The sequence below is a fragment of the Stegostoma tigrinum genome, chromosome 16, assembly GCF_030684315.1.
Source record: "Stegostoma tigrinum isolate sSteTig4 chromosome 16, sSteTig4.hap1, whole genome shotgun sequence".
In the NCBI taxonomy this organism is placed as follows: Eukaryota; Metazoa; Chordata; class Chondrichthyes; order Orectolobiformes; family Stegostomatidae; genus Stegostoma; species Stegostoma tigrinum.
Genome location: NC_081369.1, coordinates 66,213,299 through 66,354,676, shown reverse-complemented (window position 1 = coordinate 66,354,676; position 141,378 = coordinate 66,213,299). Strand labels below are relative to the sequence as shown.

The 141,378-nt window shown below is 52.5% G+C and overlaps 2 protein-coding genes and 1 non-coding gene across 4 annotated transcripts; all 3 read left to right on the top strand.

Moving 5' to 3' along the window:
* The first annotated feature begins 52,448 nt into the window (after positions 1-52,448).
* gpatch1 (G patch domain containing 1) lies at positions 52,449-103,366 on the top strand. 2 transcript variants are annotated; one of them, XM_059651808.1, is made up of 20 exons: positions 52,449-52,529; positions 58,539-58,676; positions 59,368-59,453; positions 60,326-60,486; positions 62,896-62,993; positions 68,139-68,197; positions 72,507-72,752; positions 75,341-75,491; positions 75,593-75,672; positions 76,615-76,819; positions 83,519-83,764; positions 84,298-84,476; positions 85,577-85,704; positions 93,345-93,469; positions 93,595-93,776; positions 96,005-96,203; positions 96,593-96,694; positions 99,373-99,527; positions 100,027-100,163; positions 103,004-103,366. In XM_059651808.1, the coding sequence occupies exons 1-20, from the start codon at positions 52,469-52,471 to the stop codon at positions 103,032-103,034; spliced, it is 2,769 nt and encodes a 922-aa protein (XP_059507791.1). In that variant the 5' UTR covers positions 52,449-52,468; the 3' UTR covers positions 103,035-103,366. The 2 variants fall into 2 exon arrangements, with proteins under 2 accessions (XP_059507791.1, XP_059507792.1); XM_059651809.1 differs by lacking the exons at positions 52,449-52,529; positions 59,368-59,453; positions 60,326-60,486 and having other exon boundaries at positions 58,566-58,676.
* Positions 103,367-105,978: 2,612 nt separating this feature from the next.
* Positions 105,979-131,671, top strand: LOC132210625 (WD repeat-containing protein 88-like). The gene is made up of 11 exons (XM_059651562.1): positions 105,979-106,190; positions 107,167-107,277; positions 112,846-112,931; positions 114,007-114,070; positions 119,017-119,155; positions 119,993-120,122; positions 120,440-120,621; positions 121,050-121,132; positions 126,988-127,056; positions 128,451-128,543; positions 131,028-131,671. The coding sequence occupies exons 1-11, from the start codon at positions 106,041-106,043 to the stop codon at positions 131,208-131,210; spliced, it is 1,290 nt and encodes a 429-aa protein (XP_059507545.1). The 5' UTR covers positions 105,979-106,040; the 3' UTR covers positions 131,211-131,671.
* A 5,278-nt stretch (positions 131,672-136,949) lies between these two features.
* trnat-agu (transfer RNA threonine (anticodon AGU)) lies at positions 136,950-137,023 on the top strand. The gene has a single exon. It is a non-coding gene; the product is annotated as a tRNA-Thr (tRNA).
* The last annotated feature ends 4,355 nt before the right edge of the window (positions 137,024-141,378 follow it).

Here is a 141,378-nt window from a genome sequence, read left to right as displayed (position 1 = left end):
CCATATATGTGCCCTCCTCTGCATGAAAAAGTTACCCCTGAAGTCCCTTTTATATCTTTCCCCTCTCACCTTACAAACTTATGCCCCCTAGTTTTGGACTCCGCTACTGAGGGAAAGACCTTGGCTATTCACCGTTTTCAGTGGCCCTCTGATTTTGTAAACCTGTATAAAAGGTCACCCCTCAGCATCTGACTCTGCAAGGAAAACAGCCCCAGCCTATTCAGCTTCATCCTAAAGCTCAAACCTTCAATCATGGCAATATCCTTATAAATTGCTGCTGTTGTTTAAAAAGAAATTCTTCTACACTAAGTTGGTGGATATGCAAAGTTATAACTAAAACATGGGAAGGTTCAGCCACATTGGAGCATTCCCTGCTCTTCTTCAAAGGCCCAGATGATCTTCAATATCCACCGTCTTTACCAAGAGCTGGGCACAGGCCTCACAGGACAGTGCCTGAGGCCAACACCTTTCCAACAGCAGGAAACTGAAAAGAAAGAGAGCTCGTAAAAAATCATTAACAGAATGGACAAACTCAAAGAGTTGTAACGTTGAACTGGGAGAGTTACACAGTGAGTGTTACACAGGGAGAATTACACAGGGAGTGTAACACAGGGAGAGTTACACAGCGAGTGTGACACAGGGAGAGTTACACAGGGAGAGTTACACAGGGAGTGTTATACAAGGAGAGATACATGGGGAGAGTAACACAGGGAGAGTAACGCAGGGAGAGTTACACAGGGACAGTTGCATAGGGAGTGTCACACAGGGACAGTTACGCTGGGAGTGTTACACAGGGAGAGCTACACAGGGAGAGTTTCACAGGGAACATTACACAGGGAGAGTTACACAGGGAGTGTAACACAGGAAGAGTTACACAGGGAGTGTTACACAGGGAGTGTAACACAAGGAGAGTTACACAGGGAGTGTTACACAGGGAGTGTAACACAGGGAGAGTTACCAGGGAGTGTTACACAGGGAGTGTAACACAGGGAGAGTTACACAGGGAGTGTTACACAGGGAGAGCTACACAGGGAGTGTTACACAGGGAGTGTAACACAGGGAGAGTTACACAGGGAGAGATATACAGGGAGTGTTACACAGGGAGAGTTACACAGGGAGAGTTACACAGGGAGTGTAACACAGGGAGTGTTACACAGGAAGAGTTACACAGGGAGTGTAATGCAGGGAGAGTTACACAGGGAGTGTTACACAGGGAGTGTAACATAGGGAGAGTTACACAGGGAGTGTTACACAGGGAGAGTTAAACAGGGAGTGTTACACAGCGAGAGTTACACAGGGAGTGTAACACAGGGAGTGTAACACAGGGAGAGTTACACAGGGAGTGTTACGCAGGGAGAGTTACACAGGGAGTGTTACACAGGGAGTGTAACACAGGGACAGTTACACAGGGAGAGATATACAGGGAGTGTTACACAGGGAGTGTAACACAGGGAGAGTTACACAGGGAGAGTTACACAGGGAGCGTTACATAGGGAGTGTAACGCAGGGAGACTTACACAGGGAGTGTAACACAGGGAGAGTTACACAGGGAGTGTTACACAGGGAGTGTAACACAGGGAGAGTTACACAGGGAGTGTTACACAAGGAGTGTAACACAGGGAGAGTTACACAGGGAGTGTTACACAGGGAGTGTAACACAGGGAGAGCTACACAGGGAGTGTAACACAGGGAGAGTTACACAGGGAGTGTTACACAGGGAGAGTTACACAGGAAGTGTAACACAGGGAGTGTAACACAGGGAGAGTTACACAGGGAGTGCTACACAGGGAGAGTTACACAGGGAGTGTTACACAGGGAGTGTAACACAGGGAGAGTTACACAGGGAGTGTTACACAGGGAGTGTAACACAGGGAGAGTTACACAGGGAGTGTTACACAGGGAGTGTAACACAGGGAGAGCTACACAGGGAGTGTAACACAGGGAGAGTTAAACAGGGAGTGTTACACAGGGAGAGTTACACAGGGAGTGTTACACAGGGAGTGTAACACAGGGAGAGTTACACAGGGAGTGTTACACAGGGAGTGTAACACAGGGAGAGTTACACAGGGAGTGTAACACAGGGAGAGTTAAACAGGGAGTGTAACACAGGGAGAGTTACACAGGGAGTGTAACACAGGGAGTGTAACACAGGGAGAGTAACACAGGGAGTGTGATACAAGGAGAGGTACATGGGGAGAGTAACGCAGGGAGAGTTACGCTGGGAGAGTTTCACAGGGAGAGCTACACAGGGAAAGTTTCACAGGGAACATTACACAGGGAGTGTTACACAGGGAGAGTTACACAGGGAGTGTTACACAGGGAGTGTAACACAGGGAGAGTTACACAGGGAGAGTTACACAGGGAGTGTTACACAGGGAGTATTACACAGGGAGAGTTACACAGGGAGTGTAACACAGGAAGAGTTACACAGGGATTGTAACACAGGGAGAGTTACACAGGGAGTGTTATACAAGGAGAGATACTTGGGGAGAGTAACACAGGGAGAGTAATGCAGGGAGAGTTACGCAGGGACAGTTGCATAGGGAGTGTCACGCAGGGACAGTTACGCTGGGAGAGTTACACAGGGAGAGCTACACAGGGGGAGTTTCACAGGGAACATTACACAGGGAGTGTTACACAGGGAGAGTTACACAGGGAGTGTTACACAGGGAGTGTTACACAGGGAGAGTTACACAGTGAGTGTTACACAGGGAGAGTTACACAGGGAGAGTTACACAGGGAGTGTTACACAGGGAGTGTAACACAGGGAGAGTTACACAGGGAGTGTAACACAGGGAGTGTAACACAGGGAGAGTTACACAGGGAGTGTTACACAGGGAGTGTAACACAGGGAGAGTTACGCAGGGAGTGTTACACAGGGAGAGTTAAACAGGGAGTGTTACACAGGGAGAGTTACACAGGGAGAGTTTCACAGGGAACATTACACAGGGAGAGTTACACAGGGAGTGTAACACAGGAAGAGTTACACAGGGAGTGTTACACAGGGAGAGTTACCAGGGAGTGTTACACAGCGAGTGTAACACAGGGAGAGTTACACAGGGAGTGTTATACAGGGAGAGTTAAACAGGGAGTGTTACACAGGCAGAGTTACACAGGGAGTGTAACACAGGGAGTGTAACACAGGGAGAGTTACACAGGGAGTGTTACACAGGGAGAGTTACACAGGGAGTGTTACACAGGGAGTGTAACACAGGGAGAGTTACACAGGGAGAGTTACACAGGGAGTGTAACACAGGGAGAGTTACACAGGGAGTGTAACACAGGGAGTGTAACACAGTGAGAGTTACACAGGGAGTGTTACACAGGGAGAGTTACACAGGGAGTGTAACACAGGGAGTGTAACACAGGGAGAGTTACACAGGGAGTGTTACACAGGGAGTGTAACACAGGGAGAATTACACAGGGAGTGTTACACAGGGAGTGTAACACAGGGAGAGTTACACAGGGAGTGTAACACAGTGAGAGTTACACAGGGAGTGTTACACAGGGAGAGTTACACAGGGAGTGTAACACAGGGAGTGTAACACAGGGAGAGTTACACAGGGAGAGTTACACAGGGAGTGTTACACAGGGAGTGTAACACAGGGAGAGTTACACAGGGAGTGTTACACAGGGAGTGTAACACAGGGAGAGTTACACAGGGAGTGTTACACAGGGAGTGTAACACAGGGAGTGTTACACAGGGAGTGTTACACAGGGAGTGTAACACAGGGAGAGTTACACAGGGAGTGTTACACAGGGAGAGTTACACAGGGAGTGTAACACAGAGAGTGTAACACAGGGAGAGTTACACAGGGAGTGTGATGCAAGGAGAGATACATGGGGAGAGTAACGCAGGGAGAGTTACGCAGGGACAGTTGCATAGGGAGTGTTACACAGGGACAGTTACGCTGGGAGAGTTACACAGGGAGAGCTACACAGGGAAAGTTTCACAGGGAGCAGTACACAGGGAGTGTTACACAGGGAGAGTTAAACAGGGAGTGTTACACAGGCAGAGTTACACAGGGAGTGTAACACAGGGAGTGTAACACAGGGAGAGTTACACAGGGAGTGTTACACAGGGAGAGTTACACAGGGAGTGTTACACAGGGAGTGTAACACAGGGAGAGTTACACAGGGAGAGTTACACAGGGAGTGTAACACAGGGAGAGTTACACAGGGAGTGTAACACAGGGAGTGTAACACAGTGAGAGTTACACAGGGAGTGTTACACAGGGAGAGTTACACAGGGAGTGTAACACAGGGAGTGTAACACAGGGAGAGTTACACAGGGAGTGTTACACAGGGAGTGTAACACAGGGAGAATTACACAGGGAGTGTTACACAGGGAGTGTAACACAGGGAGAGTTACACAGGGAGTGTAACACAGTGAGAGTTACACAGGGAGTGTTACACAGGGAGAGTTACACAGGGAGTGTAACACAGGGAGTGTAACACAGGGAGAGTTACACAGGGAGTGTTACACAGGGAGAGTTACACAGGGAGTGTTACACAGGGAGTGTAACACAGGGAGAGTTACACAGGGAGAGTTACACAGGGAGTGTTACACAGGGAGTGTAACACAGGGAGTGTTACACAGGGAGTGTTACACAGGGAGTGTAACACAGGGAGAGTTACACAGGGAGTGTTACACAGGGAGTGTTACACAGGGAGAGTTACACAGGGAGTGTAACACAGAGAGTGTAACACAGGGAGAGTTACACAGGGAGTGTGATGCAAGGAGAGATACATGGGGAGAGTAACGCAGGGAGAGTTACGCAGGGACAGTTGCATAGGGAGTGTTACACAGGGACAGTTACGCTGGGAGAGTTACACAGGGAGAGCTACACAGGGAAAGTTTCACAGGGAGCATTACACAGGGAGTGTTACACAGGGAGATTTACACAGGGAGTGTTACACAGGAAGAGTTACACAGGGATTGTAACACAGGGAAAGTTACACAGGGAGTGTTATACAAGGAGAGATACTTGGGGAGAGTAACACAGGGATTGTAACGCAGGGAGAGTTACGCAGGGACAGTTGCATAGGGAGTGTCACGCAGGGACAGTTACGCTGGGAGAGTTACACAGGGAGAGCTACACAGGGAGAGTTTCACAGGGAACATTACACAGGGAGTGTTACACAGGGAGAGTTACACAGGGAGTGTTACACAGGGAGTGTAACACAGGGAGAGTTACACAGGGAGTGTTACACAGGGAGTGTAACACAGGGAGAGTTAGACAGGGAGTGTAACACAGGGAGTGTAACACAGGGAGAGTTACACAGGGAGTGTTATACAAGGAGAGATACATGGGGAGAGTAACACAGGGACAGTTACGCTGGGAGAGTTACACAGGGAGAGCTACACAGGGAAAGTTTCACAGGGAACATTACACAGGGAGAGATACACAGGGAGAGTTACGCTGGGAGAGTTACATAGGGAGAGTAACACAGGGAGAGTTACTAAGGTAAAGTTATGCTGGGATTGTTCCGGTTGGAGATTAACACAGGGAGAGTTACACTGAGAGTAACACAGGGAGAGTGACACAGGGAGAGTTACACAGGGAGAGTTACAGAGGGAGAGTGACACAGGGAGAGTTGCGCAGGGGGATTGAAGCTGTGGTGATTTTCATGTTGTGTAGCAAATCTATGATCAGGTTTGTGAAGAGTTAATGAACCTTTCTGTGAGAACATGAGGAGTTGATGAGGCAGGCGAACCAACCCAAGTGTGATCTGACAGTGCAAGGCACCATTCCACCCACTGTATGTGTGACCTCCTTCTGAAAGTTTTCTGAATTGCTCCATCTCCCCTGTGTTGTTGTAGCTCCGCAAATGTTTCCCTTCCGAAGTAAATATCAAACCAATGAGATTGTACGAGAGCAGCCTGATGCTGCCTGAGGTTACTGTTGCAATGATGTGTGCAAACGTTGCCATATTAATAGACATGTTTTCTCTTTTAATTCCTAAATGACACATCTCTATAAAAAGAGGACAGCGACAGAAAAACCACTGTGCTGGTAAATTCTGTGACTGTCTGGAAAAAGTTGCATCTGACACCTCTGGAATGTCATATCTGTGAAAAATTGGTGAAACAGGGAGAGGATTAACAAGAACAGATATAGATGGGGAGAGTGTATCCTTCGCCATTCAGCAGATACTCACTTCTCACAGACACATCAGCTTTACTCTCCTGCAATCGGCAGGATGTAGTTACAAACTGAGACAGCATTAATCAGTGTGTGGTAGTGGTCAGGTTTCCCAATGTGCAGGGAGAGTGCTTTGAGGACACCCTTGCATGGCAGGTAAAAGGGCGAGGAAACCCCTACACTATCATTGCTGCCAGCTGGTTCAGAAGGAATCGGAACAAAAACATTTCAATCAGTCAAACTAACCAAGAATGTTGTGATCAAGTGATAAACTGGCAACATGAACTCTGTAGCTGAGTGTCTTTGTGTTTCAACTTCATCAGCAATTCACAAACTGATCCGTACAGTTTTTGTTTTACTTTTGTTTTTGCTCTCACCCATTGTTTCCAATCGGGGTTTCCGTGTTTTTCAATTGCTTCCTGCATTTAGTAATTAATAAACTCACTCTTTTTGTGAACTCAGGAAAGCCTGGGTCCTTTTCAAGCATAAGTTCTTTTGGGCTGTGAGTAATGGCAATTGTTGTGATCAGCCAAAGAGGGGATTGTGAATGAAGTGGGGGAGCCAGTTCATTCCTCCGCCAGGAGCTGACTGATTTGGGGCACCTGGAACGATGAGAACTCAGGGGAAGTCACTGAATTGGGTCAGAACACTACGTTCATTATCTCTCTGTGCAAGCTGTGACAAAATGGGCAGTTACCATTGAATACAGAGAGCAAAAACTGCAGATGCTGGATCCAGAGATTTCTGAGGAAGGGTCCCGACCCGAAACGTCAGCTTTCCTGCTTCTCTGGTGCCACCTGGCCTGCTGCGTTCATCCAGCTCCACGCTGTGTTATCATCAAATCATAGAATATAGAACATAGAACAGTACAGCACAGAACAGGCCCTTCAGCCCACGATGTGCCGACCATTGATCCTCATGTATGCACCCTCAAATTTCTGTGACCATATGCATGTCCAGCAGTCTCTTAAATGTCCCCAATGACCTTGCTTCCACAACTGCTGCTGGCAACGCATTCCATGCTCTCACAACTCTGTGTAAAGAACCTGCCTCTGACATCCCCTCTATATTTTCCTCCAACCAGCTTAAAACTATGACCCCTCGTGTTAGCCATTTCTGCCCTGGGAAAGTCTCTGGCTATCAACTCTATCTATGCCTCTCATTATCTTGTATACCTCAATTAGGTCCCCTCTCCTCCTCCTTCTCTCCAATGATAAAAGTCCGAGCTCAGTCAACCTCTCTTCATAAGATAAGCCCTCCACTCCAGGCAGCATCCTGGTAAACCTCCTCTGAACCCTCTCCAAAGCATCCACATCTTTCCTATAATAGGGCGACCAGAACTGGATGCAGTATTCCAAGTGCGGCCTAACCAAAGTTTTATAGAGCTGCAACAAGATCTCACGACTCTTAAACTCAATCCCCCTGTTAATGAAAGCCAAAACACCATATGCTTTCTTAACAACCCTGTCCACTTGGGTGGCCATTTTAAGGGATCTATGTATCTGCACACCAAGATCCCTCTGTTCCTCCACACTGCCAAGAATCCCATCCTTAATCCTGTACTCAGCTTTCAAATTTGACCTTTCAAAATGCATCACCTCGCATTTATCCAGGTTGAACTCCATCTGCCACCTCTCAGCCCATCTCTGCATCCTGTCAATGTCCCGCTGCAGCCTACAACAGCCTTCTATACTGTCAACGACACCTGCAACCTTTGTGTCGTCTGCAAACTTGCTGACTCATCCTTCAATCCCCTCATCCAAGTCATTAATAAAAATTACAAACAGTAGAGGCCCAAGGACAGACCCCTGTGGAACACCATTCACCACTGACTTCCAGACAGAATATTTTCTGATAGTCATAATAGTCAGATAGTCATAAATCCTATCCCTCAGAATCCTTTCTAACACCTTGCAGACAACAGACTTACTGGTCTGTAAATGCCGGGGATTTCCCTATTTCCTTTCTTGAAGAGAGGAATTACATTTGCCTCTCTACAGTCCTCAGGTACGACTCCAGTGGAGAGCGAGGATGCAAAGATCCTCGCAAGTGGCGAAGCAATTGCATTTCTCGCTTCCCAAAGCAGCCGAGGACAAATCTGATCCGGGCCTGGCGACTTGTCAATCTTAATGTTTGACAAAATTCTCAGCACATCAGCTTCCTCTATCTCTATCCATTCCAGCATGCACACCTGCTCTTCAAAGGTCTCATTCACTACAAAGTTCGTTTCTTTCGTAAAGACAGAAGCAAAAAACTCATTTAGGACTTCCCGTACCTCCTCAGGCTCCACACACAAGTTCCCTATGCTATCCCTGATCGGCCCTACTCTTTCTTTGACCATTCTCTTATTCCTCACATAAGTGTAAAATGCCTTTGTGTTCTCTCTAATTCGTTCTGCCAAGCCTTTCTCGGACCCCCTCCTGGCTCTCCTCAGACCATTTTTGAGCTCCTTCCTTGCCTGCCTGTAATCCTCTCTAGCTGAGCTTGACCCTAGCTTCCTCCACCTTATGTAAGCTACCTTTGCTGCAAGGCTCTTTCTCCCAATGGGGGCACACCCTACCCCTTGCTACAAAGGACTGGTGTAGACTTGGTGAGGGTACAGCATCGAGACACAGCAATGAAGCCTCTTGCAGTCAAATAGCAGCCCACCCCTCCCCCCGACCGCAAAAATAGTGTCTGTGAGTTCAGCAGCATGGTGGGGAGAGGCTGCAGCACTGGGAAGATGTCTGAAGCTCCAGGGCAGCAAGGAAACAAAACAACCTGCTGAACGGAGCAACCTTGGACAAAAGGACTGGTACAGAATGTAATAAAGATCGAGCAGATCTAATCACAGCCCGTTCCGAACAGAGTGGCTCCAACAATGACAGCAGAATGGAAACATTAACTGTGCAATGTAGTCTATCCAGCTCCAACAATGTCGATTCAGATGTCACCCTGATATGTTGGAATACTGCCCAATTACCTGAGCTGAACAAATTGGAAGTGTTCCTGTGAAACACAGCCCTCTCTGTTACCCCTAGTGTCCACACACTCCCCTCCCTGGACAGTCAGCATGCCAATAAAATCCGGACCAGAATGGGCAGCTGCTGAGCAATCCCCCAACAGATCCAATACAAGCAAACTGTGAAACAAGGCAAGTGTGACGCTGCCCAGACCCTGCACCTTAATGAACAAAGCTACAGTGCCCGAGTCAGGAGTGGGATGGAATACACCCCACTTGCCTGGATGGGTGCAGCCCCAACAACACTCAAGATGCTTGACACCATCAAGGAGAAAGCAGCCGCTTTATTGGCATCACATCCACAAACATCCCACTCCCTCCACCACCGACACTCAGTTGCAGCAGCGTGTACTATCTACCAGGTCTGCAGTCATTCAAGGAGACAGCTCCACACCACCTTCTCGAGACCGACTGAAGGTGGCAATATATGCTGCCAGCCAAGTGACACCCACATCCCGACCAATGTTACAAAGGAATAATCCCTCAAACAACAGAATAAAAATGGATCATTAATGAATTTCACATGCAGTTTATGGGGTCCGAAACTACATAAATTGGCTGTTTCTTGCATCATCACAGTCAGCTTCGCAGTCAGTAAAAAACCATTGTTAGCTGTAAACTCTTTTGGGACATCCAGAGGTCAACGAAAGCGACACACAAATGAACTTCTCTCATTATTTGCAACTGCATCGTAGTTGCAATTCCTCCTGCACCAAATCCTCACAAAAACACCACAATTAAAATTGAGGGCGTGGAATGCCCTGCCTGCAACTTCAGTAGACTCGCCAACTTAAAGGGCATTTAAATGGTCATTGGATAAACATATGAATGATAATGGAATAGTGTAGGTTAGATGGGCTTCAGATTGGTTTCACACGTCAGCACAACATCGAGGGCCGAAGGGCCTGTACTGCGCTGTGATGTTCAATGTTCTATGTTCTATACAAAGGCGTGGAACGGTTTGCAGATCATAGGTTCACTCAGTAATTTTTAGACATGTAACATCATGCTGAGGGAGCGCCGCACTATTGGGCACTGCTGGAGGGTCAGTGCTGAGGGACCGGGCACTGTCAGAGGGTCAGTGCTGAGGGAGTAGGCACTGCTGGAGGGTCAGTGCTGAGGGAGTGGGCACTGTCGGAGGGTCAATGCTGAGGGAGCAGGCACTGCTGGAGGGTCAGTATTGAAGGAGCAGGCACTGTCAGAGGGTCAGTGCTGAGGGAGCGCCGCACTGTCGGAGGGCCAGTGCTGAGGGAGTGGGCACTGTCGGAGGGTCAGTGCTGAGGGAGTGGGCACTGTCGGAGGGTCAGTGCTGAGGGAGTGGGCACTGCCGGAGGGTCAGTATTGAAGGAGCAGGCACTGTCAGAGGGTCAGTGCTGAGGGAGTAGGCACTGTCAGAAGGTCAGTATTGAGGGAGTGGGCAGTATCGAAGGGTCAGTGCTGAGGGAGCGCCACACTGTCAGAGGGTCAGTGCTGAGGGAGTAGGCACTGTTGGAGGCTCAGTACTGAGGGAGCACTGCCATGTCGGAGGTTCAGTGCTGCAATGATGGAGGGTCAGTGCTGAGGGAGTGGGCACTGTCGGAGGGTCAATGCTGAGGGAGCAGGCACTGCTGGAGGGTCAGTATTGAAGGAGCAGGCACTGTCAGAGGGTCAGTTCTGAGGGAGCGCCGCACTGTCGGAGGGCCAGTGCTGAGGGAGTGGGCACTGTCGGAGGGTCAGTGCTGAGGGAGTGGGCACTGTCGGAGGGTCAGTGCTGAGGGAGTGGGCACTGCCGGAGGGTCAGTATTGAAGGAGCAGGCACTGTCAGAGGGTCAGTGCTGAGGGAGCGCCGCACTGTCGGAGGGTCAGTGCAGAGGGAGCACCGCACTGTCGGAGGGTCAGTGCTGAGGGAGTGCCACACTGTCAGAGGGTTAGTGCTGAGGGAGTAGGCACTGTCGCAGGGTCAGTACTGAGGGAGCACCGCACTGTCGGAGGGTCAGTGCTGAGGGAGTGCCACACTGTCAGAGGGTTAGTGCTGAGGGAGCGGGCACTGTTGGGGGGTCAGTGCAGACGGAGCGCAGCACTGTGGGAGGGTCAGTGCGGAGGGAGCAGGCACTGTCAGAGGGTCAGTGCTGAGGGAGTAGGCGCTGTCGGAAGGTCAGTATTGAGGGAGCGGGCACTATCGGAGGGTCAGTGCTGAGGGAACGCCGCACTATTGGAGGGTCAGTGCTGAGGGAATGGGCACTGTCAGAGAGTCAGTGCTGAGGGAGTGCTGCACTGTCGGAGGGTCAGTGTGGAGGGAGTGCCGCACTGTCGGAGGTTCAGTACTGAGGGAGTGCCGCACTGTTGGAGGGTCAGTGCTGAGGGAGTGCCGCACTGTTGGAGGGTCAGTGCTGAGGGTGTGGGCACTGTTGGAGGGTCAGTGCTGAGGGTGTGGGCACTGCCGGAGGGTCAGTATTGAAGGAGCAGGCACTGTCAGAGGGTCAGTGCTGAGGGAGTAGGCACTGTCAGAAGGTCAGTATTGAGGGAGTGGGCAGTATCGAAGGGTCAGTGCTGAGGGAGCGCCACACTGTCAGAGGGTCAGTGTTGAGGGAGTAGGCACTGTTGGAGGCTCAGTACTGAGGGAGCACTGCCATGTCGGAGGTTCAGTGCTGCAATGATGGAGGGTCAGTGCTGAGGGAGTGGGCACTGTCGGAGGGTCAATGCTGAGGGAGCAGGCACTGCTGGAGGGTCAGTATTGAAGGAGCAGGCACTGTCAGAGGGTCAGTTCTGAGGGAGCGCCGCACTGTCGGAGGGCCAGTGCTGAGGGAGTGGGCACTGTCGGAGGGTCAGTGCTGAGGGAGTGGGCACTGTCGGAGGGTCAGTGCTGAGGGAGTGGGCACTGCCGGAGGGTCAGTATTGAAGGAGCAGGCACTGTCAGAGGGTCAGTGCTGAGGGAGCGCCGCACTGTCGGAGGGTCAGTGCAGAGGGAGCACCGCACTGTCGGAGGGTCAGTGCTGAGGGAGTGCCACACTGTCAGAGGGTTAGTGCTGAGGGAGTAGGCACTGTCGCAGTGTCAGTACTGAGGGAGCACCGCACTGTCGGAGGGTCAGTGCTGAGGGAGCGGGCACTGTTGGGGGGTCAGTGCAGAGGGAGCGCAGCACTGTGGGAGGGTCAGTGCGGAGGGAGCAGGCACTGTCAGAGGGTCAGTGCTGAGGGAGTAGGCGCTGTCGGAAGGTCAGTATTGAGGGAGCGGGCACTATCGGAGGGTCAGTGCTGAGGGAACGCCGCACTATTGGAGGGTCAGTGCTGAGGGAATGGGCACTGTCAGAGAGTCAGTGCTGAGGGAGTGCTGCACTGTCGGAGGGTCAGTGTGGAGGGAGTGCCGCACTGTCGGAGATTCAGTACTGAGGGAGTGCCGCACTGTTGGAGGGTTTGTGCTGAGGAAGCGCCGCACTGTCGGAGGGTCAGTGCTGAGGGAGTGCCGCACTGTTGGAGGGTCAGTGCTGAGGGTGTGCTGCACTGTTGGAGGGTCAGTGCGGAGGGTCAGTGCGGAGGGAGCGCCGCACTGTCAGATGGTCAGTGCTTAGGGAGTGTTGCACTGTTGGAGGGTGAGTGCTGAGGGGGTGGGCACTGTCGGAAGGTCAGTATTGAGGGAGCAGGCACTGTCGGAGGGTCAGTGCTGAGGGAGTAGGCACTGTCAGAAGGTCAGTATTGAGGGAGTGGGCAGTATCGAAGGGTCAGTGCTGAGGGAGCGCCACACTGTCAGAGGGTCAGTGCTGAGGGAGTAGGCACTGTTGGAGGCTCAGTACTGAGGGAGCACTGCCATGTCGGAGGTTCAGTGCTGCAATGATGGAGGGTCAGTGCGGAGAGAGCGCCGCACTGTCGGAGGGTCAGTGCTGACGGAGTGGGCACTGTCGGAGGGTCAGTGCTGAGGGAGGGGCACTGTCGGAGGGTCAGTGCTGAGGGAGCGGGCACTATTGGAGTGTCAGGGCTGAGGGAGCGCCGCACTGTCGGAGGGTCAGTGCTGAGGGAGTGCTGCAATGATGGAGGGTCAGTGCAGAGGGAGCGGGCACTGTCGGAGGGTCAGTGCTGTGGCAGCGCCGCACTGTTGGAGGGTCAGTGCTGAGGGAGTGGGCACTGTCGGAGGCTCAGTACTGAGGGAGAACCGCCATGTCGGAGGTTCAGTGCTGCAATGATGGAGGGTCAGTGCTGAGGGAGCGCCAGAATGTCGGAGGGTCAGTGCTGAGTGAGCGGGCACTGTCGGGAGGTCAGTGTTGAGGGAGCGCCGCACTGTTGGAGGATCAGTGCAGAGGGAGCGGGCACTGTTGGTGGGTCAGTGCTGATGGAGGGCCGCACTGTCGGAGGGTCAGTGCAGAGGGAGTGCTGCAATGATGGAGGGTCAGTGCGGAGGGAGCGCCAAAATGTCGGAGGGTCAGTGCTGAGGGTGCGGGCACTGTCGGAGGGTCAGTACTGAGGGAGTGCCGTAATGTCGGAGGGTCAGTGCTGAGGGAGCGGGCACTCTTGGTGGGTCAGTGCTGAGGGAGCGCCGCACTGTCGGGAGGTCAGTGCAGAGGGAGTGCCGTAATGTCGGAGGGTCAGTGCTGAGGGAGCGGGCACTCTTGGTGGGTCAGTGCTGAGGGAGCGCCGCACTGTCGGGAGGTCAGTGCAGAGGGAGAGCCGCACTGTCGGAGGGTCAGTGCTGAGGGAGCGCCGCACTGCCGGAGGGTCAGTGCTGAGGGAGTGCTGTAATATCGGAGGGTCAGTGCTGAGGGAGCGGACACTGTCGGAGGGTCAGTGATGAGGGAGCGCCGCACTGCCGGAGGGTCAGTGATGAGGGAGCGGGCACTATTGGAGGGTCAGTGCTGTGGGAGCACCGCACTCTCGGAGGGTCAGTGCTGAGGGAGTGGGCACTGTCGGAGGCTCAGTACTAAGGGAGCGCCGCCATGTCGGAGGTTCAGTGCTGCAATGATGGAGGGTCAGTGCGGAGGGAGCGCCGCACTGTCGGAAGGTCAGTGCTGAGGGAGTGCTGCAATGATGGAGGGTCAGTGCGGAGGGAGTGCCGCACTTTCGGAGGGTCAGTGCAGAGGGAGTGGGCACTGTCGGAGGGTCCGTGCTGAGGGAGTGCCGCACTGTTGGAGGGTCAGTGCTGTGGGAGTGCTGCACTGTTGGAGGGTCAGTGCGGAGGGTCAGTGCGGAGGGAGCGCCGCACTGTCGGAGGGTGAGTGCTGAGGGGGTGGGCACTGTCGGAAGGTCAGTATTGAGGGAGCGGGCAGTATCGAAGGGTCAGTGCTGAGGGAGTGCCGCACTAACGGAGGGTCAGTGCTGAGGGAGTGGGCACTGTCGGAGGGTCAGCGCTGAGGGAGTGATCACTGTCGGAGGGTCAGTTCTGAGCGAGCGCTGCACTGTCGGAGGGTCAGTGCTGAGGGAGCGGGCACTGTCGGAGGGTCAGTGCGGATGGAGCGGGCACTGTCGGAGGGTCAGTGCTGAGGGAGTGGGCACTGTCGGAGGGTCAGCGCTGAGGGAGTGATCACTGTCGGAGGGTCAGTTCTGAGCGAGCGCTGCACTGTCGGAGGGTCAGTGCTGAGGGAGCGGGCACTGTCGGAGGGCCAGTATTGAGGGAGCTGGCACTATCGGAGGGTCAGTGCTGAGGGAGCGCCACACTGTCAGAGGGTTAGTGCTGAGGGAGTGCTGCAATGATGGAGGGTCAGTGCGGAGGGAGCGGGCACTGTCGGAGGGTCAGTACAGAGGGAGCACCGCACTGTCGGAGGTTCAGTGCTGATGGAGTGCTGCACTGTTGGAGGGTCAGTGCTGAGGGAGTGCTGCACTGTTGGAGGGTCAGTGCAGAGGGAGTGCTGCACTGTTGGAGAGTCAGTGCGGAGGGTCAGTGCAGAGGGAGCCCCGCACTGTCGGAGGGTCACTGCGGTGGGAGCGCCGCACTGCCAGATGGTCAGTGCTTTGGGAGTGCTGCACTGTCGGAGAGTGAGTGCTGAGGGGGTGGGCACTATCGGAGGGTCAGTGCTGAGGGAGTGCTGTAATGTCGGAGGGTCAGTGCTGAGGGAGCGCCGCACTGTCGGATGGTTAGCGCTGAGGGAGTGGGCACTGTCGGAGGGTCAGTGCTGAGGGAGCGCCACAATGTCGGAGGGTCACTGCTGAGGGAGCGGGCACTGTCGGAGGGTCAGTGCTGAGGGAGTGGGCACTGTCGGAGGGTCAGTGCTGAGGGAGCGGGCACTGTCGGAGGGTCAGTGCTGAGGGAGCGGGCACTGTCGGAGTGTCAGTGCTGAGGGAGTGGGCACTGTCGGAGTGTCAGTGCTGAGGGAGCGGGCACTGTCGGAGGGTCAGTGCAGAGGGAGCGCCGCACTGTTGGAGGGTCAGTGCTGAGGGAGTGCTGCAATGATGGAGGGTCAGTGCTGAGGGAGCGCCGCACTATCGGAGGGTCAGTGCAGAGGGAGTGGGCACTGTCGCAGGCTCAGTACTGAGGGAGCACCGCCTTGTCGGAGGTTCAGTGCTGCAATGATGGAGGGTCAGTGCGGAGGGAGCGCCGCACTGTCGGAGGGTCAGTGCTGAGGGAGCGCCGCACTGTCGGAGGGTCAGTGCTAAGGGAGAGGTACTGTCAGAGGGTCAGTGCTGAGGGAGCGGGCACTGTCGGAGGGTCAGTGCTGAGGGAGCGCCGCACTGTCGGAGGGTCAGTGCTGAGGGAGTGCTGCAATGATGGAGGGTCAGTGCGGAGGGAGTGCCGCACTATCGGAGGGTCAGTGCAGAGGGAGTGGGCACTGTCGGAGGCTCAGAACTGAGGGAGAACCGCCATGTCGGAGGTTCAGTCCTGCAATGATGGAGGGTCAGTGCTGAGGGAGCGCCAGAATGTCGGAGGGTCAGTGCTGAGGGTGCGGGCACTGTCGGAGGGTCAGTGCTGAGGGAGCGGGCACTTTCGGAAGGTCAGTGCAGAGGGAGCGCCGCACTGTCGGAGGGTCAGTGCTGAGGGAGTGCCGTAATGTCGGAGGGTCATTGCTGAGGGAGCGGGCACTGTTGGTGGGTCAGTGCTGAGGGAGTGCTGCAATGATGGAGGGTCAGTGCGGAGGGAGCGCCGCTTTTTCAGAGGGTCAGTGCTGAGGGAGCGCCGCACTGTCGGAGGGTCAGTGCTGAGGGAGTGGGCACTGTCGGAGGCTCAGTACTGAGGGAGCACTGCCATGTTGGAGGGTCAGTGCTGAGGGAGAGCCGCACTGTTGGAGGGTCCGTGCTGAGGGAGCGGGCACTGTCGGAGGGTCAGTGCTGAGGGAGCGCCGCACTGCCGGAGGGTCAGTGCTGAGGGAGTGCTGTAATGTCGGAGGGTCAGTGCTGAGGGAGCAGACACTGTCGGAGGGTCAGTGATGAGGGAGCGCCGCACTGCCGGAGGGTCAGTGATGAGGGAGCGGGCACTATTGGAGGGTCAGTGCTGAGGGAGCACCACACTCTCGGAGGGTCAGTGCTGAGGGAGTGGGCTCTGTCGCAGGCTCAGTACTGAGGGAGCACCGCCTTGTCGGAGGTTCAGTGCTGCAATGATGGAGGGTCAGTGCGGAGGGAGCGCCGCACTGTCGGAGGGTCAGTGCTGAGGGAGTGCTGCAATGATGGAGGGTCAGTGCTGAGGGAGCGCCGCACTGTCGGAAGGTTAGCGCTGAGGGAGTGGGCACTGTCGGAGGGTCAGTGCTGAGGGAGCGGGCACTGTCGGAGGGTCAGTGCTGAGGGAGTGGGCACTGTCGGAGGGTCAGTGCTGAGGGAGCGGGCACTGTCGGAGGGTCAGTGCTGAGGGAGCGGGCACTGTCGGAGGGTCAGTGCTGCAATGATAGAGGGTCAGTGCGGAGGGAGCGCCGCACTGTCGGAGGGTCAGTGCTGAGAGAGTGGGCACTGTCGGAGGGTCAGTGCTAAGGGAGAGGCACTGTCAGAGGGTCAGTGCTGAGGGAGCGGGCACTGTCGGAGGGTCAGTGCTGAGGGAGCGCCGCACTGTCGGAGGGTCAGTGCTGAGGGAGTGCTGCAATGATGGAGGGTCAGTGCAGAGGGAGCGCCGCACTATCGGAGGGTCAGTGCAGAGGGAGTGGGCACTGTCGGAGGCTCAGTACTAAGGGAGCGCCGGCATGTCGGAGGTTCAGTGCTGCAATGATGGAGGGTCAGTGCGGAGGGAGTGCCGTAATGTCGGAGGGTCAGTGCTCTGGCAGCGCCGCACTGTCGGAGGGTCAGTGCTGAGGGAGTGGGCACTGTCGGAGGCTCAGTACTGAGGGAGAACCGCCATGTCGGAGGTTCAGTCCTGCAATGATGGAGGGTCAGTGCTGAGGGAGCGCCAGAATGTCGGAGGGTCAGTGCTGAGGGAGCGGGCACTGTCGGAGGGTCAGTGCTGAGGGAGCGGGCACTTTCGGAAGGTCAGTGCTGAGGGAGCGCCGCACTGTCGGAGGGTCAGTGCTGAGGGAGTGCCGTAATGTCGGAGGGTCATTGCTGAGGGAGCGGGCACTGTTGGTGGGTCAGTGCTGAGGGAGTGATCACTGTCGGAGGATCAGTGCTGAGGGAGCGCTACAATGTTGTAGGGTCAGTGCTGAGGGAGTGCCGTGATGTCGGAGGGTCAGTGCTGAGGGAGCGGGCACTGTTGGTGGGTCAGTGCTGAGGGAGTGCTGCAATGATGGAGGGTCAGTGCGGAGGGAGCGCCGCTTTTTCAGAGGGTCAGTGCTGAGGGAGCGCCGCACTGTCGGAGGGTCAGTGCTGAGGGAGTGGGCACTGTCGGAGGCTCAGTACTGAGGGAGCACTGCCATGTTGGAGGGTCAGTGCTGAGGGAGAGCCGCACTGTTGGAGGGTCCGTGCTGAGGGAGCGGGCACTGTCAGAGGGTCAGTGATGAGGGAGCGCCGCACTGCCGGAGGGTCAGTGCTGAGGGAGTGCTGTAATGTCGGAGGGTCAGTGCTGAGGGAGCGGACACTGTCGGAGGGTCAGTGATGAGGGAGCGGGCACTATTGGAGGGTCAGTGCTGAGGGAGCACCGCACTCTCGGAGGGTCAGTGCTGAGGGAGTGGGCACTGTCGGAGGCTCAGTACTAAGGGATCGCCGCCATGTCGGAGGTTCAGTGCTGCAATGATGGAGGGTCAGTGCGGAGGGAGTGCCGCACTTTCGGAGGGTCAGTGCAGAGGGAGTGGGCACTGTCGGAGGGTCCGTGCTGAGGGAGTGCCGCACTGTTGGAGGGTCAGTGCTGTGGGAGTGCTGCACTGTTGGAGGGTCAGTGCGGAGGGTCAATGCGGAGGGAGCGCCGCACTGTCGGAGGGTGAGTGCTGAGGGGGTGTGCACTGTTGGAAGGTCAGTATTGAGGGAGCGGGCAGTATCGAAGGGTCAGTGCTGAGGGAGCGCCGCACTGTCGGAGGGTCAGTGCTGAGGGAGTGCTGTAATGTCGGAGGGTCAGTGCTGAGGGAGTGCCGCACTGTCGGAGGGTCAGTGCTGAGGGATTGCTGCACTGTCGGAGGGTCAGCGCTGAGGGAGTGATCACTGTCGGAGGGTCAGTTCTGAGCGAGCGCTGCACTGTCGGAGGGTCAGTGCGGAGGGAGCGGGCACTGTCGGAGGGTTAGTGCTGAGGGAGCGGGCACTGTGGGAGGGTCAGTGCTGAGGGAGTAGGCACTGTCGGAAGGTCAGTATTGAGGGAGCTGGCACTATCGGAGGGTCAGTGCTGAGGGAGCGCCACACTATCGGAGGGTCAGTGCGGAGGGAGCGGGCAGTATCGGAGGGTCAGTACAGAGGGAGCACCGCACTGTCGGAGGTTCAGTGCTGATGGAGTGCTGCACTGTTGGAGGGTCAGTGCTGAGGGAGTGCTGCACTGTTGGAGGGTCAGTGCGGAGGGAGTGCTGCACTGTTGGAGAGTCAGTGCGGAGGGTCAGTGCAGTGGGAGCGCCGCACTGTCGGAGGGTCACTGCGGTGGGAGCGCTGCACTGCCAGATGGTCAGTGCTTTGGGAGTGCTGCACTGTCGGAGAGTGAGTGCTGAGGGGGTGGGCACTATCGGAGGGTCAGTGCTGAGGGAGTGCTGTAATGTCGGAGGGTCAGTGCTGAGGGAGCGCCGCACTGTCGGATGGTTAGCGCTGAGGGAGTGGGCACTGTCGGAGGGTCAGTGCTGAGGGAGCGCCACAATGTCGGAGGGTCACTGCTGAGGGAGCGGGCACTGTCGGAGGGTCAGTGCTGAGGGAGTGGGCACTGTCGGAGGGTCAGTGCTGAGGGAGCGGGCACTGTCGGAGGGTCAGTGCTGAGGGAGCGGGCACTGTCGGAGGGTCAGTGCTGAGCGAGTGGGCACTGTCGGAGTGTCAGTGCTGAGGGAGCGGGCACTGTCGGAGGGTCAGTGCAGAGGGAGCGCCGCACTGTCGGAGGGTCAGTGCTGAGGGAGTGGGCACTGTCGGAGTGTCAGTGCTGAGGGAGTGGGCACTGTCGCAGGCTCAGTACTGAGGGAGCACCGCCTAGTCGGAGGTTCAGTGCTGCAATGATGGAGGGTCAGTGCTGAGGGAGTGGGCACTGTCAGAGGGTCAGTGCTAAGGGAGAGGCACTGTCAGAGGGTCAGTGCTGAGGGAGCGGGCACTGTCGGAGGGTCCGTGCTGAGGGAGTGGCGCGCTGTCGGAGGGTCAGTACTGAGGGAGTGGGCACTGTCGGAGGGTCAGTGCTGAGGGAGTGATCACTGTCAGAGGGTCAGTGCTGAGCGAGCGCTGCAATGATGGAGGGTCAGTGCGGAGGGAGCGCCGCACTGTCGGAGGGTCAGTACTGAGCGAGCACTGCACTGTCGGAGGGTCAGTGTTGAGGGAGCGCCGCAATGTCGGAGGGTCAGTGCTGAGGGAGCGGGCACTGTCGGAAGGTCAGTGCTGAGGGAGCGCCGCACTGTTGGAGGGTCAGTGCAGAGGGAGTGCCGTGATGTCGGAGGGTCAGTGCTGAGGGAGAGGGCACTGTTGGAGGGTCAGTGCTGAGGGAGCGGGCACTGTCGGAGGGTCAGTGCTGAGGGAGCGGGCACTGTCGGAGGGTCAGTGCTGAGGGAGTGCTGCAATGATGGAGGGTCAGTGCTGAGGGAGCGCCGCACTGTCGGAGGGTCAGTGCTGAGGGAGTGGGCACTGTCGGAGGGTCAGTGCTGAGGGAGCAGGCACTGTCGGAGGGTCAGTGCTGAGGGAGCGGGCACTGTCGGAGGGTCAGTGCTGAGGGAGCGGGCACTGTCGGAGGGTCAGTGCTGAGGGAGTGGGCACTGTCGGAGGGTCAGTGCTGAGGGAGTGCTGCAATGATGGAGGGTCAGTGCTGAGGGAGCGCCGCACTATCGGAGGGTCAGTGCAGAGGGAGTGGGCACTGTCGCAGGCTCAGTACTGAGGGACCACCGCCTTGTCGGAGGTTCAGTGCTGCAATGATGGAGGGTCAGTGCGGAGGGAGCGCCGCACTGTCGGAGGGTCAGTGCTGAGAGAGTGGGCACTGTCGGAGGGTCAGTGCTAAGGGAGAGGCACTGTCAGACGGTCAGTGCTGAGGGAGCGGGCACTGTCGGAGGGTCAGTGCTGAGGGAGTGGGCACTGTCGGAGGCTCAGTACTGAGGGAGAACCGCCATGTCAGAGGTTCAGTCCTGCAATGATGGAGGGTCAGTGCTGAGGGAGCGCCAGAATGTCGGAGGGTCAGTGCTGAGGGAGCGGGCACTGTCGGAGGGTCAGTGCTGAGGGAGCGGGCACTTTCGGAAGGTCAGTGCTGAGGGAGCGCCGCACTGTCGGAGGGTCAGTGCTGAGGGAGTGCCGTAATGTCGGAGGGTCATTGCTGAGGGAGCGGGCACTGTTGGTGGGTCAGTGCTGAGGGAGTGATCACTGTCAGAGGGTCAGTGCTGAGGGAGCGCCGCACTATCGGAGGGTCAGTGCTGAGGGAGTGCCGTGATGTCGGAGGGTCAGTGCTGAGGGAGCGGGCACTGTTGGTGGGTCAGTCCTTAGGGAGTGCTGCAATGATGGAGGGTCAGTGCTGAGGGAGCGCCGCACTGTCGGAGGCTCAGTACTGAGGGAGCACTGCCATGTTGGAGGGTCAGTGCTGAGGGAGAGCCGCACTGTTGGAGGGTCCGTGCTGAGGGAGTGGTGCGCTGTCGGAGGGTCCGTGCTGAGGGAGTGGCGCGCTGTCGGAGGGTCAGTACTGAGAGAGTGGGCACTGTCGGAGGGTCAGTGCTGAGGGAGTGATCACTGTCCGAGGGTCAGTGCTGAGCGAGCGCTGCAATGATGGAGGGTCAGTGCGGAGGGAGCGCCGCACTGTCGGAGGGTCAGTGTTGAGGGAGCGGGCACTGTCGGAAGGTCAGTGCTGAGGGAGCGGGCACTGTCGGAGGCTCAGTGCTGAGGGAGCGGGCACTGTCGGAGGGTCAGTGCTGAGGGAGCGCCGCACTGTTGGAGGGTCAGTGCTGAGGGAGCGGGCACTGTCGGAGGGTCAGTGCAGAGGGAGTGGGCACTGTCGGAGGTTCAGTACTGAGGGAGCACCGCCTTGTCGGAGGTTCAGTGCTGCAATGATGGAGGGTCAGTGCGGAGGGAGCGCCGCACTGTCGGAGGGTCAGTGCTGAGGGAGAGGTACTGTCGGAGGGTCAGTGCTGAGGGAGCGGGCACTGTCGGAGGGTCAGTGCTGAGGGAGCGCCGCACTGTCGGATGGTTAGTGCTGAGGGAGTGGGCACTGTCGGTGGGTCAGTGCTGAGGGAGTGCTGTAATGTCGGAGGGTCAGTGCTGAGGGAGCGCCACAATGTCGGAGGGTCAGTGCTGAGGGAGCGGGCACTGTCGGAGGGTCAGTGCTGAGGGAGAGCGCACTGTCGGAGGGTCAGTGCTGAGGGAGCGGGCACTATCGGAGGGTCAGTGCTCTGGGAGCGGGCACTGTCGGAGGGTCAGTGCTGAGGGAGTGCTGTAATGTCGGAGGGTCAGTGCTGAGGGAGCGCCGCACTGTCGGATGGTTAGCGCTGAGGGAGTGGGCACTGTCGGAGGGTCAGTGCTGAGGGAGCGCCACAATGTCGGATGGTCAGTGTTGAGGGAGTGGGCACTGTCGGATTGTCAGTGCTGAGGGAGCGGGCACTGTCGGAGGGTCAGTGCTGAGGGAGCGGGCACTGTCGGAGTGTCAGTGCTGAGGGAGTGGGCACTGTCGGAGGGTCAATGCTGAGGGAGCGCCACAATGTCGGATGGTCAGTGCTGAGGGAGCGGGCACTGTCGGAGGGTCAGTGCTGAGGGAGCGGGCACTGTCGGAGGGTCAGTGCTGAGGGAGCGGGCACTGACGGAGTGTCAGTGCTGAGGGAGCGGCACTGTCGGAGGGTCAGTGCTGAGGGAGCGCTGCACTGTTGGAGGGTCAGTGCAGAGGGAGCGGGCACTGTTGGAGGGTCAGTGCTGTGGGAGCGGGCACTGTCGGAAGGTCAGTGCTGAGGGAGCGCCGCATTGTCGGAGGGTCAGTGCTGAGGGAGTGCTGCAATGATGGAGGGCCAGTGCGGAGGGAGCGCCGCGTTTTCGGAGGGTCAGTGCAGAGGGAGTGCCGTAATGTCGGAGGGTGAGTGCTGAGGGAGCGGGCACTGTCAGAGGGTCAGTGCTGAGGGACCGGGCACTGTCGGAGGGTCAGTGCGGAGGGAGAGGGCACTGTCGGAGGGTCAGTGCAGAGGGAGTGGGCACTGTCGGAGGGTCAGTGCTGAGGGAGAGGTACTGTCGGAGGGTCAGTGCTGAGGGAGCGGGCACTGTCGGAGGGTCAGTGCTGAGGGAGTGCTGCAATGATGGAGGGTCAGTGCGGAGGGAGCGCCGCGTTTTCGGAGGGTCAGTGCAGAGGGAGTGCCGTAATGTCGGAGGGTGAGTGCTGAGGGAGCGGGCACTGTCAGAGGGTCAGTGCTGAGGGAGCGCCGCACTGTCGGAGGGTCAGTGCTGAGGGAGTGGGCACTGTCGGAGGCTCAGTACTGAGGGAGCGGCACTGTCAGAGGGTCAGTGATGAGGAAGCGCCGCACTGTTGTATCGTCAGTGCAGAGGGAGCGGGCACTGTCGGAGGGTCAGTGCTGAGGGAGTGGGCACTGTCGGAGGGTCAGTGCTGAGGGAGTGGGCACTGTCGGAGGCTCAGTACTGAGGGAGAACCGCCATGTCGGACGTTCAGTGCTGCAATGATGGAGGGTCAGTGCTGAGGGAGTGCTGTAATGTCGGAGGGTCAATGCTGAGGGAGCGGGCACTGTCGGAGGGTCAGTGCTGAGGGAGCGGGCACTGTTGGTGGGTCAGTGCGGAGGGAGCGCCGCGTTTTCGGAGGGTCAGTGCAGAGGGAGTGCCGTAATGTCGGAGGGTGAGTGCTGAGGGAGCGGGCACTGTCAGAGGGTCAGTGCTGAGGGAGCGGGCACTGTCGGAGGGTCAGTGCTGAGGGAAAGGGCACTGTCGGAGGGTCAGTGCTGAGGGAGTGGGCACTGTCGGAGGTTGAGTACTGAGGGACCACCGCCTTGTCGGAGGTTCAGTGCTGCAATGATGGAGGGTGAGTGCGGAGGGAGCGCCGCACTGTCGGAGGGTCAGTGCAGAGGGGTTGGGCACTGTCGGAGGGTCAGTGCTGAGGGAGAGGTACTGTCGGAGGGTCAGTGCTGAGGGAGCGGGCACTGTCGGAGGGTCAGTGCTGAGGGAGTGCTGCGATGATGGAGGGTCAGTGCGGAGGGAGCGCCGCGTTTTCGGAGGGTCAGTGCAGAGGGAGTGCCGTAATGTCGGAGGGTGAGTGCTGAGGGAGCGGGCACTGTCGGAGGGTCAGTGCTGAGGGAGTGGGCACTGTCGGAGGGTCAGTGCTGAGGGAGTGCTGCGATGATGGAGGGTCAGTGCGGAGGGAGCGCCGCGTTTTCGGAGGGTCAGTGCAGAGGGAGTGCCGTAATGTCGGAGGGTGAGTGCTGAGGGAGCGCCGCACTGTCGGAGGGTCAGTGCTGAGGGAGTGGGCACTGTCGGAGGCTCAGTTCTGAGGGAGCACTGCCATGTTGGAGGGTCAGTGCTGAGGGAGCGCCGCACTGTTGGAGGGTCCGTGCTGAGGGAGTGGCGCGCTGTCCGAGGGTCTGTGCTGAGGGAGTGGCGCGCTGTCGGAGGGTCAGCACTGAGGGAGTGGGCACTGTCGGAGGGTCAGTGCAGAGGGAGTGCCGTGATGTCGGAGGGTCAGTGCTGAGGGAGCGGGCACTGTTGGTGGGTCAGTGCTGAGGGAGCGCCGCACTGTTGGAGGGTCAGTGCTGAGGGAGTGCTGCAATGATGGAGGGGCAGTGCGGAGAGAGCGCCGCGTTTTCGGAGGGTCAGTGCAGAGGGAGTGCCGTAATGTCGGAGGGTGAGTGCTGAGGGAGCAGGCACTGTCAGAGGGTCAGTGCTGAGGGAGGGGGCACTGTCGGAGGCTCAGTACTGAGGCAGAACCGCCATGTCGGAGGTTCAGTGCTGCAATGATGGAGGGTCAGTGCTGAGGGAGCGCCAGAATGTCGGAGGGTCAGTGCTGAGGGAGCGGGCACTGTCGGAGGGTCAGTGCTGAGGGAGCGCCGCACTATTGGAGGGTCAGTGCAGAGGGAGTCCCGTGATGTCGGAGGGTCAGTGCTGAGGGAGCGGGCGCTGTTGGTCAGTGCTGAGGGAGCGTGGCACTGTCGGAGGAACAGTGCTGAGGGAGTGCTGCAATGATGGAGGGGCAGTGTGGAGGGAGCGCCGCGTTTTCGGAGGGTCAGTGCAGAGGGAGTGCCGTAATGTCGGAGGGTGAGTGGTGAGGGAGCGGGCACTGTCTGACGGTCAGTGCTGAGGGAGCGCCGCACTGTCGGAGGGTCAGTGCTGAGGGAGTGGGCACTGTCGGAGGCTCAGTACTGAGGGAGCACTGCCATGTTGGAGGGTCAGTGCTGAGGGAGTGCTGCAATGATGGAGGGTCAGTGCTGAGGGAGCGGGCACTGTCGGAGGGTCAGCACTGAGGGAGTGGGCACTGTCGGAGGCTCAGTACTGAGGGAGAACCGCCATGTCGGAGGTTCAGTGCTGCAATGATGGAGGGTCAGTGCTGAGGGAGCGGGCACTGTCGGAAGGTCAGTGCTGAGGGAGCGCCGTAATGTCGGAGGGTCAGTGCTGAGGGAGTGGGCACTGTTGGTGGGTCAGTGCTGAGGGAGCGCCGCACTGTCGGAGGGTCAGTGCTGAGGGAGTGGGCACTGTTGGTGGGTCAGTGCTGAGGGAGCGCCGCACTGTCGGAGGGCCAGTGCTGAGCGAGAGGCACTGTCGGAGGGTGAGTGCTGAGAGAGTGGGCACTGGCGGAGGGTCAGTGCTGAGGGAGAGGCACTGTCAGAGGGTCAGTGCTGAGGGAGCGGGCACTGTCGGAGGGTCAGTGCTGAGGGAGTGCTGCAATGATGGAGGGTCAGTGCAGAGGGAGCGGGCACTGTCGGAAGGTCAGTGCTGAGGGAGTGCTGCAATGATGGATGGTCAGTGCAGAGGGAGCGGGCACTGTCGGAGGGTCAGTGCTGTGGCAGCGCCGCACTGTCGGAGGGTCAGTGCTGAGGGAGTGGGCACTGTCGGAGGCTCAGTACTGAGGCAGAAACGCCATGTCGGAGGTTCAGTGCTGCAATGATGGAGGGTCAGTGCTGAGGGAGCGCCAGAATGTCGGAGGGTCAGTGCTGAGGGAGCGGGCACTGTCGGAGGGTCAGTGCTGAGGGAGTGGGCACTGTCGGAAGGTCAGTGCTGAGGGAGAGCCGCACTGTTGGTGGGTCAGTGCTGAGGGAGCGCTGCACTGTCTGAGGGTCAGTGCTGCAATGATGGAGGGTCAGTGCGGAGGGAGCGCCGCGTTTTCGGAGGGTCAGTGCAGAGGGAGTGCCGTAATGTCGGAGGGTGAGTGCTGAGGGAGCGGGCACTGTCAGAGGGTCAGTGCTGAGGGAGCGCCGCACTGTCGGAGGGTCAGTGCTGAGGGAGTGGGCACTGTCGGAGGCTCAGTACTGAGGGAGCACTGCCATGTTGGAGGGTCAGTGCTGAGGGAGCGCCGCACTGTTGGAGGGTCCGTGGTGAGGGAGTGGCGCACTGTGCGAGGGTCTGTGCTGAGGGAGTGGCGCGCTGTCGGAGGGTCAGCACTGAGGGAGTGGGCACTGTCGGAGGGTCAGTGCAGAGGGAGTGCCGTGATGTCGGAGGGTCAGTGCTGAGGGAGCGGGCACTGTTGGTGGGTCAGTGCTGAGGGAGCGGGCACTGTCGGAGGGTCAGTGCTGAGGGAGCGGGTACTGTCGGAGGGTCAGTGCTGAGGGAGCGCCGCACTGTCGGAGGGTCAGTGCTGAGGGAGTGCTGCAATGATGGAGGGGCAGTGCGGAGGGAGCGCCGCGTTTTCGGAGGGTCAGTGCAGAGGGAGTGCCGTGATGTCGGAGGGTCAGTGCTGAGGGAGCGGGCACTGTTGGAGGGTCAGTGCTGAGGGAGCGGGCACTGTCGGAGGGTCAGTGCTGAGGGAGCGGGCACTGTCGGAGGGTCAGTGCTGAGGGAGCGCCGCACTGTCGTAGGGTCAGTGCTGAGGGAGCGCCGCACTGTCGGAGGATCAGTGCTGAGGGAGCGCCGCACTGTCGGAGGGTCAGTGCTGAGGGAGCGCCGCACTGTCGGAGGGTCAGTGCTGAGGGAGCGGGCACTGTCAGAGGGTCAGTGCTGAGGGAGCGGGCACTGTCGGAAGGTCAGTGCTGAGGGAGCGCCGCACTGTCGGAGGGTCAGTGCTGAGGGAGCGGGCACTGTCAGCGGGTCAGTGCTGAGGGAGCGGGCACTGTCGGAGGGTCAGTGCTGAGGGAGCGCCGCACTGTCGGAGGGTCAGTGCTGAGGGAGCGGGCACTGTCAGAGGGTCAGTGCTGAGGGAGCGGGCACTGTCGGAAGGTCAGTGCTGAGGGAGCGCCGCACTGTTGGAGGGTCAGTGCAGAGGGAGTGCCGTGATGTCGGAGGGTCAGTGCTGAGGGGGCGGGGACTGTTGGTGGGTCAGTGCTGAGGGAGCGCCGCACTGTCGGAGGGTCAGTGCTGAGGGAGTGCTGCAATGATGGAGGGCCAGTGCGGAGGGAGCGCCGCGTTTTCGGAGGGTCAGTGCAGAGGGAGTGCCGTAATGTCGGAGGGTCAGTGCTGAGGGAGCGGGCACTGTCAGAGGGTCAGTGCTGAGGGAGCGCCGCACTGTCGGAGGGTCAGTGCTGAGGGAGCGCCGCACTGTCGGAGGGTCAGTGATGAGGGAGTGGGCACTGTCGGAGGGTCAGTACTGAGGGAGCACTGCCATGTTGGAGGGTCAGTGCTGAGGGAGCGCCGCCCTGTCGGAGGGTCAGTGCTGAGGGAGTGCTGCAATGATGGAGGGTCAGTGCAGAGGGAGCGGGCACTGTCGGAGGGTCAGTGCTGTGGCAGCGCTGCACTGTCGGAGGGTCAGTGCTGAGGGAGTGGGCACTGTCGGAGGCTCAGTACTGAGGGAGCACTGCCATGTTGGAGGGTCAGTGCTGAGGGAGCGCCGCCCTGTCGGAGGGTCAGTGCTGAGGGAGTGCTGCAATGATGGAGGGTCAGTGCAGAGGGAGCGGGCACTGTCAGAGGGTCAGTGCTGAGGGAGCGCCGCACTGTCGGAGGGTCAGTGCTGAGGGAGCGGGCACTGTCGGAGAATCAGTGCTGAGGGAGCGGGCACTGTCGGAAGGTCAGTGCTGAGGGAGCGCCGTAATGTCGGAGGGTCAGTGCTGAGGGAGCGCCGTAATGTCGGAGGGTCAGTGCTGAGGGAGTGGGCACTGTTGGTGGGTCAGTGCTGAGGGAGCGCCGCACTGTCGGAGGGTCAGTGCTGAGGGAGAGGCACTGTCGGAGGGTCAGTGCTGAGAGAGTGGGCACTGTCAGAGGGTCAGTGCTAAGGGAGCGGGCACTGTCGGAGGGTCAGTGCTGAGGGAGCGCCGCACTGTCGGAGGGTCCGTGCTGAGGGAGTGCTGCAATGATGGAGGGTCGGTGCAGAGGGAGCGGGCACTGTCGGAGGGTCAGTGCTGAGGGAGTGCTGCAATGATGGAGGGTCAGTGCAGAGGGAGCGGGCACTGTCGGAGGGTCAGTGCTGTGGCAGCGCCGCACTTTCGGAGGGTCAGTGCTGAGGGAGTGGGCACTGTCGGAGGCTCAGTACTGAGGCAGAACCGCCATGTCGGAGGTTCAGTGCTGCAATGATGGAGGGTCAGTGCTGAGGGAGCGGCAGAATGTCGGAGGGTCAGTGCTGAGGGAGCGGGCACTGTCGGAGGGTCAGTGCTGAGGGAGCGGGCACTGTCGGAAGGTCAGTGCTGAGGGAGCGCCGCACTGTTGGAGGGTCAGTGCTGAGGGAGTGCTGCAATGATGGAGGGTCAGTGCGGAGGGAGCGCCGCGTTTTCGTAGGGTCAGTGCAGAGGGAGTGCCGTAATGTCGGAGGGTGAGTGCTGAGGGAGCGGGCACTGTCAGAGGGTCAGTGCTGAGGGAGCGCCGCACTGTCGGAGGGTCAGTGCTGAGGGAGTGGGCACTGTCGGAGGCTCAGTACTGAGGGAGCACTGCCATGTTGGAGGGTCAGTGCTGAGGGAGCGCCGCACTGTTGGAGGGTCCGTGCTGAGGGAGTGGCGCGCTGTCCGAGGGTCTGTGCTGAGGGAGAGGCGCACTGTCGGAGGGTCAGCACTGAGGGAGTGGGCACTGTCGGAGGGTCAGTGCTGAGGGTGTGATCACTGTCAGAGGGTCAGTGCTGAGCGAGCGCTGCAATGATGGAGGGTCAGTGCGGAGGGAGAGCCGCGCTGTCGGAGGGTCCGTGCTGAGGGAGTGGCGCGCTGTCGGAGGGTCAGTACTGAGGGAGTGGGCACTGTCGGAGGGTCAGTGCTGAGGGAGTGATCACTGTCAGAGGGTCAGTGCTGAGCGAGCGCTGCAATGATGGAGGGTCCGTGCGGAGGGAGCGCCGCGCTGTCGGAGGGTCCGTGCTGAGGGAGTGGCGCGCTGTCGGAGGGTCAGTACTGAGGGAGTGGGCACTGTCGGAGGGTCAGTGCTGAGGGAGTGATCACTGTCAGAGGGTCATTGCTGAGCGAGCACTGCAATGATGGAGGGTCAGTGCTGAGGGAGTGGGCACTGTCGGAGGGTCAGTACTGAGGGAGAACCGCCATGTCGGAGGTTCAGTGCTGCAATGATGGAGGGTCAGTGCTGAGGGAGCGGGCACTGTTGGTGGGTCAGTGCTGAGGGAGCGCCGCCCTGTCGGAGGGTCAGTGCTGAGGGAGCGCCGCACTGTTGGAGGGTCCATGCTGAGGGAGTGGCGCGCTGTCGGAGGGTCAGTACTGAGGGAGTGGGCACTGTCGGAGGGTCAGTGCTGAGGGAGTGATCACTGTCAGAGGGTCAGTGCTGAGCGAGCGCTGCAATGATGGAGGGTCAGTGCGGAGGGAGCGCCGCACTGTCGGAGGGTCAGTTCTGAGCGAGCACTGCACTGTCGGAGGGTCAGTGCTGAGGGAGTGGGCACTGTCGGAGGGTCAGTTCTGAGGGAGCACTGCACTGTCGGAGGGTCAGTGCTGAGGGAGCGTGCACTGTCGGAGGGTCAGTTCTGAGGGAGCGCTGCACTGTTGGAGGGTCAGTGCTAAGGGAGCGGGCACTTTCGGAGGGTCAGTGCTGAGGGAGCGCCGCACTGTCGGAGAGTCAGTGCTGAGGGAGTGCCCTAATGTCGGAGGGTCATTGCTGAGGGAGTAGGCACTGTCGGAGGGTCAGTGCTGAGGGAGCGGGCACTGTCGGAGGGTCAGTGCTGAGGGAGTGCTGCACTGTTGGAGGGTCAGTGCGGAGGGTCAGTGCAGAGGGAGCGCCGCACTGTCGGAGGGTCACTGCGGTGGGAGCGCCGCACTGTCAGATGGTCAGTGCTTAGGGAGTGCTGCACTATCGGACAGTGAGTGCTGAGGGGGTGGGCACTATCGGAGGGTCAGTGCTGAGGGAGTGCCGTAATGTCGGAGGGTCAGTGCTGAGGGAGCGCCGCACTGTCGGATGGTTAGCGCTGAGGGAGTGGGCACTGTCGGAGGGTCAGTGCTGAGGAAGTGATCACTGTCAGAGGGTCAGTGCTGAGCGAGTGCTGCACTGTCGGAGGGTCAGTGCTGAGGGAGCGGGCACTGTCGGAGGGTCAGTGCTGAGGGAGAGGGCACTGTCGGAAGGTCAGTGCTGAGGGAGCGGGCACTGTCGGAGGGTCAGTGCTGCAATGATGGAGGGTCAGTGCGGAGGGAGCGCCGCACTGTCGGAGGGTCAGTGCTGAGGGAGTGGGCACTGTCGGAGGGTCAGTGCTGAGGGAGAGGTACTGTCGGAGGGTCAGTGCAGAGGGAGTGCTGTAATGTCGGAGGGTGAGTGCTGAGGGAGCGGGCACTGTCGGAGGGTCAGTGCTGAGGGAGCGGGCACTGTCGGAGAATCAGTGCTGAGGGAGCGGGCACTGTCGGAAGGTCAGTGCTGAGGGAGCGCCGTAATGTCGGAGGGTCAGTGCTGAGGGAGTGGGCACTGTTGGTGGGTCAGTGCTGAGGGAGCGCCGCACTGTCGGAGGGTCAGTGCTGAGGGAGAGGCACTGTCGGAGGGTCAGTGCTGAGAGAGTGGGCACTGTCGGAGGGTCAGTGCTGAGGGAGCGCCGCACTGTCGGAGGGTCCGTGCTGAGGGAGTGCTGCAATGATGGAGGGTCGGTGCAGAGGGAGCGGGCACTGTCGGAGGGTCAGTGCTGAGGGAGTGCTGCAATGATGGAGGGTCAGTGCAGAGGGAGCGGGCACTGTCGGAGGGTCAGTGCTGTGGCAGCGCCGCACTTTCGGAGGGTCAGTGCTGAGGGAGTGGGCACTGTCGGAGGCTCAGTACTGAGGCAGAACCGCCATGTCGGAGGTTCAGTGCTGCAATGATGGAGGGTCAGTGCTGAGGGAGCGGCAGAATGTCGGAGGGTCAGTGCTGAGGGAGCGGGCACTGTCGGAAGGTCAGTGCTGAGGGAGCGCCGCACTGTTGGAGGGTCAGTGCTGAGGGAGTGCTGCAATGATGGAGGGTCAGTGCGGAGGGAGCGCCGCGTTTTCGTAGGGTCAGTGCAGAGGGAGTGCCGTAATGTCGGAGGGTGAGTGCTGAGGGAGCGGGCACTGTCAGAGGGTCAGTGCTGAGGGAGCGCCGCACTGTCGGAGGGTCAGTGCTGAGGGAGTGGGCACTGTCGGAGGCTCAGTACTGAGGGAGCACTGCCATGTTGGAGGGTCAGTGCTGAGGGAGCGCCGCACTGTTGGAGGGTCCGTGCTGAGGGAGTGGCGCGCTGTCCGAGGGTCTGTGCTGAGGGAGAGGCGCACTGTCGGAGGGTCAGCACTGAGGGAGCGGGCACTGTCGGAGGGTCAGTGCTGAGGGAGTGGGCACTGTCGGAGGGTCAGTGCTGAGGGAGTGGGCACTGTCGGAGGCTCAGTACTGAGGGAGAACCGCCATGTCGGAGGTTCAGTGCTGCAATGATGGAGGGTCAGTGCTGAGGGAGGGGGCACTTTCGAAGGGTCAGTGCTGAGGGAGCGGGCACTGTTGGTGGGTCAGTGCTGAGGGAGCGCCACACTGTCGGAGGGTCAGTGCTGAGGGAGTGCTGCAACGATGGAGGGTCAGTGCGGAGGGAGCGCCGCTTTTTCAGAGGGTCAGTGCTGAGGGAGTGGGCACTGTCGGAGGCTCAGTACTGATGGAGCACTGCCATGTTGGAGGGTCAGTGCTTAGGGAGCGCCGCACTGTTGGAGGGTCCATGCTGAGGGAGTGGCGCACTGTCGGAGGGTCCGTGCTGAGGGAGTGGCGCGCTGTCGGAGGGTCAGTACTGAGGGAGTGGGCACTGTCGGAGGGTCAGTGCTGAGGGAGTGATCACTGTCAGAGGGTCAGTGCTGAGCGAGCGCTGCAATGATGGAGGGTCAGTGCGGAGGGAGAGCCGCACTGTCGGAGGGTCAGTTCTGAGCGAGCACTGCACTGTCGGAGGGTCAGTGCTGAGGGAGTGGGCACTGTCGGAGGGTCAGTTCTGAGGGAGCGCTGCACTGTCGGAGGGTCAGTGCTGAGGGAGCGTGCACTGTCGGAGGGTCAGTTCTGAGGGATCGCTGCATTGTTGGAGGGTCAGTGCTAAGGGAGCGGGCACTTTCGGAGGGTCAGTTCTGAGGGAGCGCTGCACTGTCGGAGGGTCAGTGCTGAGGGAGCGTGCACTGTCGGAGGGTCAGTTCTGAGGGAGTGCTGTAATGTCGGAGGGTGAGTGCTGAGGGAGCGGGCACTGTCGGAGGGTCAGTGCTGAGGGAGAGGGCACTGTCGGAAGGTCAGTGCTGAGGGAGCGGGCACTGTCGGAGGGTCAGTGCTGCAATGATGGAGGGTCAGTGCGGAGGGAGCGCCGCACTGTCGGAGGGTCAGTGCTGAGGGAGTGGGCACTGTCGGAGGGTCAGTGCTGAGGAAGAGGTACTGTCGGAGGGTCAGTGCAGAGGGAGTGCTGTAATGTCGGAGGGTGAGTGCTGAGGGAGCGGGCACTGTCTGAGGGTCAGTGCTGAGGGAGCGCCGCACTGTCGGGGGGTCAGTGCTGAGGGAGTGGGCACTGTCGGAGGCTCAGTACTGAGGGAGCACTTCCATGTTGGAGGGTCAGTGCTGAGGGAGTGGCGCGCTGTCGGAGGGTCCGTGCTGAGGGAGTGGCGCGCTGTCGGAAGGTCAGTACTGAGGGAGTGGGCACTGTCGGAGGGTCAGTTCTGAGGGAGCGCCGCACTGTCGGAGGGTCAGTGCTGAGGGAGTGCCGTAATGTCGGAGGGTCATTGCTGAGGGAGGGGGCACTGTATGTGGGTCAGTGCTGAGGGAGTGCCGTAATGTCGGAGGGTCATTGCTGAGGGAGCGGGCACTGTCGGAGGGTCAGTGCTGAGGGAGCGCCGCACTGTCGGAGGGTCAGTGCAGAGGGAGTGCCGTAATGTCGGAGGGTCAGTGCTGAGGGAGCGGGCACTGTCGGAGGGTCAGTGCTGAGGGAGCGGGCACTGTCGGAGGGTCAGTGCTGAGGGAGTGCTGCACAGTTGGAGGGTCAGTGCGGAGGGTCAGTGCATAGGGAGCGCTGCACTGTCAGATGGTCAGTGCTTAGGGAGTGCTGCACTATCGGACAGTGAGTGCTGAGGGGGTGGGCACTATCGGAGGGTCAGTGCTGAGGGAGTGCTGTAATGTCGGAGGGTCAGTGCTGAGGGAGAGGGCACTGTCGGAGGCTCAGTACTGAGGGAGAACCGCCATGTCGGAGGTTCAGTGCTGCAATGATGGAAGGTCAGTGCTGAGGGAGCGGGCACTGTCGGAAGGTCAGTGCTGAGGGAGCGCCGTAATGTCGGAGGATCAGTGCTGAGGGAGCGGGCACTGTTGGAGGGTCAGTGCTGAGGGAGTGGGCACTGTCGGAGGGTCAGTGCAGAGGGAGTGGGCACTGTCGGAGGTTCAGTACTGAGGGAGCACCGCCTTGTCGGAGGTTCAGTGCTGCAATGTTGGAGGGCCAGTGCGGAGGGAGCGCCGCACTGTCGGAGGGTCAGTGCTGAGGGAGTGGGCACTGTCGGAGGGTCAGTGCTGAGGGAGAGGTACTGTCGGAGGGTCAGTGCTGAGGGAGCGGGCACTGTCGGAGGGTCAGTGATGAGGGAGCGGGCACTGTCGGACGGTCAGTGCTGAGGGAGCGGGCACTGTCGGAGGGTCAGTGCTGTGGCAGCGCCGCACTGTCGGAGGGTCAGTGCTGAGGGAGTGGGCACTGTCGGAGGGTCAGTACTGAGGGTGAACCGCCATGTCGGAGGTTCAGTGCTGCAATGATGGAGAGTCAGTGCTGAGGGAGCGCCAGAATGTCGGAGGGTCAGTGCTGAGGGAGCGGGCACTGTCGGAAGGTCAGTGCTGAGGGAGAGGGCACTGTTGGTGGGTCAGTGCTGAGGGAGCGCCGCACTGTCGGAGGGTCAGTGCTGAGGGAGAGGCACTGTCGGAGGGTCAGTGCTGAGGGAGAGGCACTGTCAGAGGGTCAGTGCTGAGGGAGCGGGCACTGTCGGAGGGTCAGTGCTGAGGGAGTGGGCACTGTCGGAGGGTCAGTGCTGTGGCAGCGCCGCACTGTCGGAGGGTCAGTGCTGAGGGAGAGGGCACTGTTGGTGGGTCAGTGCTGAGGGAGCGCCGCACTGTCGGAGGGTCAGTGCTGAGGGAGCGGGCACTGTCGGAGGGTCAGTGCTGAGGGAGCGGGCACTGTCGGACGGTCAGTGCTGAGGGAGCGCCGCACTGTTGGAGGGTCAGTGCAGAGGGAGTGCCGTGATGTCGGAGGGTCAGTGCTGAGGGCGCGGGCACTGTTGGTGGGTCAGTGCTGAGGGAGCGCCGTACTGTCGGAGGGTCAGTGCTGAGGGAGTGCTGCAATGATGGAGGGTCAGAGCGGAGGGAGTGCCGTAATGTCGGAGGGTCAGTGCAGAGGGAGTACCGTAATGTCAGAGGGTCAGTGCTGAGGGAGCAGGCACTGTCAGAGGTTCAGTGCTGAGGGAGCGCCGCACTGTCGGAGGGTCAGTGCTGAGGGAGTGGGCACTGTTGGAGGGTCAGTGCTGAGGGAGACGTACTGTCGGAGGTTCAGTCCTGAGGGACCACCGCCTTGTCGGAGGTTCAGTGCTGCAATGATGGAGGGTCAGTGCGGAGGGAGCGCCGCACTGTCGGAGGGTCAGTGCTCAGGGAGTGGGCACTGTCGGAGGGTCAGTGCTGAGGGAGACGTACTGTCGGAGGGTCAGTGCTGAGGGAGCGGGCACTGTCAGAGGGTCAGTGCTGAGGGAGCGCCGCACTGTCTGAGGGTCAGTGCTGAGGGAGTGCTGCACTGTTGGAGGGTCAGTGCTGAGGGAGCGGGCACTGTCGGAGGGTCAGTGCTGAGGCAGCGCCGCACTGTCGGAGGGTCAGTGCTGAGGGAGTGCTGCAATGATGGAGGGTCAGTGCTGAGGGAGTAGGCACTGTCGGAGGGTCAGTGCTGAGGGAGCGCCGCACTGTCGGAGGGTCAGTGCTGAGGGAGCGGGCACTGTCGGAGGCTCAGTGCTGAGGGTGCGCCGCGCTGTCGGAGGGTCAGTACTGAGGGAGTGCTGCAATGATGGAGGGTGTGTGCGTAGGGAGCGCCGCACTGTCGGAGGGTCAGTTCTGAGCGAGCACTGCACTGTCGGAGGGTCAGTGCTGAGGGAGCGGGCACTGTCGGACGGTCAGTGCTGAGGGAGCGGGCACTGTCGGAGGGTCAGTGCTGAGGGAGCACTGCCATGTTGGATGGTCAGTGCTGAGGGAGCGCCGCACTGTCGGAGGGTCAGTGCTGAGGGAGTGCTGCAATGATGGAGGGTCAGTGCAGAGGGAGCGGGCACTGTCGGAGGGTCAGTGCTGTGGCAGCGCCGCACTGTCGGAGGGTCAGTGCTGAGGGAGTGGGCACTGTCGGAGGCTCAGTACTGAGGGAGAACCGCCATGTCGGAGGTTCAGTGCTGCAATGATGGAGGGTCAGTGCTGAGGGAGCGGGCACTGTCGGAGAATCAGTGCTGAGGGAGCGGGCACTGTCGGAAGGTCAGTGCTGAGGGAGCGCCGTAATGTTGGAGGGTCAGTGCTGAGGGAGTGCCGCACTGTCAGAGGGTCAGTGCTGAGAGAGTGGGCACTGTCGGAGGGTCAGTGCTGAGGGAGAGGCACTGTCAGAGGGTCAGTGCTGAGGGAGCGGGCACTGTCGGAGGGTCAGTGCTGAGGGAACGCCGCACTGTCGGAGGGTCAGTGCTGAGGGAGCGATGCAATGATGGAGGGTCAGTGCAGAGGGAGCGGGCACTGTCGGAGGGTCAGTGCTGAGGGAGTGCTGCAATGATGGAGGGTCAGTGCAGAGGGAGCGGGCACTGTCGGAGGGTCAGTGCTGAGGCAGAACCGCCATGTCGGAGGTTCAGTGCTGCAATGATGGAGGGTCAGTGCTGAGGGAGCGCCAGAATGTCGGAGGGTCAGTGCTGAGGGAGTGGGCACTGTCGGAGGGTCAGAGCTGAGGGAGCGGGCACTGTCGGAAGGTCAGTGCTGAGGGAGCGCCGCACTGTTGGAGGGTCAGTGCAGAGGGAAAGCCGTGATGTCGGAGGGTCAGTGCTGAGGGATCGGGCACTGTTGGTGGGTCAGTGCTGAGGGAGCGCCGCACTGTCGGAGGGTCAGTGCTGAGGGAGTGCTGCAATGATGGAGGGTCAGTGCGGAGGGAGCGCCGCGTTTTCGGAGGGTCAGTGCAGAGGGAGTGCCGTAATGTCGGAGGGTGAGTGCTGAGGGAGTGGGCACTGTCAGAGGGTCAGTGCTGAGGGAGCGCCGCACTGTCGGAGGGTCAGTGCTGAGGGAGCGCCGCACTGTTGGAGGGTCCATGTTGAGGGAGTGGCGCGCTGTCGGAGGGTCCGTGCTGAGGGAGTGGCGCGCTGTCGGAGGGTCAGTACTGAGGGAGTGGGCACTGTCGGAGGGTCAGTGCTGAGGGAGTGATCACTGTCAGAGGGTCAGTGCTGAGCGAGCGCTGCAATGATGGAGGGTCAGTGCGAGGGGAGCGCCACACTGTCGGAGGGTCAGTTCTGAGCGAGCACTGCACTGTCGGAGGGTCAGTGTTGAGGGGGCGGGCACTGTTGGACGGTCAGTGCTGACGGAGCAGGCACTGTCGGAGGGTCAGTTCTGAGGGAGCGCTGCACTGTTGGAGGGTCAGCGCTGAGGGAGCAGGCGCTGTCGGAGGGTCAGTGCTGAGGGAGTGCTGCAATGATGGAGGGTCAGTGCTGAGGGAGCGGGCACTGTCGGAAGGTCAGTGCTGAGGGAGCGCCGTAATGTCGGAGGGTCAGTGCTGAGGGAGTGGGCACTGTTGGTGGGTCAGTGCTGAGGGAGCGCCGCACTGTCGGAGGGTCAGTGCTGAGGGAGTGGGCACTGTCGGAGGGTCAGTGCTGAGGGAGAGGCACTGTCAGAGGGTCAGTGCTGAGGGAGCGGGCACTGTCGGAGGGTCAGTGCTGAGGGAACGCCGCACTGTTGGAGGGTCAGTGCTGAGGGAGCGATGCAATGATGGAGGGTCAGTGCAGAGGGAGCGGGCACTGTCGGAGGGTCAGTGCTGAGGGAGTGCTGCAATGATGGAGGGTCAGTGCAGAGGGAGCGGGCACTGTCGGAGGGTCAGTGCTGTGGCAGCGCCGCACTGTTGGAGGGTCAGTGCTGAGGGAGTGGGCACTGTCGGAGGCTCAGTACTGAGGCAGAACCGCCATGTCGGAGGTTCAGTGCTGCAATGATGGAGGGTCAGTGCTGAGGGAGCGGCAGAATGTCGGAGGGTCAGTGCTGAGGGACCGGGCACTGTTGGAGGGTCAGTGCTGAGGGAGCGGGCACTGTCGGAAGGTCAGTGCTGAGGGAGCGCCGCACTGTTGGAGGGTCAGTGCAGAGGGAAAGACGTGATGTCGGAGGGTCAGTGCTGAGGGAGCGGGCACTGTTGGTGGGTCAGTGCTGAGGGAGCGCCGCACTGTCGGAGGGTCAGTGCTGAGGGAGTGCTGCAATGATGGAGGGTCAGTGCGGAGGGAGCGCCGCGTTTTCGGAGGGTCAGTGCAGAGGGAGTTCCGTAATGTCGGAGGGTGAGTGCTGAGGGAGCGGGCACTGTCAGAGGGTCAGTACTGAGGGAGCACTGCCATGTTGGAGGGTCAGTGCTGAGGGAGTGCTGCAATGATGGAGGGTCAGTGCGGAGGGAGCGCCGCGTTTTCGGAGTGTCAGTGCAGAGGGAGTGCCGTAATGTCGGAGGGTGAGTGCTGAGGGAGCGGGCATTGTCGGAGGGTCAGTGCTGAGGGAGTGGGCACTGTCGGAGGCTCAGTACTGAGGGAGCACTGCCATGTTGGAGGGTCAGTGCTGAGGGAGTGATCACTGTCAGAGGGTCAGTGCTGAGCGAGCGCTGCAATGATGGAGGGTCAGTGCGAGGGGAGCGCCACACTGTCGGAGGGTCAGTTCTGAGCGAGCACTGCACTGTCGGAGGGTCAGTGTTGAGGGAGCGCCGCAATGTCGGAGGGTCAGTGCTGAGGGAGCGGGCACTGTCGGAAGGTCAGTGCTGAGGGAGCGGGCACTGTCGGAGGGTCAGTTCTGAGGGAGCGCTGCACTGTTGGAGGGTCAGCGCTGAGGGAGCAGGCACTGTCGGAGGGTCAGTGCTGAGGGAGCGGGCACTGTCGGAGAATCAGTGCTGAGGGAGCGGGCACTGTCGGAAGGTCAGTGCTGAGGGAGCGCCGTAATGTCGAAGGGTCAGTGCTGAGGGAGTGGGCACTGTTGGTGGGTCAGTGCTGAGGGAGCGCCGCACTGTCGGAGGGCCAGTGCTGAGGGAGAGGCACTGTCGGAGGGTCAGTGCTGAGAGAGTGGGCACTGTCGGAGGGTCAGTGCTGAGGGAGAGGCACTGTCAGAGGGTCAGTGCTGAGGGAGCGGGCACTGTCGGAGGGTCAGTGCTGAGGGAACGCCGCACTGTTGGAGGGTCAGTGCTGAGGGAGTGATGCAATGATGGAGGGTCAGTGCAGAGGGAGCGGGCACTGTCGGAGGGTCAGTGCTGTTGTAGCGCCGCACTGTCGGAGGGTCAGTGCTGAGGGAGTGGGCACTGTCGGAGGCTCAGTACTGAGGCAGAACCGCCATGTCGGAGGTTCAGTGCTGCAATGATGGAGGGTCAGTGCTGAGGGAGCGCCAGAATGTCGGAGGGTCAGTGCTGAGGGAGCGGGCACTGTTGGAGGGTCAGTGCTGAGGGAGCGGGCACTGTCGGAAGGTCAGTGCTGAGGGAGCGCCGCACTGTTGGAGGGTCAGTGCAGAGGGAAAGACGTGATGTCGGAGGGTCAATGCTGAGGGAGCGGGCACTGTTGGTGGGTCAGTGCTGAGGGAGCGCCGCACTGTCGGAGGGTCAGTGCTGAGGGAGTGCTGCAATGATGGAGGGTCAGTGCGGAGGGAGCGCCGCGTTTTCGGAGGGTCAGTGCAGAGGGAGTTCCGTAATGTCGGAGGGTGAGTGCTGAGGGAGCGGGCACTGTCAGAGGGTCAGTACTGAGGGAGCACTGCCATGTTGGAGGGTCAGTGCTGAGGGAGTGCTGCAATGATGGAGGGTCAGTGCGGAGGGAGCGCCGCGTTTTCGGAGGGTCAGTGCAGAGGGAGTTCCGTAATGTCGGAGGGTGAGTGCTGAGGGAGCGGGCACTGTCAGAGGGTCAGTACTGAGGGAGCACTGCAATGATGGAGGGTCAGTGCGGAGGGAGCGCCGCGTTTTCGGAGTGTCAGTGCAGAGGGAGTGCCGTAATGTCGGAGGGTGAGTGCTGAGGGAGCGGGCACTGTCGGAGGGTCAGTGCTGAGGGAGTGGGCACTGTCGGAGGCTCAGTACTGAGGGAGCACTGCCATGTTGGAGGGTCAGTGCTGAGGGAGCGCCGCACTGTTGGAGGGTCCGTGCTGAGGGAGTGGCGCGCTGTCGGAGGGTCCATGCTGAGGGAGTGGCGCGCTGTCGGAGGGTCAGTACTGAGGGAGTGGGCACTGTCGGAGGGTCAGTGCTGAGGGAGTGATCACTGTCAGAGGGTCAGTGCTGAGAGAGCGCTGCAATGATGGAGGGTCAGTGCGGAGGGAGCGCCGCACTGTCGGAGGGTCAGTTCTGAGCGAGCACTGCACTGTCGGAGGGTCAGTGTTGAGGGAGCGGGCACTGTCGGACGGTCAGTGCTGACGGAGCAGGCACTGTCGGAGGGTCACTTCTGAGGGAGCGCTGCACTGTTGGAGGGTCAGTGCGGAGGGAGCGCCGCACTGTCAGATGGTCAGTGCTAAGGGAGTGCTGCACTATCAGACAGTGAGTGCTGAGGGGGTGGGCACTATCGGAGGGTCAGTGCTGAGGGAGTGCCGTAATGTCGGAGGGTCAGTGCTGAGTGAGCGCTACAATGTCGGAGGGTCAGTGCTGAGGGAGCGGGCACTGTCGGAGGGTCAGTGCTGAGGGAGAGGGCATTGTCGGAGGGTCAGCGCTGAGGGAGCGGGCACTGTCGGAGGGTCAGTGCTGAGGGAGCGGGCACTGTCGGAGGGTCAGTGCTGAGGGAGTGATCACTATCAGAGGGTCAGTGCTGAGCGAGCGCTGCACTGTCGGAGGGTCAGTGCTGAGGGAGAGGGCACTGTCGGAGGGTCAGTGCTGAGGGAGCGGGCACTGTCGGAGGGTCAGTGCTGAGGGAGCGCCGCACTGTTGGAGGGTCAGTGCTGAGGGAGCGGGCACTGTTGGAGGGTCAGTGCTGAGGGAGCGGGCACTGTCGGAGGGTCAGTGCAGAGGGAGTGGGCACTGTCGGAGGTTCAGTACTGAGAGAGCACTGCCTTGTCGGAGGTTCAGTGCTGCAATGATGGAGGGTCAGTGCGGAGGGAGCGCCGCACTGTCGGAGGGTCAGTGCTGAGGGAGTGGGCACTGTCGGAGGGTCAGTGCTGAGGGAGAGGTACTGTCGGAGGGCCAGTGCTGAGGGAGCGGGCACTGTCAGAGGGTCAGTGCTGAGGGAGCACCGCACTGTCGGAGGGTCAGTGCTGAGGGAGTGCTGCAATGATGGAGGGTCAGTGCTGAGGGAGTGGGCACTGTCGGAGGGTCAGTACTGAGGGAGTGCTGCACTGTCGGAGGGTCAGTGCTGAGGGAGCGCCGCACTGTCGGAGGGTCAGTGCTGAGGGAGTGGGCACTGTCGGAGGGTCAGTACTAAGGGAGTGCTGCACTGTCGGAGGGTCAGTGCAGAGGGAGTGCCGTAATGTCGGAGGGTCAGTGCAGAGGGAGCGCCGCACTGCCGGAGGGTCAGTGCTGAGGGAGTGCTGCAATGATGGAGGGTCAGTGCGGAGGGAGCGCCGCACTGTCGGAGGGCCAGTGCAGAGGGAGTGCCGTAATGTCGGAGGGTCAGTGCTGAGGGAGCGGGGACTGTCGGAGGGTCAGTGCTGAGGGAGTGCTGCAATGATGGATGGTCAGTGCGGAGGGAGCGCCGCACTGTCGGAGGGTCAGTGCTGAGGGAGTGGGCACTGTCGGAGGCTCAGTACTGAGGCAGAAACGCCATGTCGGAGGTTCAGTGCTGCAATGATGGAGGGTCAGTGCTGAGGGAGTGCTGCAATGATGGAGGGTGAGTGCGGAGGGAGCGCCGCACTGTCGGAGGGTCAGTGCTGAGGGAGCGCTGCACTGTCGGAGGGTCAGTGCTGAGGGAGTGCTGCAATGATGGAGTGTCAGTGCTGAGGGAGCGCCGCACTTTCGGAGGGTCAGTGCAGAGGGAGTGGGCACTGTCGGAGGGTCCGTGCTGAGGGAGTGCCGCGCTGTCGGAGGGTCAGTACTGAGGGACCACCACACTGTCGGAGGTTCAGTGCTGATGGAGTGCTGCACTGTTGGAGGGTCAGTGCTGAGGGAGTGCTGCACTGTCAGAGGGTCAGTGCTGAGGGAGCGGGCACTGTCGGATGGTCAGTCCAGAGGGAGCACTGCACTGTCGGAGGGTCAGTGCTCAGGGAGTAGGCACTGTCGGAGGGTCAGTGCTGATGGAGCGGGCACTGTCAGTGGGTCAGTGCTGAGGGAGCGCCGCACTGTCAGAGGGTCAGTGCTGAGTGAGTGGGCACTGTGGGAGGCTCAGTACTGAGGGAGCACTGCCATGTTGGAGGGTCAGTGCTGAGGGAGAGCCGCACTGTTGGAGGGTCCGTGCTGAGGGAGCGGGCACTGTCGGAGGGTCAGTGCTGAGGGAGTGCTGTAATGTCGGAGGGTCAGTGCTGAGGGAGCGGACACTGTCGGAGGGTCAGTGATGAGGGAGCGCCGCACTGCCGGAGGGTCAGTGATGAGGGAGCGGGCACTATTGGAGGGTCAGTGCTGAGGGAGCGGGCACTGTCGGAGGGTCAGTGCTGAGGGAGTGTCGCACTGTCGGAGGGTCAGTGCTGAGGGAGCACCGCACTCTCGGAGGGTCAGTGCTGAGGGAGTGGGCACTGTCGGAGGCTCAGTACTAAGGGATCGCCGCCATGTCGGAGGTTCAGTGCTGCAATGATGGAGGGTCAGTGCGGAGGGAGTGCCGCAGTTTCGGAGGGTCAGTGCAGAGGGAGTGGGCACTGTCGGAGGGTCCTTGCTGAGGGAGTGCCGCACTGTTGGAGGGTCAGTGCTGTGGGAGTGCTGCACTGTTGGAGGGTCAGTGCGGAGGGTCAGTGCGGAGGGAGCGCCGCACTGTCGGAGGGTGAGTGCTGAGGGGGTGGGCACTGTCGGAAGGTCAGTATTGAGGGAGCGGGCAGTATCGAAGGGTCAGTGCTGAGGGAGCGCCGCACTGTCGGAGGGTCAGTGCTGAGGGAGTGCTGTAATGTCGGAGGGTCAGTGCTGAGGGAGTGCCGCACTGTCGGAGGGTCAGTCCTGAGGGATTGCTGCACTGTCGGAGGGTCAGCGCTGAGGGAGTGATCACTGTCGGAGGGTCAGTTCTGAGGGAGCGGGCACTGTCGGATGGTCAGTCCAGAGGGAGCACTGCACTGTCGGAGGGTCAGTGCTCAGGGAGTAGGCACTGTCGGAGGGTCAGTGCTGATGGAGCGGGCACTGTCAGTGGGTCAGTGCTGAGGGAGCGCCGCACTGTCAGAGGGTCAGTGCTGAGTGAGTGGGCACTGTGGGAGGCTCAGTACTGAGGGAGCACTGCCATGTTGGAGGGTCAGTGCTGAGGGAGAGCCGCACTGTTGGAGGGTCCGTGCTGAGGGAGCGGGCACTGTCGGAGGGTCAGTGCTGAGGGAGTGCTGTAATGTCGGAGGGTCAGTGCTGAGGGAGCGGACACTGTCGGAGGGTCAGTGCTGAGGGAGCGCCGCACTGTCCGAGGGTTAGTGCTGAGGGAGCCGACACTATCGGAGGGTCAGTGCTGAGGGAGTGCTGCACTGTCGGAGGGTCAGTGCTGAGGGATCGCCGCACTGTCGGAGGGTCAGTGCTGAGGGAGTGCTGCAATGATGGAGGGTCAGTGCTGAGGGAGTGGGCACTGTCGGAGGGTCAGTACTGAGGGAGTGCTGCACTGTCGGAGGGTCAGTGCTGAGGGAGCGCCGCACTGTCGGAGGGTCAGTGCTGAGGGAGTGGGCACTGTCGGAGGGTCAGTACTAAGGGAGTGCTGCACTGTCGGAGGGTCAGTGCAGAGGGAGTGCCGTAATGTCGGAGGGTCAGTGCAGAGGGAGCGCCGCACTGCCGGAGGGTCAGTGCTGAGGGAGTGCTGCAATGATGGAGGGTCAGTGCGGAGGGAGCGCCGCACTGTCGGAGGGCCAGTGCAGAGGGAGTGCCGTAATGTCGGAGGGTCAGTGCTGAGGGAGCGGGGACTGTCGGAGGGTCAGTGCTGAGGGAGCGCCGCACTGCCGGAGGGTCAGTGCTGAGGGAGTGCTGCAATGATGGATGGTCAGTGCGGAGGGAGTGCTGCACTGTCGGAGGGTCAGTGCAGAGGGAGTGCCGTAATGTCGGAGGGTCAGTGCAGAGGGAGCGCCGCACTGCCGGAGGGTCAGTGCTGAGGGAGTGCTGCAATGATGGAGGGTCAGTGCGGAGGGAGCGCCGCACTGTCGGAGGGCCAGTGCAGAGGGAGTGCCGTAATGTCGGAGGGTCAGTGCTGAGGGAGCGGGGACTGTCGGAGGGTCAGTGCTGAGGGAGCGCCGCACTGTCGGAGGGTCAGTGCTGAGGGAGTGGGCACTGTCGGAGGCTCAGTACTGAGGCAGAAACGCCATGTCGGAGGTTCAGTGCTGCAATGATGGAGGGTGAGTGCGGAGGGAGCGCCGCACTGTTGGAGGGTCAGTGCTGAGGGAGCGCTGCACTGTCGGAGGGTCAGTGCTGAGGGAGTGCTGCAATGATGGAGTGTCAGTGCTGACGGAGCGCCGCACTTTCGGAGGGTCAGTGCAGAGGGAGTGGGCACTGTCGGAGGGTCCGTGCTGAGGGAGTGCCGCGCTGTCGGAGGGTCAGTACTGAGGGACCACCACACTGTCGGAGGTTCAGTGCTGATGGAGTGCTGCACTGTTGGAGGGTCAGTGCTGAGGGAGTGCTGCACTGTCAGAGGGTCAGTGCTGAGGGAGCGGGCACTGTCGGATGGTCAGTCCAGAGGGAGCACTGCACTGTCGGAGGGTCAGTGCTCAGGGAGTAGGCACTGTCGGAGGGTCAGTGCTGATGGAGCGGGCACTGTCAGTGGGTCAGTGCTGAGGGAGCGCCGCACTGTCAGAGGGTCAGTGCTGAGTGAGTGGGCACTGTGGGAGGCTCAGTACTGAGGGAGCACTGCCATGTTGGAGGGTCAGTGCTGAGGGAGAGCCGCACTGTTGGAGGGTCCGTGCTGAGGGAGCGGGCACTGTCGGAGGGTCAGTGCTGAGGGAGTGCTGTAATGTCGGAGGGTCAGTGCTGAGGGAGCGGACACTGTCGGAGGGTCAGTGATGAGGGAGCGCCGCACTGCCGGAGGGTCAGTGATGAGGGAGCGGGCACTATTGGAGGGTCAGTGCTGAGGGAGCGGGCACTGTCGGAGGGTCAGTGCTGAGGGAGTGTCGCACTGTCGGAGGGTCAGTGCTGAGGGAGCACCGCACTCTCGGAGGGTCAGTGCTGAGGGAGTGGGCACTGTCGGAGGCTCAGTACTAAGGGATCGCCGCCATGTCGGAGGTTCAGTGCTGCAATGATGGAGGGTCAGTGCGGAGGGAGTGCCGCAGTTTCGGAGGGTCAGTGCAGAGGGAGTGGGCACTGTCGGTGGGTCCTTGCTGAGGGAGTGCCGCACTGTTGGAGGGTCAGTGCTGTGGGAGTGCTGCACTGTTGGAGGGTCAGTGCGGAGGGTCAGTGCGGAGGGAGCGCCGCACTGTCGGAGGGTGAGTGCTGAGGGGGTGGGCACTGTCGGAAGGTCAGTATTGAGGGAGCGGGCAGTATCGAAGGGTCAGTGCTGAGGGAGCGCCGCACTGTCGGAGGGTCAGTGCTGAGGGAGTGCTGTAATGTCGGAAGGTCAGTGCTGAGGGAGTGCTGCACTGTCGGAGGGTCAGCGCTGAGGGAGTGATCACTGTCGGAGGGTCAGTTCTGAGCGAGCGCTGCACTGTCGGAGGGTCAGTGCTGAGGGAGCGGGCACTGTGGGAGGGTCAGTGCTGAGGGAGTAGGCACTGTCGGAAGGTCAGTATTGAGGGAGCTGGCACTATCGGAGGGTCAGTGCTGAGGGAGCGCCGCACTGTCAGAGGGTTAGTGCTGATGGAGTGCTGCACTGTCGGAGGGTCAGTGCGGAGGGAGCGGGCACTGTGGGAGGGTCAGTGCGGAGGGAGCGCCGCACTGTCGGAGGGTGATTATTGAGGCAGCAGGCACTGTCAGAGGGTCAGTCCAGAGGGAGCTCCGCATTGTCAGAGGGTCAGTGCTCAGGGAGTAGGCACTGTTGGAGGGTCACTGTTGTGGGAGTAGGCACTGTCGGAGGGTCAGTGCTGACGGAGTGCCGCGCTGTCGGAGGGTCAGTGCTGAGGGACCACCACACTGTTGGAGGGCCAGTGCTGAGGGAGGGCTGCACTGTCAGAGGGTCAGCACTGAGGAAGTGCCGTAATGTCAGAGGGTCAGTGCTGAGGGAGCGGGCACTGTCGGATGGTCAGTCCAGAGGGAGCACTGCACTGTCGGAGGGTCAGTCCAGAGGGAGCACCGCACTGTCGGAGGGTCAGTGCTCAGGGAGTAGGCACTGTTGGAGGGTCAGTGTTGAGGGAGTAGGCACTGTCGGACGGTCAGTGCTGACTGAGTGCCACACTGTCGGAAGGTCAGTGCTGAGGGAGCGCCGCACTGTCGGAGGGTTATTATTGAGGAAGCAGGCACTGTCAGAGGGTCAGTGCTGATGGAGTAGGCACTGTCGGAAGGTCAGTATTGAGGGAGCCGGCACTATCGGAGGGTCAGTGCTGAGGGAGTGGGAACTGTGGGAGGGTCAGTGCTGAGGGAGTGAGCACTGTCGGAGTGTCAGAGCTGAGGGAGTGGGCACTGTCAGAGGGTCAGTACTGAGGGAGTGCTGCACTGTCGGAGGGTCAGTGCTGAGGGAGCGCCGCACTGTCGGAGGGTCAGTGCTGTGGGAGTGGGCACTGTCGGAGGGTCAGTACTGAGGGAGTGCTGCACTGTCGGAGGGTCAGTGCAGAGGGAGTGCCGTAATGTCGGAGGGTCAGTGCAGAGGGAGCGCCGCACTGCCGGAGGGTCAGTGCTGAGGGAGTGCTGCAATGATGGAGGGTCAGTGCGGAGGGAGCGCCGCACTGTCGGAGGGCCAGTGCAGAGGGAGTGCCGCACTGCCGGAGGGTCAGTGCTGAGGGAGTGCTGCAATGATGGAGGGTCAGTGCTGAGGGAGCGCCGCACTGTCGGAGGGTCAGTGCTGAGGGAGCGCCGCACTGCCGGAGGGTTATTATTGAGGAAGCAGGCACTGTCAGAGGGTCAGTGCTGATGGAGTAGGCACTGTCGGAAGGTCAGTATTGAGGGAGCCGGCACTATCGGAGGGTCAGTGCTGAGGGAGTGGGAACTGTGGGAGGGTCAGTGCTGAGGGAGTGAGCACTGTCGGAGTGTCAGAGCTGAGGGAGTGGGCACTGTCAGAGGGTCAGTACTGAGGTAGTGCTGCACTGTCGGAGGGTCAGTGCTGAGGGAGCGCCGAGCTGTCAGAGGGTCAGTGCTGAGGGAGCGGGCACTGTTGAAGGGTCAGTGCAGAGGGAGCGGGCACTGTTGGAGGGTCAGTGCTGAGGGAGTGCCGCACTGTTGGAGGGTCAGTGCAGAGGGAATGCCGCACTGTCAGAGGGTCAGTGCTTAGGGAGTGCCGCACTGTCGGAGGGTCAGTGCTGAGGGAGCGGGCACTGTCGGAGGGTCAGTGCTGACTGAGTGCCGCACTGTTGGGGGGTCAGTGCTGAGGTAGCGGGCACTGTCGGCGTTTCAGTACTGAGGGAGTGCCGCACTGTCGGAGGGTTAGTGCTGAGGGAGCGGGCACTGTTGAAGGGTCAGTGCTGAGGGAGCACCACACTGTCGGAGGGTCAGTGCTGAGGGAGTGCTGCACTGTTGGAGGGTCAGTGCTGAGGGAGTAGGCACTGTCGGAGGGTCAGTACTGAGGGAGCGGCGCACTGTCAGATGGTCAGTGCTTAGAGAGTGCCGCACTGTCAGAGGGTGAGTGCTGAGGGAGTGCTGCACTGTCGGAGGGTCAGTGCTGAGGGAGTAGGCACTATCGGAAGGTCAGTATTGAGGAGCGGGCACTATCGGAGGGTCAGTGCTGAGGGAGCAGGCACTGTCGGAGTTTCAGTACCGAGGGAGTCCCACACTGTCGGAGGGTTAGTGCTGAGGGACCGGGCACTGTTGGAGGGTCAGTGCTGAGGGAGCACCGCACTGTCAGAGGGTCAGTGCGGAGGGAGCGCCGCACTGTCAGATGGTCAGTGCTTAGGGAGAGCCGCACTGTCGGAGGGTGAGTGCTGAGGGAGTGCTGCACTGTCGGAGGGACAGTGTTGACGGAGCAGGCACTGTTGGAGGGTCAGTGCTGACGGAGTAGGCACTGTCGGAAGGTCAGTATTGAGGGAGCAGACACTGTCGGAGGGTCAGTGCTGAGGGAGCGGGCACTGTCGGAGGGTCAGTGCTGAGGGAGCGGGCACTGTTGGAGGGTCAGTGCTGACAGAGCGTGCACTGTTGGAGGGTCAGTGCTGAGGGAGCGGACACTGTTGGAGGGTCAGTGCTGAGGGAGCAGGCAATGTCGGAGGGTCAGTGCTGAGGAGCACTGCACTGTCGGAGGTTCACTGCTGAGGGTGCGGGCAGTGTCGGACAGTCAGTGCTGAGGGAGTGCCGCACTGTCGGAGGGTCAGTGCTGAGGGAGCAGGCACTGTCGGAGGGTCAGTGCTGAGGAAGCGGGCACTGTCGGAGGGTCAGTGCTGAGGGAGCGCCACAATGTCGGAGTGTCAGTGCTGAGGGAGCGGGCACTGTCGGAGGGTCAGTGCTGAGTGAGTGGGCACTGTCGGAGGGTCAGTACTGATGGAGCGGTCACTGTTGGAGGGACAGTGCTGAGGGAGTGGGCACTGTCGGAGGGTCAGTACTGATGGAGCGGTCACTGTTGGAGGGACAGTGCTGAGTGAGTGGGCACTGTCGGAGGGTCAGTGCTGAGGGAGCGCCACAATGTCGGAGTGTCAGTGCTGAGGGAGCGGGCACTGTCGGAGGGTCAGTGCTGAGTGAGTGGGCACTGTCGGAGGGTCAGTACTGATGGAGCGGTCACTGTCGGAGGGTCAGTGCTGAGGGAGCGGGCGCTGTCTGTTGGTGTTTAAAAGTTTCCGCAATGCTGTAGCCAGCCACTGGACTTTGTGATATAAATTGCAGCCAGTGTGCGTCAGCCTCTTCAGAAAGTGTACCTCGGTGAGAGTGTGCCCCTTCTGTGTCAGTGGGAGGAATGAGGGTTTGAGGGAGAAGTGCAGGGTTTATTATTGCTTGTTTTAAGAGACTGATCTCTCCAATGCCTGTCGGAATGATTGACTACTTCCTGATGGCAACTGTTGCCTCTGTGTGGACAATCCAATATTTATCCACAATTTCCCGGTTCGTGCCCAATGTGACCAGGCAGACGTTCTCTGGTTCCTGTGAGAAGGAGTTTTGATGGCCCTGAGTGATTCTCACTTGTTGGCCATTACTGTGGAAGGACTGCAGAATCTCTGCCTCATCGGGGTTAGTGACCAGTTTGTCATTTTCCTGCCAATCTAACAGGTCCACAGTCAGTTTTTCTACATCTGCTCTGTGTGTGAAAACAATTCACATTCCCATACTTTCATGTTGTGAGTTTCTTTTACTGTTTTTCATATATTTGTCCACTAAGACGCTCTATCCACCCCCCTGCTCTCACTGTTAGGCTTTCTGTGATTCAATATGTTTTCTGCCGGAGATCTCTTCTGAGAGCCTGTAATGCAGAAGTAATTTCATTTCGGAGAGACAGAACTTTTGTGTGCATTAATGAGTTTGGTGAGTGTTGAGGCTTATAGAGGTCATCTTAGAAAGGCCAATCACAGACAGAACACTCACAAAAAGTACGTCAGCAACCCCCCCCCACCCCCGCCAGCGTTTCACAGCTAATGAAACGCTGTTTAAAGCAGAATCTCTCGGTTATTGCTGCCCCAAACACCCACATCAGATCCTCATCCACTGCAGCTCCGACTTCAACACCATTGTGCCCCCCCCCAAGAGCCCAGGACAGTAAGAAACTCCAGAAGGTGGTGTACACAGCCCGGACCATCACAGAAACCCACCTTCCATCCATGGACTCTATTTACACGGCTCACTGCCGCGGAAAGGCGGCCAACGTCAAAGGCCCATCACACCCCGGTAATGATCTGCTACAAACCCTTCCGTCAGGCAGAAGATACAGAAGCTTGAACACACGCAGCAGCAGGTTCAGGAACAGCTTCTTCCTGGCCGTTATTAGACTGATGCACAGACTCGCTAACTTCAAATTACGCTGATCTTGTTAATGTTGCTCTTGTCAATCACATGCCCTGTGTGATGTACCCTGTTTGTCTCTGTCTAAGTCATTTTTCACCCTCTGATCTGTATGTCCTAGCTTACTATGATCCGCCTGTACTGCTCATTAACAAAGCTTTTCACTGTACTTAGGTACATGTGACAGTAAATCAATCAAATTAAATTGAAGCCAATGTGATCACAGCAAGATCCTGTAAGCCGAGAATCCTGGCTCTAGAAACAGCACTGATGCAGAGATTGGCTTCCCACTGAAGAGCAGAGAGTGTTCGTGCTCGGACCCTGATCTGTCTGTTGGAGAGCTTTCTGAGTGTAGCACTGTGTGTGTTTGCTGGGCTTCTCTCTGTCAGAAACTTACCTTCTTTACTGAGCATGGAAAGTGCAAATCAATTTCAGCCACAATGTGCAGCCACAAGAAACACTGCATTATTAACCCTGGGCCCCCCTCAATTCTTACCCCCAGTGAGAACCACAATTTCCACTGCCTAACGAAGGCCAGGCATGAGGTATTCAAGTCAGACACCCCAGACCTACCCAGGAAATCCAGATGTGATCTCTGCAAAGCCATTACAGATGCCAAGAGACAGCAATGGGCCGAGTTAGAGGCACAAACCATCCAGATACAAACTCACCACCTGTGACAAGGTCAAACAGGATACAAAATGAAGCAGAGCAAGAGAGTGGACAAAAACACATCCCTCCCTGATGCGCTCAATGCTCGGTCTGAGCAGAATGCCAGTGGTATCGTGTCAGCTGCCCCAGCAGCGTGGGACACAGCCACATCTCTGCTGCAGACACCAGGTTGGTTTTCCTGACAATAAGCCTGAGGAAAGTGACGGTCCTGTACGAAGTCCCTGCCGTGGACAGGTTGCCAACATCAAAGACCGATGCTACCCAGGTAATGCTCTACTACAACCTCTCCTGTTGGGCAGAAGGTACAGAAGCTTGAACACATCAACAGGTTCAGGAACAGCCTCTTCCCAGCTATTATTAGACAGATGAATGGACTTTCTAACTTCATCGAAAGTTGGCCTTGCTTTGTGCATCTCCTGTGCGGTGTAACCTGTGTGTCTCCCTTTATCTAAACACCCTGTGATTTGCCTGTACAGCTCGCAAACAAAGCTTCTCACTGTACTTAGGTACCTGTGACGTCAACAAATCAAATCAAATCATCCTCGCTTACGAATCCCTTTAAGCGCCACGATTATTCCTCATTGAAATCCTCTGTTAAAACACACACTCTGATTCCCTATTGGCTGATCTTTGAGGATCTGCAAGGATCATTTCTTGAGCCCTGACTGGTCACAAATTTTATGAATCATTTGGATGTGGATACCAAATATAACATTTTAGCTGTAAGATGGATGCAAAAAGACTCCAAGGAGAATCAGGGATGACACGGTGTTAAGCTGAATGAACACAGCGCGCCAAGCAGCATCAGAGGAGCAGGAAGGCTGACGCTTTGGGCTTAGACCCTTCATCATGATAGCCTATAAAATTCTAACACAGGACGAGACAGATTTGATGGAAAGATGTTCCCGATGGTAGGGCGGGGGAGTCCTGGGTCATAGTTTAAGGATAATGACTAAATCTTTAAGGACTGAAGAGAGAAGAATTTTCTGAGAAAGGAGAAGTATCTTCACCCAGAGAGTGGGGAGCCTGTGGAATTTACTAATGTAGAAGACACTGAGGATAAAGCATTGAGTTTTCAAGGAGGAGGTGATTTAGATCTGGTGACTGAAGGGGTCAAGGGATATGGAGGGAGGACAGGATTGGGGTGCAGAGCTGTATGATCAGCCATGATCATACAGAATGCGGGAGCAGACTGAAGGGCTGAATGGCCTCCTCCTGCTCCTACCTTCTACATTCTCTTTTGAAGTGTGAGGTCATCAACTTTGGTCGGAGAAACAAAGTGCAGAGTATTTGTTAAATGGGAAGGGATCAGGTGGTGCTAATGTGCCAAGGGATCTGGGTGGCCCTGTTCATAAGTCACTGAAAGCTAGCATGCAGGTTTAGGAAGCAATTAGTAACTGGCCAATATTCCAAGAGGATTTGAGTCCCGGAGTAATGGTGTCTCGCTGCTGTTGTACAGAGCCTCAGTGATTGCTCTTGGATTATTGTCAATAGTTTTGGTCTCCTTATCTAAGGAAGGATATCCTTGCCACAGAGGCAGATCTATATAGTTCATATTTCATTGGTTGTTCCCGGGACCTCTCTTGTAATGTCTTCCTTCCTGGAACTGGTGACAAGGTTGGTCCTTGGGACAGCGTTGGGGGCAGTTTCTGGCCCGGGATTCCTGTGGCCTGGAGTGGCAGCCTTGCAGTGGTACTGTCTTTTCCAAACCCAGGAGCTGGGAATTGTTTTATTTATACTTTCTGTTTTTTATAATCCATGCCTCCGCACCGTGGTATTGTGTCTTAAACACTTCTCACTTTCTTCTGTAAATAATACAATAAATGACAGTACTGTTCATTATCACCTCTCAGTGATCCCTCACGTCACGCTCTGTGATCCCTCATACATCACACTCTGTGATCTCTCATGTCACACTCTGTGATCCCTCACGTCACGCTCTGTGATCCCTCATGTCACACTCTGTGATCCCTCACACATCACACTCTGTGATCTCTCACGTCACACTCTGTGATCCCTCATGTCACACTCAGTGATCCCTCATGTCACACTCAGTGATCCTCATACATCACACTCTGTGATCCCTCATGTCACACTCAGTGATCCTCATACATCACACTCTGTGATCCCTCATGTCACACTCAGTGATCCTCATACATCACACTCTGTGATCCCTCACGTCACGCTCTGTGATCCCTCATGTCACACTCAGTGATCCCTCACGTCACGCTCTGTGATCCCTCACATGTCACACTCAGTGATCCTCATACATCACACTCTGTGATCCCTCACGTCACGCTCTGTGATCCCTCACATGTTACACTCAGTGATCCCTCATACGTCACACTCTGTGATCCCTCACGTCACACACTGTGATCCTTATACGTCACACTCTGTGATCCTTATACGTCACACTCTGTGATCCTCACACGTCACACGCTGGGATTTCCACCTATTTAGACACGCTGCTGTCCCGTGATCACGCCCCCTGGCTGTGATTGGTTGTGTTTGACACCCCAGTGAACTCTGACCCGTGACGCACGATCCAAGATGGCGGCGGACGATGATGAGGATTTTGTTTATTTTGGGGCCGCGTTGGAGCCGCTGGAGGGTAAATACCCGGGGAAAGGGAGTAAATACCCGGGGAATGGGGGTAAATACCCGGGGAAAGGGGCTAAAAACCCGGGGAAAGGGAGTAAATACCCGGGGAATGGGGTAAATACCCGGGGAATGGGGGAAAAACCCGGGGAATGGGGGTAAATACCCGGGGAAAGGGGCTAAAAACCCGGGGAAAGGGGGTAAATACCCGGGGAATGGGGTAAATACCCGGGGAATGAGGGTAAATACCCGGGGAATGGGGTAAATACCCGGGGAATGGGGGTAAATACCCGGGGAATGGGGTAAATACCCGGGGACTGGGGGTAAATACCCGGGGAAAGGGGCTAAAAACCCGGGGAAAGGGAGTAAATACCCGGGGAATGGGGTAAATACCCGGGGAATGGGGGAAAAACCCGGGGAATGGGGGTAAATACCCGGGGAAAGGGGCTAAAAACCCGGGGAAAGGGGGTAAATACCCGGGGAATGGGGTAAATACCCGGGGAATGGGGGTAAATACCCGGGGAATGGGGGTAAATACCCGGGGAATGGGGGTAAATACCCGGGGAAAGGGGCTAAAAACCCGGGGAAAGGGAGTAAATACCCGGGGAATGGGGTAAATACCCGGGGAATGGGGGAAAAACCCGGGGAATGGGGGTAAATACCCGGGGAAAGGGGCTAAAAACCCGGGGAAAGGGGGTAAATACCCGGGGAATGGGGTAAATACCCGGGGAATGAGGGTAAATACCCGGGGAATGGGGTAAATACCCGGGGAATGGGGGTAAATACCCGGGGAATGGGGTAAATACCCGGGGAAAGGGGGTAAATACCCGGGGAAAGGGGGTAAATACCCGGGGAAAGGGGCTAAAAACCCGGGGAATGGGGTAAATACCCGGGAACTGGGGGTAAATACCCGGGGACTGGGGGTAAATACCCGGGGAAAGGTGGTAAATACCCGGGGAATGGGGTAAATACCCGGGGAAAGGGGGTAAACACCCGGGGAATGAGGGTAAATACCCGGGGAATGGGGTAAATACCCGGGGAATGAGGGTAAATACCCGGGGAATGGGGTAAATACCCGGGGAATGAGGGTAAATACCCGGGGAATGGGGTAAATACCCGGGGAATGGGGGTAAATACCCGGGGACTGGGGGTAAATACCCGGGGAATGGGGGTAAATACCCGGGGAAAGGGGGTAAATACCCGGGGAAAGGGGCTAAAAACCCGGGGAATGGGGTAAATACCCGGGGACTGGGGGTAAATACCCGGGGACTGGGGGTAAATACCCGGGGAAAGGTGGTAAATACCCGGGGAATGGGGTAAATACCCGGGGGATGGGGGTAAACACCCGGGGAATGAGGGTAAATACCCGGGGAAAGGGGGTAAACACCCGGGGAAAGGGGGTAAACACCCGGGGAATGGGGTAAACACCCGGGGACTGGGGGCAAACACCCTGGGACTGGGGGCAAACACCCGGGGAAAGGGGGCAAACACCCGGGGAATGGGGGTAAATACCCGGGGACTGGGGGTAAACACCCGGGGAAAGGGGGCAAACACCCGGGGAAAGGGGCTAAATACCCGGGGAATGGGGGCAAATACCCGGGGAAAGGGGGCAAATACCCGGGGAAAGGGGGCAAATACCCGGGGAAAGGGGGCAAATACCCGGGGAAAGGGGGTAAATACCCGGGGAAAGGGGGTAAATACCCGGGGAGTGGGGGTAAACACCCGGGGAAAGGGGCTAAACACCCGGGGAAAGGGGCTAAACACCCGGGGAAAGGGGGTAAACACCCGGGGAATGGGGGTAAACACCCGGGGAAAGGGGGTAAATACCCGGGGAATAGAACATAGAACATTACAGCACAGTGCAGGCCCTTCGGCCCTCGATGTGGTGCTGACCTGTCATACCGATCTCAAGTCCATCTAACCTACACTATTCCATGTACGTCCATATGCTTATCCAATGACGACTTAAATGTACCTAAAGTTGGCGAATCTACTACCGTTGCAGGCAAAGCGTTCCATTCCCTAACTACTCTCTGAGTAAAGAAACTACCTCTGACATCTGTCCTATATCTTTCACTCCTCAATTTAAAGCTATATCCCTCGAATTTGTTTTATTTAAATCTCCTTATACACTGATCCATCAAAGACTTCCTGGTCAAATACAGTGTGGATACAAAGGAAAACTTCCTTTGCAATGTTCCATCAATTGTCATGCAAACACCTAACTTCAAACTAACTTGCTCTATATTTTCAACAGTTATTCTTAACTTTAGTTGCTTTAATACAATCTGGCCAAACTAAACTCAAAGTTAAGGCTGACATTTAATTTAGAATGCTCGCTGACATATTCACTTCTGCCTCCATTCTTAACATTATCAGGTTTAGGGAACAACTGCCTGAATAGATTTCTCCAATTAACCATATTAAAGACCATTGTTGACAGAACGAGAACAATATTTTGCTAGATAACCTGGGCAGTTAGGAGTTCTTTGAAGGTTTCTTACCTCAGCATATTGATAAAGGTCTGTTGGTTTTACAGTTGGGTGACAGTACAACAGCTTGCTGACCAGTAGGTGGTACCAGGTAGACAAGATATCCTTCTTGTCACACACTGCATTCTCATCACCTGCTAGGATCTTGCAGATTAGCAGTGGGGGTAAATACCCGGGGAATGGGGGTAAATACCCGGGGACTGGGGTAAACACCCGGGGAAAGGGGGTAAACACCTGGGGAAAGGGGCTAAGTACCCGGGGAAAGGGGCTAAGTACCCGGGGAAAGGGGGTAAACACCCGGGGAAAGGGGGTAAACACCCGGGGAAAAGGGGTAAACACCCGGAGAAGGGGGTAAATACCCGGGGACTGGGGGTAAACACCCGGGGAAGGGGGTAAACACCCGGGGAAAGGGGATAAACACCCGGGGAAAGGGGGTAAATACCCGGGGAATGGGGGTAAATACCCGGGGAATGGGGGTAAATACCTGGGGACTGGGGTAAATACCCGGGGAAAGAGGGTAAACACCCGGGGAAAGGGGCTAAATACCCGGGGAAAGGGGGTAAACACCCGGGGAAAGGGGGTAAATACCCGGGGAAAGGGGGTAAACACCCGGGGAATGGGGGTAAACACCCGGGGAAAGTGGGTAAACACCCGAGGAAAGGGGGTAAACACCCGGGGAAAGGGGGTAAACACCCGGAGAAGGGGGTAAATACCCGGGGAATGGGGGTAAACACCCGGGGAATGGGGGTAAACACCCGGGGAATGGGGGTAAATACCCGGGGAATGGGGGTAAATACCTGGGGACTGGGGTAAATACCCGGGGAAAGAGGGTAAACACCTGGGGAAAGGGGCTAAGTACCCGGGGAAAGGGGCTAAGTACCCGGGGAAAGGGGGTAAACACCCGGGGAAAGGGGGTAAACACCCGGGGAAAAGGGGTAAACACCCGGAGAAGGGGGTAAATACCCGGGGACTGGGGGTAAACACCCGGGGAAGGGGGTAAATACCCGGGGAATGGGGGTAAACACCCGGGGAATGGGGGTAAATACCCGGGGAATGGGGGTAAACACCCGGGGAATGGGGGTAAACACCCGGGGAAAAGGGGTAAACACCCGGGGCAAGGGGGTAAACACCCGGGGAAAGGGGGTAAATACCCGGGGAAAGGCGGTAAATACCCGGGGAATGGGGTAAATACCCGGGGAATGGGGGTAAACACCCGGGGACTGGGGTAAACACCCGGGGAAAGAGGGTAAACACCCGGGGAAAGGGGGTAAACACCCGGGGAAAGGGGGTAAACACCCGGAGAAGGGGGTAAATACCCGGGGACTGGGGGTAAACACCCGGGGAAGGGGGTAAATACCCGGGGACTGGGGGTAAATACCCGGGGACTGGGGGTAAATACCCGGGGAATGGGGGTAAATACCCGGGGAATGGGGGTAAACACCCGAGGAAAGGGGGTAAACACCCGGGGAAAAGGGGTAAACACCCGGGGCAAGGGGGTAAACACCCGGGGAAAGAGGGTAAACACCCGGGGAATGGGGTAAATACCCGGGGAATGTGGTAAACACCCGGGGACTGGGGGTAAACACCCGGGGAAAGGGGTAAAGCCCCGGGGAAAGGGGGTAAACGCCCGGGGAATGGGGTAAACGCCCGGGGAATGGGGGTAAACGCCCGGGGACTGGGGTAAATACTCGGCTAATGGGGGTAAATACCGGGGGACTGGGGGTAAACACGCGGGGACTGGGGGTAAACACCCGGGGACTGGGGTAAACACCCGGGGACTGGGGTAAATACTCGGAAAATGGGGGTAAATACCCGGGGAGGGGGGATAAATACCCGGAAAATGGGGGTAAATACCCGGGGAATGGGGTAAATAACCCGGATGTTGGAGGTAAATACCCGGGGAATGGGGGTAATAACCTGGGGGGTGGGGATAAATAACCTGGAGGGTGGAGGGTAATTAACCCAGGGGGGTGGGATTAAATACCCGGGTGTGGGTGTAAATACCCAGGGGTGGCTGTAAATAACCGGGGGGAGGGTGGAGGGTAAAATCCCAGGGAATGGGGGTAAATAACCGGGGGACGGTGTAAATAACCTGGGGGATGGAGGGTAAATACCCGGTGGGGGGGGTAAATACCTGGGGGATGGGGATAAACACCTGCAGGGTGGGGGAGGGTAGATACCTAGGGGATTGGGGTAAATAATCCAGGAGATGGGGAGTAAATACCCCGGAGATGGGAGAGGGTGTGGTTAATCAGTCTGTGTGGGGGCAAGATTCAGGGGCTGGAGAAAGGGTGTACCCCTGGAGGCTGACTGATGGGATTCAGGCCTGGTCTCGAATGGGGTTTCCTTTAAACTCACCGAGCCCCATTCCCATTCCCATTCCCATTCTCCATTCACTGCTGAACCCAACCACTTCACTCTGTTCTGTGTCCTGGTCCAATACTGGAGTATTTGTCCATCTGTCCTATCCACTCCATCTCCCATCATCTCCCATCATCCCCCTTCATCCCCAGGCCGACCACGACTCCCACCGCGACCCCCATCAAGGACAAGCAGGGATGAGTTTGTTTTTTTATGCAGTTTCGGGCTCCATGTCTAGGGATGGATGTGCTGCCCTTGAGAGGGAGTCCCAAGGAGGTGTACAATAATGGAATGGAGGGCTTGTCATCTGAGAAATGGATGAGGAATTTGTGTCTGCACTTGATGGAGTTTGGGATGAGGAGGGATCTCATTGAAGCTTACAGAGTACTACAAACCTGGTTAGAGTGAACATGGAGAAGGTATTTGCATTAAGCTTCAAAATGAAGAGACAACTCTGTAGGAACAAGATGAAGAAGAATATGTTCAGTTGGAGGGTGGTGAATCTTTTGAACTCATTGCTGTGGAGATGAAGTCATTGAGTGTAGTTAAGACAGAGATAAATAGGATGTTGATTAGTAAGGGGATCAGAGGTTACCATGAGACAGCAGGAAAATTATGGAGCAGTTTCAATGGGCTGAATGACTAAATCTGCTCCTACATCTTTTGGTCTTGTGGTTTGTATGAAGGCAGTCATAGTGATGACTGTTTGGGAGCCATACAGGAACTTCAGGTGGGAAATGATGGAAATCCTGAGTTAAGTGGGTCTTTATAGCAGTGTTTGAGAGATGGGTTTGGAGACGGCAAGAGTTGAGGACAGGACCAGGCTGGGAGCCAGTGGACAGTTAGCAGGTTCACTCAGAACTAGAGGGCCACAGTCTAATACATGGATTAGGTCATTTAGGACTGAGACTGAGCTGTGGAAATCTCTGCCACAGAAAGCATTTGAGGCCAAAACATTGAATGTTTTCCAGAAGGTGTTCAAAGGTCTGAATGGCCTATTTCTGCTCCTATTTTCTGTGTCTCCAAGGCATGAGAAGCGGTGATGTTCCACAGTGAGATTTAACACCATCTGGACTAGAACAAGATGATATTGTAAACAAGAAAGGGAGCATTTTGAATTAGGACTTGTTAAGTTCCTGGTGTCTTAAAGTAGACTTTTTCTTGCTCAGATGATGAATCGACCAAGAACCCAGTTCCACTGCACGAGCAGACAGTCAGAGATGAGAAGGGGAGATACAAACACTTTCATGGGGCGTTCACGGGGGGATTTTCTGCTGGCTATTTCAACTCAGTGGGCTCAAAAGAAGGTAAGGAAATTGTTCTCACAATTCTTTGAAATGCACATCCTTGGCTGTAAACAACAAATAATTTTGAGGTGCCATGGCTTTTTTTTAATTGAGGCACTCAACAGCAGTTCCGACAAACAGATTTCACATTCCACTGTTTTAAAGGAGATCCTCTGCCAGTGGGTGATACACACTGATCCAGAAAGCTTTACTTTTATTTGCGGATGCAACTTTTCTGTTGAATTTCCAGTAGATTCTGGGTGGTACGCTCATGGCCCAGAGACTGTCCCCTGCTGGGGATGGTGTCCTAGGCTGGCAGTTGAAGAACAAATTCAGAGGTATCTCTAGTGGGCAAATCCCATGAGTGTGTTGCTGAATTTGCCCTCTATCTGCGATGATTAGCAGACTCATTCTCCACACTGGGCCACCCTATCAGGTCTGCTGTTCTTTGTTAGCATTTTTCTCTGGACAGGCTGTCTGCAGTACGCATTCAGAGTGTAACTGGACTGCGCTTGCACACTCTGCTTCCAAATACATAAAGCTTTGTGACTTTTTCACATGGCACAGCCGTCAAGAGGGACCGTCAACTGGACCTGTGTACTATTCTGCATGTCATGTACTGTGGGCTCTCTGATACCCTGTATATTATGCGTTGTGAGTTGTGTGTGTTGAAAACTAGACAGAAGTTTTAACCTTGCTGTTGTTGCTGTAGGGTGGACACCGTCGACATTTGTGTCCTCAAGGCAGCAAAAGGCAGAGAAACAGGTCTTCAACCCCGAGCACTTCATGGATGAAGAGGTACTTTACAAGGACTTTCCTGTGGTGTTCTTTGTAGTTGGGTGGATAGTGATGTCCCAGAAAGACTTTGAAGACAGGTGAAGCATTAGGGGTAGGCCATTCAGCCTGTCAAACCTGCCCTACTATTCAAAACAGTTGTGGCATTTCGAACATTGCAATGCCTCTCGCCCACTGTGGCCCATTTCTGTTGGTGCCGTTGGTAATCAGAACTCTGGGGTTCACAGTTTGCTGAGGTTGTGAGTGGAAGGGCTGGTTCCTATTTTGTTTTGGAGAAATTGGGGAAACTTTCAGATCCATGCATAGCCTAGAGTGCAGTGGTGTGTGGGCTTTCATGTCTCACTATCGACAGACATCAGGCAGATGGCAGCTGCTCCACCTGGAGGGAGGGAAGGTGGAATAGAGTCTACTCACGCTTTCCTCAGTTAACAGCTACAATTTACATGTGGACAGACGGTTCCGAGAGCGGCGAGGATTAAAGGAAAGTTTGATGGATTGAAAATTATGAAGGCCCTTCTTAAAAGTAAAAGAAGAGAAACAGTTTCACCTCAAAGAGAGTCAATAGCAGCGGACACAGATTCAAGGCGATTGGCTAAAAAAAAAGACATGATATGTTTAGAGATAACACGGTGTGAAGCTGGATGAACACAACAGGCCAAGCAGCATCAGAGGAGCAGGAAAGCTGATGTTTTGGGTCTGGACCCTTCTTCAGAAAATGATATGTTTAGAATTTGTCCAAATAAATACTTGAATAGCTAATACCTGCAGGGCTTTTGGGAATGATCAGAGGAATGCGATTAGGTGGATAGGTCTTGATGGGCAACTCAGACTCCTCTTGTGGTGTAAGATTCTGGGAATTTCTCAATGTTTTTCAGGATCTCAAGGAGCATGGAATTGCACCGAAAGGAATAACAACTACAGATGAGTTTGCCTCAAAGGCTAAAGACAAGATCTGGGAGAAGTCGCGAGCTTTGGCGAGTCTGGTAGCTCCTATTCCTGGGGCCAGCATCTTGGATGACCTGATTGCTCCAGCAAAGTGAGAGCAGGAGAGGGCAGGGAGTGAATGTTGAGTGCTAAACATGGTTAAGCAGCTGTCAATGTCAGAGGCTCCATCTCTCTGTGATTACGTTGCAACTGTGGTTGGGGTCAGAAAACTCCAAGAAAATCTTCTTTCTCATTGCTCCGTTGTCACAGGCCGGCCAGCACCGCTGCTACAGTTGCTCTGTGGAGTACAGAGAGTCTGGTCAGTGTGGGTTCGACCCACGGAGGGTGGAGTAGTGGATATGGGGTTGAAAATGCTCCTCAGTCCTGAGTCTTCTGTGCCACAATACATAAGCACCTCTTTAAACCAAACATTTTATGATCAGAAATGTTTTACTTTCTGTATCTTTTGCTCTCCATCTTACTATTTATCTATCAATCCATGTATCACCTATTGTACTGAGATTACCTGAGAGTATAAAGAGACACAAACGATAAGAGACCAATGCTCAGGTTCTTGTTACTTTGCTTCTCTGTACTCTTCAGTTTGTGCTTTCCCCTCCCTGAAGTGATTGCCTGTTGCTACAGGCCAGACTGTACAGTTATCCTGTTTTGCTTGTGCGCCTGAAAGTGCCCGTGGCTTGTTGTGGTGAGTGTGCTGGTGTTTCCATCTTCCTCAGCTGCTCACTTTGCAGGAATCACTAGAGATTGGTCAGGGTCAGAATACCTCGGTGATTTTCTGTGCTGTACTGTTCTATGTTCTATGTTCTATTTACCCTTTCCTCTCTCTGGGGTCACTGGACATAGAAAACAGACTGAATAGGAGCAGGAGGAAACCATGTCACCCCTGAAACTTGTATCAGTGCTCAGTGATCCAACTTCTACATTTTGTCTCCCTTATCTTTGACAATTGATCTTGCATTACTTGCTTTTTAGGTAAAAGAGTTCCAAACATTACCACTTGCTGTGGCTTAAATCTTTTCCTAACTTCATTTCTGAATGTTCTGGCTCTACATTTTGGCCTCTATTCCTGGGCTCTACACCAGAACAAATAGTTTTGCTGTATTTGTGTGGTGTAGTAGAATCAGAGTCCTACAGCACGGAGACAGGCCCTTCGGCCCAAACAGGTCCGTGCCGACCAAAATGTCCATCCACACTAACCCCATTTCCCTGCACATAGCCCATATCCTTCTAACCTTTCCTATCCATGTATTCATCCAAAGGCCTTTTAAATGTTGTTAATGTACCTGCCTCAACTACTTCTGCTGGCAGCTCATTCCATATGCGTACCACCCTCTGCGAGAGAAAAGTTGCCCCTCAGGCTCCCATATATTCTTTCCCCTCTTTACTTAATCTGATGCCCCACCTCTGAGAAAAAGACTGAATGCATTCACCTTATCCATGCCTTTCATGATCTTATTCACTTCTGTAAGATCCCTCCTCAGTCTCCCACGCTCTAAAGAAACAAGTCCCAGCTTGTCCAAACTCTCCCTATAACTCAGTCCCTTGAGTCCTGGCAACGACCTTGTAAATTTCTTCTGCACTCTTTCCAGTTTAATAACATCGTTCCTATAGCAAGGTGACCAAAACTGAACGCAATACTCCAGGTGTGGTCTGACAAATGTCATGTACAACTGCATCGTAACTCCCCGACTTTTATATTCAGTACCCTGAAGACCAGTGTGCCAAAAGCTTTCTTCACTGCCCTGCCTACCTGTGACTCCACTTTCAGAGAACTGTGCACCTGGATTCCAAGGTCCCTCTTGCCTTGTACATTCTCATCCAAATCATTGATTGTAGGTAACAAATCCCTGAGGCACACCACGAGTCACAAGCCTCCAGTTTGACAAACATCATTCCATTGTTACCCTCTGCTTCATACCATTAAGCCAATTGTGTATCTAATTTGCCAACTTTCCATGGATTCTATGTGATTTAACCTTTCAGAGCAGCCTACCGTGTGGAACCTTATCAATATTTTAATATTTTAGAAATTTTGATCAAGTCAGTTCTTAAACTTTTAAATTCCAGGGAATGTAACCCTAGTTTCTTTAGAGATAACATGGTGTGAAGCTGGATGAACACACCAGGCCAAACAGCATCAGAGGAGCAGGAATGCTGACATTTCAGGTCTGGACCCTTCAGAAATGCCTCAGTTTCTTTAGTCTGTCCTTCTCATTTCTGGCCTCATTTCTGGTCAAGCCTCTGGTATTCCACTGGTGCTGAGGTTATGAGTGATTACATATTGTAGCCTTTCAGATGTGGTGTTTTCAAATTGCTGCAATGCTGTGTTAGAGCATGATTGAAGATCCAGAGATGGGTAATGTTTCTATTAACATCTTCTGGTCCATTCTGAATTCCACTGTGTCATTTTTTTATCTCACTGACTTGGCCATGACATGCCTGAATGGTATTGAGTGACTTCACTAATTCAGGGATATAATCTGTCTAAACTCTCGCCTAGGATAACAATTGGTGTGCAGTTACTGCGGAAAATGGGCTGGAAGGAAGGACAGGGCCTTGGACCACGTGTGAAGAGGAAGCTTTGCAGACAACACCCTGGTGAGAAATATTCCAATACTTCCCTGCTCGTTCTCAGCCAGGTTTCAAAACTCAGCAATTTATAAAGAAACTTGCTGAGTTCTGTAGCACCTTTCACAACTTCACAATGTTGTTTAGCTTTACAGCTCAAACAGTCACCTTTGGAGATGTAGTTAGTGCAGTAAAGTAGTGAGTGGAACTGGGTTTATGCTACAGAGTGCAGTTCAGGAAGGGGAACCCGAGGGGGTGGTTTTTTCCTCTCTGGCCCCCAAGCCCTTAAACAGATTATTATTTGTCAGCAATAGTTCATACAATTCTCGTCTCTTAGTCAGAGAATTATTGTGCATTCACAACTCACTCCAGAAAGGAGTGCTGCAGGCTGGAGGTTCTGCCCTTCACACGGGACATTATATAGGCTTTTCTACCCTGTGAGTGGAATTAAAAATCACTGGGCAGTATTTCAGAGACAAACAGGAGAGCTCTCCCCGCAGTGTCCTGGTCAATATTCATCCCTTGGCCAACTTTGCTCAGTGAGTTTTCCTGGTGGTCATCAAAGATTTTTATCCACTGAGCTACTGCTGTCAGATAATAGTCTGTTGATGGGGCTGGGGACTGGATTGAGAAAACAATCCTGTTTGGGTGCCCATTTTTCACCTGTGCTGTGTATTACTCTCTCGGTGGGATGGTCAGTGTGTGGCTGCACATGGAAAGGAATCCTGAACTTGGTGCATTGGACTGAGCTCCTAATGTGGGAATGTGATTCAAGATCAGAATACTGTGGATGCTGCAGGTCTGAAATAAACAAACAAAATGCTGGGAATACTCAGCACATCAGGCAGCACCTCAGGGTGGGGGGCGGGGGGGAAGAGGGCTGGCTTTTCAGGCTGATGGTCTTTCCTCTGAAATGGGAAAAGTTAGAGATGGAAGAGGTTTCGAACCCTGGAAGGGGAGTATGGGAAGAAAGATCAAAATAGAGGTTTGTGATTGGGTGGAAGACAGGAAAGATTAAATGGTAAGGATAATAAAATGTGAGGCTGGATGAACACAGCAGGCCAAGCAGCATCTCAGGAGCACAAAAGCTGACGTTTCGGGCCTAGACCCTTCATCAGAGAGGGGGATGGGGAGAGGGAACTGGAATAAATAGGGAGAGAGGGGGAGGCGGACCGAAGATGGAGAGTAAAGAAGATAGGTGGAGAGGGTGTAGGTGGGGAGGTAGGGAGGGGATAGGTCAGTCCAGGGAAGACGGACAGGTCAAGGAGGTGGGATGAGGTTAGTAGGTAGCTGGGGGTGCGGCTTGGGGTGGGAGGAAGGGATGGGTGAGAGGAAGAACCGGTTAGGGAGGCAGAGACAGGTTGGACTGGTTTTGGGATGCAGTGGGTGGGGGGGAAGAGCTGGGCTGGTTGTGTGGTGCAACCCTAACCCTAACCCTAACCCTCCCCGCACTGCACCACACAACCAGCCCAGCTCTTCCCCCCCACCCACTGCATCCCAAAACCAGTCCAACCTGTCTCTGCCTCCCTAACCGGTTCTTCCTCTCACCCATCCCTTCCTCCCACCCCAAGCCGCACCCCCATCTACCTACTAACCTCATCCCACCTCCTTGACCTGTCCGTCTTCCCTGGACTGACCTATCCCCTCCCTACCTCCCCACCTACACCCTCTCCACCTATCTTCTTTACTCTCCATCTTCGGTCCGCCTCCCCCTCTCTCCCTATTTATTCCAGTTCCCTCCCCCCATCCCCCTCTCTGATGAAGGGTCTAGGCCCGAAATGTCAGCTTTTGTGCTCCTGAGATGCTGCTTGGCCTGCTGTGTTCATCCAGCCTCACATTTTATTATCTTGGAATCTCCAGCATCTGCAGTTCCCATTATCTTAAATGGTAAGGAGTTGGTTTATGGTGAGAGAGAGTGGTTGCAGGAAAATGATACCCTCTGGGTGACCTCCACTCAACCACAAACAGTACAGCTGCCTTTCAGAGGTAAATGCAACGGTGGTGTGGAGGCAAAGTTAGGACTTGTGTCCAGACAAGGTGAAGAGGATTAATAAAGCTTTTATTGGAGGAAGAGTCTCTAAGCTAGACATCCAGTAGATGGAGAGCCATTTGGTTTTCATACAGCTTGTATTTAGAAATGTTTCTAACTTTATAAAACATTCCAAGTTGCTTCACCTGGAGTGTTACCAACCAGTGTTTGACCCTGAGCCACATGGCGAGATCTTGGATCTTGATTAGAAACATATTCAAAGAAGTATTTTAACGATGGTGTTGAGGGACGGACGGCGGGAGAGAGGATGAGAGGCTTTGGGCTCAACTAGTAATCAATAATGGGCCCAGTTAAAATGAGGAATTTGCAGAGGGTCTGAATTAGAACAGGGTATAGATCTTAGAGAGTTCTGGGGTCAGAGGTTGAGGGGGAAAAAAGGCAGGCGGTCAAAACTATGATGAAAAGGTGGCACAGAAGGACTCCATTAACCTATCAAACCTGACCCAGCTCTCTGAAAGAACTGTTTTAATTTGCCTCACTTCCCTGCTGTTTCAGCGCAGAAATCTCATCTTTTCCATTCCAAGTCTTTGTCCAATCCCCTTTTAAAAGTTCCTCATGAATCTGCTTCCACTGTCCTTTCTGGCAGTGCATTCCAGTTCACAGCAGCTCTCCAAAAAACCACACAACCAGCCCAGCTCTTCCCCCTCCACCCACTGCATCCCAAAACCAGTCCAACCTGTCTCTGCCTCCCTAACCTGTTCTTCCTCTCACCCATCCCTTCCTCCCACACCAAGCCGCACCTCCATCTCCTACCTACTAACCTCATCCCGCCACCTTGACCTGTACATCCTCCCTGGAATGACCTATCCCCTCCCTACCTCCCCACCTATCCTCTCCTCTCCACCTATCTTCTTTTCTCTCCATCTTTGGTCCGCCTCCCCCTCTCTCCCTATTTATTCCAGAACCCTCACCCATCCCCCTCTCTCCCTATTTATTCCAGAACCCTCACCCATCCCCCTCTCTGATGAAGGGTCTAGGCCAGAAACATCAGCTATTGTGCTCCTGAGATGCTGCTGGGCCTGCTGTGTTCATCCAGCCTCACATTTCATTATCTTGGATTCTCCAGCATCTGCAGTTCCCATTATCACAGCTCTCCAAAGGCTTTGCTTTGAATCTTAGGTACCATTCTAGCAACGTTGTTTGAGTATCAAAATAGGCCTGTTATAAATTTTCAACCGTGTGGACCATGAGGATTTTAATGAGGTTTGACATGTGATTGATGGTCAGGGTTTGGGTCAGCTCAGCGATGATCTGATTGGACATGGTTCCCAGCCACCAAGTCAGTGCCCCTGCAGCCACAGATCAGTTCTAGCTGGCCGTGCAGAGCTGCATGTTGAAATTTGCTGAGACTCCTGAAGTTGTGGGTTTGACAAACAGCATGGAGTTTTGTAACAGACTTCAGGAATTCTTAAATGGGTGAGGATAGATAGGTGGCAGATGTAATTTGATGCGCTAAGTATGAAGTAATTTGTTTTGGGAGTTAAAACCAAGGAATTGGAGCGTGGGGCTAAAGAAACCGCAGGATGTAAGTGAGAAGAGAGAGAGACACCCCTAATATTGAATTCTCTGAAGGTGAGAGGATAGGGAGAGAAAGATGTGGGAAGGCCAGGACTGTCTGCAGTTATAGTAAAAGGTGTGAGGAGGGCAGAGTAAAGAAATAGTTATGAATTTATTCATGTTCTTAGCCAGGCTATGTTTCAGGGACAGCTGTAGAAAAGGCACGCATTATCCTTGGGGCGCATCATCACTCCCGAATCGTCTGATGAAGAGACGGTGATGCTGTGATGACGATTTTGCTGTTAGGGTGACACATGTAGGATTTTGGTTTTGGGGTGTCTCGGTCTTTCAATGGGGTTCCCTAACCCTGGACTATTACCAGCCGCCTTCATGCTTTGCATTAAGCTGAGTGGGCTGCATACCCACTTTGTTCAACTCAGTAGTTTACAAAGTGTTCCACAGTATTTAGAGCATGATCTACCCTCATATTTCTGTTCCACATAGGTCTTCTCAGACCCCTGTGCATCTAGCTCTATCAGTATATCCCTCTGTTCTCTCGTTGAATCTTACAGAAAGGACTGATGTATGCTGAAGCTTTTCATCTTGCATTCATCAGGACAAATGTAAAAATGCCACATTCCAAACATTTGAAAAGTTGGTTCAGTATAAGAGTTTTCACATTTCTGCTATGCAGTGGCTACCTGAGTACTGTTTTCCATTAGAGGATGCTGCTGTCCATACAGAAGGATGTTGGTTGGCCTCAGAACTGAGTAACCTCATGTGTAGCTAGCTGTCTGTCTCAGTCAGTGGCTGCTCACATCAGACAATGTGTTCCTTTAGCTCATAATAACTGGAGTACAGTCTGTACTCAGCCAGCATGTGCTTGCTAAACCCTGTACTTTTCGCTGGGATTCCACACGTATCAGCCCTTGTTGAATAATCCTGAATGTGCTAACAAGCAAGTTAAGATAATCAAGTTCCTAACATCAATCATTTGTGTTTTTTAGAAGCAAAATCCGTTCATTGGCAGGGCCCCAATCTCTGCAAAATCCAAAAGGGTTTGGGAGTCGGTTAGTTCTCTGTTTTCTCCAGGGCAGAGTCTAACCAATTGGATTGGATTTTCTAACCTATCGGTATCCTTTTCCGTAGGATAAATTATGGCAATGACTGAAAGTTGGCATTCTTGTGTTTGTTCTAATGAGTGGAAGACGACTGGTTTCTCTCACCAGCAGGATTCCTTTCTTCTTTGTATGTTTACCGAGCTTCTCCTAAAATATATCTGTGCTATTCAACTAAAAGACAGACTGTCGTAGCAAGCTGATTCTCACCGCTCTCCTGAAATCCCTATCAAATATTAATGGTCTGTAGCTAATGGTCTTCGCTTCGCTGTATCTGCTTTGAAAAGAAAATGACCAGGATAGGAACTCTATCTGATTTCCCTCTGGCCCAGAGATTGGTTTAATTACAGTGTCACAGCCTGAGCTGGGATCTCCAGCTTCACTCTGAACACCCCTAAGGCTCCACTTACTGACTGAACATCATGGACCTTCCCGTCTAATACATACAACATAGCTGGAAAAATGTAGGACTCATTGCTGCTTACTGTTTCTGTTTTGTTTGCCACACAGAGACAGGTGTGAAAGTGTACGGCTGTTCCTTGCCTGATGAAGGTTCAGACGGATCGCAGGTACGACTTAGTGTCCTGAATCTCGTGTCCGGACCCTGCAATTCCCTGCTTTTAACAATTTAGCATTTAATTACCTGCAGTATTGTGTTGTGTGCCGTTAGTATAAGCTTTGTACGGAGAAGTGAAAAGGCATCCACTCTGTACCTAAAGGACAGGTGGACCAGATTAATTTCCAAAAGGTGAGAAAATTGGAATGGTAGAAGAACAGAGAAATTCAGTGATCCAATTACATGCTTTATTAAAAGCTGGAGGACAGGTAGAAATTAATCATTTTGAGTTGATGGAAAATCTGTCTTTATCACGAGAATACTTGAAAACAAAAGGCTGCAGCTTGACAGCACTCTGTTTCGGGCCCAGCCGGAGTGTGAAGTTCCAGGCACCACCAGGAACAAAATCCTGGCCTTTCAGGGGTGAAATGCAGATGCACCAGTAAGATATGAACAAACGCAGGCAGAAGCCATTTGACTCTTTGTGTCTGGTCCATCATTCAGTGAGATCATGGCTGATCTGCTATTTCAACACCATTATTTGGTACAATCCCATCTCCCTTGCTGATTTTGTTCTGTAGAAATCTAACAATCTCCAGTTTGACCATACTCAGTGACTGAGCCTCCTCTGGGACAAATAATTCCAAAGCTTCACTACCTTTTGAAGAAATTCCTCGTCATCTCAGTCCAAAATGGCCTTCCCCATAACTGGGAGAGGATCTTGTTGTGTTGACAGTGCATGCCATCACAGTCAGGGCAGACATCCTTTCTGAATCTGCCCTGTCGATCCCTTTACCATTTTGTATATTTGAAAGAGATAGCATCTCATTCTTTGCCAGAAGATATAGAGCCAGTCTATTTAACAGTTCCTCAGAAAACAATCGCTCCATCCCAGGTGTAACACAGTGTGGAGCTGGAGGAACACGGCAGGCCAGGCAGCATTGGTGGTTCTAACCAGCTGCACCCCAGGTATTAGTTTAATGAACCACTGTCTCTGTGAACATATGATCTTTGGCAAGGAGACCAAAAAAAGCCTCTGAAGATGGTGGGTGTGATCTCACCAAGGCTCTGTACAAGTGCAGTAAGACATCTTTACCCCGATATTCAAAAGCTCTTGTTTAAAAGGTCAGCTGCCGTCTACTTTCTAATTAGTTGCTGTACCTGCATGTTCACTCAGTGACTCATGAACATGGTCACCCAAGTCCCTTTGAAGTTTAACACTGCCCAGCTTCTCCCACTTCCAGATATACTCTACTTCTGTTTTCCTATATTTCCCCACATTGTATTCCAGCTCCCAAAGCTTTGATCACAACGAAATAGTGAACAAGATTGTTGTGAGTATTTATTAATATAGACATGTACAACTTAGGAACTTGCTGGTAGGGGCAGAATTCTGTACCAAAGAGGATTAAAATAATGTTGAATGCTACAGAGTGGATAGTAGGAAATTGAGGGATGATTGCATTAAGTTGTTTCAAATGATTAAACTATTTAATATTATGGAATAATTGATAAAGGTAAGTGTCCCATATGCCTTGTTAACTCCCTTATTAACATGTCCTGCCACCTTCAGGTGTCTGTGGACAAGCTCCCCAAGATCCCTCTGTTCCTCTGAGCTTCCTGTGTCCTACCATTCATTGACCGCTCCCTTTGTCTTGTTACTAGTTCCATCTGCAACAGATCTGCCCACCTGACCCATCTATCTACATCCTCCTATAACCACTCGGCAACAACCTGGCCAGTCTTTGTGTCATCTGCAAACTTTCTTAGAGTCATAGAGATATATAGCCTGGAAACAGACCCTACGGTCCAACTTGTCCATGCTGACCAGATACCCTAGATAAATCTAGTCCCATTTGCCAGCGAGTGGCCTATATCCCTCTAAACCCTGCCTATTCATGTACCCATCCAGATGCCTGTTAAATGCTGTAACTGTACCAGCCCCCACCACCACCTCTGGCAGCTCATTCCATACACGCATCACCCTCTGTGTGAAAATGTTGCCCCTTAGATCCTTTTTAAATCTCTCCCCTCTCACCTTAAACCTATGCCCCTCTAGTTTTGGACTCCCACGCCCCGGGGTAAAGACCTGACTACTCACCCTATCCATGCCCCTCATGATTTTATAAATTTCTAGAAGATCATCTCTCCGCCTCCGAAGTTCCAGGGAAAATAGCCCCAGCCTTTTCAGCCTCACCTTATAGCTCAAACACTCCAACTCTGGCAACATCCATGTAAATCTTTTCTGAACCCTTTTAAGCTCTACAACGTCCTCCCTATAGGAGGGAGCCTCGAACTGAATGCAGTATTCTAAAGTGGCCAAACCAATGTCCTGTGCAGCCGCAACGTGACCTCCCAAATTCCAATGCGCGATGCATTGAACAATAAAGGCAGCCATACCAAACGCTGCCTTCACTACCCTGTTCACCTGTGATTCTACTTTCAAGGAGTGATGCACCTGCACTCCCAAGATTTCTTTGAAAATCAAAAGAACTGCGGAGGCTGTAAATCAGGAACAAAAACAGAAGTTGCTGGAAAAGCTCAGCAGCTCTGGCAGTGTCTGTGAAGAAAATATCAGAGTGAATGTTTCGGGTCCATGAGTTCTGAGCAAGGGTCACTGAACCCAAACGGTAAATCTGATGCTTTCTTTACAGATGCTGCCAGACCTGGGCTTTTCCAGCAACTTCTGTTTTTGCGCCAAGTTTCTTTGTTCAGCAACACTCCCCAGGACCTTACCATGAAGTGTATAAGTCCTGCTCTGATTTGCCTTTCCAAAGTGCAACACCTCACATTTATCTAAATTAAACTCCATCTGCAACTCGGTGGCCCATTAGGTCAGGATCTAGTTGTACTCTGAGATAATCTTCTTCACTGTCCACTACACAACTGATTTTGGTGTCATCTGCAAATTTACCAACCACACCCACAATGTTCATCACTCCTGCATTTTCTTCTCTAGCACTTTCATGTCTGTGTAATGAATAAAGAATTGAGGCCGTTATTACTAAAATGCTTCCCCATTGTCACCACCAACATCTGTCTGGCTTCCTTCCCTAGAATTAGGTCCAGCACTGCGCTATTCCTAGTTTGACCTTCTACATGTTGTTTATAAAAAGCTCTGCTGAATACATTTCAAGAATTCTGCCCCTCTAAAGCTTTTACACTATGACTATCCTAATTAGGGAAAGTTGAAATCCCCTAATGTAATTACCCTATTACTGTATTTATACACCTCAGTGAATTGTCTGTATATTTGCTCCTCTATTTCCTGCTGTCTGTTTGGGAGTCAAGAATACATTCCCAGCAATGTGACTTCCCCATTTTTATTCCTCAGCTCTACTCACAAAACCTCGTGTGAAAATCCTTTCAAAGGTGTCATCCCTCTTTACTGCAGTAACTGACTCCTTCATTCACAATGTGACACCACCTCCTCTTTTCCTGCCTGAAGATCCTGTACCCTGGAATGCGGAATTGTTAATCCTGCCCCTCCCTCAAGCATGTTTCCATGATGACAACAACATTGCAAATCCACCTGTCAATGCACACCCTTAACTCACCTGCCTTACCTCTAACACTCCAAGCTTTAAAGTAGATGCCATGCAGCCTGGCCTTACTCCTTTGAAACTCCATATGACTGAACTGCCTCTGCACTAATTCCTATGTTATGTCCCTATGTACTGATAGTGTGTGTCCCATTTCCCAGCTGAGCTAGTTTAAATTCCTCCCGGTGTTGGTACCCACTTTTGTTCAAGTGTTGACCTTCTCCACCTTCTCCAGAAATCCTCCTGGTGATCCAGAAATCTAAAACCTTCCCTCCTCCACACATTATCTGCCCTGACCTCCTCAAAGGCTAGCACATTGAACTGGTAGTAACATAGAGATTACTCCCTTTAAGCTCTGCTTCTTAGTCGACTGCCTAGATTCCTAAAGTTTTGATGCCAGGCCTGATCCCTTATTCTACCACATCATTGGCACTAATGAAAACCTCAACCCCTGACTACTAATTCTCTCCGTTCAGGGTGCCCTGCATCGCTCAGTGACATCCCTGATCCTGGCACAGGGAGGTCGCAGTCACCTCTGCCCGAAGTTGATGATTTTCTTTGTTAGACAGCAGTATTGAGGACCAGGGTGATAAAGGGGATTAGGATGTGAATCAAGATTTCATTCAGTGTTAGACAGTTTGATCTCTTCCTGTTTTCTCTCTTTCTAAACACAGAAAGGAATTTAGCAGAAAAGTTCTCATCTTTAATAATGTGTCATAATTGTGAGATCTTGCTGTAACTGTACGAGAATACAAATCTTGGTTCTGGTTTTCCTTCCAGGAGGAAGAGGATGAGCACCAGCCTGAAAATGTCACATTTGCACCAAAAGATGTGATAGTAATGGATTTCACACCAAAGGATGACCGCCATGGCCTAGGATACAGTGGAATCGATCCTGGCAGGGCTTTGTTTGGGGCAATTAGACAGGGCTGCAGTAACATGTTCGACACTGACTCAGACAGGACCAGCAGCCTGCTCAGGGATATTCAACCCAGCACGGTCAGGAAGCTTGGCATCACGGGGCAGGTAAACCTCTTTGACTTTACTTGGGAAGAACAAATGGCAGGAATGCCAGCAGGGGACCAAAACCGAAGAAGTGGTAAAATCTGTGTTGTAGGACTTTTGTGGGGCAGGAGGGGTTGTGTGCCATGGAGAGACTTTTGAAGGATTTAAATAACATGATGTTTTAAATGGGAGGTGTTAGTGGACTGGGAGCCAGTGTGAGACCAGGGGCAGGCACAGGGGGCCAAATGACTTCTGCCCACCCTGTAACATTTCCGAGAGACAGGCAGCAGGCACAGTAGTGATGGGTTAGGGTTGGTGTGTGTTAGGACGGGACAGCAAGGTACAGTGGTGATGGGGTAGGGTCGGTGTGTGTAAGGACGGGACAGCAAGGTACAGTGGTGATGGGGTAGGGTCGGTGTGTGTAAGGACGGGACAGCAAGGTACAGTGGTGATGGGGTAGGGTCGGTGTGTGTAAGGACGGGACAGCAAGGTACAGTGGTGATGGGGTAGGGTCGGTGTGTGTTAGGACGGGACAGCAAGGTACAGTGGTGATGGGGTAGGGTCGGTGTGTGTAAGGACGGGACAGCAAGGTACAGTGGTGATGGGGTAGGGTCGGTGTGTGTAAGGACGGGACAGCAAGGTACAGTGGTGATGGGGTAAGGTCGGTGTGTGTAAGGACGGGACAGCAAGGTACAGTGGTGATGGGGTAAGGTCGGTGTGTGTAAGGACGGGACAGCAAGGTACAGTGGTGATGGGGTAGGGTCGGTGTGTGTTAGGACGGGACAGCAAGGTACAGTGGTGATGGGGTAAGGTCGGTGTGTGTAAGGACGGGACAGCAAGGTACAGTGGTGATGGGGTAGGGTCGGTGTGTGTAAGGACGGGACAGCAAGGTACAGTGGTGATGGGGTAGGGTCGGTGTGTGTAAGGACGGGACAGCAAGGTACAGTGGTGATGGGGTAGGGTCGGTGTGTGTAAGGACGGGACAGCAAGGTACAGTGGTGATGGGGTAAGGTCGGTGTGTGTAAGGACGGGACAGCAAGGTACAGTGGTGATGGGGTAAGGTCGGTGTGTGTAAGGACGGGACAGCAAGGTACAGTGGTGATGGGGTAGGGTCGGTGTGTGTAAGGACGGGACAGCAAGGTACAGTGGTGATGGGGTAGGGTCGGTGTGTGTAAGGACGGGACAGCAAGGTACAGTGGTGATGGGGTAAGGTCGGTGTGTGTAAGGACGGGACAGCAAGGTACAGTGGTGATGGGGTAAGGTCGGTGTGTGTAAGGACGGGACAGCAAGGTACAGTGGTGATGGGGTAAGGTCGGTGTGTGTAAGGACGGGACAGCAAGGTACAGTGGTGATGGGGTAAGGTCGGTGTGTGTAAGGACGGGACAGCAAGGTACAGTGGTGATGGGGTAAGGTCGGTGTGTGTAAGGACGGGACAGCAAGGTACAGTGGTGATGGGGTAAGGTCGGTGTGTGTAAGGACGGGACAGCAAGGTACAGTGGTGATGGGGTAGGGTCGGTGTGTGTAAGGACGGGACAGCAAGGTACAGTGGTGATGGGGTAAGGTCGGTGTGTGTAAGGACGGGACAGCAGAGTTTTGGTTGAGCTCAGGTTTGTAACTGGAACAATGTGAGGCTGCTCGGAGAACATTGATAATAACAGAATATGGGTTTGTGAGAGTGAGTTACTTACATCATGTGGATGATGGACAAGCTTTGTCGAGTTAGGAGGTACATCAGTTCTCACAAAGTTCCCAGTCCTGCAGCTGTTGTCGCCACAGTATTTATGTGGCTAGGTCAGTCCAGTTTCTGGTCGATAATGACCCTCAGAATGTTTATAGTGATGTGCCAGGTGATGGTGATGCCACTGAATGACAAAGGGTGATGGTGAGATTCTCTTTGTTGGCGATGGTCATGCCTGGCATTTATGTGGTGCCAGTGTTACCTCCCAACAGTCCACCCAAGTCGGTTTTTTTTTCAGGTCTTCCTGCTTTTGGAAGAAAAAGCACTTTGCGGTTCAACCTGAGGCAGTTACCGAGGGAGGTTCTGTTGGGGACTGGAGACGATGCCTTTATTATTTCCCCTGTTTAATTGGAAAGAGCTCCTGCACCTTCAGTGCTGGAGGCTGGGCAGGCAGCATGAAAACAAGGAGAGTGCAGGGCTCGGGAAGTGTGATTTATACAATAATACCTTTCACATCCTCAAGAAGCCCCTGCGTGTTTTATTCGTAATGAATTACTGAAATCTGATGGCCCAGACGTTGCACTGGTTTCAGGTTTGAAGGCGTAGTGGAGCCCTATGTGAATGACATCAGACTAACTCGATAGAAGCTCGAACTTTATATTCACTCTGCAGCCTTTGTAAGAGTGTCTGGGATGTTGGTTATGCTATGGGCAAGAGATACTGGGAACTGCAGATGCTGGAGAATCTGAGATAACAAAGTATGGAGCTGGATGAACACAACAGGCCAAGCAACATCTTAGGAGCACAAAAGCTGACGTTTCAGGCCTAGACCCTTTTTTAGAAATGGGGGAGGGAGAAAGGGTTGCTATGGGCAAGTTGGGTAGCAGGATGTCAGACTGAAGATGTGTTTTATTTTTAACTGCTTTAAAAGGCATTTGGTGTGGGGGCCCTGGAGGAGGAGGATGATGATGATATCTATGCCAGGGATGCATTGTCCCAGTATGACACAGTGCTGAGAGAGGAAGAGCCAGAGGATGGGCTGTATGGGTGGACAGCACCACAGCAATACAACAAAGGGAAAGGTGAGTGTTAGCCACATGATGATGAGCTGTTCCCCTGCAAGATGTCCTGGAGCTCAGGTTGACCTTGGACGGTGAATTTAAACCAGACTTGTCTGTTCCAGGTTTGAATCCCCAGACAGGATACATTGGGAAAATGTTGGAGGGCTTCTCCTTGGGATCCAAGTCAACTAAACCCAAAAAGGTAGGTGCTATATTGTCCAACCCACCTTCCTGAGTTCCAGTCTCCGTTAATGAGCAGGATGAGGGAAGTGGGGAAGGCCAGAACCAGGGTCATTCCATATAAATTAGTCCCTGCTAAACCCAACCGGGCATTCCAGAGGAATGTCTTAACAGAAAGAGTGGTGGGAATGTGGAACTCAGCTGTGCAGGTGGTGGTTGAGAAAAATGAGCGTTGAAGCATTTAAGGGCAAACCAGATAAAGACATGGGTGCTCAAGGATTAGACAAAATGATGTGAAGGGCAGATCGAATCGAGTGGGGAAAGGCTATTGGGGGTGGGGTGGTTGCAGATGTGTTGGGCTCCTGGCTATTCAGCCCCTCCAGCTGGTTTCCCATTCCCATTGGGGCATAGCTGACCTGTGCTTCAGCTCCATTTATCCAGCCTTGTTCCACATACCCTAATTCCTTGAGTATGTGAATAGTCTGTCTATCCACCCTATCAAACCTTGTATCCCGAGGGCAGTTCAGAGTCAGCCACATTGCTGTGGGCTTGGAGTCACATGTAGGCCAGGCCAGGGAAGGGTGGCTGTTTCCTTCCTTAAAGGACATTAGTGAACCAGATGGGATTTTCCCAACAATCAGCAACGGATTCATGGTCTTCCCTTAGACTCTTAATTCCAGATTTTCATTGAATTCAAATTCTACCATCTGCCCTGACAGGATTTGAGCCCAGATCCCCAGAACGTTACCTGAGAGTCCAGTGATAGTACCACTGGGCCATTGCCTCCCTCTTTGCCCCTGTTTCAGTGACCTAAGCTCAGGCCCCATTGCTACACCAGAACAAAGGGTCTGTGTCCGTGTGTGTGTGTGTGTCCGTGTGTGTGTGCGCGCGTGAGAGAGAATCACAGAGGAAGCTTGTGGCAGGCCCTGTCAGACTAATAACCTTGCCCATTGCTATATGTCAGGTTTATGGCCCCCCTGAACTGCCGAGGGACTACAGGCCTGTTCATTACTTCCGACCAGTCGTGGGGCCCGGTACTGTAAGCACAGCCATGGCACAAGCACTCGAGGCATCAACTGGACAGCACTGCACCGAGACAGGACCAAAAGGCCGGCACCAGCTCAACGCAACACAGAGACGGGAACTGCTTGGAGAAACTGCTCTCCAAGGTACCGGAATACTCAGTATCTGTTCAAACCACCTCACTAACATGCAGCAAGGTTTAATTTCAGAGAACTAGAACAAAAAGCAATGCTTAAATACACTCACCCTTTCCAGTCTAATAAAAGAAAGAACTTGTATTTCTGTAGCACCTTTCATAATCCTGGGACATCCCAAAGCTCTTTGTAGCCAGTGAAGTAGGCCCTGCTGTAATATAGAAAACAGATCAACCATGAGATACAGGTGCAAAATTAGGCCATTCGGCCCAACAGGTGTACTCTGCCATTCAATCAAGACTGATATGTTTCACAGAGGGAGAGCTGCACTGCCACAAGTGACACCTTTCAGGTAATTTGTTCAATCTAAGTTACTTCTGTCCTTGCCAGTAAATATAAAAGATCACAAAGCCATTGTATGATGTGGAGCATGCCGTTACCTCTGTGTCCTGGAAAACATTCATCCCTTAACATCACTAAGACCCAACTACTTGGGCATTATCATATTGCAGTGGTGGGATCCTGCTATGCCGAAGATATGCGGAGACACAGGGAGGCTGCAGAAGGACTTGGACAGTACTGTAATAGAGAGTATCAGCCTGGAGTTAATGTGGAATGGACAGTACTGTAATAGAGAGTATCAGCCTGGAGTTAATGTGGAATGGACAGTACTGTAATAGAGAGTATCAGCCTGGAGTTAATGTGGAATGGACAGTACTGTAATAGAGAGTATCAGCCTGGAGTTAATGTGGAATGGACAGTACTGTAATAGAGAGTATCAGCCTGGAGTTAATGTGGAATGGACAGTACTGTAATAGAGAGTATCAGCCTGGAGTTAATGTGGAATGGACAGTACTGTAATAGAGAGTATCAGCCTGGAGTTAATGTGGAATGGACAGTACTGTAATAGAGAGTATCAGCCTGGAGTTAATGTGGAATGGACAGTACTGTAATAGAGAGTGACAGCCTGGAGTTAATGTGGAATGGACAGTACTGTAATAGAGAGTGACAGCCTGGAGTTAATGTGGAATGGACAGTACTGTAATAGAGAGTGACAGCCTGGAGTTAATGTGGAATGGACAGTACTGTAATAGAGAGTATCAGCCTGGAGTTAATGTGGAATGGACAGTACTGTAATAGAGAGTGACAGCCTGGAGTTAATGTGGAATGGACAGTACTGTAATAGAGAGTGACAGCCTGGAGTTAATGTGGAATGGACAGTACTGTAATAGAGAGTATCAGCCTGGAGTTAATGTGGAATGGACAGTACTGTAATAGAGAGTGACAGCCTGGAGTTAATGTGGAATGGACAGTACTGTAATAGAGAGTGACAGCCTGGAGTTAATGTGGAATGGACAGTACTGTGATAGAGAGTGACAGCCTGGAGTTAATGTGGAATGGACAGTACTGTAATAGAGAGTGACAGCCTGGAGTTAATGTGGAATGGACAGTACTGTAATAGAGAGTGACAGCCTGGAGCTAATGTGGAATGGACAGTACTGTAATAGAGAGTATCAGCCTGGAGTTAATGTGGAATGGACAGTACTGTAATAGAGAGTGACAGCCTGGAGTTAATGTGGAATGGACAGTACTGTAATAGAGAGTGACAGCCTGGAGTTAATGTGGAATGGACAGTACTGTAATAGAGAGTATCAGCCTGGAGTTAATGTGGAATGGACAGTACTGTAATAGAGAGTATCAGCCTGGAGCTAATGTGGAATGGACAGTACTGTAATAGAGAGTGGCAGCCTGGAGCTAATGTGGAATGGACAGTACTGTAATAGAGAGTGACAGCCTGGAGCTAATGTGGAATGGACAGTACTGTAATAGAGAGTGACAGCCTGGAGCTAATGTGGAATGGACAGTACTGTAATAGAGAGTGGCAGCCTGGAGTTAATGTGGAATGGACAGTAGTGGAATGGACAGTACTGTGATAGAGAGTGGACAGCCTGGAGTTAATGTGGAATGGACAGTACTGTAATAGAGAGTGACAGCCTGGAGTTAATGTGGAATGCTGAATCTTCTGCCTCAGTGAAGAGGGATGAAGTAATCTGCAGGCACTGTCCTTGGTACAGGTTTAGGGAACAGGATGAAACTGTTTACGGATTGTTCTGTAGTGTTCGATAGCAGAGCGATGACACGCGGATTACAGTGGAAGTCCCTGTCATTTCATTGCAGGAATATCTGACAGTATTAATTTCTGCCCATGTGTTAGTTCACAGTGGTTGTGGATGTGTGAAGTGATTTGAATGCTAGGATTCCTAACTCGCACCAAACCGTTATTAATCACCCTCATGCTCCCTGAAGTATGTTGACTCTTGGTCAGTCAATTCCTTCATTTCAAAATTGTCATCCATATATTTCAGATCCCTATGGCCTTGCTCTTGTTACTGTGTAATCTCCTCCACTCTCACAACCTTCTGAAAGGTTTTTCATTCATTTATTGGATTGAAGGTGGTGCTGGCTAAGTGAGCATTTATTATCCATCCCTAACTGCCCCGGAGAAGATAATGATGAGCTGTTTTCTTGAACCATTGTAGTTCTTGATGGCCAGGCACCACGGAGCTGTCACACTTAGTGACAGTGAAGTAGCGGTACGTTTCCAAGTGAGGTGGTGCGGAAGGAAACTCGCAGGGATTACTGTTCCCAAGTATTACTGCTCTTACCCTTCCAGATAATCATTGTTGTGGGTTTGGATGGTACAGATTGAGGATCTTTGGTGAATTTCTGCAGTGCAGCTTGTCGATAGCACACACTGCTGTTGCTGAGTGTCGGTGGTGGGGCGAGTGGGATGTTTGTGGATGTGGAGCCAATCAAGCGGCTGCTTTCTCCTGGATGATGTCAAGCTTCTTGAGTGTTGTTGGGGCTGCCCCCATCCAGGCAAGTGGGGAGTATTCCGTCACACTCCTGACTTGTGCCATGCCACAGAATTCCTCTGACCTGCTATTGTCTCCACAGTATTTATCATGGAATCACAAATGAGTTTTGATGTTGAATGAAGCCATTCAGCCCATCATGTCAGCACCAGCTGTCCAAATGAGTTAGTAGCATTCTTCAATAGACAAACAGGAGTCCTGAAGAAGGGTTATGCCCAAAATGTTTACTGCTCCTTCCCTGGCTTGCCGTGTTCTTCCAGCCTCTTGTTTGTCTACCTTAGATTCCAGCACCTGCAGTTCTTTTTGTCTCTAGTAACATCCTTCTGCCTTTTCCCTATCCTTTTGCATGTTATAGAGTCATAGAGCAAAGAAACAGACCCTTCAGCCCACCATGTCTATGCTGACCAACCAACATAATCTGAGTAGTAACATTATCTGCACTTGGTCCATAGCCTACTATGGCCCAGCATTTTAAGTACCTGCTTCCACAGCCCTCTCAGGCAGTGCGTTCTGTGTTTCCATCACCTGCTGGCGATAAAAGAATTCTCAGATCTCTAAAGCACTTGCTCCTCACCTTAAGTCTCTGCTGTCTGGTCTTAAATGTGTATGCCATGGGGAAGAAATTCTCTCAATTTAGTCTGTTTTTTCTACTTAAATAGCACTCCTGCATGGATGGATTAGTTATGATATTCTAAAATTCTCTGGATTCTGGAAAGGTACCAGTGGATAGGAAACATGCTAATGTGACATCTTTATTGAGAAAAGGCAGAAAGTGGGAAACTGTAGACCAGCTGGTTCGGCCTCTGTTGTGGCGAAGTTGCTGGAGTCAGTCATTAAGGAGGAGATAACTCAACACTTGGGGAAAAAATAAAACTCAATTCACCCACGACAGCTCAGTTTTAAAAAGGACAAATCGAACTTGACAAACTTGCTGGAGTTCTTTTGAGGATTTAAGCAGGAAGTAGATATTGGGGAATCCAGTGGATGTGGTATATTTCTAGACTTCTCGAAGGCTTTTGATAAGGTGCTGTATAAAAGTCTGACCTAGAAGGTTAGATCCCAAGGGGTTAAATGAGGAGTTTTGACTGACTGGTAGAAAGCTGAGAGTTGGGACAAATGGGCCCTTCCCGAAATGGCAAACTGTGACTAGTGGGGTGTCACAAGGTTTAGTTCTTTGACCTCAACTATTTACAATCTATAGAAATGGTCTGCAAGCAGGGACTGTCTAACACAGCAAAATTCATGGATGACACTAAAATAGGTGGGAAAGCAGGCTGTGATGAGAAGATAGAGTGAGTACAGGCAGATATTGGCAGGCTTGGAGAATGGGCCAGAATCAGGCAGATTGAGTTGCGAGGTTGTCCATTTTAGCCAGAAAAACAAAAGGGCAAATTATTATTTAAATCGGAAGGAGATTCTAAAGTGTGTCAGTGCAGTGGGATCTGGGTGTTCTTGAGCATGAATCGCAGGAAGTGGCTATTCAAATGAAGCATATAATTAGAAAGACAAAAGGGATCCTGGCATTTATTGCAAAAGGACTAGATTATAGAAGCAAAGAAGTATTTTTAAAATAAAGTGAAACATTGGTGAGACCACACCTGGAATAATACGGCCAGTTTTTGTTATTTGAGGAAGGATGTGGTGGCACTGGAGGCAGTTCAGAGGAGGTTCACTAGATTGATTCCAGGGAGGAGCGATTTAATTGGCTGGGCTCATAATTGCTGCAGTTCAGAAGAAAGAGGGGGATCTGATTGAGGTATATAAATTGTTAAAGGGGTTTGATAAGGTGTGATGTGGAGATGCTGGTGTTGGACTGTGTTGGACAAAGTCAGAAGGTACACAGTACCAGGTTATAGTCCCAACAAGTTTAATTTGAAATCACAGAAGCTGCTGTTGAAGCTCAGCAGGTCTGGCAGCATCTGTGAAGGAAAAAATATCAGAGTTAAAGTTTCGGCTCCAGTGACGCTTCCTCAGAACCAAAATGTTAGCTCTGGTTTTTCCTTCACAGATGCTGCCAGACCTGCTGAGCTTTTCCAGCAACTTTGTTCAAATAAACCTGTTGGACTATAACCTGGTGTCATGTGACTTCTGGCATTGATAAGGTGGACATTGATTAAATGTTCCCTTGTGGAACAGTCTAGAACAACAGCTCATAGATATAGAGTGAGAGGAGGTACATTCACAACTGAGATTTGGAGAAACTAGTTCACTCAGAAGGCTGTGAATCTGTGGAAATCACTGCCCCAGAGTGCAGCGAAGACAGAATCAATTAACAGATTCGAGAAAGAAATGGATATGTTTCTGATGAAAAGCAGCATAAAAGGCAATGGGGAGCAGGCAGGAAGGTGGAGTTGAGACCAGGATAAGGTCAGCCATGATCATGCTAAATGGCCGAGCGGGCTCGAAGAGCTTAATTACCTTCTCCCGCTCCTAATTCCTGTGCTCCTATGAATGCTTCATTTGAACCTACCTCCACCACACTTCCAGGTAGAGCATCCCAGGCTTGAATATTATTGCTCTAGTTCACTTTCTGCTCAAACCTCGGGATGTTGATAGTGGACAATTTGGTGATAGTAAAGGCATTGAATTTGGTCATTGCCAGTATCGTGAATGTTAGTTACCATGTGTCAGCCCAAGCCTGGATATTGTCCAGATCTTGGTGCATTTGAACACAGACTGCTTGAGTATCTGAGGATTCACGAATGGTGCTGAACATTGTGTAATCATTAGAGAACATCCCCACTTCTGACCTTATGATGGAGGGAAGGTCATTGATGACACAGCGGAAGATGGTTGGGTCTAGGACATGACCCAAGGAGCTTCTGCAGAGATGTCCTGGAACTGAAATGACTGATCTCACACAAGCAAAACCATCTTCCTATGTGCCATGTATGATTCCAACCCAGTGGAGAGTTTACAAGATAGAACATAGAACGGTACAGCACAGTACAGGCCCTTCAGCTCACAATGTTATGCTGAACTTTTACCCTAATCCTAAGGTCTATCTAACCTCCACCCCTCCATTATACTGTCATCCATGTGCCTATGTAATAGCCGCTTAAATGCCCCTAATGAGGCCGACTCCACTACCCTCTCCAGCAATGCATTCCACTCCCCTACCACTCTCTGAGTAAAGAACCTACCTCTGACCTCTCCCCTATATCTACCTCCACTCACTTTAAAACTATGCCCCCTCGTAATAGCAACCTCCACCCTAGGAAAATTTGTCCCTGAAACCCATTGATTCCAGTTTTGCCAGGGCTCCTTGATTCCACACTTGGTGAAATGCGGACTTGATGTCAGGACCTGTCACTCTCCCCACCCCTCTGGAATTCAGCTTTTTGTCCATGTTTGAACCAAGGCTGTAATGAGGTCCGGAGCTGAGTGGCCCTGGCAGAACCCAAACTGGGTGTCACTGAGCAGGTTATTGCTGAGTAACTGTGCTGAGATATTTGTTTTCATCAAATGCTGGCCCCTTGACATTCTCACGTTTCCTGGCTCTATCATTGCCTTCTGCTGTCTCTGCCTTCAACACTGTTTAATAATCTCCAAATATCTCCATTCCATTTTGTCTTTAACTCAGCTTCTCATTAAAATCTACTACTTTGCGCAAGCTTTTGGTTCGCTTGGAGTAGGTGTGGCTCAGTGTTAAATGTTTAAGAGCATGCTCCTGTGAAGCTGCCACGGATGGTTTATCCTATTAGAGGTGCTATGTAAGTGAAGTGCCTGTTGGTTATCAGTGTAGAAGTGATGTTGATGTAATTCTGTCATTTATGTCCTGGATGGTGTCTAGTGAACTGAAGGTGTGCAGTGATGAACACTTCTGTGTTAACAGGTCCTGGCTCAGTGTTTGAACTTCTAACTGTAAAAGACAAGGAGAGACTGCAGCAGCAGCAGGCAGCTTCCTGGAACCAGCCTGGCCAGTCCCAGGCACCGGCCTCTGGGAAACCCAGTGATTCCCAGCTCTCTGGACTTGGAGGAAGGTTGACGAGTTCAAGTGAATTTAAACCCTTTCTAAAGAATCCAGAAAAGCAGAAGAGATATGAGGACTATGTGGCGAAGCTTATCTCAGGTCAAAGCAGTAAGTTATCCAAGACCAGCTTCTGTCTTTACAGTCTAGTTTGTTACAGTTGGGTCTTCAGAACCCTGCATTCCTTATCTTTCAGTAATCAGATTGACCTGAGACATTAACTCTGGTTTCTCCTTCACAGATACTGTCTGACTTCCTGAGTAGTTTCAGTATTTTCTGTTTTTAGTTCAGGTTTCCAGCACCTGCAGTATTTTGGTTTTATGGAGATTTATTGATTTTTCATTCAAATGTTTTCAATTTATCTCCAGCTGCAAATGGTTTCTTTTGGGGGAAGAAAGCTCTAGAATTTCACTACCTCTTCTGGGACATTATCCTTGAACAGCCTCTTTCTAAATGTAAGGTTTAGGTGCTACATGTTGGACATTCACTTGAGATGAATAGTTTCTCTCGACACAAACCTATCACTCGTTTCATTGAGATCGCCCCTTCATCTCCTTATTTAGGAGAATGCACTTGAGCCTGTGTGACCTATCCTGGTAATTTCACAGTTTTAAGCCTGGTATTGACTGACTAACCTCCCCCAGATGCGCTGGCCAGCTGCTTGGACTCAAACATGACTGAGTGGGAGCGAGACCAGGAGCAGTATGAGTTCAGCCGGGCAGCAATGCTATATCGTTCAACCAGTGCCTCGCTGTCATCCCGCTTCACTCGTGCCAAGTTTTCAGATGACACTGACAAGGTGGAAGTCCTTGAGCAACAGGAGGTACAGTAATGCTGAGGTTTGGGCTGTGTGTGCGTGTGTGTTGGGGGGGTGGGGGTGACGGAGACAGCTGCGGGGAAGTGTTTTTATACCGGTCACTGCTTGGAACATGCTGCCTGGGGAGATCGGAGAAATGGATATGACAGCAAGGTTTATGAGGCATTTAGACAGACACATGAGCAAACGTGCAGGAATATGGGGTCGCGTATGGAGCAGCACGGTAGCTCAGTGGTTAGCACAGCTGCCTCACAGCTCCAACAGTCCAGGTTCAATCCCAGCCTCGGGCGACTGTCTGTGTGGAGTTTGTACATTCTCCCCGCGTCTGCGTGGGTTTCCTCCAACTACTCCGATTTTCTCCCACAGTCTGAAGATGTGCAAAATAAGTGGATTGGCCATGCTAAATTGTCCATAGTGTTCAGGGATGTGCAAGTTAGGGGGATCGGCCATGGGAAACAGGGTCGTAGGAATGTGGTGGGTCTGGGTGAGATGCTCTTTGGAGGGCTTGTGTGGATTCAATGGGCTGACTGGCCTGTTTCCACACTATAGTGGTTCTACTTTAGAGTGGCATCATGGTAGAACAGATATATTGGGCCGAAGGGCCTGTTCCTGTGCTGTACTGTTCTATGGATGGGCAGAGGTTACAGAGACAGCAGAAAGTGGCCAATTTGCACACATCTCTGGCATTGACCTAAAGAGTGATGTTGTGTTATAACTGACTATTTTCCCTTCATTTCTGTGAGTGGTTATTGTCTATGCTGTGGATATGATGTAGCTCAAAATCTGGCACATAGATGTGAACGAATCTGCCGTGTATTGTACTGAACCACCCAGACTGGGAGTGATCAGATTCTGCCCTCGAACTTTTCTGACTCGGCTCAGAGTCACAATCGGAGCAGAATTCGAATAATAAGAGAGAAAGAGAAAGAGTAAAGACAACAAAAAAGAAGTCAGCCCGTCAGCCTCATCTTTTTAGTACTCTATTGGCCTGAGTGCCTGCATTTTCTCTCAAACCACTGCCCCTCTGAGGACAGGCTTGTCTTATATTCAAATATCTTGTAGTGAGGGGCTGATCCACCCTGTGATGACTGTCCTGTTCCTTACAGAATGACGTCAATGACAAAGAGGCTGCAGTAAAAATGAAGATGTTTGGTCGTCTCACCAGGGACAAGTTTGAGTGGCATCCCGAGAAACTTCTCTGCAAACGATTCAATGTCCCTGATCCTTACCCTGGGTACGTATAGAATCACGATTCAGTCCCTCGTACTGGTACTTTGTCACAACTGAGACGAGTTTTTGCACCGGGTGAGCCCCTCACCTGAGGCATGCTGACGTGCAGGCCAAACCCTCCACCGCCCCGGCCCCGGTCTCTCTGTGTTGTGGTAGGACTGTGGCTATTTTACCTTTACTGACCAGGGGAAAATGTGGTGATAATTGTGTCTCACTGTTCCACAGCCATCACAAACTGTATAACTATAATATAACTCCCAATGAGATCACCAAAATGACCAATTTTCTTGACTGATTGCCACCCGAGGACTAAAGCAATTCATAACGTGTTCCTTCAGTAACATTAAAACAAATCCCACTTAGTGTAACACTTTTAACTTTTAAAAGGAACAGTTAAAAATAATGGATGTGAGTTTGCTCGCTGAGCTGGAAAGTCAGTTTTCAGACATTTTGTCACTTTTTTTTAATTTGAAAAAATATACTTTATTCATAAGATGTACAAAAAAATACATATTTATACACCTACCCAGTCACGCAAGCCGCCCCAGGTTACCCAGGGGGTACGTACACCAACTAAAGGAAAAAAACAAAACAAAGAAGAAAAAAAAACAAAGCAAAAAAAACACCCTGGCAGTCGTCTCCCCGCACAGTCCCCGTTGGGCCCCTGGCCAGTTGGGGAAGGTGCCAGCTGGGCCCAGTTACCAGATAGGGCCCTTTTTTCCATTCTGGACGAGGGGTTTCATTATGTGGTCTTTCCCCACCGCGCCTTGGCGGCGGCTGCCCCAAGCTTTAGCGCGTCCCTCAGCACGTAGTCCTGGACCTTGGAATGTGCCAGTCTGCAACATTCAGTCGGGGTCAGTTCTTTCAGCTGGCAGACCAGCAAGTTGCGGGCAGACCAAAGCGCGTCTTTCACCGCACAGATGGTCCTCCAGGCGCAGTTGATGTTGGTCTCAGTGTGCATCCCGGGAAACAGCCCGTAGAGCACAGAGTCCCGTGTCACGGAGCTGCTCGGGACAAACCTCGACAAATACCACTCCATCCCCCTCCAGACCTCCTGTGCATAGGCAGACTCCAGAAGAAGGTGATCGACAGTCTCGTCCCCCCTGCAGCCGCCTCGAGGGCAGCATGCGGTGGCGCAGAGATTCTGGGCATGCATAAAGGATCTCACTGGCAGAGCCCCTCTCATCGCCAGCCAAACAATGTCCTTGTGCTTGTTTGAAAGTTCTGGCGATGAGGTATTCTGCCAAACGACTTTGGCAGTCTGCGTGGGGAACCACACGACGGGATCCACCCTCTCCTTTTCCCGAAGGGTCTCGAGGATACTACGTGCTGACCACTGCCTGATGGCCTTGTGGTCAAAGGTGTTTCCTTTTAAAAATTTCTCCACGAAGGACAGGTGGTACGGGACGGTCCAACTACTCGGAACATTCCGCGGCATCGAGGCCAGGTCCATCCTTCGCAACACCGGGGACAGGTAGAACCTCAGTAAGTAGTGACACTTGGTGTTTGCGTACTGAGGATCTACGCACAGCTTGATGCAGCCGCACACAAAGGTAGCCATCAGGGTGAGGGTGGCGTTCAGTATGCCCTATCCTCCATTTTCCAGGTCTTTGTGCATGGTGTCCCTGTGGACCCAGTCCATCCTCGACCCCCAAATGATGGCTGCGGCGAGTGCTTGTGCCCCAGGTCAGGGGGTCCGGAACACCATCCGCGTTTCCGTGAAGAAGGTGGATGAAGGTGCACCTGTGGACCGCACCTTCTTCGTGAAGAGGATCCTGTTGGACTGTTGTGGGTTCACTGCTGCGGACATTTACTGCCTGCAGGATTTCCCCGGAGGAGGTTTTTACGATGTAACCTTCAGGATGCCAAGCTTTGCGAGCGCTTCCTGGAGGTTTTCAAGGAGAAAGGAGGTGAGGGCCCCCTCTCTGTATTGACCGCTGTCCCACTGTTTGTGATGCCAGCACAGAGGAGCCGTATGGTGACTGTACACATGTACAACCCGCATGTGCCAGCAGTTGATGTCCTGACCGTCCTTGGAAGGTATGTGAAGGTGGAAGGGGACCTAACTGACATCATGGACCCCTTTGGCATCTGGACCAGTAAGAGGCAGGTCAAGGTGACGCTGAGGATGAGCGCGGACGGGAACGTCGTACACCCACCGTCCAGCTTCGCGATCGGCGGGAGCAAGGGCTACCTGACCTATGCAGGGCAACCTAAAGTCTGCCATGCCTGTGGTAGGTCAGGTCACGTGGCAGCCGACTGCAAAGCCACCATCTGCAGGGAGGAGGGACACCTTGCAAAGGATTGCCCACAAGAGAAAAGCTGCAACCTTTGCAGGGAAGCGGGCCACCTCTATAAGGCATGCCCGCGGCGGGGGACCACCTACGCCCAGGTCGCCGGCAGGGGCAATGCGGGGCCAGCCCCCACCCCCGAGGAGAGGAAGGCACCAGGGCCCAGCAAGGACCCCAATGTGCAGAAGGGCCAGGTCTTGCAGGAGGGCCCAGCCCCACAGGATGGACCCAAGGCCTGCAAAGCACCCCTGGAGGCTCCGCTCCCACCCCCCTCACCCCCAACAACCCGTAGTCGATGGAGGAGGCGACAGGCGACCCAAGGGAGTGGACGACTGTCCGGAAAGCGAGGAGGAAGGCGCACCGGCAGGCCCAGGAACCGCCACCATCAGGCGGGAAGAGGCAGCTGCAGGGGGGGCTGTAAGAGCTCCTCCGAAGAGGGCGATTCGGAGAGGGCCCGCCCAAAGCAGAAGCTAAAGATCTCAAGGGAGAAGGAAAGCAGTATCCCGATTCCAGGTGACGGGAGGCGTCCTGAGGCTCTGTCCGACACCCAGCCACACGCTGCTGGGGCCCTGGAGGGCCCCCCCGGAACCTTCAGGCGGGAAGCAGGAAACAGCGTGTCCCCAGCCTGACCCAGAGCCGGACTCTCCTGCCTCCGTACCCCCGACGGGGGGATGCCACCCAGAAGGCAGCACGGACGGTTTCCTGAGCCTGGAGAGCGTCCAGCAGTTAGCCCGGGCAATGGGCATGAAGGGACAGATGGAGGGGCTGGACCTTGAACTTGGGGAGGGTACTGCGGTCACTGCCCAGGATGGGGGTACGAATTGTGAGCATTAATGTGCGCAGCGTCAAGTCAACCGCAAGATGTGTGTCCACGTTGGCCTACCTGACCACCGTCAAGGCGGACCTCCTGTTTCTGCAGGAGTGTGGGATATTGCACCTCAGCAGGTATGGGAAATGGTCCGGCGCCTGGACCTGTGGGCCTTCGATCTGGTCGGTGGGTAACGACTGTCGCTCCTCGGGCCTGGCTATTCTGCTGCGGGGGCACAACTTCACCATCTCTCAAGTTCAGGAGGTGGTGGGGGGGCGCCTCCTAGTGGCTGACGTCACCTACAGGAACGCTCCCCTGAGGCTGATCAACGTGTACGCCCCAGTGGTACGGAGTGAGCGGTTGGCCGTCCTGCAGCGGCTTCCACCCCTGCTGGCTACGTCCAGGCCGGTCATCCTGGGCGGAGACTTCAACTGCATCATTGATGCAGATGGAAGATCTGGCGTGGGGACAGCGGGTGGGGGGAGTCAACTGGACGTCACGTCCAGATTCCTGATGGGCACGGTGAAGGATGCCAAGCTGCTTGATGTCTCGGCACCCCTGCCCACGGAGCGCAGCGGAGGTACACCTGGTCGCGGCCAGACGGGTCTATCCGCTCAAGGATAGACTTCCTGTTTGTGTCACTGGGCGTTCTTGGTCAGGTCCACCGGCGTCGAGCCGGTGTTCTTCTCTGACCGCTGCCTCCTGCTGGCCGACTGTCACTTACAGGACGACCAGCAGGCCGGCAAGGGGACGTGGAAGCTCAACACGACTCTGTTGACCCCAGAGAACGTCAAGGAGCTTAAGAGGGAGTACGCTGGTTGGAGAACCGTGAAACCCCTCTTTGAGTCTCCGGGCGACTGGTGGGAGACGGTGAAGGAGAACATCAAGAGGTTCTTTGTCCTCAAGGGCGTTTGGAAGGCGAGAGAGAGGCGGGGAAAGCTGTTGCGACTCCAGAAGAGGGTGCAGAACCTGCTCCTTCTGCAGTTGATGGAGGTCACAGAGGACCTCTGCGAGGTGAGGGGCCAGCAAGCCTCGCTCTTTGCCGTGGAGGCCTCCAGGATAATCTTCCAGTCCAGGGTCCACTCCGTGGAGTAGGACGAGACATGTTCGCGTTTTCTCTTTCAGAAGGTGCACAAAGAGAGCTCTGTGCTCAGCCGGCTGAAGGAGGTCGACGGCTCGGTGACGTCGTCTCGGCCCAACATTTTGAGGATCAGCAGATCCTTCTATGCCGGACTGTACGACGCAAAGCCCACGGACAGCACGACCTCCGAGTCGTTCCTGTCATCTATCACGGAGGTCTTAGACGACGGCACGAGGGAGTGGCTGGACCGGCCGATATCCCTGGACAGGCTGACCAGAGCCCTCAAGTCCTTGGAGAGGAATAAGACTCCCGGGAGTGACGGCTTACCGGTCGAGCTGTATTCCGCTCTGTGGGACCTGGTCGGCCAGGACCTGCTGGAGGTGTACGATAGTGCGCTTCGGGCAGGGGAAATGTGCAAGTCCATGAGGAAGGGCATCATCACCCTCGTTTACAAGAGGAAGGGGGAGAGGGAAGAAATTAAGAATTGGCGTCCAATTTCACTATTGAACGTGGACTACAAAATCCTGGCCAAGGTCATAGCCAACCGGGCCAGGTCTGTCCTGGAGTCGGTGATTCACCCTGACCAAACGTGTGCTGTGCCGGGCGGGAAGATCGCTGAGAGCCTCACGCTCATCAGGGATACGATCGCCTACGTACAGGACAAACAGGTGGACACCTGCCTCGTCAGCCTGGACCAGGAGAAGGCCTTCGACAGGGTCTCGTGCTTACATGAGGGACGTCCTCTCCAAATTGGGGTTCGGGGAGGGCATCCGCAATTGGATCCGGCTGCTCTACACCAACATCGTTAGCGCAGTCTCGATCAACAGGTGGGAATCGGACAGTTTTCCCGTCAGATCTGGAGTCAGGCAGGGCTGCCCGCTCTCTCCTGCCTTGTTTGTGTGCTGTGTGGAGCCCTTCACCGCATCCATCAGGAAGGATGTGAGCCTGAAGGGCGTGACTATCCCAGGCAGCGGAGGTCTTCAGGTCAAGACCTCCCTGTACATGGACGATGTCGCCATCTTCTGCACCGATCGTCGGTCGGTGAGTAGGCTGTTGGACATCTGCGGCCAGTTTGAACTGGCCTCGGGTGCCAAACTCAATAGGGGTAAGAGCGAGGCCATGTTCTTCGGGAACTGGGACGACCGCTCCTTCATCCCCTTCACCGTCAGGACAGACTACCTGAAGGTGCTGGGTGTTTGGTTTGGTGGAGCTGGGGCGTGCACGAAGACTTGGGAGGAGCGTATCACCAAACTGAAGCAGAAGCTGGGCAGGTGGACGCTCTGGTCCCCCTCCATTGCGGGTAAGAACCTGGTTGTCAGGTGCGAGGGGCTTTCGGTACTGTTGTATGTGGCGCAGGCCTGGCCTATACCCGGGACCTGCGCCGCTGTGGTCACCCGGGCCATCTTCCACTTCATTTGGGGGTCGAGGATGGACCGGGTCCGCAGGGACACCATGTACAAAGACCTGGAAAATGGGGGAAAGGGCGTACCGAACGCCACCCTCGCCCTGACGGCTACCTTTGTGTGTGGCTGCATCAAGCTGTGCGTAGATCCTCAGTACGCAAACACCAAGTGTCACTACTTACTGAGGTTCTACCTGTCCCCGGTGTTGCGAAGGATGGGCCTGGCCTCGTTGCCGCGGAACGCTCCGAGTAATTGGACTGTTCCGTACCACCTGTCCTTTGTGGAGTAATTTTTGAAAGGAAACACCTTTGACCACAAGGCCATCAGGCAGTGGTCAGCACGTAGTATCCTCGAGACCCTTCGGGAAAAGGAGAGGGTGGATCCCGTCATGTGGTTCCCCACGCAGACTGCCAAAGTCGTTTGGCAGAATGCCTCATCGCCAGAACTTTCAAACAAGCACAAGGACATTGTTTGGCTGGCGGTGAGAGGGGCTCTGCCAGTGAGATCCTTTATGCATGCCCGGAATCTCTGCACCACCGCACGCTGCCCTCGAGGCGGCTGCAGGGGGGACGAGACTGTCGATCACCTCCTTCTGGAGTCTGCCTATGCACAGAAGGTCTGGAAGGGGATGCAGTGGTATTTGTCGAGGTTCGTCCCAAGCAGCTCCGTGACGCGGGACTCCGTGCTCTACGGGCTGTTTCCCGGGACGCACACCAAGACCAACATCAACTGCGCCTGGAGGACCATCAATGCAGTGAAAGACGCTCTTTGGTCTGCCCACAACTTGCTGGTCTGCCAGCTGAAAGAACTGACCCCAACCAAGTGTTGCAGACTGGCGCACTCCAAGGTCCAGGGCTACGTGCTGAGGGATGCGCTAAAGCTCGGGGCAGCCGCCGCCAAGGCGCAGTGGGGAAAGACCACAGTATGAAACCCCTCGTCCAGAATAGGAAAAAGGGCCCTATCTGGTCACTGGGCCCAGCCGGCGCCTTCCCCAACTGGTCAGGGGGCCAACAGGGACTGTGCGGGGTGACGACTGCCGGGGTATTTTCTTTGTTTTATTTTTTTCCTTTAGTTGGTGTACGTTCCCCCTGGGTAACCCGGAGTGGCCTGCATGACTGGGTAGGTGTATAAACGTTTTCTTTTTTGTACATTCTATGAATAAAGTATATTTTTTCAAATAAAAAAAAGTGACGAAATGTCTGAAAACTAACCTTCCAGCTCAGCGAGCAAACTCACATCCAGAACCTCAACCTGAGCTACAAATCTTGTCAAAACTCACTAGTTAAAAATAATTTCTAATTTATGTAATTTAAACTATACTCCTTTGAAACTTCAGACACAAAAACACATTTATGGTTAAGAAAACAAAAGACAAATATTTAACATGTATAGCAGGGTGGCAAAAGAATATGGACAAAGTGAAACAGAATTCCAGACTGTGGAAGGTGAGAAGTTAATTTCTCACATGATGATGTGCTGTTTTCTATCGGTGATGGTTGATCAGATGAACTTGGAACTCTTTCGTTCATGGTTTCTCAGTTTCCCTGTGCTTTCACACGAGGGCAGGGAGAGAATTAAGGCAATGGATGTCTTTTGGTCTGCAGTCTATGGGTGTTTCTTCCACACTGCTGCTCTTGTACAATTCCCTGCAGCTCAGCCAAACACAAGCCTGTTGTAGGCTGAATTTCCTTATCCCAAAACAATTCTCGGTGCTGCTCAATTTTGACTTCTCCCTCCAGCTTCCAAAAAGCAGCATGGTATTGGTCAGGTCAGCAACAGGTGGATGGCATAGTCCTGTTCCTTTGTCCCTGAGAGTGTAGCATTACTTTAATCCTGCATGGTCCGACTTCCCTCAGAGTGGGTTTAAACCTACAACCATTCCTTCCTGTAAGAATTTGATGAAATTGATTGAGATGAATCCATGAACACTGGAACTCCTTGTTGAGTTATGGATGTTGAAACATGCAGCTCACTGAATGAAGTGCCAACGATAAGATGTTTGCTCTGTTCACCCGTGCTACCTCCTGATGGCTACAACTTGTATTCTTCTTCAATCTGCAGATCAACAAAGTCTGGGCTTCTCAAGGTCAAGAGGGACAAATATTCGGTGTTTAACTTTTTAAATGTCCACACAGCTCCTGAACCCCCTAAAACGGAATCCAAAAGGGAAACTGTACAGTATAATAGTGAGTGCGTCTGTTATAAAGTAAATACCCAGCCGGCGGGCGTGGCGCCGCGTGGGTGCGCTGCCGGTTAGCATGACGCCATGATAATGGAAATGTAATGTCTTGCCTTCTGTTTCACATTGGAGCTGTGAAACCTCCTGAATCCAGGAGGCCGTCCAGGTGGGACGTGGCAGCCGAAGACCGGGGGAAATGTGTGACAGAACATGCTGCAGTATTGACTGGTTTGGATTCAGCAGCAGAAACAAGTTTGAGTCGGTGCACAGAGAAAGAAATTGAACAGGACCAAGAAACTAAAACCGAGGAGCAGGTAGGTACCTATGGCAAAGGTGAGATTTTCTGATCACAAAACAAGAACATAGATATGCACCTGTGGTGTATGGCGTTTGTGGGGATTCCTAGGGATTATTTGGTGGAGATACTGGATAAAGAAATGTTCATAAAAGTCAGCCAGAGAATAAAAGAGGAAATGTTGCTACAGATGAGTAACTGGGTGTTTGTCTATGACTGCAGGAATATGTTAGGGATATTAGCATTCAGATCACTTTTTGAATGTATATAACTCATGTGGATATTCAGACCATTGTGGACATCAGTGTGTTCTGATGAAACCGTGCGGAGTAGGGAGTTACCAGATAGAATGCTGGATATAAAAAGCCTGCAGGAAGGAGCAGAGAAGCTGCAAGTGTTGTTTGGTCCAGGTAAATGCGAAGTATAATTTTTTTTGTACAAAGAATAACCTGGAAACATAACTTCAGTGGAAAACACCTTGGGCTGTGGAAGAGCAAGGTTTGCAGATGCAGACACATTGCAAGTTAAAGAATCCAAAGAAAATCTAAAAGGAGTTTAGTGTTTCTGTTGAGTGCACAAGAAAAATGTTCAGTAATTCTCTGCAAAACCCTTTAATGGTACCAGTCAGTGCTCTCACCCTCACTGTGAGACAATTTACAACAGATTTGGACACATGCTGCTGTTCTCAAGGTGAGCAATTGAAGTGATATTCTGGCTAATTGTTGAGGAGTGTCAGTGGTCGGTTCATGGAGGAATTGCTGTGATCAATGTAGACTATTGTTTCCATTGTTGTGGAAGTGAAAGCCAGGATCTCAGACTGAGTCCTGAATGCAGCAAGTTAACAATCTTTTTCTGTTCTTAGAATGTTTGTCCATGTTGGCGTTTGATGTATTTGCACAGATCATTACTGCATGGAGAGAATGAGCAGGTTGAGGAGAAGGCAGCAAGTGAACTTAGTTCCACTCTCAAATATTCCTAGATCCTGTTTCATACATTCACTGTGGAGACTGGAACCATTCTGATACAAGGCCCCCAACCTAGAGATTCTGTGACTTAGTCACAACATGGCAATTTGTTATCCTGAGTTCAATGAATGTATGGACAGAGACAGAAGGATAAAAGTCATAACAAACTGTGCGTTGTCTTCAAAATCCCAACTGTTTTAGTAAAAGCCTTCAGGGGTTGGAATGGGCTAATCTCATCCAGTCTGGTCTACACGTAACGCCAGTCTCACTTTGACCCATTCTGGTTTACATGTGACTCCAGTCCCACTCCATCCTGATGTGGCTGACGTTGTTGGTCACCTGCCAGGCACAAATAACCTTTAAAAGTGTTTGCCTCTGACCCAGTCCTCACTGTTGTTTTATGTAGGACAGTTCCAAGGGTGAATGTTACCTCCACTCAAATGATTTGCAATTTCATCAGACATGGCTTGCCACTCCTGACACCGTTGTATCTTTTTAGCTGTTTTCTTTGTACTGTCCATGGTCTCCGCTTTGGGGGACGGCCAGACCTGAGAGAGTCACCAAGAAATGGAACTGGTGGTTGGGTGGGTGGGGGGTAATCCTTTACCCACAGAGTGAGGAGAACGCTCTACCCAGTGTGAATAACAATTGATATGGTGAAGAAGGAGATAATTAGATGTGTGAGGAAGAACAGAATGGGGTGATAGAGTGAGAGGACCATTTTCCCTCTGCCTACCTTAGATAAACTTTTCAGAATTCTTACACTTGCCCTGTCTTTTGAGACAACAGTCCCCAGTTTCTACAACCAAGCCTTGCAGCTAAAATCCCTCCTCCCTGCAACCATAGAACATAGAGCAGTACAGCACAGTACGGGCCCTTCTACCCAGGATGTTGTGCCGAACTTTTACTCTAATCCTAAGGTCGATCTAACCTCCTCCTGTACCTCGTACTATCATCCGTATACCTATCTAATAGTCGCTTAAATGCCCCTAATAAGACCAGTCTGTTAAATCAACTTTGCCCCCTCCTGCAAACCTACATGACCTATGCAAATTGTCCTGACCAGAACTGGATGCAGTACTGTAGTTTTGGACTCATCAGAGCGTTTGATTGAAGAAGGGTCCAGACCCGAAACGTCAGCTTTTCTGCTGTGTTCGCCCGGGTCTCCACCGTGTTATCTCAGATTCTCCAGCATCGGCAGTTCCTACTGTCTGAGTATTTGGTTGGCTGTGTTTTTGAGTTTAGTTGCTATATTAAAGGTAATATTCTATTCTCCTTGCAGGAAGATGCTGAGGACGAAGAAAAACGGCCACCCATGGACTTGTTCAAAGCTATCTTTACCAGCTCGTCTGAGGAGAAATCTTCGTCTTCCAGCTCTGAAGAAGATGAAGATGAAGCGACCAGTGAAATAAACCCTGCTCCTGGGGAGCAAACTTCAGTACAGTCTGTACCTCCAATCCCTGCCTCAGACCACGAGCCAGGTTAGTTTATTCAGCAGTCTGCGATTGGCTGTGTTGCAATGATGTTTCCTTCCTAATGACTAGAGGGTGGCCACGGCAACTTGACAATAAGTTAAAGACTCTTCCCTATAGACCTGTGCGGCAAGTGGTGAGGGAGCTTTACTCAGTGTCTGAGTCCATATTGTGTCTGATGGGGAATACTACGAAGGGAACTGTACTCTGTGTGCGTTACGTGTACTGTTTTTGAATCTGATCACCAGTTCTCTTCGGTTTTACCTGTTGCTCACGTGCAGAGCTTCACCAGAATGAATGTGAGAATGTGCCCTCACTGCTGATCTCCCAGTGTACTTTATTCAGTTGTCATTGGCTGGACATTTTGACTGAAGGTGGTTTCTTGTTGCTTGCCTTAGTGAAGGAATTTGATCGAAACCCGCAGCCTGCGCACAGCAGCCCAGAAACTCGGAGTGGCATGGAAGAATTTGGGCCTAGGCTCCCACCAGCTCTCCTCTTTGGTGAGATGCTAATTTGTGTGTTAATTCTGTCATTGAAAAACAAGGCAGTTATTCTAAAGCCTTCTTTCTAAAACACTGGTTATGCATCAGCTGTACTGCCTGTGTTTAGAGGAAATATGCAGTAAAATGTGTTATCAGATAGTGTTGGTGAATCAAAAACCTCATTAAACCAATCAGTTTGTGCTATAAGTAGGAATTAAATGAAAACGTGCCTAGGTGTATCCTGCAATACACAGGAGGCTGAGAACACTGTACCTGGTATCAAGGAAATGTATTTGGACTCATAATCTGGATGTTCCAACAAATATTCTGGGCCATTAGCAACTGGTGGAATGTGGATTTAGTTTTTAAAAGTCTGGCATTGAATGATGACAGTTAAACCACTTTTGGGAAGTAATTCTGATGTCCACATGGTTCCAGACCCGCAGCAATGTGACTTTCGGAGTAATTAGGGATGGTCAGCCACACGCATTTGCTGTATGAACGGAGAGGAAAGAGGGATACTCTTCCCAGTGGTAGGAGAGTCAGTGAGCAGATTGAAGGGAATTAGAATTAAAATTAGCTTTACTGTCACATGTACACAAGTTACAGAAGAACAGGAGGAGCAGTGAAAAGTGTACAGTGTTACCAACACAACAACAACTTCGGTACAAAGCTCCTAGGTATGGAATCTAATGTCCATAAAATAGAGAAAAATAAAGAAAAAAAGTGACGTTACACTCTGAATATACACAGATGGGTTAGGAAAGTGAGAGAGAAAGCTAAAAAAAATAGATATTACGGTCTTCATATCAGGGTTTCTACAAGACCTGACCATGCTGCACCAGTTCACAGCCAGTAGCCATCTTCACTCCAACCCGCTGTCCCGTTGCTCCGGGCCCCGCTGTCCCCGCCCCGGGCCTCGCTGTCCGCCCCTCTCTGTCCCCGCCCCGTCGCTCTGGGCCCCGCTGTCCCCGCCCCGTTGCTCTGGGCCTCGCTGTCCACCCCTCTCCGTCCCCGCCCCGTCGCTCCGGACCCCGCTGTCCCCCCTTTCCGTTCCCCCCCGCCGTCCTCCGGGCCCCTCTGTCCCCACTCTCCGTCACCGCCCCGTCGCTCCGGACCCCGCTGTCCCCCCTCTGTCCCCCCTCTCCATTCCTGCCCCGTCCTCTGGGCCCCGCTGTCCCCGCCCCATCACTCCGGGCCTCACTGTCCGCCCCTCTCCGTCCCCCCGGGCCCCTCTGTCCCCCCTCTCCGTCCCCGCTCCGGACCCCGCTGTCCCCCCTCTCCATTCCCGCCCCGTCCTCTGGGCCCCTCTCCGTCCCCGCCCCGTCGCTCTGTGCCCTGCTGTCCCCGCCCCGTCGCTCTGTGCCCTGCTGTCCCCGCCCCGTCGCTCTGTGCCCTGCTGTCCCCGCCTCTCCGTCCCCGCTCTGTGCCCTGCTGCCCTCCCACTCCGTGCCCTGCTGTTCCCGCCCTTTCATTCTAGCATACAGGATATATATGCTAAGATGGACATGATATGGATTATATACCAAAATGTTATTCTGAGCAACGCATGACATACTGCATTATATATTGCAGTGTTGCACTCACTAACAGGGTAGATTGCTTTGTAAACAGTAAGAACATCTACACCACTGCGCCTGTTTCAACTCAACAACATAGCTGACAGCTATTCACTGGTTTATTTCTTTGGGCAGTGTGTTAACCTGCCTGATTTGATATTTAAACAAAGACTGGCAGTTAACTGTCATTATCGTTACCTGGTGCAATCTCTGTGTTAGTGACTGTACCAGTCAGAGTCTACGTATCAACCAGTTAGCACCCACCTGCAGTATAACGGTGTTCTCTCTGAGTATTAGTATTTTTTTATGAAGTGTCTTGATTAGCTGAATATGAAAAACTTCGACACAATGTGCCTTTTTGTCAGAGGCACTCACAAATCTCAGTGAATCACTGATGTAAAGTGAGTTGTGATTGCTGTTGGAATCATACGCAGTGCAGAAATGACCCATTGAGTCTGCAGCAGCAAAAAACTCATCTAAACCCACTCCAGCCCCACTTGTCACACCAGGACCACAGCTGCTCATGTTATAACATTTCAACTGCTCATCCAAGTACTTTTTCACCTCAAGTGCTCTCCCAGACAGTATGTTCCAGATTCCCACCACCCACTGGTAAAAGCATTTTCTTTTCAATCCCCCCCCCCCAAACCCTTTGATGTTAAAAGATGCTCCCTTGTTATTGACCAAGGGCAACAGCTGGTTTCTCTTCACCCTGTCCATGTTCCCATCATAATCTTATACAGCCCCATCAGGTCCCCACTCAACACTGCTGCTCCGAAGGAAACAGACTGAGCTTATCCAGCCTCACTTCATCCCAGGCAACATCCTGGTGAATCTCCTCTGCATTCCCTCCAGTCCTATCTCATCCTTCCTATAGAGCAGAGATCAGAACTAATGAGGAACGGTCACCTGACCTGAAACATTAACTCTTTTTTTACCTTGAAAGATGCTGCCAGACCTGCTGAGCTTTTCCAGCAACTTTGTTTTTGTCCAATGTGCTTTGTTAATTCCTCAGTTAACCTGTCCTGCCACCTTCAGGGATGTGTGGACAAACTCCCAAGGTCCTTCTGTTCCCCTAAGCTTCTTGTGTCCTACCATTGATTGATCGCTCCCTTACCTTGTTCTGTTAAACTGAAGGTAACACCCACCCGTCACCTGATGACACCATGGTTTCTCCAGCAATGGGATGCAAGGGGCTACAGAAAGGCAGCGGTGGTCTGGCTCAGCAGAAGGGGAAACCGAAAAAGAAGCACAAAGACCGAAGGAAAGGAAAGAAAGCGAAAAGGGAGAAGGTCAGTGCAGATGGTGTGGGAGTGTGCTGGAGACAGAGGATTGTCTAGAACCACATTAAGACACTCTGTACAGAGGCTGCCTTGTTGCTTTGAGATGGTGTGTCGTGGTCCCGCGTCCCTATGTTTTGGAAAACACAGACGGCTCTACCTTACCATCCGTCTCAGTGCAGCATGGGGAACTCTGGGCAAGTGCCGAGAGAGTGCCGTGCTGTCAGGAGGGCCAGCGCCGAGGGAGCGCCGCGCTGTCGGCAGGGCCAGCACCGAGGGAGAGTCGCTCTGTTGGGAGGGCCGGCGCCGCTCTGTCGGGAGGGCCAGCGCCGAGGGAGTGTCGCTCTGTCGGGAGGGCCAGCACTGAGGCCACTTTTGTGGCAATTGGCCTGTTCTGTCTTGCATCTTACATGAGTGTACAAAAGCACTGTTTCACATCCATTGAAAGGTTTGTCTTTGAGGCATCCTCAGTGGATTTTGTAGAAATGCAATTCTGTTGTTGCCTCCACAGAAAAAGAAACACAAAAAGCATAAACACAGATCCAAGCTGAGGGACAGGAAGTTGAAGGGTGATGACAGCAGCTCAGGGGAGACTGAATCTGAACAAAGCGACCCCCAGTCTGTGTCTGATACAGACCTGCTGATGCGGTGAGTACTAGAAACACAGAAGATAGGCACAGGAGTGGGCCATTTGACACTTGATGCCTAGTCCATTTCAAGGAACAACAGAACAGGGACAGGCCCTTCAGCCCACCAAGCCTGCGCTGACACTCTCTAAACTAAAAACCCCTTTGCCTCTGTGCAGTCATATCCCTCTGTTCCCTGCCTGTTCAGATATCTCTTAAACCTTGCTGTGGCATCCACCTCCTCCACCCGCTCTGGGCAGCACATTCACTTACCACCCGCTGTGTAAAACAACTTGCCTCTCGCATCTCCTTCGAACTTTCCCCCTTTTTCCTTGAAGCTGTGTGCCCTGGTTACTGATATTTCTACACTGGGAGAAAGACTCCATTCTATCCACACTTCTCGTTATTTTTTAAGCCTCTGGCAGGTCACCCTTGTTCTTTGATGTTCCAGTGAAAACAAACCAAGTCAGTCTCATGCCTCCTCACAGCTAATACCCTCCAAACTGTTTCTGTACCCTCTCCAAAGCCTCCACGCCCTTCTGGTAGCGTGGTGACCAGAACTGACAACTGCATTCCAAATGTGGCTTAAACAGAGTTCTGTACAGCTGCAGCATGAGGTGTCAGTTTTTGTACCGTATGTCCTGACCAGTGAAGGTAAGCGCACTATATAACTGCTCGACCACTTTATCCTCTTGTATTGCCACTTACAACCTACGCACCTGGTTTGCTCTCTCTGTTGATGCTGCCATTTACTGTGTACTCGCCTCCTGCATTATATCTCCCAAATGCATCACCTTTTCTGGATTAAATTCCATCTCCCATTTCTCCACTCAAGTCTCCAGCCTATTGTCTGGCTACCCTCCTCACTATCCACAGCTCCCCAGTCCTTGTGTTACCTGCAAATGTACTAATCAGGCCACCTACATTCTCCTCCAAACAACAGGGATCCCAGCACTGATCTCTGTGGAACTCCACTGGTCGCAAATCTCCAATGTGAAAAAGACCCTTCCAAGCTGCTCTCTGCCTTCTGTAACTAAACCAGTTGTGTATCCATCCTACCAGCTCACTGCAGGTTCCATGTGACTTCACTCTTGTATCAGACTGCCATGACGGACCTTATCAACGGCCGTGCTAAACATCCACCACCTGCCATCACCAGTCATCTTTGTTCCTTCCTCAAAAAACTTAATCAAGTTTGTGAGACATGACTCCAACTACACAAAGCCATGCTGCTTATTGCTGATAAGTCCATATCCTCCCAAACATGGGTAAACCCTGTTCCAAAGAATCTTCTTCAACAATTTCCCTAACACTGACCGAAGGCTCTCTGGCCTGTAATTACTTGATTGCCCTTCTCAAACAAAAGGAACAATGTTGACTTTTCTCCACTCCTCTGGGACCTCTCCTGTAAATAAAGAGGATAATCATACCTTAATGCTTTTCAAAACACCCAAAACCTTTTTTTTAATATTGACTTGCCCCAGAATATCAACATACCCCTGTCTAGACTCACCATCCACCATGTCCTTCCCCTTGGTGAATACCGATGCAAAGTGTTCAAAAGGACCTCACCCACTTTCTCCAGCTCCACGCAATAACTTCCCTCCTTTGTCCTTGGGATGACCTACCCTTTTCCTAATTCCCACTTACTCCTTACATATGTATAAAACACCTTGGGATTTTCCTTAATCTTGTTTGCCAAAGAATTTCACGATCCCCTTTAGCCCTCCTAATTCCTTGTTTGAGTTCTTTCCTACTATCTTTGTATTCTTTGGCTCTGTGTGTCTTCTGTTTCCTAAAGCTTACATATGCCTTGTTTTTCCTTTTTCGCTAAGTTCTCAATTTCTCCTGTCTTCCCGATGTTCCCTAATCTCACTATCCTTACCCTTCATTTTCACATTTGCTGGTCCTGAAGGCAAATCAACTGGCCTTATCCCCTATTCATGTGTCAGATGTGGATTTATCCTTAATCATGCCTCTCCCATCTGTCACCCATCCCTTCCTCCCACCCCAAGCCGCACCCCCATCTACCTACTAACCTCATCCCACCTCCTTGACCTGTCCGTCTTCCCTGGACTGACCTATCCCCTCCCTACCTCCCCACCTATACTCTGCTCTCCACCTATCTTCTTTTCTCTCCATCTTCGGTCCGCCTCCCCCCTCTCCCTATTTATTCCAGAACCCTCACCCCATCCCCCTCTCTGATGAAGGGTCTAGGCCCGAAACGTCAGCTTTTGTGCTCCTGAGATGCTGCTTGGCCTGCTATGTTCATCCAGCCTCACATTTTACCATCTGTCAACTTTATCTTCTTGTTGTGTTCATTACATCTATTTCTAAAACAGTCAGGCCACCTTGCAATGCACCATATGAAAGCATTCCTCCAAGATTGATCCTCAAGTCTAATTCCCACCTTTTCAAACAGCAGTGGGAGCCCGTGTTCTACCATCCAGCCCCTCGGTCAACGAGATTGTAGCTCATCTCCTACTTCAGTTGCATTCTCCTTCCTTTCATTATATCCCTCGTTCTCATGGTGCTCAAAAATCTATCCAGTCTTCCCAGAATGTGCGTGAGATCCTCACCCAATATTTTCTGGATCCCTAAACAAGAAAACCAAAGAATTGTGGATGCTGGAAATCAGAAACAAAAACAGAAGTTGCTGGAAAATCTCAGCAGGTCTGGCAGCATCTGTGCAGAGAAAGCAGAGTTAATGTTTTGGGTCCAGTGACTCTTCCTCAGAACAGTTTTCTAAATTTTCTAAACTATCTCAATATTCTCATGAAGAGTGACCCTAGCTCACCATTTGCTGTGAACCCTATTATTGGGAAGAGAGTGTCTAACAATGTTTGTTTTTCTGATTCATAGAATGAAAACTGTTCCATTGGCAAGATGGTGAGACAGGGCACTGGAAGAAGAGAAGCTGGTTAACCAACATCTGTGATAAGCTGCATCCACCACAGTGGTACATTAGATCCAGTCTGAAACCTCTCTTATAATTTGTCAGGAATTGCCCAACAAGAGGGAGCGACCCAGACCAGGAGCACTGACCCTGGTCACTTCAATACAAGACAGCTTGGTTCAGTGTCTGTGAACGTTGACAGATTTCACATCTACAGTTTTTTTAATCATTTATTTATAAACCAGCTGTGAGATTGTCAAGTGTTAGTTTGTTCAGAGCACCCAGGACTGCTGTGGCTTTCTGTCTTAATAAATCGTCCTGTCAATTGATATTGCAGACGTGTTAGTTTTTTGCTGCAGTGATTCTGACTTAGAGGGCATGGGGTAAGTTCTGGATTGCTGGCCTCCATGTGCTTAGTGTTTATCTAGCGCAGACAAACTGTAGGATCTGGAGAACCTCACCATTGCATCACTTACTCGAAACCTCATGCTGTTTATTGCGAATGTCTCTTGATTCCCTGTGCTCACTTACTGAGGCTGATGGAACTGTTGTGGCATCTTCTATTTGTCAGAATTAATTCTCTGTAAACGTTGTGATTACAGTCTGAAATGTCAGAGGTACCTCGAGGCCAGTCCAGGCCAGGGGTTGCTGGGTGCTGGCACCTCTGCTAAGCTATCAGCGCCACACTGTCAAGAAGCAAAGCGACAGTGCACTATCACCCTGGTTCCCCATGTAGACACAAGAAGAGAAGATTTCCGGGGAATGAATTCAGAGCAACTGTGACAGAAGTGGTCGCTGCTTGTGCAGCTGGAGGGTTTGTGAGATCCTTTGTGTAAATTAGTTACTGTGTTTTCCACCTTACAATAGTAACCACACTTCAAAGGGATGTGATAATGGGAACTGCAGATGCTGGAGAATCCCAGATAACAAAATGTGAGGCTGGATGAACACAGCAGGCCAAGCAGCATCTCAGGAGCACAAAAGCTGACGTTTCGGGCCTAGACCCTTCGAGAGAGCCTCTTCAAAGGGACTTTGTTTGTTGAAAAGCACTTGAGGACTTTGATGTTATGAAAGGTGCTATTTAAATGAAACTTTCTATAATGCTCACCAAAGAAATGGGACTGCCAAGCAGGTTTACATGATTTGAGTACAATATAACTTGAGATACAGTTGTGAAATAGTTTGAGAATTGAACAAAAGAACTGGATTTCCTCCTGAGATGAGGTTTCTTTTCGGCTGGACATGAGCAATTTGTCTTTACTGTAAATGGATATTTTGCTGTCAACATCTCACAGGCACAGTTACTCTTATACAGTGAATCACGCTGTGAATGAATTTGGTTCTGTTGTTAAATTTTGTACAGTTTTGTACTGTCTGTAATAAAGTATTTAAACATTTTCAGTATGCTTTCACTGTGAAATAAGGGCGCAGTGGAATTGTGACGAGCAGCAACTGCGCAACCTGCTCAAAGTAAAACACGTCCCAGATTCCCGGTCTTCACAGCATCACAGGCTGATCATGGGCTAGAGGGGCCAAAGAGCCTTACGTTGCCATGTTCCACAGAGAGGGCAGCTATAACTGGACATTGTGCCTGAGTGAGCTAACCCTCACCAGGTAAGTATCCCAGGCACATTCAGTAAAGTGCTGTAGCTTCAGCTCTTGACAACACTGAGACATTGGCCGTTCTTGGTCACGTATGACTGTGTGCGTCTGGAGGACTCTTTCTGCTTTCGCTGCAGTCTGTCCAGCGAGCAGTGGTCAGGGGCTGACCGCCACCCGGGCACTGACCCCATCACCGCCCCCGGGGTCTGGGCACTGACCCCACCCCCCCCCCCAAACCCGGGCACTGACCCCATCACCGCCCCCGGGGTCCGGGCACTGACCCCACCCCCCCCCCCAAAACCTGGGCACTGACCCCATCACCGCCCCGGGGTCCGGGCACTGACCCCACCCCCCCAAAACCCGGGCACTGACCCCACCCCCCCCCAAAAACCCGGACACTGACCCCATCACCGCCCCCGGGATCTGGGCACTGACCCCACCCCCCCAAAACCCGGACACTGACCCCACCCCCCCCAAAAACCCGGACACTGACCCCATCCCCCCCCCAAAAACCCGGACACTGACCCCATCCCCGCCCCCGGGATCTGGGCACTGACCCCACCCCCCCCAAACCCGGGCACTGACCCCACCCCCCCCAAAAACCCGGACACTGACCCCATCACTGCCCCTGGGGTCTGGGCACTGACCCCACCCCCCCAAAACCCGGGCACTGACCCCAAACCCAGGCACTGACCCCACCCCCCCCAAAAACCCGGACACTGACCCCATCACCGCCCCCGGGGTCCGGGCACTGACCCCACCCCCCCCCCCAAAACCTGGGCACTGACCCCATCACCGCCCCGGGGTCCGGGCACTGACCCCACCCCCCCAAAACCCGGGCACTGACCCCACCCCCCCCCAAAAACCCGGACACTGACCCCATCACCGCCCCCGGGATCTGGGCACTGACCCCACCCCCCCAAAACCCGGACACTGACCCCACCCCCCCCAAAAACCCGGACACTGACCCCATCCCCCCCCCAAAAACCCGGACACTGACCCCATCCCCGCCCCCGGGATCTGGGCACTGACCCCACCCCCCCCAAACCCGGGCACTGACCCCACCCCCCCAAAACCCGGGCACTGACCCCACCCCCCCCAAAAACCCGGACACTGACCCCATCACTGCCCCTGGGGTCTGGGCACTGACCCCACCCCCCCAAAACCCGGGCACTGACCCCAAACCCAGGCACTGACCCCACCCCCCCCAAAAACCCGGACACTGACCCCATCACCGCCCCCGGGGTCTGGGCACTGACCCCGGTCAAAGGTCACGCTGGCGTTGGCCCCGCCCCTACAGCACGTGCCTCCGTCTCCATGGTGACCGCTGCGGGCGGGGCCGGGCTCACCGACAGCGCGCGGCAGGTATGAGGGCCTCGTTGGCCGAATAGTTTGGAGGCGATGCTGCTGAAATGCCCCTCGGAGGGTGCCCGGGGGCCGGGGCCTGACGCCAGGAGCGGACACCCCTCAGACCCCCTGGAACTGAGCCACCCCAGGGTCGAGTGGGTTAAGGCCGAGGAGAGCGCCTGGGGGAGCCAGAGACTGGCCCAGGTGAGGCCGGGGGGCGGGAGGCACAGGCCGGGGATGGCCGGGGGGCGGGGGGCACAGGCCGGGGATGGCCGGGGGGCGGGGGGCACAGGCCGGGGATGGCCGGGGGGCGGGGGGCACAGGCCGGGGATGGCCGGGGGGCGGGGGGCACAGGCCGGGGGGCGGGGGGCACAGGCCGGGGATGGCCGGGGGGCACTGGCCGGGGGGCGGGGGGCACAGGCCGGGGATGGGGATTTGGGGGCGGGGGGAGGTAGGGGGTAGGGGTGGTACGGGCCGGGGCCGGGGCCGGGGATGGGGTGGGGCGGTCGGGGCCGGTGATGGGGTGGGGCGGTCGGGGCCGGGGTGTGGATGGGGACGGGGGACAGGGTCGGGGTGTGGGTCAGAGGGCCGTGCGAGGGTGTGGATGGGGTGGGGGACAGGGTCGGGGTGTGGGTCAGAGGGCCGTGCGAGGGTGTGGATGGGGTGGGGGACAGGGTCGGGGTGTGGGTCAGAGGGCCGTGCGAGGGTGTGGATGGGGTGGGGGACAGGGTCGGGGTGTGGGTCAGAGGGCCGTGCGAGGGTGTGGATGGGGTGGGGGACAGGGTCAGGGTGTGGGTTAGAGGGCCGTGCGAGGGTGTGGATGGGGTGGGGGACAGGGTCGGGGTGTGGGTTAGAGGGCCGTGCGAGGGTGTGGATGGGGTGGGGGACAGGGTCAGGGTGTGGGTTAGAGGGCCGTGCGAGGGTGTGGATGGGGTGGGGGACAGGGTCAGGGTGTGGGTTAGAGGGCCGTGCGAGGGTGTGGATGGGGTGGGGGACAGGGTCGGGGTGTGGGTTAGAGGGCCGTGCGAGGGTGTGGATGGGGTGGGGGACAGGGTCGGGGTGTGGGTTAGAGGGCCGTGCGAGGGTGTGGATGGGGTGGGGGACAGGGTCGGGGTGTGGGTTAGAGGGCCGTGCGAGGGTGCAGTGTTGTATTTACATCTGTCCCTGTCTTTCTGCTCAGATCCCATTCCGGATCATCACAGCCCACAGCGATCGGGTCAGCTGCTGCAAATTCTGCTTTAATGACAGCAGGTTTCTGACTTGTTCTTTTGATGGAAGTGTCATTCTCTGGGTAAGGTGCTTTTGGCTGGTTGTTCATCAGGCCTTTTCCACACTGATGTTAAGGCAGATCCTACAGGCACTATATTTGAAGCAGAGTCTTGTGTAATGGAGCCAGTGTCTAACCTACCACTCGCAAAACTCAACACATCCTCTCGTCATTTATTGACTTGCCCTCTGTCAGGCCTTGCTGTGTACATACTGCCTTTTACATTCCCTTCTATCAGTGTCTTACCTTCTGCAACTTACCTAACTGACCAGGCGGGAGTTCAGGACGTCCTGTAGTTGTGACAAGTGCATTATACAGTCAGAGTCATACAGCACGGAAACAGACCCTTCAGTCCAGCTTGTCCAAGCTGACCAGATAGGCTAAGTTTGCTAGCATTTGGCCCATATCCCCCTAAACCCTTCCTATTCATGTACCCATCCAGGTGACTTTTAAATGTAATTGTACCAGCCTCCACCACTTCCCCTGGCAGCTCATTCCACACACAGCATGTGCTGTGTGAAAATGTTACCCTTCAGGTTGCTTTTCACCTTAAACCTATGTTCTCTAGCCAGGTATCCCTTGAACTGAGCCCAAAAACTTTTGAACTGAATTTTTAAAAATCTGCTCATCCAGTATCCTGCTACAGCTTTATAGCTGTATGTTTCTCTCGCTGGTCATAAGCGCCCAAGTGTAAACAAACTTCCATTCACTCCCTAGGGATGGCTGCAGTCCTGTTGTCTCTGGCACATACTGCTCTCAATGTTATGGCTGCACAAAGACTGACCAATTGATTTTTAAACCCCTTCACAAAAGTTTAGCCAACACCCAGGCCACTAGTTTGAGAGCTAAGCTAAAGAGTCATTGTCATACAGCACGGAAAAATGCCTTTTGGTCGAACTTGTCCATACAACCAGATTTTGGTAATGTGGCAACCAGAACTGTACACAGTACTCTGAATGTGGCCGAACCAAAGTCCTATACAACTGCAACATGACCTGCCAACTCTTGTACTCAATACCCCACCCAATGAAGGAAAGCATGCCATATGCCTTCTTGACCACCCTATTAACCTGCGTTGCCACCTTCAGGGAACAATGGACCTGAACACCTCGATCTCTCTGTTCATCAATTTTCCCCAGGACTTTTCCATTTACTGTATAGTTCGCCCTTGAATTAGATCTTCCAAACTGCATCACCTCACATTTGCCTGGACTCTCCAGTCTATCTATATTCTGCTGTAATCTCTGACAGTCCCCTTCACTATCTGCTACTCCACCAATCTTAGTGTCATCTTCAAACTTGCTGATCAGACCACCTACACCTTCCTCCAGATCATTTACATATATCACAAACAGTGGTCCCAGCACAGATCCCTGTGGAACACCACTGGTCACAGGTCTCCAATTCGAGAAACTCCCTTCTACTACTACTACTCAGTCTCCTGTTGCCTAGCCAGTTTTTTTATCTTTCTAGCTAGCACACCCTGGACCCCATGTGACTTCACTTTCTCCATCAGCCTGCCATGGGGAACTTTATCAAATGCCTTACTGAAGTCCATGTATATGACATCTACAGCCTCTTCCTCAGCAATCAACTTTGTCACGTCCTCAAAGAATTCTATTAAGTTGGGAAGACATGGCCTTCCCTGCACAAAACCATGTTGCCTATCACTGATAAGCCCATTTTCTTCCAAATGGGAATAGATCCTATCCCTCAGTATCTTCTCCCGTAGCCTCCCTACCACTGACATCAGGCTCACCGGTCGATAATTACCTGGATTATTCTTGCTGCACTTCTTAAACCAGGGGACAACATTAGCAAGTCTCCAGTCCTCCGGGACCTTACCCGTGCTCAAGGATGCTGCAAAGATATCTGTTAAGGCCCCGGCTATTTCCTCTCTCGCTTCCCTCAATAACCTGGGATAGATCCCATCCGGATCTGGGGACTTGTCCACCTTGATGTCTTTCAGGATACCCAACACTTCCTCCTTCCTTATGTCAACTTGACCTAGAGTAAGCAAACATCTATCCCTAACCTCAATATCCGTCATGTCCCTCTCCTTGGTGAATACCGATGCAAAGTACTCGTTAAGAATGTCACCCATTTTTTCTGACTCAGGGCATAACTTTCCTTCTTTGTCCTTAAGTGGGCCAATCCTTTCTCTAGTTACTCTCTTGCTGTTTATATATGAATAAAAGGCTTTGGGATTTTACTAAACCATGTTTGCTAACAATATCTCATGTCCTCTCTTAGCCCTCTTAATCCCTCGTTTCAGATTCACTCTACATTCCCGATATTCTTCCAAAGCTTCGTCTGTCTTCAGTCACCTAGACCTCATGTATGCTTCCTTTTTTCTCTTGGCTAGTCTCACAATTCTACCTGTCATCCATGGCTCCCTAATCTTGCCATTTCTATTCCTCATTTTCACAGGAACATGTCTCTCCTGTACGCTAATCAACCTCTCCTTAAAAGCCTCCCACACACCAAATGTGGATTTACCTTCAAACAGTTTCTCCCAATCTACATTCCTCAGATCCTGCCGAATCTTGGTATAGTCGGCCTTCCCCCAGTTTAGCACTCTTCCTTTAGGGCCACTCCTATCCTTGTCCATGAGTATTGTAAAACTTATGGAATTGTGGTTGCTATTTCCAAAATAGTCCCCTACTGTAATATCAACCACCTGGCCAGGTTCATTCCCCAGCACCAGGTCCAGTATGGCCCCTTCCCGAGTTGGGCTACATACATACTGCTCTAGAAAACCCTCCTGGACACACCTTACAAATTCTGCTCCTTCTTGACCCCTAACACTGAGTGAATCCCAGTCAATGTTGGGAAAATTACAATCTCCCATCACCACCACCCTGTTGCTCCTACACCTTTCCATTATCTGTTTACACGTTTGTACCTCTATCTCACATTCGCTGTTGGGAGGCCTGTAGTACAGCCCCAGCATTGTTACTGCATCCTTACTATTTGAGTTCTACCCATATTGCCTCACTGCTTGAGTCCTCCATGGGGCCCTCCTTCAGTGCAGCTGTGATATCGTCTTTGACCAGTACTGCAACTCCTCCACCCCTTTTACCTCCCTCTCCATCCCACCTGAAGCATCAATATCCTGGGACAACTAGTTGCCAATCATGCCCTTCCCTCAACCAAGTCTCAGTAATAGCAATAACATCATACTTCCTGGTACTGATCCAAGCCCTAAGCTCATCTGCCTTATCTACTACACTTCTCGCATTAAAACAAATGCACCTCAGACCACCTGTCCCTTTGTGTTCACCATCTGCTCCCCGACTACTATTCCCTTTAGTCACACTGACTCCATTATCTAGTTCCCTACAGGCTTTCATTACTACCTCTTTTGTGTCCAATATTTGGTTCCCATCCCCCTGCCACATTAGTTTAAACCCTCCCCCACAGCATTAGCAAAAGCACCCCCAAGGACATTGGTTCCAGTCTGGCCCAGGTGTAGACAGTCCAATTTGTAATAGTCCCACCTTCCCCAGAACCGGTTCCAATGTCCCAAAAATCTGAACCCCTCCCTCCTACACCATCTCTCAAGCCACGCCTTCATCCTAGCTATTCTTTCATTTCTACACCGACTGGCATGTGGCACTGGTAGCAATCCAGAGATTACTACCTTTGAGGTCCTACTTTTTAATTTGGCTCCTAACTCCTTAAATTCTGCTTGTAGAACCTCATCCTGTTTTCTGCCTATATCGTTGGTGCCTAATAAACGAAGACCGCTCCCACTCAAGGTAAGCTTTTTAGAGTGGGAAAAACCTTACCTTCTCGGCAGCCTCCTCGTGCTCTCTGTCTCTCTCTCGCTCTCCTCCCGGAATAATAGCATCCTTACTATAGAAGGGTGACCAGAACTGTACAAAGTACTCTAAAAGTGGTCTCACCAATGTCTTGTACAGCTGCAACATGATGGCCCTATACTCCTATACTCAGTGCTCTGACCAATGAAGGCAAGTGTACCAAACACCACCTTCAACCACCCTGTCTAACTGCGACACCACTTTCAAGAAACTATATACCTGAAGCCAGAGGTCTTTCTGTTCGACAACATTCCCCAGGGCCTTACCATTTACCATGTAAGTCCTGTCCTGGTTTGTCTCCCCGAAATGCAACACCTTGCATTTATCTAAATTAAATGCTATCTGCCATTCCTTGGCCTGTTGGCCTAGTTGGTCAAGGTCCCTTTGTAATCTTAGATAACCTTCTTCACCGTCCACTACGCCACCAATTTTGGTGTTATCCACAAACTTACTATGTCTCCTATTTTCTCATCCAAATCATTTATATAAATGATGAACAGCAGTGGACCCAGCGTCGATCATTGCAGCACACCACTGGTCACAGGCCTCTAGTCTGAACAACAACCCTCGACCACCACCTTCTGTCGCCTACCTTCAAGCCAGTTTTGTATCCAATTGGATAGCTCTCCCTGGATCCAATGTGATCTAAGCTTACTAAACAGTCTACCATGTGAAACCTTATCGAAGCCCTTGCTAAAGCCCATATGGACAACGTCTTCCACTCTTCCTTCGTCTATTTCTTGGTCGTATCCTCAAAAAACACAGTCTCTTAAAAATAATTATACAAATCACACACCTCTCAATGCACAGCCTGACTCTCTTTCTTGAAAGGAACAGGCTGAGCTAATAGAGTTCTTTAAAATGTTGAAAGTTTTTGATCAAGTGGATACTGAGGGATTGTTTCCTCTTGTGACAAAGAGATTAATAAGAGACCGACAATTTAAGACAATCACCAAGATACCCAACAAGGAGAAGGTTTTTTACACTGACAGGTGAAATCAGTCCCAGTGGGATTGATTGAGGAGAACAGGAGAGATACATTTTGTACTGATTGTAATGAGGTCAGCCAGGTGGACCTCATAGCATGTGAGTTCCCTGACTGAGCCTGCTAATTAGCCCAAACAGGGAGCCCTGACTGGCAGATAAACAGGGGAGTAGCAGTGTCTTGCTTATTACTGGTCCCCCGGCTGCATGGGTGTTCTTCCTGATAGTGGAAATATTGAATAAAATTATTTGCGCGATGATGTTTTCACTGAGTCCCTGCACTTAAACGCGTGCGTATACACACACACACACACACACAGTGGGGGGACAACAAGCACTAAGCTGTGTACTAGTAGTGTGGGGATAAAAGAAAAAGGGGAATGACAGCGATACTGATATCAGTCTGGTACCTGACTCTGTATGAAGCTGTTCTAAAGTCAAGGACTGTTTGTGTGTAAATAAAGCGTGACTTGGTGACTGCATACCAAGAGAATCAGAGAATGGAACAGGATTATGGTGAGTTTTACGGCAGAAGGATTTGTGGAAGCTTGAATGGAGCATACTGCTAGCATGACCTGGTTGGGCCAAATGGCTTATATCTCGTCTGTATGCTCTGTGTAATCCTATGAGCCTGTTTCAATCCACCTCAATGTTTATGAATGAATGATTTTTGACTCTATTTGAAAGTGTTGAAACTGTAGACTCTAAGTTGAAGGAGGAATGTATTTTCTGCTGTTAGAATTGCGCAAAATGCTGAGAGTGTGTCTCATTTGTTCCCCGCCAGGATCTGTTAAGTGGAACTACTATCTCTGAATTTCGACTTCAGCCTACTCCACTAACCGAGTGTTGCATCAGTTATGATAACCAAAGGTGATCTTTCAACTGTTTCTGATTTCAAAACCTCAGTCAACAAAACCTTTCACTGCAGAGCGAGTGAGATGTTAACAGTTCTGAGGAAGCGTCACCGGACCCAAAACACTAACTCTGTGTTTTCCTCCACAGATGCTGCCAGACCTGCTGAGCTTTTCCAGCAACTTTGTTTTTGTTCCTGATTTACAGCATCCGCAATTCTTTCGGTTTTTAATGTGGAAAATTGCCCAGGTATGTCCTGTGCACAAGAAGCAGGCCAAACCCAACCCGGCCAATTCCTGCCCCATCAGTCTCCCCTCGACCGTCAGTAAAGTGATGGAAGGTGTCAGTAACAGAGCTATCCAGGAGCTCCTGCTCAGCAATAACCTGTTCAGTGATGCCCAGTTTGGGTTCCGCCAGGGCCTCTCAGCTCCTGATCTCATTACAGCCTTGGTTCAAACTTGGACAAAAGAGCTGAATTCCAGAGGGTGAGCTGAGAATAACAGCCCTTGATATCAAGGCTGCATTCGACCCAGTGTAGCTTCGAGGAGCCCTGGCAAAGCTGGAATCAGTGGGTATCAGGGGAAAGTCTCCGCTGGTTGGAGTCATACCTGACACACGGGAAGATGGTCGTGTTTGTTGCAGGTCAGTCATCTCAGCTCCAGGACATCTCTGCAGGAGTTCCTCAGGGGAGTGTCCTAAGCCCATCCTTGCTTATCTGTTTCTTCAATGACTTTCTCTCCATGATAAGGTCAGAAGTGGGTGGTAGGAGGTGAGGGGTGCAGTGTAGTTGAAAGCAAGAGCATGTGTCGTAGCTGTGAGTGAGATCCATTTCCTGATGCCCAGCCCCTTGGTGACAGGTGGAAATGTTGGTCATAGGTGTCGTTCCCGGCTGTGAACTCTGGCAGGGGGTGCTGATCAGGTTTCAGTATGGGGGCACACCCAAATTAAATACTCGTCCTGTCTCCTTTCTCACTCCCAATACTCTTCCATGTCACTTGACAGAGGTTTCTTCACAATCAGAACACTCAGTTTGGACATGTTTCCGTTTATACTCTAACTCAGTGTCACACTCTTTCTTTGTCTGAAACTACAGAATTTTTACCTCTTCATGGGACAAATCATTGAAAGCATGGGACGTCGAAACTGGACAAGTTCTGGTAGGTATTTATTCAGAATGCATCTCGATGGTGTCCCTTTCAGTCAATGATGGGCACGTGTGTATGTGAGGAGTGTAGCTGTGAATAGGTGTATCTGTATCTGTGAGTGTGATTGTGTGGGAATGGCTGTATGAGTAACTGTCAATGAATAGAGGAAGGACAGGAAACGTTATTATACACCAATTTATACAGCAGCTTCTCCTGTATTTTTGAGCAATAAATGATCAGAGAAATCTTGTATTGCTGCACATTCTTGTCCAACTTCTTTTTATGAAGGCTCCTGGGGTTAGACATTGTTGTCAGCGTTTCTTAGTGAAATTGTCAGTGATATGTTCAGGGGTTGGATCTCCAGGCTCTCGTACTGATGGTGACTGTTCTATTGATGGGACCCTGTGCCTCCAGCTGTTACTGGCAGTGTTATTTGAGCATCACTGCACTCCTGCAAGAAGGTTCACTAAGATGATTCCCTGGTATGAAGGGATTGTCTTATGAACAAAGGCTAAACAGGTTTGGACTCTACTCCCTGGAGTTTAGAAGGCTAAGAGGTGATCTCATTGAAACATATGGGATTCCTAAGGGTTTGGCAGGGTAAATGCTGAGAGGATGTTTCGCCTCATGGGAGACTCAAGGACCAGAGGGCATGGTCTCAGAATAAAGGGACATCAATTTAAGACTGAGATGAGGAAAAATGTCTTCACTCTGATCATTGAGTGTCTTTGGAACTCCTTGCCACAGACCGCTGTGGGGGCAGATTCCTTGTGTATATTTAAGGCTGAGATAGAATCTTGATCAGTCGGGGAATCAGGGTTATGGGGAAAACACAGGAAAATGGATATCAGGAATGTCAGATTATCCATGATTCTATTGCACAACGGATCAAGGGACCTACTTCTGTTCCTATTTTCTATGTCTTATGGACTTATGAAATGGTGTCACCCCCTCTCAACTTTAACAGCAGGTGTAATGCTCAATTCCTATATTGGGACCACACAACCCCATTGGAAGAACCCACTCATCGCTCATGTATAGATCGAGAGGAAGTTGCTAATAAGGCCTAGCATGATCATTACCTGAAACCACAACAGCTGCTGACTGACTTCTGTTCAGCAAGTCTTCACATGAAGAAGCAGCTCAGGGAATGTATAACTTCCTGCTATTGCAAGGTTTTTGGAATACCCCTGGAATATTTGTGGACATGCTGTGATGGAGTGTTCCCACATTTAGAAAAGGGTGGAGGGATAACATTGCTGCAGCCTCAGGGAGGACGTGAGATTGAGTGACCAGGCCCTACACAGGCTGCAGCGGTTACAAGGGTAGCAGTGACACACCCTCTGGCTCTAACAACATAAAGCCCCCTGCCCTGGTAGAGCCAGCCATCACCATGGCTCCTTGATGGTGACATGATACTGCCCGACAGGTCAGTCACTGCAGCCTGTAATTCAATGTGAATGGTCTGTCACCCCATTGAGGGACTCACTGGGATCCTCTACAGCAAAGCACATCTCTAACCCTGTGAACTAACACACAAGTGCACGCCACCCAATCTTGTCCCCTGGCCTGGCCACAATTTCGTCACCACAGGCAGCTCGCACTCAAATCGACTCCCAAAAGAAAGCGCGGGGCCAGTATCTGAGCTGGGGGCTGTAAGGGACAGCACCATAGTGAATACAATGCTGCTGCTGTTCTCTCTCTGTCTGTTTGTCTGTCTCTCTCCCTCCCCCCCCCCGACCCATGCTACTGGGGCAGCTATGACTGGGCAGGGGTCAGCTCTTCTGGAGCTGAAAGCAGGAGCACAGGTTGAGGTGAGGGATGTGGGGTAGTGGGGAGGGGCTGGTGATGGGGGCGCAGGGAATGGTATAGGGGAAGTGGGTCATGGTCACACCATCTGCAGCTTCTTCACCGTACCAGACGGTAGCATGAGGGTGAGGTGGAAGCTGGGAAGGACCATTATGCAGCAACATACTGCTGTCCTCATTGTTCTCAGTGAGGCCAGAGAGCTTACACTCCAGCAGAATCAATCCATGAGGCTGGGAGCCAAAGAGCTCAGGAGCTGCAGGGCTCTCCCAGTGACCGAGCTCTGCTCCGCACTGTTGGATGTGACCTTGTCAGGCAGGGAGAGGGCAGAAGGTAAATAATGATCCTCTCTGTGCTTAGGTGGTGGGCCTGTCCTAGCTGAATAGCTGGATGGAGATGGGGGGAAGGAGAGATAGGGATGACGCTAACAGCATTTGATAGTGAGGGAGGGTGAAGTGGAGTGTGGATTAAGATTAATGTGTCAGGAGTGAGGGATGAGAGTGTGGACAGTTACAGACAAGGGGTGGGTGCTGCTATGAAGGTGAATGGGGTATTTGGGAGTGAATGAAATGGATGGGCATGATTGGGATATATGTGAGTTGATGGAGTGTCAAGGAGTGAGGTGCAGTTTATGGGAGTGAATGCGTTTTCAGGGTGAGTGACATACATGGGTGAGTGGAATATGTGGGGGATATGTGGGCTGGGAGGGGTATATATCAGGCAAGAGAGGTCAATAAGACCATAAGACATAGGAGTGGAAGTAAGGCCATTTGGCCCATCAAGTCCACTCCGCCATTTAAATCATGGCTGATGGGCATTTCAACTCCACTTCCCTGCACTCTCCCCATAGCCCTTGATTCCTTTTGAGATCAAGAATTTGTCAATCTCTGCCTTGAAGGCATCCAACGTCCCAGCCTCCACTGCACTCCGTGGCAATGAATTCCACAAGCCCAACACTCTCTGGCTGAAGAAATGTCGTCTCATTTCAGTTTTAAATTTACCCCCTCTAATTTTAAGGCTGTGCCCACCGGTCCTAAGTCTCCCCGCCTAATGTAAACAACTTCCTAGCGTCCACCCCTTCTAAACCATACATTATCTTGTAAGATTCTATTAGATCTCCCGTCAACCTTCTAAACTCTAATGAGTACAATCCCTGGATCCTTAGCTGTTCATCATACGTTAAACCTACCATTCCAGGGATCATCCGTGTGAATCTCCGCTGGACACGCTCCAGGGCTAGTATGTCCTTCCTGAGGTGTGGGGCCCAAAATTGGACACAGTATTCTAAATGGGGCCTAACTAGAGATTTATAAAGCCTCAGAAGCACATCACTGCTTTTATATTCCAACCCTCTTGAGATAAACGACAACATTACATTCGCTTTCTTAATTACGGACTCTACCTGCAAGTTAACCTTTCGAGAATCCTGGACCAACACTCCCAGCTCCCTTGCACTTCTGATTTGTGAATTTTCTCACCATTTAGAAAATAGTCCATGCCTGTATTCTTTTTTCCAAAGTGCAAAACCTCACATTTACTCACATTGAATTTCATCAGCCATTTCCTGGACCGCTCTCCTAAACTGTCTAAATCTTTCTGCAGCTTCCCCACCTCTTCAGTACTACCTGCCTGTCCACCTAACTTGGTATCATCGGCAAACTTCACCAGAATGCCCCCAGTCCCTTCATCCAGATCATTAATATATAAGGTGAACAGCTGCGGCCCCAACACTGAACCTTGTGGGACACCACTCGTCACTGGTTGCCATTCCGAAAAAGAGCCTTTTATCCCAACTCTCTGCCCTCTGTCAGACAGCCAATCCTCAATCTAAGCCAGTAGCTCACCTGGAACACCATGGGCCCTCACCTTGCTCAACAGCCTCCCGTGAGGCACTGTATCAAAGGCCTTTTGGAAGTCTAGATAGATAACATCTACTGGGTTTCCCTGGTCTAACATACTTGTTACCTCTTCAGAGAATTCTAGCAGGTTTGTCGGGCACGACCTCCCCTTACTAAATCCATGCTGACTTGTTCTAATCTGACCCTGCACTTCCAGGAATTTAGAAATCTCATCCTTAACGATGGATTCTAGAATTTTACCAACTACCGAGGTTAGGCTAATCGGCCTATAATTTTCCATCTTTTGCCTTGATCCTTTCTTAGATAAGGGGGTTACAACAGCGATTTTCCAATCATCTGGGATTTTCCCTGACTCCAGTGACTTTTGAAAGATCACGACCAAAGCCTCCGCTATTTCCTCAGCCACCTCCGTCAGAACTCTCGGATGTAGCCCATCGGGGCCAGGAGATTTATCAATTTTTAGACCCTTCAGCTTTTCTAGCACTTTCTCTTTTGTAATGCCTACCGTACTCAACTCTGCCCCCGGCTCTCCCTAATTGTTGGCATACTACTCATGTCTTCCACTGTGAAGACTGACGCAAAGTACTTATTAAGTTCTTCAGCTATTTCCTTATCTCCCATCACTAGCCTTCCAGCATCAGTTTGGTGCGGCCCAATGTCTACTTTTGCCTCTCGTTTGTTTCTTATGTATTGAAAGAAGCTTTTACTATCATTTCTAATATTACTAGCTAGCCTACCTTCATATTTGATCTTCTCCTTCCTTGTTGCTCTCTTTGTTATCGTCTGTCTGTTTTTGTAGCCTTCCCAATCTTCTGATTTCCCAGTGCTCTTGGCCATTTTCTAGGCTGTCTCTTTTTCTTTGATATATTTCCTGACTTCCTTTGTCAGCCATGGCTGACTAATCCCACCCCGGATAATCTTTCTTTTCTTTGGGATGAACCTCTGTCCTGTGTCCTCAATTACACCCAGAAACTCCTGCCATTGTTGCTCTACTGTCTTCCCCGCTAGGCTCTGCTTCCAGTCGATTTTCGTCAATTCCTCTCTCTTATGCCCCTGTAATTACCTTTATTTAACTGTAACACCATTACATCCGATTTTGCCTTCTCGCAATGTGAGTGGAGTACATAGGGCTATGTGGGATTTGTAGGGTTAAGAAAATCAATCCACTTTCTGTAAGGGATTTGACAATGGTTTTAATGGGATATGTTCCTCAAAGAGTTAGTCCAGTTACAATGGGCAGAAAAGCCTCCATTGCTCTCTGATTGTTTGAACACCCACTGTCTCTCCCCTTAGTGGTCTGTTGTTCACACTCGACCGTTGACCTGCTGCGATGTCTCCCTCGATGGGAAGTACGTTGTGACTGGAAGTGACGTTAACAATGCAGTTTATGTCAGAGCCACTGAAACTGGAGAGATTATCACCAACTTGCAAGGTAAGCACAGGGTCAGTGTGATTCCCCAGACAACGAGCTCTGGGTGGGATGGGCACCATCAGGATTATGGGCTCTAGGGGCCATGGTGAAGGAGGGCAAAGATGGGGAGGGAACGACCAAGGCCTGGGAAGGATAGAGAGCATCTTCCAAAAATGTTCTGAGGAAGGGTCACCGGACCCGAAGCGTTAACTCTATTTTCTCCTTCACAGATGCTGCCAGACCTGCTGAGCTTTTCCAGCAACTTTGTTTTTGTTCTTGATTTACAGCATTCGCAATTCTTTGTTTCCAAAATGTCACCGTTACCACTTACAATGACAAGGTCAGCAGCACCAGCACCTTAAGGGGCAATTAGGAATGGACAATAAATGTTGGGCCAGCCAGTAATGCCCACATCCCATGAATGAACAAAAGGAAAGAAGGGTTTGGATGTAGGAGGGAGGAGGGGAGGGCAAAGGTAGTGGAATGGAGGGAGAAGGAAATGGTAAGGTGAGTGGGAGGACCTCGGGGAAGAGGGACAGCAAGTCATATTCAAGGGTGGGTGGAGTGGGAATCCTGTACTGTACTTCACCTGCTTCCCCTCTCCCCGAGTCCTCTCCCCACATTCCATACACAACCCTCCCTCCTTCGTTCCTTCTCCAATAGCATTCAGCCTCAGCACCATCTCCAGGCCTTCTAACACTGACTGATGTAAGAGTGCTGTCTGCTGGGTGTTTAAGGACCACCTGGAGCAGTTTGTAACTGTACACCGAGCGCGGTGTGGGATTGCCGGCCGGCCGAGCGCGGTGTGGGATTGCCGGCCGAACGTGCAGTTTGATTCTCTCTGCCTGTTTCTCCCAGAACAACACCGCAGTACTGTGACAAGTTGCTGTTTCCATCCCGATGGCCAGAGATTGGCATCTGCATCGTGCGATGGGACTGCCCGAATCTGGGACATCTCAGTGAAGAGAACAACCATGACATTGAAGAAGTATGGAGATAGCTTTCATTTGGAGTTTTTACTGGGAAGGGGATTTGAACAATGGGACGTTCTGTTAGGACACTGAGGGAGGGTTAGGTCCTCTCAAACCTTGGTTAATCAACACTTTAACCAGTAGATGCTTTGGAAAAACTGCAAAAAAAAAATTAATGGGGTGATAGATGACTGCTTCCATGCCTCAGTGTCAATTTTATGTTTGATAGCGCTCCCAGCGAGGCTCGGTGACACATTAGATCAAGTTATTGTTATAGTTTTCCAGAGAATCTGAATGGACTGGGATGTTTTTTCACTCCCCCATTCCCCCCAAGGCACAGGAACGTGGTGTCTGATTGCTGCTTCAGCCAGAGCGGTAACATACTGTGCACAGCCTCCTGGGACAGGTCACTGCTGGTATGGGATGTCACTGTGGGCAACTTCCGATCCCACGGCCCACGGAGCCTCGGTGGTGGGCACCAAGGTTGCATCAGCTCCTGTGTGATCTCCAGTGACGGTGAGCTCTCAGTAAAGAACACATTCAGTACACAAGACAAGTGACGGCCCTGCAATCCTCATCCTCACAAACAGATTTTCAACTCAATGTTCAATCAAAGAGCAAGGAATTAATAACAAAAGACCACAGTCTCATTTGATCTTGCTCTTGCCTTCTTTGGTTCCGACAGTGCGGCGCTCCCTCGTGGCTGACCCTCCGACAGTGCGGCGCTCCCTCGTGCCTGACCCTCCGACAGTGCGGCGCTCCCTCGTGCCTGACCCTCCGACAATGTGGCACACTCCCTTGGTATTGGGTGTGTGTTATGCTTAGGCCTTGCGATTGTGGATTGAACTCTCAATATCCTCAAGTCAGAGCTGTACATGCGACTGACTGAGCCACAGCTGACACTTTGTTGCTCTCCTACATCATACTCTGTTCTTGTTCAACAGCATCTCTGATCGTAGCTGGATCTTATGACCAAACTATATCTGTGTGGGACACAGCTGGACTGTACAGGAAACTGGTTTTAAAGGTTTGTTAAACTTTCATGTTGGAGTAAGAACATTGGGACATAACTGGCCCAATCCCCAGGGGGCAGTGAGCATCAGGGAGCGTCTGTAAGGAGGGTAGTGTTTAAGAAGACAGATTTGTGGGTTTTGAGGAGGAAGGGGCTGCTGGTGATCAGGTCTTAGGGAGTGGAAGAGATTAGAGTATGGGTGTTGGATGTTAGTGGGAAGTGAGGGGGAAGCGATGCCTTAGTGGTATTATTACAAGACGGTTTATCCAGAAGCTCATCTAATGTTCTGGGGACCCAGGGTTGAATCCCATCAGGGCAAATGTTGGAATTTGAATTCAATTTTTAAAAATCCAGGATTAAGAATCGACTGATGACCATAAACTATTGTTGATTGTCAGAAGAACCCATTTGGTTCATTCCTGCCCTTTAGCATAGAAAATCTGCCACCTTCACCTGGTCTGGCCTACATGTGACTCCAGACCTACAGTTGGCCTCTGAAATGTCCTAGAAAGCCACTCAGTTGTACTAATCGCTACAACATCTCAGAAATGAAACTGAATGAACCATCCGACATCAACCTAGGCACCAGAAAAGACAACAGCAGAAACAGTCCTATTGATCCTGCAATGCCCTCCTCACCAACGTCTGGGGGTTAGTGCCAACGTTGGGAGAGCTGTCTCACAGACTAGGCAAGCAACAGCCTGACACAGTCACATTCACAGAATCATACCTTACAGACAGTGTCCCAGACACCACCATCACTGTCCCTGGGTACGTCCTGTCCCACCGGCAGCACTGACCTAGCAGAGGTGTGGGTCGGCACGGTGGGATACAGTCAGGAGGGTGTTGTTATAGGAGTCTCCAACATTGACTTCGGACCCCATGAAGTCTCATTGCTTCAGGTTAAACACGGGCGAGGAAACCTCCTGCTGTAGGGTATGCAGGGTAGATTGATCTTAATTGGATAATAGGTCAGCACAACATCGTGGGCTGAAAAGCCTGCACTGTGCTGTACTGTTCTATGTTCTATTAACATGTACCGCCCTCCCTCAGCTGATGAATCCATACTCCTCCATGTTGAACAACGCTTAGAGGAAGCACTGAGAGGGGCAGGAGCACAAAATGTACTCTGGGTGGGGAATTTCAACGTCCACCACCAAGAGTGGCTTGACAGCAGTACTACTGATCAAGCTGGTCGGGTCTGAAAGGACAGAGCCGCTAGGCTGGTCCTGCGGCAGGTGGTGAGAGAACCAACAGAAGGGAAAAACATACTCGACTTTGACCTCACCAGTCTGCCAGCTGCAAATATATCTATCCATGACAGTATCGGTATAGCCTAAATCCTGCCTTCACATTGAGAACAATCTCCATCATGTTCTGTGGCACTATCACTATGCTCAATGGGACAGACTTCGCACGCATCGAGCAACTCAAGACTGGGCATCCATGAGGCGCTGTGGGCCATCAACAGCAGCAGAACTGTACTCCAGCACAAATCTGTAGCCTCGTGGCTCGGCATATCCCCCACTCAACCATTAGCATCAAGCCAGGGGATCAACCCTGGTTCGATGAAGAGTGCAGGAGGGCATGCCAGGAGCAGCACCAGGCATCCCTGAAGATGAGATGTCAACCTGGTGAAGCCCCCAAACAGGACCACTTACGCACCAAACAGCGAAAGCAGCAATTGACAGGCAGAGCTAAGTGATCCCACAACCAGTGGATCAGATCTAAGCTCTGCAGTCCTGCCACATCCAGTGGTGAATGGTGGTGGACAATTAAACATCTCACTGAAGGAGGAGGCTCCACAAATATCCCCATCCTCAATGATGGAAGAGCCCAGCACCTCAGGGCAAAAGATAAGGCTGAAGCTTTCACAACAATATTCAGCCAGAAGTGCTGAGTCCATCTCAGCCTCTTCTAGTGACCCCCAGCATTACAGATCCCAGTCTTCAGCCAATTCAGTTCATTCCACGTAATCTCAAGGAGCGGTTGGAGACACTAGAGACTGCAAAGGCTATGGGCCCTGATAACATTCTGGCAATAGCACTGAAGACTTGTGCTCCAGAACTTGCTGTGCCCCGAGCCAAGCTGCTCCAGTACAGTTACAACACTGGGATCTACCCGGCAATGTGGAAAATTGCCCAATTATGTCCTGTGCATAATAAGCAGGACAAACCCAACCCAGCCAATTACTGCCCCTTCAGCCTCCTCTCGACCGTCAGTAACAGAGCTATCCAGCAGCACCTGCTCAGCAATGACCTGCTCAGTGATGCCCAGTTTGGGTTCCGCCAGGGCCACTCAGCCCCTGATCTCATTACAGCCTTGGTTCAAACGTGGACAAAAGAGCTGAATCCCAGAGGTTGAGGTAAGAGTAACAGCCCTTGATATCAAGGCTGCATTGAGTGTGGCATCAACGAGCCTCGTAAAACTGGAATCAATGGGTATCGGGGGCAAACTCTCCGCTGGTTGGAGTTATACCTGAGACACAGGAAGATGATTGTGGTTGTGGGAGGTCAGTCATCTCAGCTCCAGGACATCTCTGCAGGAGCTCCTCAGGAGACCGTCCTCGGCCCAACCATCTTCAGCTGCTTCATCAATGACCTTCCCTCCATCGTAAGGTCAGAAGTGGGGATGTTCACCGATGATTGTATAATGTTCAGCACCATTTGCGACTCCTCAGATACTGAAGCAGTCCGTGTGAAAATGCAACAAGATCTGGACAATATCCAGGCCAGGGCTGACAAGTGGTAAGTGACATTCGCGCCACATAAATGCCAGGCACTGACTGTCTCCAATAAGAGACAATCTAACTACTGCCCCTTGACATTTAATGGTGTTATCATCACTGAATCTCCCACTATCAACATCCTGGGGGTTATCATTGACCAGAAACTCAACTGGACTCACTGCATAAATACAGGGGCTATAAGAGCAAGTCAGATGTTTGGAATACTGCAGCGAGTAACTCCCGTCCTGACTCCCCAAAGCCTGTCCACCATCTACAAGGCACAAGTCAGGAGTGTGAGAGTATATTCCCCACTTGCCTGGATGGGTGAAGCCCCAACATCACTCAAGAAGTTTGACACCATCCAGGACAAAGCAACCACTGGCACCACATCCACAAGGATCCACTCCCCCCACCACCGACACTCAGTAGCAGCAGTGTGTACTATCTACAAGATGCACTGCAGATATTCACCAAAGACCCTCAAACAGAACTTTCCAAACCCACAACCCCTTCCATCTAGAAGGACAAGGGGCTGCAGATACATGGGAACACCACCCCCTGCAACTTCCCTTCCAAGCTGCGCACCATCCTGGCTTGGAAATATCACCGTTCCTTCAGTGTTGCAGGGTCAGAATCCCGGAATTCCCTCCCTAAGGGCATTGTGGACACATGGACTGTGGTGGTTCAAGAAGGCAGCTCACTCCCACCTTCTCAAGGGGCAGCTAGCGATGGGCAATAAATGCTGGGCCCTGCTAGCGTCGTCCACATCCCACCAATGGTGTGGAGAGGTGATGGCCTCGCTGTATTGTTGTTGGGCTGTTAACCCAAGACCCAGGTCATCTACTGGGCACTGGGTTCACATCCTGCCATTGGCAGGTGTGCAGTTTGAACTTATAAAAAAATTCTGGAATTGTGTCTAATAATGACCGTCAACTTGCTGTCAATTGTCAGAAAAACCCTTCTGGTCACTGATATCCTTTAGGGAAGGAAACTGCCAACCTTACCTGGTCTGGCCAACATGTGACTCCAGACCCCTGTGGGCAGTTCAGAATGGCCAATAAGTTCTGGCCTCTCCATCAATGCCCTCATCCCATGGATAAATATTTTTTAAAAATGGCCTGTGGTAGGCGACACAGTGATTTTTTTCCACAATCCCAAGTTTCCTGGTTAACATTGATCGCTTGGACCAATGCAAACTGATTCCCAGACGTCAAGGACATAATTGGGTGGGGAACACCGTGAGTAAGATGTTAGTGGGAGATGGTGGTGATTGACCATGTCATTGGGCTAGTAACCCCAAGGCCCCGAATAATGCTTTGAGAGTAGGATTCGAGAGCACAGCCTCAGGGGTTTGTAGAACTGAGATGAGGAGGAATTTCTTCAGGCAGAGGGTGATGAATCTGCGGAACTCATTGTCACAGAGGGGTGGGGAGGCCAAGCCATAAGGTTATATTTAAAATGAAAATAGATGGGTTATTGATTAGTAAGGGGATCGAGACTGCAGGAGAGAAGGCACAAGAATGTGTTGGAGAAACATATCAGCTATGTTTGAATTTGTTGAGAAGACTTGATGGGCTGAATGGCCTAATTCCACTCCCATATCAACGGTCTAATGCTCCTGGGACCCAGGTTCAAATCCCACCACAGCCCCTAGTGGCATTTAAATTGAAAGAATAAAATCTGGAACAAGAAGGTAGTGTTAGTGATTGTGACCGTATTGGTGTAAAACCCCACAAATAAGTCATGGAGCTCCTTTAGGGAAGGGGAATCTGCTGTGCCTAACTGCTCTCTTAACTGCCCTCATATGACCAAGCAAGGTGCTCAGTCCAAGGGCAGTTAGAGATGGAGAACAAAACCTGGCCCAGCCGGTGACAGCCCCATGAAATGATAATGTACAGGAATCAGGAAATATGGAAATACAGGGATTGAAGAAGCTGGATTCTTGGTTAACACATGAGTTATACAGAATTTTTTAGCACAAAACTGGTTTATGCTCCACACAAACATCCTCTGACCCTCCCTCATGATCCTCCTATTCCTCTTTCCCTTGTGTTTGAAATTTTGGAGGCTGTGCCCAATTCTGTTTTTCTCTGTTTTGGGGAAAAACCAGGCTCACTGTCTGAGAAACTACAGCAATTTTAAAAATTAATTCACAGAATGTAGATGGTGCTGAAGGGCCAGTATTACCTGCTTGTCCTTGATTGCTCCATCTTCCTAAATCAACCAACAACAATTGCATGTATTCAAATAGCATATTTCACATGCCCACGTATGGATTTCAAATCCTTCCAAAAACCTACCCTGTGCTATCTCGTTAATCTCCTCCAGCTGCTCCACACTGGATATTGGTGTTCATGCTTTTTTCCCCCTGCCTCTACAGCACTGATTTAACACTGCAGCAGCGGTGGCAGGAGATCTCAACTAAACATAGAATTTCTTCTGTAAATTCCTGTCTCCTCCACCTTCAGGAGATACCTGTGACCCTGTGTCTTTGCTGGAGTGTTTGGACTCCTGCTTTGTTACCTCCTTACAGAGCTCAGTGCAAGGTGAGAGCTGTCCCACCCAACTGGGTAACAATGGAGAGGCGCTGGATGAGAATGGAGCGCTCAATGGTATCGATGATTGTAAGTTTTCTGCAGTCGCAGTCACACAGTGCCATTTGTGATTTTGATACAAGCTGTTTCTATGCTGTGGTAGGCCAACTGTGGTACGAGAAAATTCAGTGGGGCGAAGGGCCACCTTCTCCTACATCTTGTAGTCAGCGATCAGATTTGAGGCAATTCTGGGAGAAGTAATCAACAAAGAATGAGAGGACTAGGCAAGAAAATGGATCTCACTGCCACAGGGCAGGGCGGAAGTGATCGCTCTCGATACATTTAAGGTGAAGCTGAATAAACCCAGGATGGTGAAAGGAATAGAAGCAGATGTTGAAAGCTGAGCTGAAGAGTGGCTAGGAGGAGTATACCCACCAATAGGATACATTTGGGCTGAATGGCCTGTTCTCATGCTGTAAAAATCTAGAAAGGAGACATCAAAATGGTCATAAGAAACACGAAATCTGAGGCAATTAGATGTCAATCTGCTAATGTTTACCTCATGGGCTGCTCTCTCACAGTCACTATCTTTGTCTCCCCCTTGGCAGGATCACCAGGACTGGGTCCTGGATGTTGCTATCTCCTCCAACAACAGGTGGATTCTTTCTGCGTGCAAGGTACAGATGTTCAGCATGATTATTTATAAATATTTACCCACAGGACACAATGCAGCAATTCACAAAGGTCCTAGGAACATCACATTCCAAACCTGCAACTTCCAAACCAAAAACAACAACTTACACTTATATAGTGCTTTTGATAAAACGTGCCAAGGCATATGGCAAGAGCAGATTATGAAACAAAACATGACATTGAACCAGGAAGACCTCGTTGGGACAACAGCCAGCAGTTTGAGTTTCTTAAAGGAGGGAAGCAAGAGGCAGGAGTATAAGGAGGGAAATCCAGAGCCGAGACATCTGAGGGCGTGACAGCCAATGACAGAGAGATATTCAAGAGAAGAGAATTGGATGATAGGTGAGGGAGGGTGTTGGGACTGAAGGAGATTGCAGACAGCACAAGGACCACAATAGTTCAAGAAAGCAGCTCACCACCATCTTGTCAAGGGGCAGTTAGGGATAGACAATAAATTCTGGCCTGGCCTTCGATGTTCACATCTCCTGAAGAAAGAAGGGAAAGGGTGAGACCAATGACTGGTTTAAAAACAGAGATAAGAATCTAAACTCCAGTCATTTGCTGACTGGGAGACAGTGTAGAGAGTGAGCACACAGAGTGATAGATGAATGGGACTTACTGTAAGCTCAAACACAGGCAGAGAACATTTTCTGATTCCAAGTCTAGGGAGGTGTGAATGTGAGACACCAGCAAGAGGTGTGTTGAAATAATGGACTTAGCAGGTAATAATGAGGGTCTCAGCAGCAGATAAACTGCTTCAGTAAGTAGGACCAGGGCAGCAGGTACATGGGAACACCAGGCCCCTGCAAGTTCTCCCCGCCACCCCCCAAGCCAGTCGTCATCCTGACTTGGAAATATATAGCTATTCCTTCGGTTGGGACAACAGCCAGCAGTTTGAGTTTCTTAAAGGAGGGAAGCAAGAGGCAGGAGTATAAGGAGGGAAATCCAGAGCCGAGACATCTGAGGGCGTGACAGCCAATGACAGAGAGATATTCAAGAGAAGAGAATTGGATGATAGGTGAGGTGAGGTGCAGTTGCTGCGTCACAATCCTGGCATTCCCTCCCTAAGGGCATCATGAGTCTATCTACAGCACATGGACAGCTGGGGTTCAAGAAGGCAGCTCACCCCCACCTTCTCAAGGGGCAACTAGGGATGGATTATAGATGCTGGCCCAGGCAGCGACGCCCACATCCTGAGAGTGATTCTTTATATAGCTAGTTGAATGTAATGCCAGAGCGGTATCCTGTCACTGATACCTAGTGACAGGTGTAATTGAGTTTCTGTGTCAGTGCTGTTATTTCAATTCTCCAAAATCAGCTCTGGTTCCCAGACCTACAGGTGCTATTTCTAACTTTCCACCTATTGCTGTTTTCCTAGGATTCTACCGTGCGTTTGTGGGACATTGAGAAAATAGAGCAGATTCCAATCGTCAAAGCTGAGAGGAGGGAACACGGGGAGAAAGTAGTGAAGGTTTGATGATGCGACCTCCTTTCTGCTTGTTCCAGGAGATGGGAGAGGGTTTGTCACTTTATGAGTGCAGGCAGTTTAATTGCTGTTAGGGCTTTGACAGTGCGTCTGCAATATCTGTCCCTGAGCTGGGCAACCCTGGCATCTCTCACTCACCATCACCCTCCATGCTGTGATCTGGGCTGGGCTGGTAAGGTTTCTAATTAATCTCAGTTCCGTTAAACTAGGAGCGAAAATCCACCCCCCCTCCCCCCCACCCACCCTGAGATTCCAGTGTTAAACACAGATTGAGAGGGCTGATAAAACGTGCGTGTCCGGCGGAGATTCACACGGATGATCCCTGGAATGGAAGGGTTAACGTACGATGAACGACTAAGGATCCTGGGATTGTACTCGATAGAGTTTAGAAGGTTGAGGGGAGATCTACTAGAAACTTACAAGATAATGTATGGTTTAGAAGGGGTGGACGCTAGAAAGTTGCTTCCGTTAGGTGGGAGGTAGGACCGTGGGCACAGCCTTAAAATTAGAGGGGGTAAATTTAAAACGGAAATGAGACGACATTTCTTCAGCCAGAGAGTGGTGGGCTTGTGGAATTCATTGCCATGGAGTGCAGTGGAGGCCGGGACGTTAAATGTCTTCAAGGCAGAGATCTGTAAATTCTTGATCTCACAAGGAATCAAGGGCTACAGGGTGAGTGCAGGGAAGTGGAGTTGAAATTCCCATCAGCCATGATTAATGGCGGAGTGGACTTGATGGGCTGAATGGCCTTACTTCCACTCCTATGTCTTATGGTCTTAAAACATCAATCATAATCCTGGGCTTTACAAATAGAGGCACAGACTTTAAAAGAAAGCAGGCTGTGGTAAACCTGGTGAGGCCCCAGCAGAATATTGTGTCAAGCTCTGGGCAAGGCACCTCAGAATGGTGTCAAAGCCTTGCAGATGGATACAGAAGGGATTTACTGGAATGTTACCAGGACAAGGGACTTCCATCCATGTAGAGAGGCTGGACTAATCCTCCTTCGATATTCAATTCTGAGGAATTTGGACAGAGTTAATGAGGAGCAAATGCGTTGAATAGTGGGAGGTTGAGGGATGAGAGGAGAACAGATTTCAGGTGACTGATAAAAGGTGAGGGATTTTTTTTACGGTAATTTGTCATGATCTGGAAAACAGTGACTTGAAATGATGGACAAGGCAGATTCTCACTTTCAAACCAGAATTGCTGAGTAAATATTTATCAATGTTTGTGTTTATGTAATCAGTTTGATCAGTACGTCACCGATGCCATGAAAATGGGTGGTGTGGTAAATAGTGAGAAGGAAAGCCTTAGGTCACAGGAGGACACAGACTGTCTGCTCAGATGAACTGAACAGTGGCAAATCAAATTTAACCCTGAAAATTCCGATGATACATTTGGAGGGACAAACAAGGCAAGAGAGTTGGCATTAAATGGCAGGGCTGTGGGAAGTACAGAAAATCACAGGGACTGTGGTGTGAATGAAGGCAGCAGGATGGGTAGATAAAGTGGCTAAGACGGCATGTGGAATACTGGGCTTTATTAGCCAGGGGCAGAGAGGTTAGGATGGAGCTCTACAGAATGTGGATTTAGGCTGGAGTATTGTGTGTAGTTCTGGTCGCTGACCTATGGGAATGTTGTGATTACACTGGAGGGGGTACAGAGGACGTTCATCAGGATGTTGGAATAAAGACACTATAGGGCTTAGAATGATTCTTCTTCAGAATGTTTGAGAGGCATTGGTGTGGATAGGGAAAATCCTTTCCCCTTAAAAGAGGGTTCAATAACCAGGGGGTACAGTTTTAAAGTGCAGAGCTGGAGGTTTAGAGGGGACTCAGGGGAATAAATTTTCATCCAAGTGGGTTGTAATTATCTAGAACTCACTGCTAAAAAGATGGTAGAGGTGACAATCCTCAAAACATCGAAGAGCTATTTAGGTGATTGCTTGAAATGCCATAGGATACAAGGGTATGGGCCATGTGCTGGAAAATGGGATTGGTACAGATGGATGTTTGATATGATGGACATGATGGGCCAAAGTGTCTCCTACTGTGTGATTAAAAGCTTTATGATTCACTAAGTGTGCTTAGGTTTGATTGTTTGCCTGTGGATGGGCGAGTGTGTACAGGCTAGTGTGCACATGCATATCGGTGTGTAGAAATTGTGTGTTTGACTGAACCTCTGTTTATATCTGTTTGAGTGTGTATCTGAGAGTGTATTTCTGAGTGTGAGTGTGTACCTGTGAGTCAGCAAGTATGTGTCCTGTAAATTTACCTGTTGGTATGCATGCATGTTCAGAGTTAAGCTGAATGAGTGTTCTTGTAACTGAGTGTGCTTCGCTATGTCAGTGTACCTGTGCATGGTCGTGTACATTCCTGCTGAATGTGGCAGTGCGTGTACCCGTGAATGGGTGGTCAGGTACGTGTCCTTTGCTGTACCTTCTGCTGATGTTTCTCGTCTTCTTCTCAGTGTTCCCATTGTGAGAAGCCATTCTCAAGGTGCCACGACGACAGCTCAGAGAATCTGACCCTGTGTGTGTTCTGCCGTCTATCAGTATCACCACGGACCTCTCTGCCCAGTGTCTCCAGCCTGTCCAGCCCATCAGTGTCAGCCCCACGATGGGAATGGAGGAAACGCCGCGCAACTCGTTAATATTGCTGCCTCATTCACTCCACCCTGGAGCAGTCCCAAAGAGCTTCTGTCACTGTCTCTCTTTCCTAAACAATATTTTAAATGTGTAATTTCTGCCCCAAATAAACTCGCAGTAGCTGGAATTTGCTCCAGTAATCCCTGAGGAATAGCGGTTTCTCTAACCTCTATCTTTGCGGGAGGCTAGAGGGTTTGCTCTGCTGCCTCTCGGCCCTGAGCTCATTCTCAAACACTTCCCAGATTGCCCCATGTCATTCCATTTGCTTCTCTGGAATCTTGAGTACCCTTCGGTGCGCTGCATTTCCTCAAACCTCTCCCCCTGTTAGTCACTGAAATCATGAGGCAGCAGATCTCAATCCATGCTCATCCATCTGTCTCCTGTTTGAATGAGAGTTGAAGGAAGTTTTGGGATTACAGCTGATCACACTGTTGCTCTCTCTTGATGTTTCTCTCTCTTTCTTGCATTTAGGATTGACAATTCTAATTTGTCTTAATTTAATTTAATCTAGTTTAAAAATCTCTTTTTGTTAATATTTTTCATTTTCCTGTTTATTAACTCTTGAGGAATGATGATCTTCTTTTTGTGATCAAAATGTAATCTGTTTCAGTTTTACAAATGAAATAATAAAATCTCTGCAGTCGTAATCTCTTTCAATCTCGCCCAAATATTTCCCAATATGATGGATTTAATTTGTCAGTTTTCCGCACAGTCTGGATTCGACCTGGAACTAGGAAATCTGATAAGTAATAGGTACTCCCCGAGAGCAGGTTAAACAAGCAGCAAACTGTCACCTTTACACCAAGACCATGATAAGGCTACAACACAGATCTTGGAAAAATTTGCATCACAAGGCAGACAGCAGCCCATTATTGCTAATCTGTTAGAAGGAAAATCCTACATCTCTCCAACAATATCCAGCTGTGTCTCAGTCAAGCTTCTGAGGGGCCAGGATGGGCTCTGACACAAACGATGGAACAGAGGGAGAGAGTAATAAGAGGCCAGACTCAGGGGTTGGAAACCTGTGAAAAGGAGGGAGAAGTCTTGGGTGGCCTTTAAGATCAGGAAAAGTTTTTAAGTGTAACACGATTAGAGATCAATAAATTGCATTTATACAGTGCCTTTATATAATAAAACATATGAAGGTGCTTCACTGGAGCATAGAGCAGACACAATCCAACCCCAAGCCAAATCTGAGCAAAATTAGGGCAGGTAACCTAAAACTTGGTCAAAGGTGGGATTTAGGGAATAATTTGTGACTGGGGAGATTCTTACAGATTAATGAAATTAAACTTATGATTGACAAATGTAACTTGTGGTACAGCAGAATGCTGAACCAGTATTTGGATTTGCATGGGTATTCAGTAAAGATACCGAACGGCTGTTGGTATTGGATGAGGATTGGTTAGATGACAGCAAACAGTGAGTTGGGATAGCTAGGGCATTTTAATGTTGTCAAGCTCTACGTAGTGAAGTGTCACTTAAAAGCAGATACCACGAGCAACGTATCCATGGTTTGTGGTGACAGATTTTGGTTGGAATGTAAACTGTGAGGAAGAGACTGCAAAGTGATGTGGACAGGTTCGGTGAATGTGCAGCAAAGTGTATAAGAGAGGTTTTTAAGGCAGCACATAGAAGGTCCTATCGGAGAGGGGATGGGACTGGTCCTCACCTAAGGGATCGAAACCAGGCAGATTTGTAGAGGTGGAATAGTATCAGAGATAATGGGAACTGCAGATGCTGGAGAATTCCAAGATAATAAAATGTGAGGCTGGATGAACACAGCAGGCCAAGCAGCATCTCAGGAGCACAAAAGCTGACGTTTCGGGCCTAGACCCTTCATCAGAGAGGGGGATGGGGAGAGGGAACTGGAATCAATAGGGAGAGAGGGGGAGGTGGACCGAAGATGGAGAGTAAAGAAAATAGGTGGAGAGAGTATAGGTGGGGAGGTAGGGAGGGGATAGGTCAGTCCAGGGAAGACGGACAGGTCAAGGAGGTGGGATGAGGTTAGTAGGTAGCTGGGGGTGCGGCTTGGGGTGGGAGGAAGGGATGGGTGAGAGGAAGAACCGGTTAGGGAGGCAGAGACAGGTTGGACTGGTTTTGGGATGCAGTGGGTGGGGGGGAAGAGCTGGGCTGGTTGTGTGGTGCAGTGACTGCATCCACTGTACCCGGTGTGGCTACCTCTACATTGGGGAAACCAAGCGGAGGCTTGGAGACCGCTTTGCAGAACACCTCCGCTCAGTTCGCAACAAACAACTGCACCTCCCAGTCGCAAACCATTTCCACTCCCCTCCCATTCTCTAGATGACATGTCCATCATGGGCCTCCTGCACTGCCACAATGATGCCACCCGAAGGTTGCAGGAACAGCAAATCATATTCCGCCTGGGAACCCTGCAGCCTAATGGTATCAATGTGGACTTCACCAGTTTCAAAATCTCCCCTTCCCCTACTGCATCCCAAAACCAGCCCAGTTTGTCCCCTCCCCCCACTGCACCACACAACCAGCCCAGCTCTTCCCCCCCACCCACTGCATCCCAAAACCAGTCCAACCTGTCTCTGCCTCCCTAACCTGTTCTTCCTCTCACCCATCCCTTCCTCCCACCCCAAGCCGCACCCCCATCTACCTACTAACCTCATCCCACCTCCTTGACCTGTCCGTCTTCCCTGGACTGACCTATCCCCTCCCTACCTCCCCACCTATACTCTCCTCTCCACCTATCTTCTTTACTCTCCATCTTCAGTCCGCCTTCCCCTCTCTCCCTATTTATTCCAGTTCCCTCTCCCCATCCCCCTCTCTGATGAAGGGTCTAGGCCCGAAACGTCAGCTTTTGTGCTCCCAAGATGCTGCTTGGCCTGCTGTGTTCATCCATCCTCACATTTTATTATCTTAGATTTGTAGAGGTGCCAGTGGGACTTTGTTTCCACAAGATGTAGCAGCAGAAGTAGGCCATTCCATCTCTCGGGTCTTCTCTGCCTCCTGCCTTTTCTCTATAACCCTTTATCCCTTCATGATTAAAAATCTGTTTATCTCAGCCTTATATACACTCAACAGTCCAACCTCATCATCTTTCTGCCGTAAAGAATTCCACAGATTCACTACCCTCTGAAAAGAAATTCCTCTATTTCAAGTGTGTCACCCCTTAATCAAAGAGTCTGCAGTATGGTTCCAGATTCTCCCACAAGGGGAAAATCCCTCACTAAAACTACAACAATAATGAAAACAGAAGTTGCTGGAAAAGCTCAGCAGGTCTGGCAGCATCTGTGTAGTAAAAAAACAGAGTTAACGTTTTGGGACATCTACCCTGTCAAATCCCCTAACAATCTTGTATGTTTCAATAAGGTTGCCTCTTGTTCTTCTAAATTGCAATAAGAAGAGGCCTAATCAACTCAAATTTATCTCATAAAACATTCCCTTCATTCCTGTATCAGCCTGGTGAACCCTCTCTGGACTGAAGGGCATAGAGACGGTAGATAGGAAGAAGCTTTTGTCCTCAGTAGAGGAGTTAGTAATCAGGGGAACAGTTTTATGAATAGGAACTTTAGAGGTGATTTGTGGAAGCTATTTTCACATAGAGGGTTGCAGCTACCTAGAACTCACTGACTAAATGGGTGGTAGAGGTGAGAACATGCAAGATATTTAAGAACTACTTAGATGAACAATTGAAACGCTGTAGGATACTAAGCAACGGGCCAAATGCTGGGAAATGGGACTAGAATAGAACAGTCCTGAGGAAGGGTCACCAGACCCGAAGCATTAACTCTGGTTTTTCCTTCACAGATGCTGCCAGACCTGCTGAGCTTTTCCAGCAACTTCTGTTTTTGTTCCTGATTTACAGCATCTGCAGTTCTTTTGGTTTTTATTTAGAATAGGTCGTGCTTGATGACTGGCGCAAAGATAATGGGCTAAAGGGTCTCTTTCCTTGCTGCATTACTCCGCGACTAAGGTGGTAGATGGAATATAATGTAGGGATTGTGAGATTGTTCACTTTATTATTTAGGGTAGCAAACGCTTTATTAAATAGCGCAAAAATTGAAATTGTTCAGAGAGATTTGCGTGACTATGCAACATAAAAAAGTTAACATGCAACTACAGCAAGCACATAGACAAATGATGTCAGAGATGGTAGGAACTGCAGATGCTGGAGTCTGAAATAACACAGTGTGGAGCAGGAGGAACACAGCAGGCCAGGGCAGCATCAGAGGAGCAGGAAGGCTGACGTTTCGGGTCTAGACCCTTCTTCAGAAAAAGAAAGGTGATGTGTTGGCCTTTATTGCAATGGTAGTAGAGAATGGGAATGAAGTCTTGTTATAATTGTACAGAGTTTTAGTGAGACTACATCTGCGTGCAGCTTTGGGCTTCCACGCATAAGGAAGGAAGGAAGGACAAATGTACATTGAACAATCCCGAGAAGGTGCACTGGATTGATTTCTTGGATGTGAGGGTTGTCCTATGAGGAAAAATTAAGTGGAATTCCCTTATATTCCTTAATGTTTAAAAGAATAAAGGCTAATCTAACTCGATAAAGTAAAATTAAACAGCGAGAGGTTTCTACTCCCTTGGAGACTCTCGCACAGTACTTCCCAAATGCTTTCCCATTGCAATCCTATTCCAGGCCTTAAAAGTTATTGTGACTGCTGTAAGCACTGTGGAAACGAGGACCTGGTACAGCAGGAGGACTGTAACTTGGTCTGAACTCCATAACAATCAACATTACCTTGTATTTCACAACCCCCAAACATTTAGCTCATGAGCCCATTTTGGAAACTCCTAGCCTTGAGATACAGGTTACAAGCTTCAGGATAAGGGGTCAGCCATTTAGGTTTGAGGTGAGGAGAATTTTTTTCACCCAATCTATGTGAGAAGGAGGCAATTTCAAAGTTTGCAAATGACTTTAAACATGGAAGAATTGTAAACTGTGAGGACAGTGTAGAACTCCAAAAGGACATTGACAAATTGGTGGAGCTGGTGGACCAGTGGCAGATGAGGATTGATGCATAGGAGTGTGAAGTAATGTATGTTGGCAGGTAAAACATTGAAAGACAACATAAGTAGGGGCTAAATTCTAAAGAGGCACAGAAGCTGAGGGAGCTGGGTGTATATGTACACAGATTGTTGATGTTGGTGGGACAAGTAGAGAGAACTGGGTCAGGCACAATAGGCCAAATAACCTCCTATTGCATTTTAACAAATCTGTGATTCTAAGGGTTGTGAGTCTTTTAAATGATCAACTCAAGTAGATTTTAAAAAGATATTTAAGAAAGACATTGATGGAGAATTGGTGAACCGCTGACTCTGAGGATGAGTGGGTAGAGTGTGGGGGAATTGGAGTTTGAGTATGATGGCAGAGCAGGTTCGAGGAGCTGCCCCTGTTCCTGCTCTTGTAATGGGTCAGAGCTGGGGATGTTGGGAGAGGATACACAACAGGAGACTGTGTAGATGGGCCAAATGTCTGGATTTTCTTGGAACCATATCACAAGGAACTATTTCATCTGGGATGAATAACCCATTGGCCCACCCATTATCTCTGTGCCCCATGAGCCCTCCATCACTGCCTCTCCCATTCCCCCCACCTTGGACCATAACCCTCACTCCTGAACCCAGTTCCACTTCAGCTGTGCCCACCCACCTCACACCATGTCGTTGCGCGCAGGCGCGCTCTCAGCTTTTGCGCGGTGAATGGAAAAGCGGCAGTGCGCAGGCGCGCTGAGCCTAAAAGCGCCGATTCCGGAGCAGCGCTCGGCGGCGCCGTGGCTTAGTTGGTTAAAGCGCCTGTCTAGTAAACAGGAGATCCTGGGTTCGAATCCCAGCGGTGCCTTTTTTACCCGGCCCTTCACTCTCAATCTTTTTCCAACCCTCCACATTCTGTGATAATGGGAACTGCAGATGCTGGAGAATCCAAGATAATAAAATGTGAGGCTTGGTCTGCTGTGTTCATCCAGCCCCACATTTTATTACCTCCACATTCTGTGTCTGGCTCAGATTGTCAGATTGCATTTTCAACAGCATTGGCCACAACTTCACCACATCCCGTGCATTGAAAAAGCCCACTGTATTGGAGGTGTGCTCACTGTTATACACAGCATCCAGAAATCAGCAACAAACAAATCTGTCTCCATCTCAGGTAACCAGCTAGAAACCGATACCCACTTCAAGCCCACCCACTCCCACAGCTACCTAGAATACACCTCCTCCCACCCACCCTCCTGCAAAAATTCCATCCCCTATTCCCAATTCCTCCACCTCTGCCGCATCTGCTCCCACGATGAGGCATTCCACTCCCGCACATCCCAGTTGTCCACGTTCTTCAAGGACCGCAACTTTCCCCCCACAGTGGTCGAGAACGCCCTTGACCGCGTCTCCCACATTTCCCGCACCTCATCCCTCACACCCTGACCCCACAGTCACCACCAAAACAGAATCTCCCTTGTCCCCATGTACCACCCCACCAACCTCCGGATCCAACGCATCAACCTCTGACACTTCCACCATCTACAATCCACCATCTACAAGCCGACCCCACCACCAAAGATATTTTTCCCTTCCCACCCTTATCTGCCTTCCGGGGAGACCACTCTCTCCGTGACTCCCTTGTCCGCTCCTCACTCCCCTCCAACCCCACCACACTCGGCACCTTCCCCTGCAACCGCAGGAAGTGCTACACTTGACCCCACACCTCCTCCCTCACCCCTATCCCAGGCCCCAAGATGACTTTCCATGTTAAGCAGATGTTCACCTGCACATCTGCCAATGTAGTATACTGTATCCACTGTACCCGGTGTGGCTTCCTCTACATTGGGGAAGCCAAGCGGAGGCTTGGGGATCACTTTGCAGAACGCCTCCGCTCGGTTCGCAATAAACAACTGCACCTCCCAGTCGCAAACCATTTCAACTTCCCCTCCCATTCTTTAGATGACATGTCCATCATGGGCCTCCTGCAGTGCTACAATGATGCCACCCGAAGGTTGCAGGAACAGCAAGTCATATTCCGCTTGGGAACGCTGCAGCCCAATGACATCAATGTAGACTTCACACGCTTCAAAATCTCCCCTTCCCCCACTGCATTCCAAAATCAGCCCAGTTCTTCCCCTCCCCCCACTGCATCACACAACCAGCCCAGCTCATCCCCTCTCTCCACCGCATCCCAAAACCAGCCCAGCTTGTCTCTGCCTCCCTAACCTGTTCTTCCTCTCACCTATCCCCTCCTCCCACCTCAAGCCGCACCCCCATTCCTTCCTACTAACCTCATCCCACCTCCTTGACCTGTCTGTCATCTCTGGACTGACCTATCCCCTCCCTACCTCCCTACCTACACTCACCTTTACTGGCTCCATCCCCGCCTCTTTGACCTGTCTGCCTCCTGTCCACCTATCTTCTCCTCTATCCATCTTCTATCAGCCTCCCTCTCTCTCCCTATTTATTTCAGAACCCCCTTCCCCTGCCCCATTTCTGAAGAAGGGTCTAGACACAAAACGTTAGCTTTCCTGCTCCTCTGATGCTGCTGAGCCTGCTGTGTTCATCCAGCTCTACACCTTGTTATCTCAGATTCTCCAGCATCTGCAGTTCCTACTGTCTCTTCCCAACATTACCGCCTTCCCTGATGACTGTCTGAGACTGAACTAAACTTTGTTGTATTTGTCCCTGAGGCAATCTTCTTACGAGAGACCGACTCCATTGCCATTCCATCCAGTTCCATAAGATCATCCAACTTCACTCTATCTCAGCAGGCTAGGCAGCATTTGGAGGGAAGGAGAATTCAATGTTTTGGCTATTACCCTTCTTCAGGGCTGGATGTGGTGGTAGGGGAGCTGCATATAAAAGGGAGGGGGGTGAGGGGTTGGAGGCAGAATGTGGTGATAGGCCACCTCCACCTCCTTAATCTGTAGCTCCCTCTACCTCCACATGTAGTCCTGAAGAAGGGTAATACCCAAAACATTGACTTCTCCTTCCCTCCAGATTCTGTCTGGCTCCCTTTGTTCTTCCAGCCTCCTGTTTGTCCACCTTGGATTCCAGCATCTGGAGTTTTTTTCATCTCCACTCAGTTTCAGCTCATCAGCTGCTGAAACCCTCACCCACGTCTCCTTTCCTCTGGACTTGCCTATTTTAACATGCTCCTGGCTGGTTCTGCCCTCCGTAAATTGGAGGCAGATTCCACTCTGCTGCCACCCCTCTGATTGTTGTTTTATACTCCCTCCAGATGGAATCAATGCCACTGAGCAGATTTTGTTCCCAGAAATAGCAACAGAAGTAGAATCAATCATAAATGTTGTATCAAACCAGAAGTATGGGGTGAGGTGGGGCCGGGGGGCGAATGATGGAGGTGGGCTGCACAGGCAGGGTTTCACATTGCTAGCACCTTCCACCCTGTAACCGGTACCACTATCACTCATCACTGTGTGGAATCGATCCCATTTGATCCCTTTGTCAAAGCACTGCAACCTCATTGAAGGGCTGAAAGGAGAAGGGAACCTCATTGAAACAAATAAACACGAATGGACAGGCTGGATGCAGCAATGATATTTCCTGGCACTCGGTACAGACCATGGTGTGAGAAGGCATCCAGAACAAGGTGTCACACACTTAGGATGCTCCATTGCCCATTTCTTCACTCAGATGGTAGTCAAACTGTGGAGGCCAACTCACTGAATATATTCGATAAATAAATAGGTTGATTCCTTGAGGCTGAGGTGCAGTGCGGTATGGGGAGAGAGCAGGAGGATGGCATTCAGGTAGAGGATCAGCCATGATAATGTTGATTGGTGGTGTGAGCTCAATGGGCCTTCTTTCTTCTGCTTCTACTTTCCATGTTTCTAAATCAAAATGAACACTCATTGCCAACTCCACAGGACAACAGGGGCCAGCCAATGTGACCCTGTGTTAGTCATGCCCAAACAGGACAAAGTGCAAGTGTTTTGAATTGTATTAATTAAGGTTCAGTGTGTTCATGTATGGGTGCGGAGAACACACTGTAAAATCACTGGCCAGGTTGCCCTTGATAGATCCAGGCAGTGGGAGATAAAACTTTAAAATGGTCTGAACAGGAGTTCCATTTTAAGTTGAACAAGCTAGATGGTTGAGGGTTGGTCTAACCCAACTGCCTGTTCGTCTTTCAAGTTATGGCCTTTTCTCTGGAGATGGAGCACACAATGTCAAGCACCATGTTTAATACCTGTTACCACCGGTGTGCGCCACAGGGGTGAGACCGCATCAGCTGTGAAAATTAGATTTGAATGGTGTAGTGAATGTAAAGAGGTCAGTAGGTGGATGTCATAGAATGAGTTCCCTGCTTGGGGCTGTTAATCTGGTCCAATCAGGGTGCCCTGGCTGACAGATATAAACAAGAGTGTCAGAGGTTCTGTACCATCTGAGTCAAGGATTCTCTTTGTGTAAATAAAGGGCAGTTTGATGATGGTATACTGGCCTCTGTGGAAATTGGAAATGTTTTCTTTAAAGTAGAAGTGCAATTTTAAGGGAACTTCATTACTTTTAAAGTTTCCACTGGTCAGTAGGGAAGGGGATTCTTTTTAACTTGAAGAGATAAAATTGAGTGTGAAATTTTGAGAGCCTTTAAAATTCTGAAAGGTTTTGGTTGAGCGGGTAGAGAGGGAGAGAGTTTCCTGTGAGAGATAATGGGAACTGCAGATGCTGGAGAATCCAAGATAACAAAGTGTGAAGCTGGATGAACACAGCAGGCCAAGCAGCATCCCAGGAGCACAAAAGCTGATGTTTTGGGCCTAGACCCTTCATCAGAGAGGGGGATGGGGAGAGGGAACTGGAATAAATAGGGAGAGAGGGGGAGGCAGACCGAAGATGGAGAGAAAACAAGATAGGTGGAGAGGAGAGTATAGGTGGGGAGGTAGGGAGGGGATAGGTCAGTCCAGGGAAGACGGACAGGTCAAGGGAGGTGGGATGCAGGTTAGTAGGTAGGAGATGGAGGTGCGGCTTGGGGTGGGAGGAAGGGATGGGTGAGAGGAAGAACAGGTTAGGGAGGCGGGGACAGGCTGGGCTGGTTTTGGGGTGCAGTGTTGGGAGGGGATGAGCTGGGCTGGTTGTGTGGTGCAGTGTTGGGAGGGGATGAGCTGGGCTGGTTTTGGGATGTGGTGGGGGAAGGGGAGATTTTGAAGTGGAAGCCACCCGAAGGTTGCAGGAAGAGCAACTCATATTCTGCTTGGG

Bases quoted from the DNA above. Each gene is read 5' to 3' on its own strand.
- gpatch1 (XM_059651808.1), top strand. From the start codon at position 52,469: ATGGCGGCGGACGATGATGAGGATTTTGTTTATTTTGGGGCCGCGTTG. The intron at 84,477-85,576 runs GTACAGTAATGC...TGTTCCTTACAG, and splicing joins AAGTCCTTGAGCAACAGGAG to AATGACGTCAATGACAAAGA. The intron at 100,164-103,003 runs GTGAGTACTAGA...TCTGATTCATAG, and splicing joins GATACAGACCTGCTGATGCG to AATGAAAACTGTTCCATTGG.
- LOC132210625 (XM_059651562.1), top strand. From the start codon at position 106,041: ATGCTGCTGAAATGCCCCTCGGAGGGTGCCCGGGGGCCGGGGCCTGAC. The intron at 114,071-119,016 runs GTAGGTATTTAT...CTCTCCCCTTAG, and splicing joins TCGAAACTGGACAAGTTCTG to TGGTCTGTTGTTCACACTCG. The intron at 120,622-121,049 runs GTGAGCTCTCAG...CTTGTTCAACAG, and splicing joins CTGTGTGATCTCCAGTGACG to CATCTCTGATCGTAGCTGGA.